At 45.1% G+C, this 144,179-nt stretch overlaps 1 protein-coding gene across 1 annotated transcript; it reads left to right on the top strand.

Moving 5' to 3' along the window:
• The first annotated feature begins 61,897 nt into the window (after nt 1-61,897).
• Nucleotides 61,898-142,683, top strand: ONECUT3 (one cut homeobox 3). Its single transcript, XM_063290756.1, has 2 exons — nt 61,898-62,972; nt 138,964-142,683. The coding sequence occupies exons 1-2, from the start codon at nt 61,898-61,900 to the stop codon at nt 139,254-139,256; spliced, it is 1,368 nt and encodes a 455-aa protein (XP_063146826.1). The 3' UTR covers nt 139,257-142,683.
• Nucleotides 142,684-144,179: the final 1,496 nt, after the last annotated feature.

Below are 144,179 nucleotides of genomic sequence, written 5' to 3'. Positions count from 1 at the left end.
TTCTCTGACCAATTTCTTTAACGCTTTCTTCTGATCCCTTTGCAAATTTCTAGAGTTCTCTTTTTTTTTAAATGAGTTCCCTAGAGAGATCTGCTTCTAAGAGGGGCAAAAAATATAAGCTGCATACACACACACACACACACTAGCAGCCTAGCCAGAGATCAATATTTTCTTCACAGCTGCATTAATGAATAGCAATATTCTGCATTTATTAATTATGAAAGGGAATTTTCCAGCCTGATCTGAGGTTACTTGTGCAGGTGTGCTTCCTTCATGCCCTCATTCTGCTGAAGAAAGACTTTTTCTTTCTTTCTGCCTCCTCCCCCATCCCACCTTTCCATATGAACCATGCCTGAATATTTACCGATTTTGTCATCAAAGATTGGATGTGCATTGCTATCAAAGAGACCCATGTCTAAATATTGCACTTGGCTATTACTACAAAGGGGCAGGAGATTTTTTTCTTATTAGGTTTTAGCCATTCTTTCTCCCCATGTCTTAAAAAACTGGTTTTGAAAGCATTTAAATTCCTTGTAAACCCTCAAAATTCCACTCTATATTTACAATAATTGCTGGATCGATTTCACACTTACTGGAGACTTACAGCCTGGAGCAGCTTTCAAACTTGTCATCCTAAATATAAAGCAGGTGACTATCAAACACTCTTCTTTCCCTCTTAACCTCCCTGTTCTAGCTACTGCTCCTGCTGTTTCAGTGAAGATGGCCAATTATTGTTATGGACACACATCAAAGCTTTCACCCTTATTCCACCTCGATTAATAAATCTGGACTAAACACTGTCCAAGCAGTTTTCCTGCTTGGGGGAGACGGGCAGTAATAGAAGTTTGAAGAAGAAAGAAAGAAAGAAAGAAAGAAAGAAAGAAAGAAAGAAAGAAAGAAAGAAAGAAAGAAAGAAAGAAAGAAAGAAAGAAAGAAAGAAAGAAAGAAAGAAAGAAAGAAGGAAGGAAGGAAAGAAAGAAAGAAAGAAAGAAAGAAAGAAAGAAAGAAATTTCCTTTTGCAGTCCTTAGTCTTGCTTCAATATCATCATGAACCAATGCCCTGGTGTCTGAACAGCTTCTGCTCCATGGTTGGTATTAGAATCCAGAGGCAAATCTGCAATACTTCACCTCCACTTGGTTTTAGCCCAACTCCACCCATTTTCCGAGTTGGCCCCACCCACCATTGTAATTAGCTCCGTCCGCCATAAAATGTAACCCTTCCCCTTTTTTACTTTTTCTGTGCTCATTGCCCTTCATATCAAGGGTACAGCCCCTCAAATCACAGGTTCCAACTGCAACAACTAGGTAGCATAAATATTCATATTAGGTAGCATAATGTATAGTTACCAGATTTGGACACATAATGTGAAGACCTAGCTCCCTGGAGAAGCCTCTTCTGCTGGGAAAGGTGGAAGAAAAGAGAAGACGACGATGACCAGCAGCAAGGTGGAGGGAATCAGCTACAGTGGCAGTGGGGGCACCCCTGGAAGAGCTGAACAACCAGGTTAGGGATAGATGGTTATGGAGAAAAATCTATCTTTGTGGTTGCTAGGAGTCAAAAACAACTTGATGGCACATAATCGGTCAAAAGCATAATGTTTAATATATTGCAGCACGATTCAGGAGACCTGGGTTCAAATCCACCCACAACTATGGAAGCTCACAAGTTGACTTTGGACAAGTCAATCTTTCTTTGCCCAACCTGCTTCACAGGATCATTGTTGAAAGGAAACACTGGAAGTTAGAGTGCTATGTATATTGCCTTGATAAACTGGTTATTTAAGCAGGTATTCTGGGACTGAGAAGTGAAGGGTGTGTGTGGTGCCATTCGTGATCTTATGATACTGATTTAGTAATAATAGTTTCTTATTCTATACTGCTTTTGTAAACCACTTGTTTTTAATTAAATCACCACAAAAACACTTATAACAAATAAAAATAATATTTCCCGAAAGAAATGAGGGATATAATCTAAATAGCAATAATTTAAATTAATACTTTAATTTGTATTATTATTAAATAATACTAAACAATAATGCATTGATTGATTGAGTACGTGCCATCAAGTTGGTGTCAACTCTTAGCAACCACACAGGTATCTCCGTGATGATCTGTACCCAACTGGTCCTTCAAGTCTTCTGATGGTGCTCTCATTGCCACTATAACTGAGTCTATCCACCTATTATTATTTTAAGAAAGATTTCAGATTTTAATTAGTTTGATTTCAAAGTCAATCAGAGATGTAGGTCTACTCTGAGGTCAACCTGAATTCACAATCCTCCTCAGCTATGAAAGGTACAGGATGATGTTAGGACTCTCTTTCTCTATCTAACCTACTTTACAAAGTCGCTATGAAAATAAAATTAGGGGACATAGTGTGGGAGCTAAGGAATGGGAACATTTTTTTCCATTTCACAATGAAAGCTTTTGAACATCTCTGTGTGAGAGTGTATGGGAATTAAAGTTCAGTGATAAAGTGCTGGTCAATGTGGATATATTGGTAGCTTAGATGGATAAAGAGTTTTATGTGGCATAAGTAGGGAGGGGGAAAATTTCATTCAGTCTGCACTGTTACATGAATCAACTTTATTCATACTTTCTTACACTGCTATCCTTAAAAGGTAAAGGTAAAGGTTTCCCTTGACGTAAAGTCCAGTCGTGTCCGACTCTAGGGGGCGGTGCTCATCTCCGTTTCAAAGCCGAAGAGCCAGCATTTGTCCGTAGACACTTCCGTGGTCATGTGGCTGGCATGACTACACAGAACGCCGTTACCTGCCCACCAAAGTGGTACCTATTAATCTACTCGCATTTGCATGTTTTTGAACTGCTAGGTTGGCAGGAGCTGGGACTAGCAACGGGAGCTCACCCCGTCACACGGATTCGAACCGCCGACCTTCCAATCGGCAAGCTCAGCGGTTTAACCCGCAGCGCCACCATGCAGTGCCATTCCCAGGAACTTCTGAGCTTCTCCTAAAGTCCAAAAGTTTGATTCCCTCACTTCTATCCTGCCCATCTGTCACTTGAAGACATAGGGTATCACAGGGGCTCCACAGTGTTCTCCCCATTTGGTGTTAGGATTGCTGTGGCCAAATGAGATAAAGGTATAAATTTATATGAATGTATACATTCATAAATGTATTTGTCTGAGTCATCCATTGTTATTAGCAAGCTCTCTTGTAGGGAGCTGACCACAAGACATGGCTTGTGTGATCCTCTTAAACCAAGTCACCTAAAAATCTAGCAGCTGCCTTTGCCTAAATGCTGTGAATTCTAACCTTTGTTAAGTTTTTTTTAAGAGCGTAGTGTATGGTGTGAACTCAATTCATTCATTCATTCATTCAGTCTGTATGGCCACCCATCTCAATAAGTGACTATTGGATGTGTTTAGGGTTCAGTGCATTGTGTGAACCTGAGAAATGGTTGATACCATGACTAGGTTAAGCAACCTGTGTGAATTCAGTGGATGAATGGAAACCATCAAACGCTCAGGCAGGGAGCAAAAGAAAGGAAGTAGAAAAGAAGCCAAGCATTGCTTAGAACTTTCTTCTCAAGTCTTGGGTCCAGTTCTACAGTACTATCCATTCAGTCCAATAAGAAGAAAAATGGAACAGGTTCCAAGAAAGAGAATGATGGGGGACTATGAGAAAAGACTCACAGGGAGCTTTGTGAAAGGCAATTGGCTGGGGTCAGGATGGTCCTCCTGTATCTGAAGAGGTGTCACCTAAAAGAAGGACCATGCCTGTCCTCATTCTGGAGAGCCGAGATGGAGTGATGCTTTTAAACTGCAAGAAGAGAGATGCCAGTTGAATCTTAAGAAAGGCTTCCTTAAATGGTAAGAGCAATCTGAATGGATGGATGTGGATGTGTTCAAATGAAAGCTGGACAGCCGTCTGATGAGATGATCAGGTGGGTTAGTTGGACTCCATGGCCTAAATGACTCCTTTCCACTCTAGGATTTTATGAATGTGTATATAATATAGTACCTCACTTTAGAGCCAATGATCTGGCAGTTTTATCAGCCAAGAAAGTGCATCTAAAAGGGCAACCAATGATCTATTTAGTGTCAGGAACACTCCCTGACACTCCCTGTTCTTTCTTCAGACTCAGTGGATCCACTTTGGGCACCTAAAAACGCTAGGTAATCAGTTTGCATTAAAGGTAGTCCTCGCTTAGCGATCACAGCTGGGATGGAATTTCATTTACTAAGCAAAGCTGCCATTAAGTGAATCTTACCTGATTTTACAACCTTTTTTGCGACAGTCATTAAGCAAATCCCTGCATGTGTTAAGTGAACCATGTGATCAATAAACGAATCACGTGGTTCCCCATTGATTTTACTTGCTGGAATCTGACTGGGAAGGTTGAAAATGCTGATTATGTGACCGCAGGATGCTGCGATGATCGTACATGCGAACCGGTTGCCAAGCACCCAAATCGTGATCACATGACCACAGGGATGCCACAACAGTCATAAGTGTGAAGACCGGTCATAAGTTGGTTTTTTCAGCACTGTCGTAAGTCCGAACCATCACTAAACAAATGGTTGTTAAGCGAGGACTACCTGTACATTTTGTGGCCCCAGAGGACAAAGGTCTTACAGAGCCAGAGGTGGATGTAGTCAGGAAAATAAAAATGATTGAGGATTTGAGATCGCCTTATGAAATAGAAAAACAATAGATTCCACAAAGACTGAAGGAACTTCACCTAACACGTTGCAGGTCATCCTGGAACTTGCCTCCTCAAGGTGTGGCCACAACCATTCATTGGAACAGCTTCGCAAGCAACTAGATGAATCCCAAAGCATAAATCTAACAACAGGACAGCTAACTGGAACCCCCATGTTTAGGTGCAGTGTACCTCCAAATGCCTTTGTTATATGGGGGTATATTGACTGGTATTAGTTGTACCTCTGAGCTATGCCTTTCATGCTTGGCTTGTGAGCTTCCTGGAACCACCTGGTTGGCCACAGTGGGGATGCTTCATACTGGATTACACGGTCTTTGGTTTGATCCAGCAGGGCTATTTGAAAAGTCATCTTGGTCCTGCTGTGCCGCTTTTTGATTGGCCTTGGGGGGCATCTTTAAGGCTGCAACTGGAGGCTTGTTCTGAATCCTCAAAAAGCAACGTAGCCTGAAGAGGCACTCAATATGCCTATTGATCAACCATTTCACCTCGATCGGTTTTGCCAGCGTGAGCTCCTGCCGCAGTGCTGCATTGTAGGGACAGCTGGGAATGAGAAGAGGCACTGGGTTGGGGGGTGGAAAGCATTTTGCAGGGGGTGGGCTGGATGTCAGGAACCGGGCTGTCCCTGTGTATCAGCAGGGTGGTGGTGACTGGGGGAGAACAGATCAGAAGATCAGAGGATGTTCTTGCAAATTTCAGGTGGAAAGAGTCAGAGCTGGGTTCCCTGGGCCTTAGAGAGGCCCAGGGAAGGATAAGTGGGGCCTGACAGAGCAGGTCCACCACAAATACCTGCCTATGCAAATAAGGGAGTAGCAGCCCAAGAGGCCCAGGAGCAGTGAAGTGTGACATTATTGAATCAGAAAAAGAAGCCCTGGATCTGAGAGTTACAAAGGAGGAACTTGGAGGTATCTGCTTTCTCCTGAAGACTTGGCTATGAGAGCTCTGCCTGGGTGTTTTAGCAAATACCTAAATTTCAGGGATAGCTTCACTAGCTGGATTTGCACAATGTGCTGAACCAGGGCAGTTAAAGATCTAATGACCAAGCTTGATTAGTTTCAGCCTTAATTTGTGCCTACGTGTGTTGGGGTAGGAGGACTTAGTGTGTTATATGAACCCAGTCTCTTTAGTTTGTCTGTGATTCAATATATTGTGCAAAGCCAGAAAATGGATTAATTCAATAATCAAATGAAATATGTTGTACGTATGTAATATAACAACACTGACTGTTTGGGAGTCGCCTTTTTGAGTTATTCCGGCTTTCCAAACCCAGTGCCCTACAGAAATGTTGGATTATAGCTTCGGCAACCTCAACTGGTAGCTGTGGAAGCAGAAGGTGCTGGGACTCCATTAAATGTAGGTAGGAGGATGATGCAGGATAGAGAAAGACATGGTAGTACTACACATACATTCCTTCCATTTCTGCATTCAATGTTGAATGTGTTTCACCTTATTCCATGATCCATAAACCAGATCTATCATGGGATCCAGCAACAATCAAGCTAAAATACCACCCAGCTTTGATCATCCAGTTGTCACCATCTCCCTGCACTAAAATGCTCCTCCTCCTATGACCTGGGAACATCAGCCGATTGGGAAGAACTGAATGGGAACTACTTGTTTGAATTTGGGGGCAATGGGAAGAGTTGGATAGGAGCTAAGGATCAAAACAAGCGAATTCCTACCTGCACTTGGAAGCCAAGCAGGATCAGGCTGGCTAATAACAGGGTGGAAAAACTCCAGAAAAAAACTCAAACTATAGGCTGAACTGGAAAGTTTAAAAAAAAAAGCCTGAAAGAAGACAGTGGCAAATTATTTCTATATTATTGCCAAGAAAACTGTGTGGATGTGTCCATGAAATCACCAGGATCTGCCCAGAGTCCCTTGGAGTTGGGCAGCTATAATAAATTCGAAGAAATAAATAAATAAATAAATAAATAAATAAATAAATAAATAAATAAATGGAGCCATGCTGCGCTAGAAGGAGACTTTCTGCTTTTGCTTTGTAGATTTGCAAATTACTCACACAAAAACACCCCAATGAAAGTTGCCACTAAATTTCAGCGGCACCATCTCAGCATGTTCTTTGGCTGCAAAAATGGGTCTGAGGGCTTCCTATAGGTCATGGTCTGGCAGGAATGTACTCATTAAGTTACAGTTTAACAAACATATGAGCAAGGTGCTCTGTATCTAAATTTGGGAGGGGGGGGAGAGAAATATTAGAAGAGATATTGGCTGCATTCTTATGCACACTTAACTGGCGCTAACTTGCTTTGAACCTGTTGGCCATTCTTTTTAAGCAGACAGAGAGAGGAATGTATTGTAAAAGGCTGAAGCACAGCAGCCGCTGTGTGATTTGTGCAACTAGAACCAGGAACTCTTTGTAAGGCAGCATGAAGAAAACATCTCCTTCACAGGAATAACTTCCGTGCTGACTTTATCAACCAAGATGATTTCACGAGCTCTTATTAATATGTAGGATGAGATGAAGACACTGCGTGGCCAGAAGCAGAAACTTTTCTGTGTGTGTGTGTGTGTTTGTAAGTTCTACAGGTGGGAGAGAAGCTACCATTACTTTTACCTCTGTCATTTTCTCGCACCTCACTGATTCTCAGTTGAACAAAATGTATTTCTTTTCCAATGTGGCATAGGTAAAAAACAAGGAAAAATTAAAGGTGCTTGTACTGGGCCTGAGGGAAGATGAATGGACAGGTGCATAAATTGGAACAATTCCATGTCTGCAAGACCCCCACCAGTCTAGAACCAACTTCATCCTTGTTTCATAAAGTTGCTTCCAAATTTCTCCACCAATTCCATGTGGGCTGTTGTGGGCACCAGAAAGCCTCTCTCCATGATGGAGCAATGGCTTTGTACAGAGCATTCCAGACTTAGTTCACAGCATCTTTTTTCTACTTCTAAAATGGACCTGCTGCCTGAAATGAAGACCTCAACATAACTCTTCGGGTACCATCTTTTAAAAAATAAAGATGCCAAAATGTGATATCATGCTCAAGACTGCCAGCCTCATGAGATCACACAAGATATTGGTGTTCACATGAGATCTGGCTGTCTTGTAAGATTCCATGCAAGTCATCAAAATGAGGTTTCAAGATTTCATGAGATCTGGGGGATTTAAAAAAAAAACTGCTTTCCATTATAGGGGGTATGGTATTACTTGAGGATCCAACCGTTCACAGTGGACGTGGATGTCGTATTGATGGCCTTTGCTTTATTGTGCCACATTTAATTGGATCAAACAATACTGACATAAAACCAAAACAGCTGATTCAGCTTGTTGCCTGCTTATTTAAATTCACTCTTTATTTGAAACCATGAGGACTGGAATCTCCCTTTGTTTTTGAAGAAGGGTTGAGAGCTCAGTCAGAACAGCTGCTTTAACTGCGTTACGTCCTAAATCTTCGACATTTCAGTTGCTGTAGCTTTCATTCCCTCTATTTCATTTTATAACTCACCTTTCTAAACCACCAGACACTCCTTCCTTGCTCTTCTACAGTATCACTGCAAACAGGTACATTGATTGAACACTACAGGGAAAAAAAAAAGCGATCTTGAAGTGACCATCATGATGATTTGGGGGCTGTGTTTTACTGACACAAACACTGTATGTGTCAGTAAATCTATTTTATTTATAAAATAAATAAAATATCTCTCCTCAGCCATGAAAGCTCATTGGCTGATCTTGAGCCAGTCCCTCCCTCTCAGCCCAAGGGCCAATCAGGTCTAGTGCGGAAGGGGCTAGGAGTGGGAAGACCCAGGTTCTAGCCCTCCCTCATCCATGGAGGGTCCCTGGGTGACTTTGGGCTCTCATCCCCAGAGCTAGTGTGAGAAAGGTGCCAAACCAGGATAAAGAAACCCTAGTTCTAGCCCTCCCTCAGCCTACCTCACAGAATTATTGTTGTGGGGGAAAATAAAAGGAAGGGATGCTATGGTGGGATGTAAATCTAATAATCAAGTGCCTTAGCCAAAACATTTAACTGGCTATCATTAAAATGTTATAAATAATGCTGATTAAAAGTTAGTTTCTTCTGTTTCTAACTACTGTAGGAATTTACGCTGTAAGCACAATTATTGCCAGTGTGGTATCATTCCTTCATGCAACACACTTAACATGGATACCAAATTAACCTGTTTTCTGGATTTATACAATACATTTAACCATAAACTAATCAGAGGTGGGATGCTAAGAGAGTGTAGGAGGGGAGGTGACCTTGACAGAAATATGCAAGAACTGGTGCCTAAGCAAAAAGGGCTGAAACATTCTTTAAGTCCTGGGAAACAAGATAAGATTCAGAAGCAGCTCAGGTAAATGTCTCCCTGATCTACTGGAATCTAAGAAAGAGGGGAGGTACAGCACAATCAGATTTGCAAGTTTCTGTTATTATAGCCCAGTGTTTTTCAAACTTGGCAACTTCAAGATGTGTGGACTTCAACTTCCAGAATTCTCCAGCCAACATGCTGGCTGGGGAATTCTGGGAGTTGAAGTCCACACATCTTCAAGTTGCTGAGGTTGAAAAACAGTTATAGCCCATCTCAATAAAGTAGAGTTTTAGTCTTCTTGTGGAGTTGATTTTCTGGTCTGGTTTACCTAGTGGGGCTAACAGACAGTAACCTAAGCTGAGTTTTATTTATATTTCAAATTTAGTCACTGCCCATTTCACTCAAAGAGCAACTCTGGGCGGTTTACAATAAAACACCAACCAAGCCAACCCCAGCCAAGCGTATTGAGTTGCATGCATGCACCTGCTAATGCTTTACCTATTTTTGTGTGAATACAGCCACTGGGTGTTTTGGGGCCAGTCATTCTCTCTCTGCCAAATGTACTTCACAGGGCTCAGGTTGAGAGGGTAAATAGAAGAGTGTAAACTGCCTTCAGGTCTTTAGAGGAAAGGTATCATATAAGAAACAAGCACACCAGTAAATAATTGAATAAATAAAAACAAGGGTGCCTGCAGGATATTGTCAAGAAAATCGAGATAGCAGCCATGATGCTGCAATTAAAGTTCTGCCTGGTTTTTACATGTGAATAGAAGTGTTGAAATAGAAAAAAATCTCTAAAACCATTCCAGTTGGTTGCTATACAAATTATTCTTTATGGAAAAGACCTTGAGAGACGGGGCAAAGAGATGCTGCCAAGGGAATGGTCAGATAAGAGAGGGCAGAGCCCACAGCTCCGTAACGGGCAGAGAAAGAGGCTTAGAAGGGACCCTCCCTAGTTTCTTGGACTGAAGGGAGACGGCGGGAGGATTGTCCTTTCAGACTTGCAAGATTCTGTTAATGTAGCTTTACAGTAAAGTAGAATTAGCTCAACTGGTTGAGATTCCTATCTAGTTTACCCCATGAGGCTGACATCAATCTTGCAAGTCTGAAAGTACAATCCTCCCATCATCTCCTTTACAGCCGGAGAAACTAGGGAGGCCTCTTCTGAGCCTCTTGCCCCGCCCACAGTCCAGCTGAGGCTATTTATTTATTTATTTATCAAATTTGTCACCGCCCATCTCCTCCGACCAGAGGGACTCTAGGCGGTTTACAATATAGAATAAATATACAATAAAAATTCTAATAAATATATGATAAAATTCTAATAAAATCCCATTAAAACTAAAACGATTTCTTAACTACCCGTCTCTTATCAGACTGTCCTCTTGGCAGCATCTCTTCGCCCCGTCTCTCAAGGTCTTTCCCACATACCATTACATCCCTTCATCCCTTTGTGTGATGACATTTTGTTTGTTTTCCTTTTCTCTCCATTTAATCATAATATGAGCTTCAAAATATGAATGACCAGTAGACAGCAGCAAAGAGGTAAAATCTATTTTCTGTGTCTCTTTGCCTCCTCCTAGTGGTCACCTAGATGTTTACAGCTGAAATAACGCATATGTCAGAGGTTTGCTCCAGAAGCCATAAAATCATTTCTGGGACTTCTCCTCTGACATGGGTTGTAAAAGAGGGAGGGGGGATTCACTAATTACTGCTTGGGAAACCAGAGACATCACTGAATGACACAGTGAGCTGTAGCCAGGCTGTTGTGGCTAGCGCCTTATCAGAAAACAGACACCGAAGAATGCAGCTGGAAGTTACGTTGTAAAACCAAAGCAGTTGTAATTATTCAATTTCAAAAAGAGGCGGGCGGACAGGGAAAGAAAAGGAGGGAATTGGGGAATCTTATTCACTTGAGTCTTTGCGTGGATAGGGGACTGTACCTTAAAATAAAGAGAATCTTTACTGAAACCTAAAGGGCTTCAAGAGAGACTTCTTGCCATTAGGATATCTGAACCTACGATCCTTACAGTATGCCTGCTCAGTTCATCTCTTGCGTTGGGCCTTTTTGATTATAAGCCATAATGTGGCTTGTTTGGTTTTGGCTTTACACACTGTGGCTTATCCAACAAAACATGATTAAGCAATCTTCAGCTTAACATGGTGTCTGAGCCTAACCATACATCATACACAAGTCACTTTGAGGTCTTTTTTGACTGAAAATATGTTCTGCCTATCAATGCTTAACCCCAGTCACTTTTTAGACACAAACTCTGTTCCCAGTTATAGCTTAAGTCTTCCCTGGATAATTTTAAAAAGTCTTATTTTTATGGCTTAGAAAAACTAATTGAAATAAGGTAGTGGGGTGGGAAGAGCAGGTCAGCGTTGTTGTTATTGTTTTTTAATGAGAATCTCTCTCCCCTTTCATAAGGAGGTGTGATAGCCACCAAGTGAGAGGGGGGTCAACCATTTAATGATGGCAATTAACACATCTCACATTTAAATTGATGTTATCTCTTTAATAGAAGGGGAAAGAGAATATTGGTGCCCAGAACCCCCTGGGGAGTAAATTCATACTATGGTATTGATTTGATTGTTATCCCCCCCCACTCCTTTGCCTCAATTCCATGGCCTCTTGAGTAATAAAGATTAAACTGCAGAGCATTCTGATATGACTTTGAAATGTTGGAAAGATAAAGAGGAAAACAAAATCAGCCACTGTTGGGCCAAGCATTATTATCTTCTGCCAGTTTTCTTCTCTTTTACACCAGTAGTCTGGTTATGTCATCCTCCCTTCTTAATTCTGTTTTCTTTGCTGTTCTCTCTTTTCTCTCTCCTCCTCCTTTAACCAAAAGATGTGCTTGATGAACTCCCTACTAAATAACGGGGGGGAGGGGGGGAACTGTGGCTTTTTTCAATATTAAGTCAGTTTATGATCTGTTGCTGTTCCTGCGAAGGAGAAGGAAGAAAGAGGTTTTTGGAAACAGAAACATGAAATGCCAGGGAGACATTTTGGCTAGTTTTACCTAGGGGAGCCGATTAATCATATGAGCTTTTAATCAATTAATCAGCTGACTGATTAAATTGACATACATTTCCATAGGAGAAAAAGTAATTGCTCAGAAGGGGGGAAAATGCATATCTCCGGAGTGGGGAGTGGGTCCCCCGAGTGGGGGAGATGGGCGGTAATAAAAGTATGATAAATAAAAATATCTCACTTGGAGATGAAGCTTGCAGGAGGGAATGATAATTTTTTCCCTACCACAAGGCAGAGGGCAGCTCTTTCATATGGCATATGGGGGAGAGGGGGCAAGAAGAGAGCTGCGGTAATTTTCCCCAAGTCTTGCAAGTTAGTCTGCCCCCCCCCAAGTTAACCAGCTGCTCCTCAGCTGCAGTTCTTGAACTGCAAGAAGAAGGCAAGTTACCTTGTAAATCAGTGAGTAAAATATCTTGAATTAGCCTCAGGGAGCGTGTCTTCATTCCTTATTCTCTCTCTCAAACTACTAGTCCAGTGTTTCTCAACCTAGGCAACATGCTGGTTGGGGAATTCTGAGAGTTGAAGTCCACCCATCTTAAAGTTGCCAAGGTTGAGAACCACTGTACTAGAGAATGCCTCAGAGTCTACCAGAGAATCTGCCAGCCACATTCTACATTGTTTGGAAAGGGAAGGAATGCCTTCTCCAGCTCGATCCTTGCCATCTCATCCATCCCCTGCACCTGTACCTGCACCTAGAACAGAATGGCTCTTCTCAGGTGATGCTTGTTGTATGCAGTTTCTATAAGCACAAATGCTAAGCTGCCTGGTCTTGGTGAGAGACATCTATTTTGTCAATCCAGTGGACTTTAAATGGATTAAATGGAGCCAATTAGATTCCTCCCTATTTGGGCATGAATGTGTGCTGTGAACCTGACTCCAGAAAGGACGAAGAAAGGGAATAATTGACATTGTTTCCTCTATGATCAGTTTTCCAGCCTCTCTGCATCAGGAATGATGGCACAATTCAATCACAAAGATGGAGTGTGTTCTCTGCCCCTAACATGAGCTGGCTGAAAGTTAAATCTACTTCCACGGGGTTAACTATGTTGTCTGCTCCAGGCCAAAAGGACAAACCACCTTCTGATTCTTTAAAGTCAAAGAAGCTTATCAATGCCTCAATGTTCATGGACCATAGTTCCCTTCCTCAGATACATGGAAATATGTAGGTAGCTGAGTGACACACGCAGCAAGCAAACTCTGGATATTACTGAATCAGACACCAAAGACACACTTTCCAATATCTCATGCTATGCAGGCCACGATGCCGTATCTTGGGCTGGAAAAATCCAGATTAACTCACTTCACTGCTTGGTCCAAAGCCCTTTTTTGGAATCCAATCCAAAGGATTGTACAACCCTATAGATTACTCTTCACTCCTGTTTGCTGGTGTATCCTCTAGCTTCTGATTCATACCTCTGGACTCATCTCAGAATCTGGCAGAAGATCCTGCCTGTCCTCAGCCTCTGGAAACCTGGGTTGTGTCACCACATGCCAAGGAGCAGAAAAGATTCCCCAAAATCCCCTACAGTATCATTTCCCAGCTTTGGCCCACAGTATTTGAAGGACCACCACTTGCTATATGTTCCTACCTGTAACCAGAGGACATTCTTAAAGGTAAAGCTATTAGACCTGGCCTGCAAAGATCCAAATGACCAGTGGATGGCAGCAAAGAGATACAAAAACCATCTTCCTGCCATCAAATGGCCACTAGGATTTTTGCAAAGCAGATCGGATAGTTCTCTGGGCACTTCTGTGCTGTGTTTCCACTTACAATGTAGTCCACTTTTAATAGCTGATTTTTTTTTCAGCCATACATGAACCTTCCTTCCTCCCTTCCTCAAAACAGAAAAGAAGGAAAAAAGAAAAAGGGGAAAGACAAAAATAAGTTGATGTTTGACTGCCAAGCTATCACTTAAGCCCTTGTTCCTGCTTACTGCGGGCTTATTAAACCTCATTCAATGCCCATAGCAGAGCGAGATCAATAGGTGCTCCAAGCAAAAATGACTCGGTTTGGTCACTGTTGCCCATGTTGCAGAATTGATCCGGCGCGGCTGCCGCATTCGGAAAAATCCATCTCTCCCCCCTTCTTTTCTCCCAGATGGGTTGCTAGGCAACGGGTCTCGTGCGGGTAACCATTGGTCAGCATCTGTGGACTGGTCTCCAATGTCCCCTCGGTGGTCAGTCGGTCAGTTTGGGCTGCAATCTATCCTCCAAGCTGGCTCCAGGGGTGGGGGAAGAGAGGGAGAAAATGAATCAATAGTAGCTCACATTTAACCTTTCTTCATCTTCTCCTTTCTGAAAATGGGAGGGGGAAACTTCTAGAAAACTATATTGACCCATCCCTTATCGCTGTGTAGCACCATAGCAGCTTTGTGGGGAAAGGCTGGCTTTCTCTGAGATGCAGCTTGCCACCAGTGACCGGCTCATTCCCTAGCAAAACGGGAGCAGCCCTGTTTACTTTCACCTCTTGCCTTCTGCTCCGAGGTGGTGAAGGGAGAGGTGCTGTTTGATGGGATTCAGAACTGCTAAACCTGCTTTAAAAGATTCATGGGCATTATTTGGGAAAATATCACGCTAAAGTCTTCCCTGACTTTGAGCAAGCCCAATAAATGTACAGCCCAATGTAGCTGAGAAACATTGAGGATAACTTGCCACGGAGATCTTCCCATTATGTCGTGAACTTTTGAGAATGTGTGAAATTTAAATGCACCCTGCTCTTAATCTTTAAAGTCTTAATCGCTTTCATCTTGTGATGTAAGAATTGGGGGAATTATCCTAAAATGGTTGCAGCTTAATAATGTACAGCTCTTCAGGCAAACATTTAAAGCCTGTATGAGACACAAAGAGAGCCAATTTGGTTCAGTGGTTAAAAGCTCCAGGCTAGAAAATGGGAGACGGTGAGTTTTAGTCCTGCCTCAGGCACAAAGCCAGTTGGGTGACTTGGGCCAGCCCCTCTTTCTCAGCCCTGGGAAAAATAAGGCAAGGACAAACCACTTCCAAAAATGTTGCCAGCAAAACTGCAGGGACTAGTCCAGGTGTCAAGACTGATGTGAAAACACTAAAAAAAAAGGTACACAGAATTATTAACCATAGAATCATAAGAGTTGCAAGAGGTCTTTGAGGTCATCTAGTCCAACCCCCTCCCTCCCACTGCTGTATCCACTAGAACATCTCTGACAGGTGGCCATTTAGCTTCTGTTTGAAGACCTCCAGAGAAAGAACTTGCACTTTGTGTAGAACTGAATGTATACTGCGTGAAAAAAAATGTGGTTTAAAATATTAAGAAATAGTAGTAAAACAATCTTCAACAATAGGAGAAATATATATAGGCAGAACATTCACCGTAAATAGTTAAAGCAACTGCAATTAATTAAAAACATATAATCACCTCCTAATTTACAGCTTATTTGATAATTAAGTTTTGGCAGTATCTAGCCAGATGAGCAGCACCCAGACTGGTGAATATTTGGATGGGAGACCACCAGGGAATGCCAGAGTTGACAAATCCAATGAACAAAAACAAATATGCTTGAAGAAAGCAATGTCACACACTTTCATATTGTTGTCCCCAAAACTACAGGAAGATGTCCAGAGTCAAAATGTTGAGTCAGATTCAATGAAGACTTTTAAAGGTAGGCTGATATTCCACCGGAGAAGAAATCTCAGAGAAGGGCAGTAGATGAGGAAAGAGTAACTGCAGTATTTCTAACATCTATTTAAGTCTTTGGCTTTGTTTCATTTTTTAATATAGTTGAACACGCCCAGTCAAACATGGCTAATTAAACTCATTTGAAGGATTCTCTCATTTATCCTAGAAGTTTTACACCGGGCAACAAACCTGTGACCCTCCCGATTTGGAGAGAGGTCTGCCCCCTTTTTGAGAAACACTCCCATGTCACCAATCAGATGATCCCCAAATCACTGGAAAGAAAAAGGTTGCTGGTGCTCCATATATTGTTAACCTACAACTTCAGCAATCCTGGAAATACGGTCACTAGTAAGGGATATTAGACATTGTCGTTCAGCAGACCAGATAGTCTGTAGACCATAGGATCTATCAGTGCAAAGGAATGTTCTGTACTGTTTTTTGCCAGAGTGGAACGATAGCCCATTTCCTCTCCCTCCCCTCTCCCCTCTCCCCTCTCTCTCCTCCTTTCTTTTCATAGCTCAAGGCAACACATTTGGTCTTCATTCTTTCCTATTACTGTTCTATGAAGGAAATCTGGTTGAGAGATGAAGGGTTGGGTTTGTATAACACAATTAACTCATGTTCTGGATCAGGATTTGCCTATGATGGTTTTGGTGTGGTCTGGTGTGGTGGTTAAGGCATCCGGCTAGAAACTGGGAGACGGTGAGTTCTAGTCCTGCCTTAGCCACAAAGCCAGCTGGGCAACCTTGGGCCAGTCACTCTCTCTCTCTCAGCCCTGGGAAGCAGACAGTGGCAAACCACTTCTGAAAAACGTTGCCAGGAAAACTGCAGGGACTTGTCCAGGCAGTCTCTGAAAATCGGACAGCATTGAACAGATAAAAAAAGAAAATTGTGAGCCATCTAGGCTCCTGCTGCAAGTAGCAGCATATAATGAATGTAATTAAGTAAGTAAGTTAGTAAATATTCAACAAGCTAAATCACACAAGCATCAACAACAACCTGAAGTTATCCAAGCTTAGCCAGCCTCGTGCATGCACCATGTCTTTAACTGACCTAGTTAAATGTACTGTGTGAACACAGCCACTATTCACTGGATCAAGTCGGGATTTCATCCTTGGGCCACCACCATTTCACATGGTGCTCTAACCCCTGGGCTACACTACATCTCTTGATTCATGCATTCAGAGGCCCCTCTCCTGATGTGCAATTCTAGCATCCCCTCAGTGCCGCTCCCTCTGAGCTCCCTGGAGAAAGACTTTCAGTTTGCAGAGCTGATTTGTACACAGGGAATATTTGTCTGAACAGCTGTTGCAGAATGACGGCTGTGCTAAGCGGTTCTTCACTTTGACATAAGTAATGTTTGTGCCAGGTACCACAAGGACCCGCTGTGCCAAGAGGATGTCTCAAGAAGACCATTAACTGCTCTCTTTTTTTCCCTTCTTGGGTGTTTGTTTTCACTTAGGGCTAACATCATTGATGTCCTTGTTCAATATTTGACTGGCAATCCACTGGCCCTGTCAGCTGCCGAGATCTTAGCAGTATCTCTGCCAGACAGACGGGTGTTCTTAAACCTCAGCATAAATCTTTGCTCTGATCTTGAGCCTCAGCCATCAAACTCCTCCTAATGAGACAGATTCTGCCTGGCCCGGATTTGCAGCAGCCCAGGTTTGGGATGAGGGCTGAGTTAGGGGCGGCAGACAGCTCAGTGATTGACTGGAGAACCACAGAATCAAATGTAGGGGTCTGCTGGGGGAGGGGGGGAAGAAGGGCAAGTAGTAACACATTGCGATGCAAACCCCACTGTTTGCATATGGTATTTGTATAGGTTGTCACAGCACAGTTTCAAAAGGGTAGACTTTGCACTGGGACCTCACAAGGCTCATATTGTCATCTTCGTTAGCAACAGATGTCTGTGTAATCAAAGATTCATCAAGTCTGCAGAACCTCAAAGGGCTTCTAATCCAGCCTCAATGTGAGAAGTCCACTGCCATAGAACCCCAAGCTTCTCTTGTGTCCTTTGCAATTACTGCACTGTGTGAGTGTGAGGGTAGGTGGGTGGGTTGGTGTATCCAACAACCTGATGTCTGTCCTTCAGAGTAGGCTAGGCCAAGAAACAGACCCTACAGAGATTCCAGAACTACTACTTCATTGTTATAGAATATATCAGTGTTTCTCAACCTTGGCAACTTTAAGTTGTGTGGTCTTCAACTCAAGTGACTTCAACTCAGCTTTAAGTTGTGTGGGCTTCAACTCAAGTGTGGACTTCAAGTGGAAGTCCACATATCTTAAAGTTGCCAAGATTGAGAAACACTGGGATATATTAACAAAACCTGTCCCAAATCTTCATGCCCCCTTTTTAAGGATAACAAGGTCAAGGTGGGGCTGTTCGAAGTCTCTTTTTTATGCTCTCTACTTTCCCAGGCCAGCACTAAGTTCCTCTATGCTTAAATCACTATGGAAGAGCAGGCAGCTTAGCAAAATTGCCAGCCTCTGTGCTGCCTTCTTCCCCTCCCATTTGAGCCTCCTCCCCAGCATCAGCATGGCAGAGTTGCCAATAAAGCTGCAACCTTCATACAGGTATGGGAGGAGATGGGAGGAGAACAGAGGAGGTGTGATCTTCAGGCTCATCCTATGTCTCCACAAACATTTCCTTCATATTTTCATCAAAGTCATTAATGTTGAAAAGTATCAGTCCCAGGATCAAGCCCTGCAGCACCACACTTAATACTGATTCCATATGTTGGGGATCCATTGACAAGCATGGTACACTTTTCAAGTCAGCTGTAGGTCAATCAAATATATGTATCATCTAGTCCATACTCAACTAGCTAGGTAATAAGAAATGTCATGGTGTAAATTATCAAATGTTTAGCAAAAGTAAAGACATATTATGCCAACAGCATTCCCACAATCTACTAAAGAAGTTTAGTTTTTATATCGTATGATATAAAATTAGAGTAATAGGACTTGTTATAACAAATCCATGTTGACTGGTTTCATGTGTATTGAAAATTATACATGCAGAAAGTCTCAGAGCATATTTAATATTTTAGGTAACTAGTTTAGCCCCTAATCATTTCTTCTTTGTCTTAACATGTTGAATGCCTTCAAAATTTCCAGATAGGATTTGAGCCCACTTGCCATCTCTCTGACCTTCTCTGGGCATATTCTGTTTTATTGGAATCCTCTTAGAGCACAATAACCAACATTTGCCAGGGTTCTTCAGATTTAGTCTTGCCTTCCCTTTGCATCTTCTAACCTCAACAAAGCTACAAATAGGGACACCTTCCTTGCCCTTTTCTTTCATATTAATATGAACATTAAAATAATTGGCTTAGCACAAATTACTGTTTATTATATTCAAGAATAGCAACAATTGTAGTTGGAACTGGACTTTCCTTTCATACAAACAGTGGCTGCCTTATCTTAATTGTTGGGAGTGTCTGACCACACAAGTGTATGCATTCCTTTGACCAAATCTACACATTGTTTTACTAAAACATCATTTTCTAATCTGATGATCTTTATATGTGTTGGACCTCAATTCCCATAGTCCTCTACCTAGCATGATCAATAGCTGGAGGGATTTGTGAGTGAAGGTACTTTGTGGTCTCAGGATGTTGGGCAGTTCCCAGAGACATGTGATGCTTCACCATTCTGGCTTGGAGGAAATTTTTATATACCAATCAGTTCCTTACTTCCTTCAGCTTAACATTTGGCTTCAGAAAAGTTAATCCACAGGCAAGAAAGCTAGAGCTTCCCATGTTGACTCCAAGACTTCTCCAGCTCTGGACTCTGAACACGGATGATCTATTATTGTCCTGGCTCAGAGCGGTATATTGATCTGTCATCTTCCATTAATTTGTCTTACATGTGGATAGTGTCAATATATAATTGAGCCACTAGGAGGCACTGGAGTTAATTGGATCTAGATAGAGACAAAAAAAGTTACCCATTTTTCTTATTTGGAAGGAACAATGATATTCTTGTCTGGCTTCTTGACTGATGTATTCTACATGATACTATAACAGTTAAGCCCCCTTTAAAGTGACTAAACCAGGGTTGACATGACAGTTTGGTTATAAAATTCCGAAAGCTAAGAAGTCAGTGTTCTGATGGACTACAGTTACACAGCTGGTTCTCAGGAAGGAGGGAGCACATTCCGAGGAGGGTAGCGAGATAAGAGGAAACCCAGTCCAGAGCTGAGCTGTGGGAAGACTAAAAGGTTCAGAGTAGCCTCGCCCGAGAGCCTTCCAGGTTATTTCCCTGAGGTTAGGTAGAGTAGCTTTAGTCTGGCAAGATTCTGCCTATACAGTGTGAGCAAATAAAGAACTGAAGTTTGGCTGGATTGATTCCCTGAAGTTCTTGGGCTCAGCCTGACAATGTTGAAATAACAGTGTTTTAGATTCCCACAATCTGAGTATCCAACAGTGGTGGGAGAATTTTGTTTGATTGATATTGCAATGCAAATTAAACTCATTTGTCCTGAACCCATTGTGTCTGAATTAGGCAGCCTTTATCAGAGAATGAGTTGCACCTTTGAGTCTGAACAGCAGACTAGAAAGCACACTGTGAGATAACCAGGGCCTAGAGAGAGAAGGATGGGCTGGTGGGACATTTAACATCTAAAGAAACCTTCTCAAATCCTCTTACTCTCCCTACCCATCTGAGAAGAAAGCATTATACTGACAAAGCACAACCCAGACAAAGTTACAGTAGTCCAAAGAGCTGCGATTCCCACCTTAAATTGTCCTGCCAAATTCTGCTGGTAAAATGCATTCAGTTTTGGCAGCAATATCAAATGAAAGCTGTAGGGATAGTCTGTGCTCCTCTGAATCAAAATCTATCTTGCATTTTGTCAAGTCGTAGGATGCACTTTTCCAGTGGGGAAAAGTATACAAAGATACGCATACAGGTAGTCCTCGTTTAACAGCTGCCTCATTTAGCGAGTGTTCGCAATTATGACGGTGATGAAAAAATAACTTTATGACCAATTGCTTTATGACCTTTGCAGATCTGTAAAGCAAAGGAAAACTGAAGTCAGATCATAAGCCCAGTTACTGTAACGATTGCCTAAACCCAAATACTCAGTCTCACAAGCTCGGGCTTAAAGATAACTGATTTATTAAAGGAATAGTATGCAAATACAGAGAAAGCTGAGAATGAGCAAAAGCGCGCCAAATACAAACTTAAAAGCCTTGCTTGTGGGCAGGTCCCGCCCCGTCACCCGTCAGGACGCTCCCCCTCCCAGGTGCTGAATGCCGTTAGACGCGCCTGGGAAAGTAACCTTGAACAGGAGCGCAAACCCAAACATGCATTCCAAGCCCTCAAAACAAGGGAGGGCAACAGAATGGAAAAACCCCGGGTGAAGGGATACGGAACAGAGAATGACATGTGAAACGTTACAATGTTAACCAGACATTAGAATGAGAACATGACATATTGCCCCCCCAAAAGAAATCAGGGAGCCGGTTTGTCAGGATAGGCAGAGTGAAATTGGGCTACGAGACGAGGAGAATGCACGTCTGGAGCAGCAACCCATTCAGGATGAGGGAAATGTTTCCAGCGGACGAGGTATTGTAGAGTAGAGCGCTGGCGTCTGGAATCGAGAATAGATGCCACCTCGAAGTGCTGCTGGTTGTCAATCATGAGGGGAGGTGGAGGAGTGGGTTGTGGATGCCAACGGTCCGATGACAGGCAGGGTTTGAGTAAGCTACAATGGAAAACAGGATGTAAACGTTTAAGGTTGTGAGGTAAATCAAGTTTAAACGTAACAGGGTTGAGCTGAGCAACAATTGGAAAAGGACCGACAAATTTAGGACCAAGTTTTTTAGAGGGTTGTGGGGACTTGATAAACTTAGTTGATAAGTAGACTTTATCCCCGACTGCAAAGGATGGTTCTGGGGAACGCTTTGCATCAGCATGGCGTTTATAGGTGGCTTGGGCATGGTGGAGAGCGAGTAGAATATTAGACCATGAATCTTTGAGAGAGTCTGCCCAGCCAGCGAGGGTGGCTGGGAGTGGTTGAGGATGAGGAAGTTCAGGAATAGGAACAAATTGACGTCCAAAAACTGTTTTAAAGGGAACTTGACCAGTGGTTTGATGAATGGAATTGTTGTAAGCGACCTCAGCAAATGGGAGTAGATCGACCCAGTTGTCTTGCTGGTAGTTGACAAAAGCTCTGAGGTATTGTTCTAATGTAGAATTAACCGCCTCTGTAGATCCGTCCGTTTCCGGATGCCAAGCAGTAGAAAGTGATTGTTTCGTACCCAAAAGTTTCAAAAATGCCCGCCAAAATTGTGACGTAAATTGTGTGCCTCTGTCACTCACCAAACGGGCGGGGATACCGTGGAGGCGGTACACGTGGATGAGGAAGAGGCGTGCCAGCTGTTGTGCGGTGGGGATAGAAGCGCATGGGATAAAGTGGGCTTGTTTGGAGAAAAAGTCTTTGACGACCCAAATGACAGTTTTTCGTTGACTAGGGGGTAGATCAACGATAAAATCCATGGAGATATCTTGCCAAGGGACAGACGGAGTGGCCACGGGTTGAAGGAGACCCTGGGGCTTGCCCGGTTTGCGCTTTATCGCCGCACATACAGGGCACGCAGTGACATATTCCTCTAAGTCTTTGAGTAAAGTGGGCCACCAAAATTGGCGGCGAACGAGGTGCAAAGTTTTCACGTAGCCGAAATGCCCCGCTAGCTTGTCATCGTGGCAGCGCTGGAGTATGGTTTTTCGCATTGCGTCGGGTACATAGAGACGATCGTTGCGCCAGGCAAGATCATCGGTGAAAGTTAACATGTGTCTGTTGGCTTGTAACCAAGTATCTGTTTTAAGGTGGGAGTGCAACTGTTGTTGCAAATCGGAGGGAATTGACAAGGGAGGCGGGCCGCTGGAAGGCTGAGCGGCTGGAGGCGGAGTCGATTGTGCTCGGGTCTGGCTGCGAGTCACCGCTGCCAGACTTAATTGTTTGTCGGTCCAGACGGTGCCTTGGACCGTTGGCCCTGGGCCAGCATCTTGGGGTCTGCGCGAGAGTGCATCAGCCAAAAAGTTTTTCTTGCCTGGTATAAATTTAAGAGTGAAGTCAAAGCGGCTGAAGAACTCAGCCCAGCGCAGCTGTTTGGGACTGAGTTTTCGGCTGGTGCTTAGAGCTTCCAGGTTTTTATGGTCAGTCCAGACCTCAAAAGGGTTGGAAGTACCTTCCAATAGGTGTCGCCACGTTTCTAAAGCCGTTTTTACAGCAAAAGCCTCCTTTTCCCAAACGTGCCATCGTCTCTCTGTTTCAGTGAATTTGCGAGAGAGGTAGGCACAGGGTTTTAAAGCGCCAGATTGGTCAGATTGTAACAAAATTGCGCCTATGGAAAAATCAGAAGCATCGACTTGTACCACGAAGGGTTTAGAGGGGTTTGGATGCTGTAAAATTGGTTCTGTGATAAAAAGTTGTTTGAGCGTTTCGAACGCTTGCTGACAGGCTGGAGTCCATTTAAGGAGCGCGCCTGGGTTCTTCGAACGTCGCGTATCCCCCTGTCCTTTGGTTTTTAACAGTTCAGTAAGGGGGAGGGCGATTTCTGCAAAGTTTTGGGCGAATGCCCGATAGAAATTAGAGAATCCAAGGAAACTTTGTAATTGTCTCCTGGTACGGGGAGGCTCCCATGCCACAATAGCTTCTACTTTTGCAGGGTCCATTTCAATGCCCTGAGCTGAAATTCGGTAACCTAGGTAATCAATTTGCGACTGATGAAACGCACATTTTGACAGTTTTGCGTACAACTCTGCTTTTTTCAATTTAGCCAATACCTGACGCACCAAGTGGATATGTTCTGACATGGTTTCAGTATAAATCAATACATCATCCAAATATACCAGTACCCCCTTAAATAGGTGGTCATGCAAGACCTCATTGATTAACTGCATAAAAACCCCGGGTGCCCCAGATAAACCGAAAGGTAAGACTTTATATTGGAAAGCCCCAAGAGGACAGTTAAATGCTGTTTTCCACTCATCCCCTTTCCTTATGCGAATGCGAAAATAAGCTTCTCTCAAATCCAGTTTTGAGAAGATTTTGCCTCTGGCCAGATGTGATAACATATCTTTGATCAGGGGCAAAGGATATTTATTTAATATTGAGACCGCATTGAGCCCGCGGAAATCGGTACAAAGTCTTAATGACCCATCCTTTTTTGGCCGAAATAGGACAGGAGCTCCTACCGGGGAATTTGCCGGCTCAATGAAACCCCTAGCCAGGTTTTTGTCAATGAACTCCCTTAGCGTGGTAAGCTCTTTGGGAGACATGGGATATATTTTCGGGTGAGGCAATTTTACATTTGGTAAAAACTCAATGGCACAGTCCGTTTTTCGGTGGGGTGGCAAGCGATCCGCTTCTTTTTCCCCAAATACTTCAGCAAAATCCTGATACTGCTTGGGTAGTCCTTCAAGAGGTTGAAGCGTTTGCACAGTAGTATACGCTACCCCTCCACCCTCCATGTCCTCCAGTAGGTCCTTTTCGGGTACTTTGTAAAATCCATCTGCAAACGTTACAGTTCTATGGAGCCAGTTGATAAAAGGGTTTTGTTGCACAAACCAAGGCATTCCCAGGATTACCAGAGGACCCCCTACTGGAGCTACCACAAATGGCAGCTTTTCTTGATGGGAGCCCATCTGCAAAGCAACCAGTCCCGTGGAAAGATTGACTGCTTTCCCTCCCGCCATAGTTCCATCCAATTGGGTGAAAATCATGGGTCTTGCCAAAGGGAACGTGGGCAGTTCGAGAGCTGCTACCACGTCAGGGTGCATTAGGGAACGGGAGCAACCCGAGTCTAGCATGGCCCACACTTCCACAGTTTTGGTTTTTGAGCTCAGTTTAACTTTAACAGTCAGTGTGGGGAAGTTTCCACTCACCGAATCATGGTTACGCCCGGTTTCTTCCACCTGCCCTAGGGCGCCCTTCAGGGCAGGTGGTAGGCTTTTCCCGCCGGCTGCTGGAATTGCAACTCTTCCTCCTCTTCTCCGAAGGGTAGGTCGGGGGGGTCGAGTTCTGCGAGGGCCGCCTTCAGTTTTCGCGGTGGAGCAGGAGCAGGCGTCTTTACCGTGGGTTTCGTCTGTCGTTCCTCAGGACGGCGTCTCGGGCACGACGTGGCTCGATGCCCTTCTTTCCCACATCTGAGGCACTGACCCTTGGAGAACCGTTGCTCCCTCTCCTCTTCCCAGGTTTTCGGTTTGGGGCGGCTGGCAAGTCCAGATGTGCGCGCTCCTCTAGCAAGACGTGTTTGTCTAAGCTCTTTGGTATGGGCGTAGGTTCGTAGGGCATTTTCTGCGCTTCCCGCCAACTGAATCCACCCATATAGCGTTTTGGGATCGTCTCTACCTAGCGCCCATCGAAGGATTTCGGGTTCTAGCCCCTGCTTGAACAATTCGATGATTGTTGGCTCAGACCAGTCTTCCACTTTTCCTGCTAAAGCTTTAAACTCCAACGCATATTTAGCAACTGAGAGGGACCCTTGGTAGAGTTTGCGCAGGTCATTTTTGGCCGTTTCTTGAGCTAGGGGGTCTTCGAAATGCTCCTTGAGTGCCCACAAAAATTCATCAAAGTCCTCTAACTCAGTTGCCTCAGCTTGGCATAGTTGCACATACCAATCTGCTGCCCTTCCTCTCAGCTTGTTGGCAATGAAATTGACCTTGCCGTGTTCAGACCGAAAGTTCCGACCCCAATCTTCTATATAATGCTTGGCATTCGTAATAAAGAAGGAGAGCGTTGCGGGATCCCCATCAAACTTCACTCCAAATGGTGGGAAGGTTCTTGCCGGCTCAGCTGGCTGTGGCGGTGCCGCGAATGACAGCGTACGCCGAGCCCCCACAGGTGGTCGATCCCTAGGAGGTCTTGCCTCTCGCTCTCCCCTTTGATGGGCTGATCGAGTCTTACTTCTCCCCCGGGTCGACAGGGTGCTGTGCCTGGGGTACTGTGACGGCTCTTCCTCCCAATCCTCCGGGGTGGGCTCTGCCTCTCTGGGCTGATCCTCTCTGGGTAGATCCTTGAGGATCGTCACTATTAAATCCATTTTATCTTCCAATGCCCTCATACGGGCCGGAGTGACCGGCTCCTCCGGGGGTTGGTTGGTTATCACCACCTTCGGTGACAAGGGGACTTCGTGCTCCCAGGACAATTGGGGAGACCCCCTCCCCGTGGTTCTTTCCATAACAGATCTCTGTTCACTCCTAAGACTCTCCTGTATGGATGTCAGCAGCTCGTCCAATTGGGTATCTCGCAACTCCCGACGTGCTGCTCTTTGCGCTCTCGAGGTTAGCGCTGGCCGGCTTTTGGCCACCTCCCGCTCTTCTTCGCCTCCCTCACTTACGCGAAGTTGAGGTTCTGTCATCGCTAGCGTTCCCTCTTATCCAAGGATTGGATGGGGCCAGCGGAAAATGGAAAAAAAATGATTCTCAGCTTTATGTAACGATTGCCTAAACCCAAATACTCAGTCTCACAAGCTCGGGCTTAAAGATAACTGATTTATTAAAGGAATAGTATGCAAATACAGAGAAAGCTGAGAATGAGCAAAAGCGCGCCAAATACAAACTTAAAAGCCTTGCTTGTGGGCAGGTCCCGCCCCGTCACCCGTCAGGACGCTCCCCCTCCCAGGTGCTGAATGCCGTTAGACGCGCCTGGGAAAGTAACCTTGAACAGGAGCGCAAACCCAAACATGCATTCCAAGCCCTCAAAACAAGGGAGGGCAACAGAATGGAAAAACCCCGGGTGAAGGGATACGGAACAGAGAATGACATGTGAAACGTTACAATGTTAACCAGACATTAGAATGAGAACATGACAGTTACGGTTTAACTTAGCAACCGCTTTGCTTAATGACCAAGCTGCTGGTCCCAATTGTGGTCACTAAATGGAGCAGTAAATCCAAAATGTATATATTAATGAAGATAGCCTACCAAAGTATATTAAAAGAAGGGGATGTTGGGAGAAATGCATATATTAAGGGAAGAAAAGAACTGTGTGCCACAAAGACTATCTTTTGTTGTCTATTCGTTCAGTCGCTTCCGACTCTTCGTGACTTCATGGACCAGCCCACGCCAGAGCTTCCTGTCGGTCGTCAACACCCCCAGCTCCCCCAGGGACGAGTCCGTCACCTCTAGAATATCAAAGAATATCTTTGGAGAAACATATTTGAATGCCCAGTTTCACCCCATGACGCTACTGAGTGAGGTAGCATTTGTGGGCCACACTGCCATGACTGTCAATCAAAGCCTTTGCATATAAAGGAAGGACAGAACTTTGATGGCACAGGTGCAGCTGCCATCCTGACTTTTTTGACACCCTCCCCAAAACCCCCGAATGGATCAGATTGTATGGCTGAGGTGCAGTGACAGGTCACATGGTCCAGGCTAAGATATAATGCCTCGCTCAGCAGCTTTGTTTGGCTTTAGTGGTTTTAATATTGGCAAACATGCTTGCTGTGAGGCCAAGTAGGAATCTTTGTCAAATGAAGTGATGGGCTGGCATCTTTGCAACAGAAGCACGGAGGAAACTGTCTCATACAAGTTTAATAAATTATATTATTATTATTATTATTATATTATATACACCGCAATGTGAAATCACAGCTGCCAGTTCTTTAGCTGGTGTTGGTCTTCATTCCTATCGAGTTCTTCCAAGAACCTAGGACCACAGTATCTGAATGAATACTACTTCCTGTATGTTCTACATGTAACCAGGGAACATTCCTAATGGTAAGGCTACCAGATTTGACTTGCAAAAATCGGGATGACCAGTAGGTGGAAGCCAAGAGATTTATAAAGAATTGGCTGCCATCTAGTGGCCCTCTGGATTGTTGCAGCCCAGATACTGTAGCCCTACTGGGAGGCCCAGATGGGGGGAACTAAAAGCAGGTCTCCTTCTTTGTTCCCCCCACCCACCATGATTTTGTGCTCTCAGAACAAAATCTAAAAACCTAAAGTCTTTCTGTCTGTCTGTCTGTCTACAGTATCTCTATCATCCACATCTGTCTGTCTGTCTGTCTATCACCTATCTGTATCATCTATCTATCTATCCATCTATCATCTATCTATCATCTATTTATCTCTATCATCTATCTATCATCTATCTGTGTGTTAAATTTTAACTTCCATGTTTAAGACAGCTCTTGTTTATTTATGGCTGCTGACTCTGCTTTTATTGTAAATCTGTGGTTTACAAGCTGGTGCTTTTAGCTCAAACATTTTAAATTGTGGCTGTTTACAAAGTTTGCCTGCCGCCTTGTAGTTATTTTAAAAACTCTGTTTTTGAAAAAGTCAATGAAAGGGACAGCTGAACTTCCTAAGAGAAGGAAGGAAGGAAGGAAGGAAGGAAGGAAGGAAGGAAGGAAGGAAGGAAGGAAGGAAGGAAGGAAGGAAGGAAGGAAGGAAGGAAGGAAGGACATATCAGTGAGGAATTAGTATGCTCGATGATCCTGTAATACTAGCTGGCTTTTGGAAGGTAGCAAGTTAAAAGTAAGAGAACTAGGAATGGAAGAAGATGTATCTAGCTATACTTCTAGACAGAAATACTTCATGCTGCATCATGTTGTAGGAGGTCCCACTTATTTTGCCTGATGATTACATTCAATAATTACCAGCTCTGGAAAGACAAAATAGAATTACACCTGCTTCTTTCCCTTGCCATCCCTCATTTGATGATTTAATGCTAGCTGGAGAAAGACTGAACAGAAGTTTGTATTTATTCATTTTCCATCCCTGTCCTTTACTTTTGGGGTAGTTATTATTAGATTGTAAGCTTGATGGCAAGGATTTCATTTTAAATTTATTTTTTAACCAATTGCCCTGGGAGCTTTTCAGACTGAAGTGCAAGGGCATACATTTTTTAAACCATGAATAGGCCGCTTTTCATGGCTAGGCAACAATTAATTAAGGGGAGGGGGGAACAAATGACTTTTTTTTTCTTTCTCTCATTGCCTCTCTTCTTTTTACTGTGCTAAACCCAGTTTAGCAATTTCCTTATAGTATTGTTTTTTTTTCTTCAAAATAGCAGGAACCTAAAGTTTTGATGTCACAATGGTAAAGGATTCCAACAACTGCAAAAAAAGGGCTGGGTTTTTCCTTGGACCTCCCAGATGCCAATTGCTGCTTTAAATAACAATACAAGTTTAGATAGATAAAGGGACAGGTAGAGACAGACAGACAGACAGGATCATATGTGGAATTTACCATCAAGCATTTTCAGATTGATTCCATATTAGCTGATTCTTTTCCCACTGGAGATACTGTAATGGTAACATGGCCCCATAAACTGGGGTTGCATTTTAGAATATAATCCTGACTGATGAACACGAAAATCAGCGGCAACAATCCAAAGGACCACTAGATGGCAGCCAATTCTTTATAAATCTCTTTGCTGCCATCTACTGGTCATTCCAATTTTTGCAAGTCAAATTTGGTAGCCCTGCCATAAGGAATGTTCTCTGGTTACAGGTAGAACATACAAGAAATAGGAAAGGGGCTTTTTGGGATAAATTTCATCTGTTTTCTCAGCAGTAGCCCCAACTGCGTTGTTCCTGTCCTCCTGATGTGGAGTCATTCAGGAGAGCCAAAATGACCATTCTACTGAAAGCCACCTTCAACCAAGAACATGATTCTAAATTGTTCTAGCTTGGATCATAACTCTGTCCTTGTTTTGAGGCTGACTGGGGAAAGAGGGAGAGAAAGTGGCCCAGAGTTATCCAGTAGATGTCCATAACTGAAGAAGAGCTAGAACCTGGATCTCCTGAGTCCTAGTTCAACATCTCAGCCTCTGCATCTCAACATGGATGTTTCTTTTCCTACCCTGGTTCTCTGTCTACATAGCTTAACCAAGAGGCCCAGAGGCTACCTCTTCCTTTTAGACCAGGATTTCTCAACCTCAGCAACTTGAAGATGTGTGGACTTCAACTCCCAGAATTCCCCAGCCAGCATGGGGAATTTTAGGAGTTGAAGTCATGGCTGGCTGGAGAATTCTGGGAGTTGAAGTCCACACATCTTCAAGTTGCTGAGGCTGAGAAACACTGTTTTAGACCAATGCAAACGAATCATGGAGAGAGCCACCAATGGACAAGAATAAGATTTCCAAGATCTCTGTTCCTGCAGTGCTAGAGAGACTTGGTGTCTGGAAGGCGGCAACGTGCAGCCATTGACAAGATTCCAGAGCAGGTTGGCTGAGGGTCAGCCAGCTTTTTTCGCTTTCTGCTCAATTTCCACTGGACATCCACCATGAGCCAGAGAAAAAGTCAATAGAGACAAAGCAAGGTTATTAATTTTTCAGAAAAGAAAATGCATTATACATTTTTCAGGAGAAATATTGATAAAGGCACTCAATGCCTGCTTCCCTTTCCCTCTGCCCCCCCACCACCTCTATTCATCTTCAGCTTGCTGTTGCTTTGCAAAAGGACGTGTTTTAATGTAGTGAGGCAGGGACCACCTCTATTTTTTTCAAAGTACCTTTAAAACTGAACCACATTTTCAAAGAAACTGTGAGATTCATGTTTGATCTTTTGTTCTTTAATACCCCCCCCCCACAAAAAACACGCATGTTGTAATTTGCCTTGATTTTTTTAGATACTCCTAGACAAGAGCTGGATGCACTTTAAGAAATGCCCATTGTTGACCAGGAAAAGATGAAATTTATGATGAAAGCCAATTATGTCAAGCAAGGCTTCTTGGGGTGGCACTTGAGCCTTCAGAACCTGCTTACACTTTAACCTCTTTTTATTTCCCCGTCACAACTGAAGAATATCAAAACTCTGGCTGCACATAGAGGGTTCCTCCCCATGTCACCAGCCTCCCTGAAAGCTTTTATCCATGATCATAAGAGACCTGGGAAGGAGAAGTCCAGCTGGAGAAAGCCTTGGGCTCAAATGGTCATTTTGCCATGAAATGGGTGGTCTCATATCTGCCTCACAGGATTTCTGTGAAATAAACAGAGGAGGAAGCAAAGGACCAAGATGCTGCTGCTGTGAACCTCTTGGCTGAAGAGTATGGACTGAATAAATAATCAGGGACTAGAAACATTTTTAAAGGCATTTGGTGTAGTAAGACAGTGAATGGTCAGCTATTGTCTCCCTCAGGAATTCCCAGTGGTATCGTTTGGGCTGTAACTTTTCCAGCAATTTTCTGGGTCACAGAGAAGCTCCTGGGCCCCTCTTCATCTGGATTTCTTCTTACAGTTTCAAAATCCCTGAACTTATTTCTTTTTTCTTTTTTACGAGAACTTTATTAAATTTCAAAATACATAATTAAAATACAAAATAGAAAATATATAAAAGTGAGAAGATAGTACTAAAGAAAAAGGAAAAAAACTATGAAGTGAAAAAAGATAGGAAAGAAAAAACGAAAGGTGGCTTCCGACTTCTCCAATACAGATATATTGTAGATACAATTAAGAAAATAATCTCTTATCATTAATTAAACCAAATTAACATTATTTCTCTCAAAACAAACCATTTAATCACTAAAACCGACAATTAAAGCTTCATTTTTCTCCAACACAAGCAAGTAGTCTAAAAGTGGTTGCCAAACAGAGACAAATCCAGAGACACTATTCTCTCTTATTAAAGCTGTTAACTTTGCCATTTGAGCCAAATCTGTTAATTTAATAATCCGGTCTTCCACTGAAGGTATTTGTGGATCTTTCCATCATTATGCATATACAGTAAAAGTCTTGCAGCAGTAAAAAGGTAAAGGTTTCCCTTGACATTAAGTCCAGTCGTGTCCGACTCTAGGGGGCGGTGCTCATCTCCGTTTCAAAGCCGAAGAGCCGGCGTTTGTCCGTAGACACTTCCCTGGTCATGTGGCCGGCATGACTGAACGGAACGCTGTTACCTGCCCGCCGAAGCAGTGCCTATTAATCTACTCACATTTGCATGTTTTCGAACTGCTAGGTTGGCAGGAGCTGGGACTAGCAATGGGAGCTCACCCCGTCATGCAGATTCAAACCGCCAACCTTCCGATCGGCAAGCTCAGCAGCTCAGCGGTTTAACCCGCAGCACCACCACATCCCTTCTTGCAGCAGTAATCGTATATAAAAGTAAAGGTCCGTGTTGTTTCTCTAACTCCTTCTCCATCAGACCCAAGAGAAACAGTTCCGGGTTTTTTTTACGTTCACTTTGAGAATCTTTTGAATAATAGTACATATTTGGTCCCAAAACTTTTTAGCCTTCTCGCAGGTCTACCAATGATAGTAAAATGTTCCTTCACCCTGTGAACATTTCCAACAGACATTCATTACACCATTATACCTTTTTGACACCTTGCCAGGGGTTAAATACCAACCCCTGAACTTATTTCTGAAGTACAGCCGATGCAATTTAGTGGAGAAAATAAATCTAACAAACAAAATGGAGATGCACTCCCCACCACCCCTGTTTTAGGTATGGCCAGGGTCAAAACCCAGTTCATCTCTTTGACCCTGCAGGCTAGGCTGACCATATTTCCTTGAGACAAAATGGGACATTGGGATGGCAAAACGGGGCAGGGCTGGATCGGCAGGCAGGAACTTCTCCAGTTTTCTCGGGCTGGGAATCTTCGGATTCCTTCATTTGTGAGAGCAAGACTGGGCTGGAGAGTCTAGTGAATGGTTGTCCCCGACAAGCCGTTCTTCCTCCGGCTGTGCTTTTACGTTCTTTTCTTCCCGCTGTTTCAAGGCAGGAGCCAATTGGCCGGCCCTTTGATCACCGCCTATCAGCTGATCCTGTTTTTTTCTTTTTAGGTTTCCCGCTGGGTTGAGCTCTGCGGCTTTTTTCCCGCCGTTTCTGCTGAGCTCCCCCTCCTTCCCCTCAAAGTCAGACCGCATTCTGACAGGTTCGCGGGAACTTCCAAATTTTTAAGTAAGGCTTTTAAGAAAATGGGACAAAATGGACATTTATGTTAAAACAACAGGATGGTCTGGAAATGTTAAAAAAACGGGACTGTCCCATTCAAAACAGGACGTATGGTCAGCCTACTGCAGTCCCATCTAAACCAAAGAATAGAAGCCTCATCACCAGCTCACAGCATGGCGCAAGGGCCACCCTTACAAGGGAATTGCAGCCTAGAGAAACCCCAGCCTTCCATCTTCCCTCATCTGTTGACCTCAGTGTATTATCTCCTTTAACAGTGGGCTTCCCCAACTCTGCTACCCTCCTGAAAGGCCCATTTTGCCTAAATAGGACTCCCCACAGGTACACTGACAAGGACCGGCCCAGCTTCCCCAAACTGGCCAGCCAGTCAGATTGTAGGATGTTCCTCCTTGCAGCCCTCAACTTCTATAAAAAAATCTTTGCTGCCCCACTGTTCGGGGGCCCTCTTTCTTGTAAACCAGGCATCCAGTGGTGGTTGCAATAAACATGGTTCTTCTCAGTGTTGTGCTCCTTCTTCAGACTGAATACACAACAGCAACATTCTATTTGTATTTTAAATTTTGTACAGGTTGCCACTGGTAGTTGCTTGGTTGTCTTGTGCCCTTTCCTCATCATAAACGGACAGAACGCTACTGGAAAGAGAAAAAAAATGCAGTTTGAGGCCATGTCCAAATTCTTCTTGCTGGGGTGTTGGGAATGGTGCGCAGGCGAGCATAAGCCCGTCAGCAAAGCACAATAGGAGACGCTTGATACAACTGAACTAGCAATCAAATCAGTATTGCCCTTCCCCTTCCCTCTCCTGCCTTCTGGCAGAATTTCATCCTTGCAGATATGCGCATTGACAATACAGAAGGCTCAGGCAAGATGAAATAAACTGAGAGCTGGATCAAGCGGGAGAGGCACCAATTTAGCATTAATTTTAGAAATTCTCATTAAATCAAACTCAAGGAGGAGTCGGTAGGCTACAAGTCGGAGCAACAGGTGAACAACGAAACAATAGAAAAGAGAAAGATGGATGAAATATGTTTATCTCTGGTCTAGAATTATCCACTGCCTTCGCAGATGTCCACAGCTACAAATGTAGTTGTCTGCTATCATATGTGCCCCCCACTGTGTTTTTCACATCAGACTTTAGGTTTTTTAGCTTTTAATTTTTTTAATGGGACGTTGATATGTTGGAAAGCAAAAGATGAGCTCTCTACACCTTCTTTATTTACAAGAATAATTCTGAGCCCCATATGGCCCAAAAACCATTCTTAGAAAATGAAAACAATAGGTCACAGCCTCATGCTTTGTCTGGACCTGTGCCCATCTGCCCTGGAATGGGGGTGGGGGGTGGGGGAGAGAAACAGAGCAAAGCTGGCATGGAAGGCAATAGAGTTGTTGAGTAATCTCACCAATTTGCTTCTTATAAATTATTCTTTTGTGATTGGAGAGGCACATCATGGCAGCCATTTTTGTGAGTGTGCCCATGGTAAGCTCTCAAAATTCCAAATGAGTCCCTTACCCAGAAAGATGGTCTGCCCACTCCCAAGCTGGGATATATGTCTTATAACCTACTTCTGTTTGTGCTTTTGAAGTTACACAATTATAACAAGCCAATCATCTCCTGCCATCTTCCCAGCATTGGATCTGCTGCCCCAGTAGAAAACTGAGCTGGAGTTATCCATAATCTAACATCTTTCTGTTCTATGCAGAATCATGGCATAATATGGGGACAATTCTACTTTCCAACCCTGGCTAATTGGAGATCTACCCTTTTGTGTCTTAATGTGTGTGTGAATGATGAATCAACAAATGATGATATGGCCAGGGGAGAGTAGAAGCTGTTGAGATGGTCTCTTCAAACCACTGGTTGTTGACAACCCGTTTCTAATCCTATCAAAGCTCTAAGTGATAGATGGATGTTGTCTCCCTCAATCTCACAATATAGCAAGCATTGATTTCTCCTTTTCTCTCCCTTCCTCCCAGACAGATTTCAAAGATAGCCTTCCCTTCAAAGCAATATGATTTTCCTTCACACCACTTGGAAAAAGCCAAAGGATTTTCCTTGTATTCAGCTGAGAATCACCAAAGCAGGAGTGAAAGAAAAGTGGGTTTATTCTTGGGCATCACAAACATGGTTTACCAGTTGTGACAGCCAGGAACTCTTTTCTTTGATTTATTTCCTAGTATTTACTATGAAGATACAGGAATTAATCACCCTCCATACAAGCTGCTGTGGTGTTAGCATAGCTCAGGGTGCACCTCTCCACTGGAATGATCCAATCCTGGGCAAGGAGATCATTCAAAGAGGCAACGTCTTATTGTAATGGGATTATATAGGTGTATTGGTGTCAGAGAGAAATGTTTGGCAAAAGTATATTTCATCATTGCAAAAGATCCAGCAGAAATTCACACATCCTTCAGCATATCAGGCCAGTTTAGATTAGACTCTGCTTTCCAGGTGGACAACCCTATTTTGCATGAGGATAATCTAATCCCATTGAATGCAATCCTAGAGCTTCTGTAGGAGTGGCTAATGGAAAGGAGGCAAGCAGAGTAGCAATTCATGCAGAGATGCCACAAGCAGCTTTCTAGCTAATGCATTTCAGCACAAGGAGCAGCCAAATGTTATAATCATGTTGGACAAAAAAAGTGGGGCTTTCAGTCTGGAAGGAGTCAGTGAGCATGCAGAGAAGCAGCCAGCAACCTCCTTTTTGAGTTGGTGGCTTCATTTATTCCCATTCTTCTCTCCTTGTTGCCCTTGAGTTATCTCCTGGGCTTCAAGGCTGATGCTCTACCTTGGATGGAAATCATGTTACTCCTCACACAGGGCCGATAAAAGTGGAGGGTTTATTTATTTAAAGTGCTTTATTCCATGCTGAAGTGTGTACAGTAGCAAATCATAAAAACAATACAGAATATATTCTCATGAAAGTAATACACAAGAAAGAAAGGTTGCAAAGTACCTTGAGTGTTGGAAAAACAGGGAGAATATAAATTCGATAATAAGTAAATACATGGCATGTTTAACTTGTGGAAATCTTTGCTGTAAGACTGCTGGTAGTTTGTTCCCTTTTTCAAAATGATTGCACAGATTCAAGGAACAGGGTAGAGCTATTAATGACCACCAACCATGGCAGCTGGCAAAGACAATCTATCTGAGATTCAGGGGAACAAGATTAAGGGAACAGGTGCTTCTTCTATCTTCTCTTTCCCTTCTGGAGGCTCTACCTGCTGTTGGAAAGAGAATTTTGGGTATGAAGGACACTTCATCCAATCCAGGAAAGCCGTTCATAATTTCCTGGGATGAGACTCTGCATCACAGCTAAGAATTGGCCCTCTATGTGACAGTGTACCTCTAAAAATCAGGTAAGGAACCAGCAGCAGCTGATGTCTCCATCCCATTTCTTGTGGTCTTCCATAGGACATCTGGAATCCAGATGCAAGACTAAGTGGACTTTTAGTCTGATCCTTTATGGCTTTTCTTATGTTTCTTTGATGGGAATCTCTACTTTGTAGATCCCAGACTGACAACACCCTCATCCCCTTTTCACTCTGGGAGAGGTGGAAAAGGACCACGTTAGCAGTTTTTTCTTTGTCTCTCTGTCAATTCCTCCGTCAACATCATTAAACCTAGCAGTGGATCTTAATTTAACGTGTTAGCTAACAGATTGTTTAATTAGTTTTCAATACTAAGAAAAAGACAACAGAGAGGAGATTTATGAAGGAAAAAGAAAGAGCTGGTGACAAGGCTTTGGGGTGGCCAGTGGCAGGTGGAACATTGAGTGACTCTGATTCCCATCAGCCTGAGATAGTGTGGCCACTGGGCAGGGAGGATGGGAGTTGGAGGAGGAAGTGGTCAGTCACTGAGTGTCGTGTACTCCGTCTTCTTTGCTGGCAGCAGAATCAGGTTCTTTGACATCCTTAGTTTATGACCTACAAGGAGATTAAAAAGCAATCACATGAAGACAAAATTAGAGAACTGCATAAGAAGCAAAACATCATAAAAGCAAAATAGCACCATAGTAGCATTTGGCTTGGCTTGTTTTTCAATCCACTACTAAAGTTCAACATTCAACATCAAATAGCTTTTAGAAATATAAAAATGATATATGACAAATGTCCAAAAAAAAAACAGAAGTGGGGGCTGAATTCATACAACTCACGGGATGAGGTTAAAATGACGTAGGACAGTTGTGATTGAGTTGTGTGGAGGATACCCAGCCATGATCTCAGTAGGCCATGTGAAACAGGCAGTCATGTGTTGGGGTATAAGATGGTTTATTATGGGAAGGGGTACAGCACATTATCTGTACACAGTGGTTCTGTTCTGTGAACCTGTACTGAAGGTTCAGGGTTTTGTTGGAACTCAACAAGAGGATAAGCCAGTGGTTCGGAAGCCAGCGCCAAGACCTGATCTCTTATGCTTCCTTGTCCAGTACAGAAGCTTGACCTCTGTGATTCTGTATCTCTGAACAACAAATGCTAAACACACACACACCCCTAGCTGCCTCTTGAACAGCACAGCCCTCGTGCTTCTAAGGACAAAATGAAATGAGCAGGTCGCTCTGCTTTACTTCCCTTAACAGGCATTTTAAGAAGCCAAAGATGCTCTTGGAACTGGGATGCAGAATAAAATGAAGTTTTGTTCCCTCCTTCTGACTAGACTTTGCTAGTCTGGCAAAGTGCACCCAAGATGCTTCACCCACTCGAGGGTAAACCTTGGTTGCTTATTTCTTTGTGTCTAAAAATGTTGCGTAACCCTGGGCCATTTGGTTTGGTTTTGATTTGGTGTCATTTGCAAACTCAGACAGTGGGTTCCTTCAGCAACTGGATTAAGTGTGCTGTGTGAATGCAACCTACAGGTCAAAATACAGGTCATGGAGCCCAGCGATGTGATGCACCTTGTGGATTCTACATCTGGCTGTTGATGCTTTAGTTTGTAGGAGTGGTAATCCTAGGCTTCCCACAATCTGTAGCCTAATTTCAAGGCCCTTATGTAAGAGCTCAGTTCAGGCCTCCTAAAGGCCTATTCAGCCCAAGATATCAGAAAAATAAAAAAGTGTTAGAGAAAGATGGGGTGTTCCCACCTACTTTTTGCTCTACAGCTTGTTTCAGTTCTGTCCATCCTGTGTTCTTCAAGACTGATTGCTCCAACGAAAATGTAACTCTGCTGCCCCTAATAAGGTTTTTCTTTTTGCCAATCTGGAGTTTGCTGATTTTGTTTAGGAACTAATCACCCATTATGAAATTCTTAAATTTAAATTCTTAAAACCTGGAATCTGATCAAATAGGGCTCCAGATCTTAGCAGCAGAGGCAGTACTTAGGGATGATGGGAACTGGAGTCCAACCATTTGTCATCCACTTTTCAGCAAAGGCTCACAAACCAGCCAAGGACAGAAGATTGCTCCTCAATTCTTCCCCTGTCCTGGTACAGTATAACTGGGCTCATCTCGTACTGAGGAAAAGAGTAAAGGAAGTACAATGGCTCCCAAACTGAAAAATTCATCCTCCCCCAGCTCTTCTTTTTTAATTGTTATTTTACAAAATAACATGAGGGTTCCCTTTGCCTCCATCCCTACATTCTTCCATATCCCACCCATTCATCTGGACCAGTCTAGATCTTTTCTCAGGATGAATGATGCAGGTTTATCTGTTCAAAGACTCTGGTCTTTCTGAAGGGAGAGATGTTTATAAGTTTACAATTACTAGGTGATTTCCCTTGACGGGAACAGGATAACATGGCAGCCATCCCTTATCTTTAAGGAAGACAGCTCAGAAAACAACCTTCCATCAAGGTATAGAAGGAGCAAGTTTGCAAACTTCCCCTTCTAAGTTATTTCATTTATGTATTTATTTACTGCATACAGATCCTGCCTTTTCTCCAATAACTCAAGGCTTTGGACATGAGGAAGGAGGTCTCCCTTCATTTTACCTCCATAAAAACAACCCTGTGAGGTAGGTTGGGATGATTAGTCCAGTGTCAGTCAATAAGCCGCATGGTCCTGTGGCGAAAAAATTGTCAAGACAAGAGTCTGTATCTATCAGGTGACAAATGGATTTTCCCTGTGCCCCTTTTAAAGGAACAGAGCAGGTATCTGGCTGCAGAAGGATAGAAATGGAAAGTTAACAGAGATCTATCAGTCGATCTCTGGGGATCTGCAGTAGAACGAGGAGGATTTTCGACGCCCGGTAGCCAGACAGTAGCTTGAGAACGCCTGGTGGAACGCCAAGTAAGATTTTCTGAGAAAGGACCTGTCATCGCTATTGGCTACCAAAGGCGAGCCGGCTTATTGCTGGACTCCGCACTCGCCTCTTAGGGGTGGTGTGAGGGTGGCTGTCTGCACCGAGATGGGGGGCCAGGCTCGGCGAGTGAATTCTCGAGCTTCCAGAAAAGGCTCTGGGACGCCCAAGCGCGCGCCCAGCCCGGCCAAGGCGCAGGAGGGTTCCCTCAGTTGGAAAGAAAGCGCGCAAGGATTCCCAGGGCAACCGAGCCGGCGGGTTTCTGGAGAATTGCGCCCTTGCCCACGCGGAGCAGAGAGGGAGAGAGGGTGTAGCGCACGGGGTGGGATCTAGAAGGACGCTAAAGTAGATCCAACTTCTCCCCCCCCCCGCCACTGGGCGCCCAGAGGGGGGAACCACTGCCTGTCTGCTTCGTGGGGTTCCACGCAGCTTGCTCCCGAATAAATGCTTTGGGGAATGCAGCCCAGGGGTGTCGTCCGCCCTCAAGCCATGCCTCCCGCGGGTTGCCTTCTCTTCCCCTTCCCCCGGATCGTTGCCAAATGATCAAAAATCGAGTGGCACAAAGCGCTGGAAACTTATGTTTGGTGGGCGAAAAAGAAGCCTTTTTGAATTATCCTAGGTATGAAGTGGGGGCTGAAAAGGTAAAAAGAGAAGCTGGGGTGTGGGGAGGAGGGAGCAAAGGAAGGGCTTAAGGGGCTGGCTCGGCTGGGAATGAAGAGAAGGGTAAATTGGTAAAAGGGCGATTTTACTGAATTAGTAGCAATAGAGCTGCTTGCCTGTTTTCTGGGCCAAAACAGCTCTTGAGGGAACCTCTGGGTGGAGAAAAGGAGAAAATTGGTAAGTTTTCTCGTTCTTTCTCTCTTGGAGCCCGGTTGGTGGCTAAAACTCACAAAGCCATTTTTTCCAATACATTGCCGTTGAAATCAGCAGGATTAATCCTGAGACGGGCAGGGCAGCCTTTCCGTTGCCATCTCCTTACCTACGACACCTCTTTCTCGTCTTCATTTTTTTGTTCTGCCATTCTCTCTCTTAGCTGAAGGTCTTGATTGACTAATTTGCTTTATTTTGTTTTAAGATTTAAACCGCATCAAATGGCCCAGTCGCTTGAAGGAGGCTGATTTGGCCCATGAAAGAAAATTATACATACAGGAAACCCACCCGTCGACGGATTACCTCCTCCCCCCCCCCCCCGCCCTTTGCTGCAATGGGGTGGAGGTGGGGGTGCGCGGTAGGCTTGCTAAGCGGCGGGAAGGGATCGATGCCGATCGATGCCGAGTCCGATCAATTAAACTCCCATTCCGATCAATTTGGCGCAGGATCCGACCTCTTTGGCTTTGCGTGAGGACCGGAGCAGGCTGCATCCGGGCTCCCTTCAGCAACGCGCAATCCTTGGCACTTTTTCACTCGCCCGGGATGGGAAAGATGAATGGGGAGGGGGCTTTAACAAGTGAATCATTAAGCTAGAAATGTTGAAGTAGGAGCCGGGCAAAGGGGCCTGGCTGGCTGAAAGGAAAGTACGTGTTATGTTTTTCTTTTTACGTCCTTAAGAGTCCTTACCTTCAGAATCTCAGAGGGGACCTAAAAGCAAAAATCAGATTACAATTGGCTTGGTTGGTCATTTGGGGGCCTGGTGCTTGGGGTGGGGGGAAGAGGAGAAGAATGTACTGAGGAGAGGCACACAGACACGCGCCCGCACACCAGCCGAGCGGCGAATTAAGTAGCGAAGCGGCCATGCTAATTTCCTGGATGTACCTATTGATGCACCGGAGAAATAGCGAGGAGAAGAATTGTGCTGAGCGAAGAAGGCCGGACAGAAAGAGGCGGCTTAGCCAGCTTGACAAAATAAAGAAATAAGCAGAGAAAGGAAGAAATACACTGATTTTTTTAAAAAGTGGGGGAGGCATCGCAAAATTTAGAGATATAAATCTTCGCTAAGTCTTGCAACTTGATCTCTCCGGGATGTTGGGTGAGAAATCTAGAGAGGACGCCTCAAGCTCGGCCTCGCGGCCGATCTGGGCTGGATGGAGGGACCCGCAGGGAAAGAGGCCGGGCGTGGCTTCTGGGGAGAAAAACAGGCCAAGGATTGGGCTTCGGGGTCGTCCTGGCTGGCACGACCCACCCGCGCACACGGGGACCCGCTTCTTAGGGCGTGAGCAGCAGGGCGGCCGGAAGCCGGTCCGTCTGCAGAATCAGGTCCGTAGGGACGAGCGGGGAGAATTTACTTTAAGAGAAAGAAAGGCAAGGAAGAGGGAGGAGGAGGAGGAGACGGATGCGGGTTCCCGGTCTTGAGGAGGCTGCACTGAATGCTGGTGGAACCGGCTTCTGAAGCATGAAAGTGGGACATTTTCACGGACTTGCTTACCCTGTAAGGGTAAACGGAGAGAATATTCAGATTTGAACTGCAAAGATCCGGACTTCCACGAGATAGCAGAGGAGAGCTGGAGTTTTTTTCAGTCTCTTTGCCGCCGTCAGTATCTGGTAGCCCAGATCTAGCCCTGATTAAACACACAGAGCTGGAAAATGCAGGCACCTTTTTGACTATCAAGGAAGGGAATCGCAGCCTGCTCCATTTCCACTCTTCATGCGTTGGGGTGGCAGATTTATATTTCCAAAACATCAGTCAGAGAATTATCAGCCTCCCACTCCGATCCTTTCACGCAAAATAGGGACAATAATTAGTTAACCGAAAGAATAAAATAAAGAGGCGGCAAACACGCCACGGGAATTAGGGGGCAGCCATCTCGGGAAAGAAATAAAGATACCGAAGCCAACAGGCGTCGCCTCCTCGCCACATCTTTTCCCAAATCCTTCCGTAACTTTTTGTTTTAAACGGTGTGGCGCTGGGCAAAAAGACTACAGAACAGCACTTTTCAGTGCAGAGCGAAAGGGAAGAGAAAAGCTTTCAGGCGACAGCTGCTTGGAAGAATGAAACCAACCATGTTGTTAATAAAGACGAAGCGGCCATAATCCTAAATAGGCAAAGTTGTAGAACCTGTTTCGAAAAGGAGAATAATTTCCTTTGATTTAAACCAGCCTGCAATCTGGGGAAACCCGGACTTTGCTCCGTTTAGAGAAAGGGGGAAGTTCCTGCAAAGCGGAGGCCATCCCAAAATATGCCGGGCGTTGTCAAAAGCGAAAGAAATACAGTGTAAGAAACAAAATGGTGGGGAACTCAGCCCTTGACCTTAATGGAGGGAGTTGTTAAATCCAAGGCCTGGGGTTTCAAAGCGAACGAAGGGATCACTTAAAGGCCCGGCTGGGGCGGTCTTAAAGCAGACAAAGTGAACTTTCCTTCTTCCTCGCTGACTTGGCAGAAATCTAAGGTATCTCTCTAGCAGCTTCCGGAGTCCAGGAGTGGGGCCGACCCCTCGGCACCTTCCATTTCCCTCCCCGCCCCAGCAGTGTCCCCACCCTCTTGACAGCCTGAAGAGGGGAAGTGGCGCAAAGAGGCCAGGCCAAGGCGCCTTGTGCGTGTAGGGTCTACTTTGCTTGCTTGTGGGCAAAATTCTTCCTAAAAAAAGTGTTTTCCCGCGTTTTCTATTCAACCTGCATCAACTCGGGCGCAGATCACACCCGAGCTACTTTCAGGACCTATAGAATATATGGATTTTTAAGGTATGTGTGTACCTTATATGTAGGCACCCCCCAAACCTATGTTTTTTTCTTTCTGTTACATTCACAGGCGTACCCACACACTTTACCTGCCGCCACCCAGGACCGCCCACGGCTGAACACGGCCCTCCGCCACGCAGGGAACTGGCGTGTTCCGGCGGTTCGAGACAAGCCCTTTATTTTCTGAAGCGGCCAGCGCCTGCCTCCCCTCCAGGCAACTGCTCAGAACACCCGGCCCTAACGCCCCGCGCCTCCTGGGGTAGCCTCGCCTTTGAAAATGCCCTCCGTCCTTCTGCTACTCCCGACCTCACCTCCGGCGACCAGCCCCGCCGCCTGCAATGAAATCCCACCCACAGCCCCGAACCCACCTTCCCTTTCAATGGGGAGGAACTTCTGAGGGACGTGTTTGCAAAGTGCCTTCTATTGGCAACGAAACCGCAGCTTTCCGCATTGTTGGTTTGGGGTTTTCCGTATCCTCCCCCACCCCCACAGCGTAACCCCCTCCAAGGGAGTCAGGCCAAACCCCAAGCCACTCCGAATTTAAAATGAGGCAAAGCTAAGTTTGCTCTCTGGCGCTACCGAATAAAACCCGGCACCCCAATGTTGGCGTGGCCGCGGATTTAGTGATTCTTGGCAATTCCGAAGGGAGATTTGCTGTCTTCCTCCTGTCGCGGAAATCCGATTGATTTCGATGGGTTTGCTGTGTGGGGGCAACTTTCCATAGGCTTGAAAGAGGGGAAATTGGGATGGTGGGTTCTTCGTAGGGGAGTTCCCGGACGGGCCCACCGTCCCTCGCCCCGATGTAGGCCCGGGCCAAGGTCGAGGGGAGACAGGAGCCCCAGTTCCCTGTCTTAATCGCGCCAGCCGAAACCAGTTTACCGAAAAGCACGTCGCTGGGTTCAATAGGATTAATCCCAGTTATTGGGCGATTACATCTTCCACCCACCCCTTTCCGTTCCCGCTGAAATCTTCGGCGGCTTCACGTTGGCTGGAATAATCTATGCAGCTAATTCTGCAGCTAATCTTTATTTTAAGGGAATATGTTCCCTTTAAGATTTTGGGCTTAGGGCACCCTTCCTTCTCCCAGGGCTACCACCGGGGGAAAGAAAAAGGGGCCGCGAGGAGGAGAGAGGGAACCGGGGAAAAGATTTTTTTAAGGAGGCAATGGAGAAAAATACCCTGTTTCGTTCTCGAAGTGGAAACGTTTGTTTTCACACTCCTGGATCGCCTTTATCCGTGTGTGTCTCTACACACCTGTTCAGTTTTGTAGAGCTGTATCTGTAATTTCTTCCTCCCCCCCTTTTTTTCTTTTCTTGCCAGCATCCGAGTTTTGTTAATGAATTGTCTTTCTTCCGAAATGATTTCTGACACCTTTGTACATTTCCCTTCTAATTATTGAACTTTTCTGCCTCCCCCGCCCCCCCCCCATTTTAAGAAAACCCGGCCCGCCACAAGGGGCACAAACTGAAAGCAAACATGGATTTTTGAACGCTGGCATGAACCGCAGAGTCCATAAAACGGCACCTGTGGGATTACTGTCTTTACCCGGAGGATGCGGCATATTCGTGTAACACGACAAGCCTCTGCAAGTCGGGAGGGGAATGGAGTAAATTCTGAGCTTGCTTACTAAGGCATTTAGGATTGCAGCAGGCAATCCTGTAGCTCGTTATGCAGAAGTAGGTCCCACTGAGCAGGGCGCAGTTTATGCACAGGTTGTTCCATTGGCCTCGGTGGCAACCGGCTGAAAATGGTGTTTGTGTTTGGAAAGGGGGTAAATATAAAAACCACCTCTTACTTTGGAGCGGGATCCCCACCAGATTTACTCACAAGTAAGAAGAACAAAATTCAAGGATGGGTTGCAATTTGGACCTGCTTATCAACACAGCAAGGCTGGCTGTTGAAGAGTCGCGTATAGGATCGCGTTGCGCTGTTATTACCTGGAGGTGCCCATCACTCGCATTTTGGGTAGTTGTCCAGCCAGCCCTTTCCACTTTCGCTGAATCAGATCTTTAGGGATCCTCTCCAACCCACAATCACTGTCATTTTAGATGCCCCGATCCTACTTGGGATTACTCTCCAATTAAACCTTCCATCCCTAAGAAATATGTTGAAATTTTCAGCAAAAATGGTTATCCTGTATATCTGTTGGGGAGGGAGTGAAGAATCCATAAAATAACTTGTAGAGGGGGAAAAAAACCAGCCAATTTGAAAGAAATCTTGAAATGCAAATAAAATATTGCATCCTCCCCTGGATGTAACAATAAAGGAACAAAACCTAGTCTCTTTAAAACGCGAGAATAAAACTGACTAAAATAAATGTCGGGGCTTTTTGCTTTTGAACACAGCCAGGAAAAAGAAAATCGTAGAGGCACTCCGTCCTGGCAAAAAATATAGACGCGGTTTATTTCTTTTTCTTTTCTTCTTTGAAAAGAAAAGTTTGGAGCAGAGAAAGTGAAAGGGAGGGAGCGTGCCAGAGCCAACCCAAATTTCCTTGCTTTGCCTTTCTACAATTAGGAGTCTAAACTTCCTTCGCCATTGTATTGTATTGTATTGTATTAATATTATACCCATGTGCTAATGAAAATTGTAAGGAATACGAGGGATTACAGCATGATCCACTGGTCGGATTGTCTTCCTGAGGTATTGTACACATATTAACACAGCATAGCAACACAGATAACACGATGTAGAACCCTCCTTAACTCTGAAAAGTTAGACGCAGGCTAAAGGCATGATCATTAAGTTATTCTTCTGATATTTGAACTCACGTATGATCATTTCGGAAAACAACCCACGAAACTGAAATTTTTCTGCCCCCCTAAACCACGAGAGACGGATCTGGAGGGTCAGGAAATTAACTGTGCATAATTAATATTATGGGGGGTAGGGAGAGAAGGAGGGGTTCCCTTTTTAATGCCTCCAGCGTTGTTTATTAATTCTGCATAGCTCGATAGCAGAAACTTCAGGCTTTTCAAAAGAGGGGAACTTCAGCCTTCATCTAGGGAGGAAGGAAGGAACGTTGTTGTTGAGGTTGCATACTTTATTATTACTACTACTACTGCAATCTGGGATTGCATGTTGTTGTTTACTCTTGAGTAAAACTTCCCTATCTCCTTAGATCCACCCGTCAGGGATAGCTTTCAATGGCACCCTTCTAATTTTTTTTCCCCCCCCGAAGGTGACCTGACTTCTTCTGTGCTACGCACGGACCGGAGCGGGAATTCGGTTTCCCCGCCAGGCATTCGGGCTTGGCTTCGACGGGCCCGCGGTTCTCCCCCGACCCTCAGAACTTTGCCAGACCTGCAAACGTCCGACCCTTTGGCATATTTTGTCTTCGCATTAACTGGCCGTGGGTTAAGTCACCGTGGTTGTATTTCTTTGAGCGCCGCGTGCAATGCTGGTGAACTTGGATGCAGAGTTCAGCAAGCCGTGTGAACCCAAATCGTCCCTCCTTTTCGCTTTTTTGGAACGGTATCTACAAGCCCTGTGTCTACTTCACCCCGCCAGTTCCGATATTGACTGATCGGACTTATCCTTTGCTCTTCGCAAGGAGGAGAAAATAGAATATCTGAAGAAAATAACTTGGAATCCGCATTCCTTAACTCCTGGTTAGACCGCTTCTCAGAGTCCGGATGAGGCATCTGTCGGATTTTGGGCTCTCAAAACTTTCCTCTCCCAGGAAAGGAAAGACTTGAAATTAGAATTCATATCTGAGTTCTTTGATGATACTCGAGTTAATATTATATATTATAATTCGTGGACTCAATTCCGTTTGCTTTTCTGAGAGATAGACAGACAGATAGACAGATAGAGAGATATAATACCAGGGAAAATCTCTGCCCCGCGAAGCTTACAACTGCAGCGAGAAAGACATTGTGCTCCCCCTTCTGCTTCTCACATCCTAAGTTGATAAATTCCATATTTCTACATTTATATTCCACTTTTTCTGCAAGCGCTTCCAAGCGAGGAACGTACCCCGGAATCTGAGCCTTACACTAACCCTGCGAGGTAGGATATCCTGAGGGAGAATCTGGTCCAAGCTAAGGGAAGCAAGTTTCTCGGCTAAATGAAGATCAGTCCCAACCCCGCCTGCACCAACGGTACGGAGCGCGGTTTACCGACAGCTCCTTAAGGGCAGGGGTCTTTCTCTTGAACTTCTGAGTGGGGAGGGCCATAATGAACCCGCGTTATTGTAAGATTAGTAATATGTACGGGAATTATTCCAACTTTCGAAGGGTGAAAGAGTCCCCACCCCACCCCGAACCCCGTCTCGGCCGCAACTTCTCTCTCCTTCCGCCAAAGTCTTTTCCGGATATTTTCCAGGCAGTTGACTCGGAAAGTTCTCGCTCTATCCCAAATCTGGCTGGGGGCCGCAGTTGTTTTGGCCGGGGTTGGGGGGAGCGCCAGCAGAGGCGCCGGGATATATTTTCCCCGGGCATCTATCGATTGCCCAGGAGAGAAAACAAATCTTTACGTGTCGGAGCTGAAGTGTTTATGATAGATCTGCGGAATGCGGGGGGGTGGGGGGCAGGGGGGAGACGGAACGAAGGACCCGGGAAAGAAAGGGGCGGCGAAAAAAATAACCAGTTTCTCCCCTTTCCTCTTTTCTTTCCCTGCCTTTTTTCATTCCTTTCTAGTTTTGATACTTTCGCTTTAGTTTTACACTTTCTCTATGGCTCTCCCTTCCTTCCTTCCTTCCTTCCTTCCTTCCTTCCTTCCTTCCTTCCTTCCTTCCTTCCTTCCTTCCTTCCTTCCTTCCTTCCTTCCTTCCTTCCTTCCTTATTCTTTCTTTTCAGCGGTTTTTCTTCCTTCCTTCTAAATACCTGAACTTTCCTCGAATTAATCTCACACACTCTCCAGCAGGGAAAACGACTTGCTTCCTGCTTGGGAAGCCAAAATAATTCCTTTTGGCGTAAAAAGTTAAATTGGGATCCTTTGGAGTCAAGTAGAAGGGGAAAGCAAAGCACTGTCCTATTTGGAGGAACGTATGGGGGGGGGGGCTTGTACACAGATGACTTTCATATATGAACTTGTTTCACTGAAAGATACTTTCTGTGAAGAAAAATAGAATATATTTCTTAGAGAGTTTGCAACGAAGGATAGAATAGTCACTGCCCCAGTGGTACTCCAGAGTCAAAATTACATCAAATATTACCAAGTTCAGGACCTACCAACATGGTGGAAAATTCGAAGATAGGCATTAAATAATTTCAGTCAGCTATTTTAATTTCTGCTGTTCATAGCTCATCGTTTTAGATTTACCTACTACACACATAAGCCACATAACCTACAGATGTAGTTATTGATATGCCCAGAAACATAAACAGAGGCAGAACCTACCCCAGACATTTTGGCTGTGTTCACATATTTTGCTAAACTATAACATAGTTTATTATGTTGGTTGGGGCTGAGGATATGGAATTTGCCCAGGCACCATAATTTGCATTGAGCCAGTCTGATATAGAGGCGAAAATGCTGGACCAGGAGGTGGAAAGAGCCAGGTCCTAGATCTCCCTCAGTCATGGAAGCTCATTGGCTGACTTTGGGCCAGTCCCTCCTCCTCAGCCCAAGAACCAATCAGGTGCATCAGGGAAGGTGCTGGATTGGAGTGGGGAGACCCAGGAGACCCTTACTGGGCCATTCCTTCCTTCTCAGCTCAACCTACCTCACAGGGCTGTTGTTGAGTGCAATGGAAGTTAGGATATCAATCTTACAAACAAGCAAATGATTAATGAAATGGGGGCTTGCTTGCTTGACCAGGAGGGCTGCATGGTCTTTGAGTATACCAGAGGCATACTCTAAAAAAATAGCAGGAAATGAAGGTAAAACTGAAATTTGGTTTAACTGCGTTTTTCCTCATTTTAAGTTAAACATAATTAACTTGATCATGTTCTGTATTTTAAAAATTACAGTTTGATCATAGGTTTGGCATATTTCTAGGGGCTGTTTTATGTTTTATGCGGGGGACATGACACCCTGGGGCTTTAAATTGTGCACCTCTGATTTATGGCTTAGCACCTTGGAAATATCGAGGCATTGTATCTTATTTACTAAACCATTGTTAAAGGAAACAATGGCTTAGAGCAGCAGGTGAACCCTGACTCTTCTTTCAAAAGCTGAGCTAGGGAAGGACACTCTTATCAGCTGTTCTGAAGTGAGAACCCAAACTACCCCAAACCTGATCTAATTACTCTGGCAGAATTTGAGACAGAGAAATCTGCTTCCTCCTTAGTGTCAATCTCTTTCTGTCTGATCTACCTCACAAGGCTGTTGTCCCTGGGCTAAAGAAGAGAAAAGGCAGGTGCTAAATGTGATCAATGAATTAATACCCATCCCTCAGATCTGGGAGGGGAATTCTGGGCAAAATTGAACATGCTTTGTGCACAGGGCTGAAGAGTGAATTTGGAAGCCAACATCTAAGACCTCCTGCAAAAGGCAACTTCCAAAGGATTGCCCACAAAGTAAAAAATAAATAGGCCTGGGATCAAGAATGACAGGGACACAGAGGTGTTGATATCAATTCCCATCACATCCTATCTTCTATGTTTTATAGAAACATTTTTTAGACACAAAGTGATTGTTAGAGCAGTATACATAAATATAGATGCTCTTGTTTGGATATGTGTGTACTGTATGTATTTCCCTTTCTCCTTCTCTCCCTCCCTCCTTCTCCCTTTCCCTCTCCCTCCATTCCTCTCTCCCTTCCTTCCTTTTTTCCCTCCCTCCCTCCCTCCGTCATTTATTTTCTTTTTTTCTCTGCCTCTGAAAATAGAATGGTGTTTATTTTCTTTATTTTCCCCCAGTAACATTTTAAAATATTATATTATACAAGTAAAACTTATAACTACAAAATAAATACATTAAAAAATTAAAATTAAAAGAACTGCAGAAAAAAGGAGAAAGAAGGGGGGGAAAGAACAATAGAAAAAGAAACCTCCCCCTTCATCCCCAGCAAGTATAATCAACATGAACAACTTATCACTATCTCTTAAAATATAACCAAACATCTCTTCATTCCATACCTCACCCTGATTTCTATAAACCCATCTTCAGAAACTCATCTCTCCCTATTAAACACTGAAAGTCCAGTAAAGGTTATCATAAATAACAACATAAATATTACAAATTGTATCTTATGTAATTATATGTTCATTTTCAAGTAAGGCTTGGATATCTTCCCCCTCCCACATTATGACCAGGGTCCAAAACTACCTACCTGCACCACTGTTTGGTTGTGCAAAATCTTAAATTCAAGTCCCAGCTTCTGCGGTTGGAAAATACTCCTCCTGTCTGAAATTTTGATAAGCTGCTGACAATCTCTCTTGCCAATCCTGAGCAAAATGGGCTACTTGATGTACAGCAACTTCCTAGCTGGTCTCAAAAGCAATCCTATCCTTTTGTAGGTCAGCTGCCAGGTGCCACCATAGAAGGTGCTTTGTGGCCTTAAATGTGCTGCTTCACTGCATCTTAGAACCATCTTGTTGAATCCTGCAGAATACAGGATGCAGGACTTTTGATATGTTCTTTATTCAGTAGTTCTGCGTTGATCAATGATGCTGCATCTATTTAATAATTCATTTTTTGCAAAGAAATAAATTATTACTATTAATGGGTGATTAATAATAAATTAATCCACCTTGGACAAGGGCCAAGGCATTTCCTGACTTGGTTTTTAACCAGTTCAAAAGTTGTGCTAAGGGAGGCGAAGCAGCTGAAGCCATGAAATTTTGAGAAGGTTTTTTCCCTCCCCTCTGAAATTTTGGGAAGCAAGTAAAATGTGAGTTTCTGCAGCACTTTTAAGACAAAAAGATGCATTGTGACATAGGTTTCATTGGAAAGAGAAAGAACTCTGCATTGTCAAAGTTTGTTTATTTCTTTAGATATTTATAACCTGCCCCATATCGACAGATGTGATGGTTGGCTCTATATATAACCATACAGAAGGAATATTTTTTTTAAAAAAATTACCAAGTGAGGCTGTAAGGCCAGGCAATGAAATAAGCTAAGTATGTGTGTTGGAACATAGATGAATACAACATCCAGTTCAATGGACACAAGATCCAAGCGAATTAATACCAGACCTATACAAATGAACGGCAATGCTTAATCAATATGGAAAGAGACACTGAAGAGAAGACATGGTGTTTCTGCCTTGAGACTGCTGTTGGTTTATGTTGCGAAAGTGAGACAGAAATGTCAAAAATACAAATATATAAATAATAGTGAAGTGGGCTAGAGTCCCTGGGCACAGCCTAGGAAGCTCAGCATCAGGTGCTACCAACATGTAGGGAAAACTAGGGATCAGTTGTGGAGATGTTTCACCCCAGCACACACCAAAGTTAGAGACCTTGTTAGACACCCAATGTGGTGCAGCGGTGAAGATGCTGGACCAGGAGCAGGTTTTAGTCTCCAGAAGTTCCCTGTGAGATTTTGGTACAGTCCTTCTTTCTTGGCCAGGCCTACCTCACAGACCTGTCATGGGAAAAAGGAGGAGGAGGGAGCACTATGTAGGGTGCCTTGAACTCCTGACTGTAAGGTGAAATATAAATCTAATCAATCAATCAATCTGGCTTGACCTCTGTGGTTTCCCCAGCTTGGCCTTCCGCCTTGACCTGAGACCTTTGTGTTGGCTTTCCAGGAGAGAGAATTATGGGGATCCTGGGATAGCCAATGCAAATCTCAATAGATTAGCTATGGTGGGTAGGATGTTAGTGTTTAGAACAGTGTTTCCCAACCTTGGTGACTTCAAGACGTGTGGACTTCAACTCCCAGAATTCCAGGCTGGCTGGGGGATTCTGGGAGTTGAAGTTCACACATCTTAAAGTTCCTGAGCTTGAGAAACACTGCTCTAGAGGACAGAGGCAACCCACTCCCCACCATTTTGTTGCCAGTCAAGGTTCTCAAATTTATTTCAGCATCCCACCAGCAACACAATTTCCCATTCAGCAAAATCAGGTAGATAGAGATTTCTGAGCTTTTTGTCTCCAAAAATCCGAAAGCATCTGGAGTAGCACCTTTCCTAACTGACAGATTGAATTAAATTATTAATTAAATGTCATGTTCATGACTAATTTAACAAAGTGTGCCAGTCAGAAAAGGTGCTACCAGAATCCTTCCAAATTTTTGTCAACGTGTCTCTCCTACAGCATGTACCATAATAAGCACTGAGTTTTTCAAATATCTGGTGGGTGATCTGCTACAAGATATGCTACACTCTGTGAGCTGAGATGACCATCCTTGGTCAGAAGGGAAAGAAATCATGATGATGAGGTCTAACAACAGCTGTTCCCTGCAATTTTGATGTAGTGGTTAAGATGCTGACCTAGAAACCAGGAGACTGAGAGTTCTAGTCCTGCCTTAGGCGCGAAAGCTGGCTGGGTGACTTTGGGTCAGTCACTCTGTCTCAGCCCAACCCACCTCACAGGGTTGTTGTTGTTGTGGGGAAAATAGGAGGCAGGAATATTAGGTATATTCACTGCCTTGAGTTGACCAAATTAAAAAAGGTGGGATGATGATGATGATGATGATGATGATACAAAATGCCAAATCCAGTCTAAACATCTGGCTGACTGTGCAACCAACCATAATAATAATAATAACAATAATAATAATAAGTATTTCCACATTCAGCTGTAGAGCATAATTGAAGATCTGCTGCTTTGGGGCAAAATTCTTGATCTGTGAAAGAGAATACAGGATTAGGTCAATCTGGCACCTGATCCAACAGAGCTCTTCCTATATTCTTAGGAAACTATTGCTCTTGCTAAAAACAAAGGTGTTTGGGAGAAAAGCTGAAATTTAACCCTTGTCCTGGATATACTATTTTTTAATATCTGCGGCTGGTGCTGGGGGTAAACTGAGGTGGTGGGTTTGCAACTAATATGACTCAGAGAAAACAAATGCATTGCACATGGGAGAGAGGAGACAAAGAGCCCCAAGAATCTGTAATTAATAAATACGGAAGAGAAAAGTTTAAATATATGGCAAGGCTACAGAGGAAAGAAACTTCTACTCCTTCGAAAGGCATCATTTGGGACTTAAGATCCTTCCATTGTTCTGTGTCGTTTTCTGGGAAAGAGCTCACCCCCCCAACCCCCCCCCCTTCAATGCTTTAGCACATTTTCTTCCCTTTTGCCTAATGACATTGTATTGATTAAATCGGAGCAATGGGGTGTCACTGCCCAGTGGAAAGGCGAACAGGCAAGCACAGCTCAATTATATTTTATTAATTACAGAGCGGAGGGAAAGAAGATCCAGCTAACACCACCCAGAGAGCCGAAGACATATTGCAGCCATTCCAGCCATGCTATAAATATGGGGGGGGGATGGGTAAAGGGGGGGGGACGACTTTCCAGGCTGTTTTTTTTTTTTAATGGAAGCAATAGGAATGATGCTTTATTTATACAGAGCTGTTTTCATGTATGGTACTTTACAAAGTTGTAAGAAATAAGCCTATAATCAATACAGAAGACGGCAACAAACAGGGGAGAACAGAAGGTAATACTGGAAGCATATCCATTTATTTCCTTCCAGTCATAAGGAGTCTGGTCACACCTTTCCCAATTAACAAATTTTATTAAAACGCATAAGCTTTTGTGAGCTGCAGTGAAAGCTGATGCCCCTTGACAAAATGTGTTAGTTGGAAAAGGCGCAACCAGATTCCTGTTTACTTACTGCTCACATGGCTGTCTTGCTGCAATTTGCTTTTCATATATTCTGGGTGGGGTTGCAGGTCTGGGGAAGGTGGAACACAGGGGCTTTGAAGCGGGATACCAAGAAGCAAAAGATGGGCTTTCCAGATATTCTCAGAGGCAATTCCAAGCAAAAAGGACAGGAAGATGCTACAGCAAGGTTTCTCAACCTTGGCAACTTTAAGATGTGTGGACTTCAACTCCCAGAATTTTGAGAGTTGAAGTCCACACATCTTAAAGTTGCTAAGGTTGAGAAACCCTGTGCTACAGCATCTTTTAAGGGAACAGTCTGGTGGGTTTCTGTGAGAATGTTCCAGGCAGAAGTGTCAGCAAAGGGGAAAGAGCAGAGGTGAAAATCTATGGATCTCTAAGGGATCCCAGATATCAGCGCATCCAGGCAGAAAGGACAGAGCCTTCTGAGAGAGCAGGAGATCTATGGGGCTTTGAAAGGACATTCCAGAGATAAGGAAGGACAAAAGAGGTCACTTCCTTCATGATGAAACTGGGGGCAGATGTGTGCTCTGCTCCTATGATGGAAGCATAACACCCAGGCTAGAGCAAAAGGAAAGATATAAGTGCCCTTGGGCCATCACCTATTTTGCCCATGTCCATTGGGGGTTGGCAGCTGAATATGAGATAGGAGTCCCCTGAATAAACCATTTCCCTCTTCCATTTGGCCTGTAGATTCAGCCAGGGCCTGGAAGAAACCAACTTCAACAGGAGTTGTGTAGGAAAGGCTAATGAAAAGGACTGATCCATTGGTGGTTGTGCTAATTAAGGCACCCTCAAATTGAGCTCCAATTCAAGTGACTACATAGACACATTTATAAAGGGATCTTAGCAACAATATGGAAGGGCTTTTACCATTGACTTCTTTAAACAAGTCCATCAAACCCAGGATATGCCTGGCTAGAAATAACACCATTATTTTATTCCAGGAAATGGTCAGTTGTCTGGATCTAAGGGAAAGGAAATAGCAATTCAGAATGTATTGGGTCAAATCTGAAGCCCTTTGCACTCTCTGGTTGTGCCACTCTCAGAGACGGGCATGGTTTTCCTCTTATGTAAGAGTTGTTGTTGGGCGCTTGTTGTTCTTTGCATCCCTGCCCTCCCATGTAGTTAATTTAACAAGTTGTGTGGAAAATATGAGGAGAGGTGCTACATATGCCACTTTGAGCTCCTGAATCTAATCTCTCAGGATAAACAAATAAGTTAGACTGAAATCTTCACCACTAATTCAGCCCTGGCAACATCAGTCTAGCTTTCTAAAATGAAATTACTGCTGGTCTCCCATCTAATACTACCCCAGTTTGATTCTACTTAGCATAGTCTATCATATTTATTTATTAGATTTATAGTCCACCTTTCTGTCAAGAGCTCAAGGTGGCATACATCAGGTTCTTTGCTCATTTTGTCCCACAGTAGCAAACTTTTGAGTAGGTTGGACTGAGGGGGTCACTGGTTTAAAGTCTCCCAAGTGAGTCTCCATGGCTAAAGGTGGACTTGAACCTGGGTCTTTTCAGTCATAGTCCAACACCTTAACCACTACAACACCTTGGCTCTCTCCCCTTAACTGTGGAATATCTAGTTATGCCTTGCTTATAAGGACAACCTAGCCAATCTTAGCTGATTTCAGAAAGCACAGTGGAATTGGACCTGGTTAGTATTTGGATGAAAATTTACCAACGAACACCAAAACTGAAGAGTGGAAATAACTTCCTAGAAGACAGCAGTGACAGACCACTTCTATACTGTTGCCAAGAACACTGCGTAGACTTTTCCCTGAAGTCTCCAGGAGTTAATTCAAATAGACTTTACCTTTCCATCTAGAGGGTCTCTCCATCTTCAGTGGAGATGGTACCATATTACACAATATTATTAGGTGCCACAGGAGCAATGGAAAGCACCAATTGCATGCATTCCTTTGCTTGTGAGATTCCCACAACTATTTCATCTACAGAGAACCATAGTTGGAAATGACTTTAGAGATCATCTCATCAGACCCTCATGCTCAGTGTGGGATCCTTTAGACCAGTCTTTCTCAAACCTGGCACCTTTAAAATGTGTGGACTTCAACTCCCAGAATTCCCCAGCCAGTTGGTTGGGGAATTCTGGGAGTTGAAGTCCACACATCTTAAAGTTGCCAAGGTTGAGAAAGACTGCACGAGAGCATTTCTGACAGATGGTCATCCAGCATCTGTTTGAAGACCTCCAGCACAGAAGAACTCACCATTCTTTGTGGTAGCCTATTAATTGGCTGACAGCTCATATGGTCAGGAAGGACATCCTGACTTCTTACCTGAACCTCCTTCCTTGTGGTTTTTATCCATTGGCTCTGGTCCTGCCCTTTGGGCCAATCATCCAGTTTTCCTTCTGTGTGACAACCATTCATATATAAAATGACTACTATCATATCTCCCCTCAGACTTCTCTTCTGCAGGCTAAACTTCCTTTAACTTCTTGAAAGCCATGGTTTCCAGACCCTTCTCCATCATGGCAACCCTACTCTGAATTTGCTTAAATTTGTTACTCTCCTTTTTGAACTATGTTGCCCCAAAGTGGACACAGTTCTCCCAGTGGAGTTTGACCAGGGCAGAGGAGAATAAAACAGTTACTTCCTAGGATCTGGACTTTAGGCTCCTGCTGGCATTTACCTTTTTTGCAGCTGCATCCCACTGCTGGCTGATGTTTAACTTGTGGCTGAGAAGGATAACATAGTAATCTGAGGTTGCCAGTTGTCTTCTAATTTAAATATCAGCACCCAGGACAGTTCCTAGGGGATTCACCAAGGCCCAGTCCTCAGGAGGCCCCTTAAATCCCCAGACAGGCCAGAGAGTGACCCAGAACCAGTGTTTCTCAACCTTGGCAACTTTAAGATATGTGGATTTCAACTCCTAGAATTCTCCAGCCAGCCATGCTGGCAGGGGAATTCTGGGCGTTGAAGTCCACATATCCTAAAGTTGCCAAGGTTGAGAAACACTGCCCAGAGCTATTCCTTAAGGAGCTGCACAGCATTTAAACAGGTCACTGTTCTGGCAGCATCCTATGGAGCCAAAGAACCACCATAACATTGATCCATCTACATCCCCAAAGTTTCAGCAGAAGACAGGCCCTTGGCTGACTTTGTCTGGACTTGGAATAAAGCAGGGTTAAACCAGTCTGGTGCAGTGGTTAAGGCAGTGGGCTAGAAACCCAGTGACAGTAAGTTCCAGTCCCACCTTAGGCACAAAGCCAGCTGGGTGACCTTGGGCCAGTCACTCTCTCTCAGCCCTGGGAAAAAGGCAATAGCAAATCACTTCTACCATTGAATGGATTAAAAAAAAAAACCTGGTTAGTATTTGGATGGGAAACCATCAGACAATTACAGGGATCTAGGAACAACAACAAAACTCTCAGGGAGAAGGCAGAGGCAAATCCTGTTTGTATGACTGTCAAGAAAACAGCATGCACAGAGTCATCAGAAGTAGAGCTTGACTTGAAGGCATTTTTATTTTTGTACTTTTCAAGTCCAAACTATCTATACAGAAAAATGGGTGAGTGCTGATTCTCTGGAGAAAGAGAAGAAAAGGTGGAGATCCATCTCCATGCTCTTCCTGAAATAGTACCTGTTTGACCACACAAGGTGTACAACGAAATGTTGCAGGGAGTCATGATTCCTGATATAAGTGCTGCAAAATTCTTTCTAGCCATGGCTTCTTCTAGGGAGTGTAACACTCTTATCCAGCCTAGCACTCTCCACTTGCAAATCCCAGTATTCTTAGCAAGGCTAAAATCTAAGAAGGCTGCAGTATAAGCCAGAAGAGGCTGAAAAGGAATTCTTGCCTATTTTCCATGTTTGGTTCTGTCAGCTCTTAGAGGTAGCCCAGACAAGAAGCACCCACCATGAGTACTAACACTACCTTTCCTGTAAGGTTACAGTAACAGAATTTTGCAAGTCTGAAAATACATCTCTCCCCCTTTGCTTTTACAGTCCTAGAAACTAGGGAGGGTCTGAGATGTTTGCCACACCCCATTTCTTCTGAGGGCTAAGCTGCCTCTTATCTGACTGTTGCCTAGTCTGATGCTGCTGTTGCTGCTCCTCCTGTCTCTGAGGACATTCTCACAGACCATTACAAGTTCCAGGTGGGAACATGGAACTGAAGCCATTCATTTCCTTTCTCTCTCTCCTACAAATCTTCAGGAGAAAGAGAAAATGCCTCTCCTTGCCTCCTCATCCACCATCTTCTCCAAGGTTGACTTCTGACACTGATATGTAGGACGGTTTCTAGAGTTTCAGAAGTGAAGTGGGACAACAAGCCTTGGCCTTCTTGAGACAAATCACCTTTGATCCATCCCACCCAAGACTGGACCTTTCTGACCAACTGTGGCTTCCCCATATCTGAAGCAGGGAAGGTCCTTCACCCCCTCCTCAGTTTGAGATAATTCACTGGTGACCATCAAGGATTTTATTGCATTTGACATATCTTCGGGGGGGGGGGGGAGGCAGGGAGGTGGCATTTACTCAACCAATGATGCTTTGTAGATGTTGATGTGTAGGCTGCAGTTGGAGAAATGCATCCATTTCTGAGTGGCATGTTTTAGAAAGAACGAAGAAGAGCATGGCCAAAATGTGAAAGATGGAGGAACCTTGTTCCTTGAAGAGCAGGAAAAGAAGCTGGGTAGTTTTACCCTGGAGAGGAGAAGTGTGGATAGCATGAAAGCTGTGCTCAAAAATCAAGAGCAGAAATTACTGTACATCCAAGTACAGTAGAAAGTTCCAGGAAACAGGTTTCCATTAAACGTTAGGGGACACTTCCAAATAATAAGAGGTACTGGAGTGTGGAATAAAATTGCAGTGGGAGATAGCTGGCTCTCTTTCGCTAAATTTAAACAGAGGCTGGATGTCATTTATCAGAAATTGTATAGTTGCAAGATCCTGCATAGCACTTCCTGCTTGGGTCTGAAAGACAGACTGGAAGACTTCCAAGAATCTTTGAATAAAATGTTATTATTCAATAGATCACAGAATTCTGCTTCCTTTGGTGTACAGTCCTGTCTCATCTCCTTTCCCCAGTCTCTAGCCACAGCTAAGCCTACCAGGCTGACACATCATGATACACTGTGCTAGCCACAGCTTGTTTAATCATGATTCTTTTAACAAGCCAAAACTGACTGAGTTCATGCATCATTCTAAGCCATCTGCCATGTTACATGGATCACAGCAGCTGTGTTCATTTAGTCAAAACCCAGCCAAACACCTTAAGGCTTAAAGCACTGAGAAACACTTTCTAAAGCTATGCCTAACACAAGAATCAGATCAAAGGGCCTAATTTTCTTTCATTCCAAAAGCCAGATATAGCATTTCCAACATTGTGTGCTGATGATGTTACCTAGCCTGGGTAACGAAACATCTGCTTGAAAACAACCAAGCTCAGAGAACCAAGAACCCAACAGTTCAACCCTGAGCTAGAGATATTCTCTGCTATTTCTGGTACTACAGGAGTATTCATTTTGCTCTGGAAGGATTATTGTGCTGTATTTGGGAAGTCAGGTCCAACCCCTGCTTTGTACAAGACTCCAAATCAAAACATCCCAGACAGATGGCATTCCAGTCCCGCCTGAGGACACTAAGAGAAGGTCAAACTGGACTAACAGGTGGGAGCTCCTCCTAATGTTCAGGTGGAAAGGAGAGCATTCTGTCTCTGTTCAGAGGGTTCTTTTTCTTTAATATTAACTTTCTGGCAGAGTTGATCTCTGACATGAAAATAAGGTAAGCTTCTCTGAAAAGCAAAGATATCTGAGGTACCTTTATCCTGAGCTTGACTCCTGTAACTTCAGGGACACAACCAGGTAGTTTCCTTGGCAACAGTACAGAAATGGTTTGCCAGTGTCTTCTTTCAGGATGTTCTTCAGCTTCACACTTTAGTCTAGAACCCTGGGATCATCTGGTGTCTCCCATCCAAATACTAACTAGCCTGACTCTGCTTAGCTTCCAAGTTAAGCTACAGCTTCCAAGTCATAGCAGTTTGATGCTGCTTTAGTTCATACACATATATAGGTAGATGATGATTGATAGATAGATAGATAGATAGATAGATAGATAGATAGATAGATAGATAGATAGATGATAAATACTGACAAAATCCCTAGTCAGTATGGATGACATTTGGAGAACCCCAGGGGGAAAGTTGCCTTTTCAATCCCAGTTCAGTCAGGGTGCCTGCATTCTCATAATGCAGTTAATCAAGTCTCATAGACCTAGCAGATGCATTTGTTCAAGATGCTGATCTTGGCTACTGTTAAGCTTGTTTTGTGGTTTATACTATAGGGTAAACCCAACTCGTTTGGTCAGTTTATGTTCAAAATATTGTGTGAACTCAGAACGATGGGTTAATCCGTGTTTGTGCCTGAAGTTACTTCATCTGTGATTTCTTGCAAACACCTCAGAAAGTCCCGCCTGCAGGACAACTCTTCAGTCTCCACAAGTAAAAGGAACTAAAGCCTTTAATTATTTTTAATACCTTTTGTTTTTAAATGTTGTTAACAGCCTTGCATGCTCCCCAGTCTAGAGCAGCACGGTGTAAATCAAAGAGATAAATTGCTGCTGCTTTTACTGAAAGGTGAATATCACAGAGGGAACTTGAATCTTTGTGATAGCTCTGTTGCCAGTGTACTTGAGTTGTCTGTGTGTGTGTGTGTGTGTGGCGGGGGGGGGGGGTCCTTTCTTTTGCTGGACGGGGGTGCAAAGCTTGTGAGTAGCCCTTCTTTTTTTAAACTCGTCCTTTCTCCTTCCTTTATATCCTTCCAAGCCAGACCGTTGGACTTGCCAAAGTCCACTACCAGAATAGCAACAGGGAACCCGGGGCTGGGCTTCGGCAGCTGCTGCTCAGAGGCTCAGGAGGGGCGGGGGGGGGGGGGAGGCGGAGAGGGAAGGCCGGGGACGTAACGAACAGGTTCTCCGTTCATAAATCTGTGAGGGCTCAGGAACGCCTGGCGTTGGTTCCTCCTGAACCGCGACTGACTGGCTTTGTCCACTCCGCGGGGTCGCGCTGGGCTTGGGCTGAAGACCCGTTCGAAACGAGCTCCTGGTCCTTCCCCTGCGCTCCGATGGGACTCAGCGCAAGGGCTGAGCCGGCGGGAATTGTGCTTTTATGTGCGGGGGTGGGGGTGGGATTTCAACTGTCGCCTCCACCCTCACTAAGCATCCTTCCTCCCCCTCCCTAAAGGCTGCCTACAGAGCATCTGCAGTCCCAAGTAAAAGCTTTTCCTCCCCCTCCTCCATTCCCGGCGAGCTGGGCGATCGATAAGGGCAGCGCGGGAGGGGGCCGTGCCGCGGAGCCGGAGAAGCCCCCTCTGTCCGCGCCCCCAGCTAGCTCCAAAAGCAGAGAAACGCGAGGGGGGGGCAGAGCCGAGGAAGAGAGGTCAGTTTGGGACTAGGCCAGGGCGGGGGGAGGCGGGCGGACGGAGGGGCGATCCACACAAAGGCAGAACCAGAAAAAGACGGGGGGGGGGGGAGACAGTGAGTGCAGTGGCTGCTGCTAGCCTACTGTGTGGACACCCAGGCGCACGCCCAAGCTTGGATGGATGGAGCAATAAAGCAGAAACGCCCGTGATAGATGGACCGGGAGATTAGGCGCGATGGAGTGCCGTGATGTATGGCTTGCTGATACAGTCCGGGGCGGGGGGACGGGGACCGCAGGCAAAGAACTGAGCGCCGTCCTCCCAACTCCGCCAACCTGTCCCAAGACAGCCTTCCTACTGCTAGCTTTCCCTGTCTGTCTTTCTGCCTTCCTGGCACACCGATCTCTCTCTCTTCTTTCTTCAGGGACCGATCAATCCTCTTTCCATTCTTGTACTCCTTCTTCTTTCTTCTCTTTCTTCCTCACTGGATCCTTCCTTCCTTCCTTCCTTCCTTCCTTCCTTCCTTCCTTCCTTCCTTCCTCCCTCCCTCCCTCCCTCCCTCCCTCCCTCCCGTCTTCCCTGCCCCTCTCCACACCCTATTCACTCCAATAAATCTCGGCTCTTTCCCGCACACTTGCACTCCACCAACTCCGGAGGGGTCGGCCTCCCGTTCCCAGCCAGTAGTGGGCGACGTAGCCCAGCCCGCTCCGGAGGGCCCCAGGTTGGGGACGGCTGGCTGGCGTCGAGTCTGCGCTTGGCTCAACCTCCAGCAGCCAGAATTGATTTTCTCCAGCCGCCTTCCCGAGCCCCCGCCGCCTCTGTCTCTCCATCTCCTCCTCCTTCCCCCGAGCGCTCCCTTCAGCTTTCCCTTTTTCTCGCGCGAGGTGGAGGGGGAGCCCGGCCACTGCTGGCGCACAGGAGCCGAGCGCCCGGCAGGCGAGGCCGGCAGGTGGGCGCTCGGTCCTCTCCCAGCGAGCCGGCAGCGGCGGGTCCGAGGCGCGCGTGCCCCTGTGGCCTTGGGAACGCGCGTCAGGGCGCGCGGGCGCGCGGGCGGGAGAGGCGGACAGGCCGGAGCTGGGAGCCGTGACGTCAAGGCGAGAGGGAGGCAGAGCTGAGAGGCAGAGCGGCGATTCGCAGCCACGGCGAACGTCGGAGGAGGCGGAGGCGAGCGAGAAGGCGAAGCGAGAGGCGAGCGCCCATCCCCGCAGCCTCGGGCAGGAGGGGAGCCGCCGCCGCCGCTCGCGTGTCCAGCTGCTGCCGCTACCGCTGCTTCTGCTGTCGCTGCTGTTGCTGTCGCCGCAGCCGAGGCTGCGGGCGTCCGGAACCGCGGATGGCGATCTCTTGAGATGGCTGGCCATCTGGCTTAAGGCGGCGGGGCAGGAGGCGGGGGAGGCGGAGATCCGGAGGGGGAGGGAGGGAGGGGAGGAGGAGGCGGGGGCGATCGGCTGGCAGGGGGAGACCGACCGAGCGATGGAGCTGAACCTCGACGGACTGGGCAACCTCCACCAAGCCGGGGAGCTCTTGAGCCCCGCCGGGGCGCACGCAAGGCAGCCGCCGCCTCCCCCGCCGCCGCCTCCCCCGCCGCCGCCGTCGACGCACCGCAACTTGGTCTCCTCGCACGGGCGGCCGGCCATGGTCTCGAGCATGGCGTCCATCCTGGACGGGGCGGGCGACTACCGGGCCGAGCACAGCTTGGGCGCCCCGCTGCACCCGGCCATGAGCATGGCCTGCGAGTCGCCCTCGGGCATGAGCACTTACACCACGCTGACGCCGCTGCAGCACCTGCCGCCTATCTCCACCGTCTCGGAGAAGTTTCCCCACCCGCACCACCACCACCACCACCACCATCACCACCACCACGCGCCGCACCAGCGCCTGGCCGGCAACGTCAGCGGCAGCTTCGCCCTCATGCGCGAGGAGCGCAGCCTGGCCGCCTCCATGGGCAACCTCTACGGCCACTACCCCAAAGACATGCCCGCCATGGGGCAGCCCCTCTCGCCCCTCGCCAACGGGCTGGGCGGCCTCCACAACGGGCAGCAGTCCCTGGCCCCCTACGGGCCCGGCGGCCACCTGGCCGGCGACAAGCTGCTCTCGCCCAACGGCTTCGAACCTCACCTCCTCTCCCGCAGCGAGGAGCACCTGGCCCGGGGGCTGGGCGCGCCGGGCGCCGGCATGATGCCCGCCCTCAACGGCCTGCACCCGCACGCCCACCCGCACGGCCAGGCCAACGGCTCGCTGCTGGCCGAGCGGGAGCGGCAGGGCTCGGGCTCGGCGGCGGGCGGCGGCGGCGGCGGGGCCGGCCAGGTGGAGGAGATCAACACCAAGGAGGTGGCGCAGCGCATCACGGCCGAGCTGAAGCGCTACAGCATCCCGCAGGCCATCTTCGCCCAGCGGATCTTGTGCCGCTCGCAGGGCACCCTCTCCGACCTGCTGCGGAACCCCAAGCCCTGGAGTAAACTCAAGTCCGGCCGGGAGACCTTCCGCAGGATGTGGAAATGGCTGCAGGAACCCGAATTCCAGCGCATGTCCGCCCTGAGGCTGGCCGGTAAGGGGCCGGGCGGGGGGCGAAGCGCCGGGCTGCTGCGGGGAGCGGACCGAGAGGCGCGCGGGCCGAGCCAACCCGCCGGGCTGGACGCAGCCGGCTTAGGCAGGCGGGCAGGCGGGGAGCAAGGAGCAGGCAAGCCAAGAACTCCGGGAGCAGGAGGCCGGGAAGGAACGGAGGAAGGGAGGCGCGGCGCGTGGCTTTGCGGGTCGTGACCGGGGCCCCGCTGAGCAGCCCCGCGCGGGTCTCAGCGCGGGTGCCGGGTAGCCAGGGTGCCCAGGACACTTTAGCCTCTGTTCAACACGCAAAGCCTTTGTTTTGGCGGTTCACCCGACCCCTTGCTGACCCTCCTCAAGGAATGCCTCTGTGTGCCTGCCTGCGTGCGTGTGTGTGTATAGTATGCCGATCCGCGGGACGCGCACTGCGTCGCGATCGATTATTGCCAGATTTCTGTCAAATCGCTCTTTCCACCGCATCCCCGTTATTTTTTCTCTCTCCGTCCCTCCGTCTGGGGTCTCCCAAAGCGCTTGGCGTTCCTTGCCAGGCGAGGATGCCACGGAGAACCACCTGATCGCTCAAGTGCCAGGTGCTGCACAGCTGAGGAAAGGAGTCGGTCCGCGGGCTCCTCAGCAGATGCCCCCCAAATTCCGCCTGTTTAAAATGACAGTGGTTGAAGAATGACTTGCCCTGCGTATTTTGAATCGCTCCCGTTCCGTCTGGGGATGATGGGAGCTGAAAACCAACCCACCTAGAATAGGCCAGGTTAGGGAGAACGGATGTATGCTATTGGGCATAAGTGTATGTACAATATGTCCTATGTATACACGTGTGTAGGCATACACACGCCTACAGTACATGGAGGTGTACCTAAAACCAACTGCCAGTCGAACAGATCGTATTGAATGGAAGGTGCTGTGTGTCTCTTCATCCATCCATCCACCCATCCCGATTCTTTTTTCTCTCTGGCTGGGTTCCACAACACGCTCCGAGGAGGCTAGAACACGGTTGGATAGCCGGTGATTCACTATGTTGTGGTTACCCAGCCATTGTCTTAGCAGGTTGTGTGAACTGGGCATCGCCTCGAGCCAGTCTCTGGTTTCTTTGTTCGGACACCGCGCGCTCTGTAAAGGCAGCTGCAGTTGTGTTTGGTGAACCGGCTTTAAGATTTAGCGCGAGGTGGGCGAACCGTGGGCGAACCGTGTGTGTGTGTGTATGTGTGTGTGTGCGCGCGCGCAGGCACGAAATAGGTTGCTCCACAAAGACTTCGGGGTGTATGTGGCTGACGCCAGCCAAAGGTTCATCGCGCCGCGCTTTCATAAAGCAGCTTCGCTCGCCGAGTAAGCGGCAGCATCTTGGCTGAGCCGGCTAGTTTTTAAACGCATTTAATGTGCAGCTGGGTTTGTGTTTGTGTTTCCGTAGTGTGAGTGCGTGTGTGCATCCTTACACCACTTTAGACACCTCCTTTGCATTAGGGAAATCGAACTGCCCTGTGTACAACTGATTCCCACACGCCGATTATTTGTGACAGTGAAGGAAAAAAAAGGCCAGAGTTAATTTCTAATAAGATACTTTTTAAAAATCTCTCTTGATAAAAGAGAAGACACGCGTCCTTTGATTTATATAAAGGATTTTTTTTGACGATGCTTTGGTTATTAGTGTGATCCTTGATGTGCTCTTTAAGAGAGAAAAAGGGTAAGTAGCTTTAATTTAAAAATCCACACCCCAGTAATAAGGGTTAAAGGTGGATTGGTGTTCGAGAGAGAGAAGGGATGAAAAGGAATGCCTGTGATAGGCTTAGAATCCCCGCTCAGTGTCTGAAATTTATTTATTTATCAAATTTTTATCACCGCCCATCTCCCCCCACAAGGAGGGACTCTCCCTCGCCTTTCTCGCCCTTCCCCAAAGTCCAACCCTGCCCTGGCCAGTGGGTTGTTCTGTAGCTGGTTGCTCGCTCCTCTGTAGGTGGGAACTGGGAAGGAAGAGACAGGAGGCCCTTTAGAGGACAGCAGCCATTAGGAGTTCCAAACTTTGGGAGGGGAGGAGGCGGAGGAGGAGGAGATCATTCCTGGACCGCAGACCAGATTTACCTTTGCCCCCTGTTTCTCACAATGATCAGACGGAAGCTTCTAGGTCACCTAGAAGGGCAGGAAGGTGGTTGGCAGGCCTGTTGTTCTTCGTTCGCACCTAAGGTATACTGCTCCTGAACATGGGGGCTCCACTACCTTATGGTACCTAATCGTTCGTCATAGGCAGAAGGCTCTGCTCCCCCGCTACATTCTAAAGCCGTGACTCGGCTTCCGGCAGTCAATCCCGCGATTTCTGTCTTGCCCGGAGAATGAACGTCTCCTTTCGCCCCTCTTGAATCTGTTGCCAGATCGATTCCTGAGGATGAGTTGGAATTCCTGTGGAATGGGAGGGGGAAATCCCGCCATTTGTCATTTGGAAGCGTAGAGCTCAAAGGTGGGAGCTCTGGGGATCCAGTCCCCTTCCTTGACAGAACCTCCCCTCCCCACTTTTTCCCCCTTGCTTTGGGTGTGGGGTGGGATTTTTTGGCGGGGAGAACGGCTTTCTTCTTTCTTTCCTTTCCCCAATGCCTAGTTCTTTTTTCCTCCCCCCCTCCCCTCCCCTCCTCTCCCCTCCCCTCCCACCTTCCTTTGGTCTCCACCTGCAGGACAGAGACAAACCTCACCCGGTTTGGTTACCCACCCACGCCAGGCCTAACCACGAGCAGTTGTCCAGGTCCAAAGGCCAGCTGCCTCTGACCGCTGCCCCCCGCCCCGCCTCCCCGCGGTCCCTGCTCTCCCTTTCCTCTCCCTCCTGGTGGATAAGCTCTGTCCTTCACACGGGTCTCTGCAGGTTGTGGTTAATGAGCTTCGATCGCACCGTCGTGGCCACCATCTTGACTTTTTTGACCACAACCTGCAGACACTCCTGGTCCTTCATTTTACCAGTGGCGGCGCCGATCAATTCTCTCTCGAGGTACGGAAGGAAAGACAAACTGAGCTAAAACGAAACAACAGCAGCAGCATTTTGGCCACCTCTGTTGCGGAGGAAACCGATTCCATTCGGGAGCTGATGGGAGAGCCCATTCAGGGTGATTCAACTGGGGGAAAGCAGCCCTACTCCCAAGGCTCTAATCAAGAATCTCTTCCTGGTCCAAGCAAAGGCTCCTTTGGGGAAACCGGGGAGCGGTGCTCCTTGACCCTCAATCTTTCATCCGCAAAATCCAGGGTTGGTTTATAATTTAATTACCAACTTACCTATCAATGGGGGAAAGCAATCTTTGAATGCTATTATCTGTGGTTATTTACATGGGGAAAGCGTCAGTTACCCAGCGGAGACCGGCCAAAGTCAGCAGACCTTTTCCCAACTGATGCTTCTGGGAAGCCGCAAGCAGGCCAGACAAGCAGAACCCACCTCTCTTCTTGGTCTCCAGAATGAGGGGTCCAGAGATACCCCAGACTTTGAACCTGGACGTTTCATCTTAGCTTGTAATAGGTCTCTCCCCTTGCCCCACTTTGCCTCCTGCCCTGGCCTCCAACGTTCCCAGCTGGCATCACATCTTGTGGCAGTGAGTTCCATGGTTTAGTCCATATTCTGCCCCCTTCCTCCTCCTCCCTTCCTTCCTTTATTTTGTACAACTCAAGGTAGCACACATGATCCTTATTATGGGTTGATCCCAAGTTCTCCTATTGTAAGGAAAAACACATTTTCTCCCCACTGTTCATAAATGCTCTAGTTTAAACATGAACCCTCAAAAGTATATATCTGAGAGTAACTCAAATGTGTGGAAGTGAGGGAAATAACTATGACACATCACCATCACCATCATCATATTATTATTAGCTCAACGTACGATATGATAGAAGAAAGGCTTTCTTCACACATTAGTTTACCCAGATCAGGCCACAACGTAGTCTCTGCATTCTCATAACTTCTTAACCTTTGCTGGATTTGGGGGCAGGTGGGGTCAGATTTTCCACTTGGGCAAAACCGGTTCTGTTTGGTTAAGTTATGGTTCCGTGTAACGTGTGAATCTGGAAAATGGGTAAATTCCGGGTTAAGCTGTTGTCTGAAGGCAGGCTTACGGGGCATCTATGGTACTAACAAAGAGTGAACAATTACAATTACGAAGAATTTCTGCAGGAAAACCACCAGCCTGACACCAATAGGGGCTCCATCTAAAATGCCAGCCAGGGATACCTTCTCTTTCTCCAGTCTTCTCTAGGATAAACGGAGGCGTCTTAGGATTGGCCCATTTCTCAGGCAACCTTCCCCAACCTGGTGTCCAGGTGGGTTGGACTACAACTGCCATTTTCCCCAGCCTGCAACGACTTGGCACCTTCTTATCTGGTTTGTGAACAGAATTTTCATTCTTCTTCCCTTTCTTCACTCGCCCCCTAATCAATAACATGGCCGATTAACTCCATAGCCACATTGTCCCTCCCCCTTTCCTGCCTTTGTCTTCTCCTGTCAACGCTCCACCGTTTCTTTCCTCCTCTGGTCCTGGTGGTAGTGGGGGAACCGTCATATCAAGGTGTACGCATCGCTTTCTCTTCGCCCCGTTAGAACCAAGGAAATACGGACAGAGAGAGGTGCGCGGACTCCATTATAAATCTGGGTCTACCCAGTCCCCTGTTCCTCCCTTTCGTTTGTTCTCGTTCTTTCTTCCCGCAATTCAGTTTGTAAGTTTCTTTGTACGTGGAGGGTGGGGGGGAAATAAGAAGGGAGTAAAGATGTGGACCTGAAATTATGATTCTCCTCTGTATAATTGTCACCCAGCGTTATCAACCAAGGAGGGGCAGACTCGAATGTCCTAACATAGAAACTACTAGGACACTTGCAGTGCAATTCTAAGCAAAGTCTACTCTGAAACGGGGTCATTCAATCCCTTCCAGCCAAGAAACTATCTACAGGATTACACCCATTCTTGTTAAAAATGTAAAATCCCAAAGCAGGAGGACTGAACAATCAAAATCATGGGTTATAGCCAAATATATACAGAGAGCAATAATAGTTAACCCTTGGCTGCAGTCGATATGGTGGTTGTAAAAGAAAAGAAGTGACAATACCGCTGAGGTATCTGTTGATTTTCTAAAAGAAATGGGAGTGGGAGACAGACACAGAGAGACTTCAGATTTAAAATTCAGCGGGGATCATTCGAACGTCTCAGATTTTAAGGGCAGAATTGCTTGCCTGCTTAAATTTGTAGGATTCTACACATTCCGATTCTGGTCCAGTCCTGCCCTTTGCTAAGAAAAGGAGCTGAATATTCACAGCCCTGAATAAATAAAACAGTTCAAAGCAGGCTTCCTCAAATACGGCTGCCCTGAATTCAGCGGGATCCACTTTGAAGCTCGAGCCTGTAACCTTTTAAGTAGTTTCTTCCATTTCATCCTCAAAAATATCATTTGAAACGGATCAATTACCTTTCAATGGGGCTTTCTTAAGCTGTCTTGTCACGCTCAGGTGGTAAAAGAGAACTAAATAAAGCCGATACTGACATCAGTTACTTATTCCCAGGTCTTGTGTACAATTTAGAAAGACAGATCAGTCAGGATAATGAATATAAACGTAAAGCTGAATTTACGCTGTACCTAAAAAGAAGCCCAGAACGAGCACGTAACCCGTAACGGCCCTTCAAGATAAGCAATAATTCAATTGATAAAAACAATTACAGGGAAAGGACAATTCTCAGCATACTTAAACATACTGTACAGATCTGAACATTTGCATCCCCTAATTTGCCACAAGCCGCCTCATCTCGGACATCCACAGACCCAGCACGTGGCTTTTCTTGTGATGGGACTGCCTCTGGTTTTCCAAGGCTTTGCACAGTCCACAGCACTGTTTCTCAACCTTGGCAACTTGAAGACCTGTGGACTTCAACTCCCAGAATTCCCCAGCCAGTGCTGGCTGGGGAATTCTGGGAGTTGAAGTCCACAGGTCTTCAAGTTGCCAAGGCTGAGAAACACTGGTCCATGGGGAAATTAGTTTCCTAAAAATGGGAGGACATGAATTAGGAGCACAGTCTCTCTGCTCCCCAAACCAATTTAAGGCCACCCCAGTCACCAATTTATGAGAATGAATACTGCACCTCTTCTCCAAGTACACAGGGTGGTGTACATGACACCCCTTCTCTCATTGATCCACAGCAACCTTGTGAGGTAGACAAGGCTGAGCATGTGGGACCGGCTCAGAGTCACTTAGAGAACTTGCGTGGCTGAGAGAGAATCTCCCTGTTCTAGGCCAACAGCTCAGCTATTTCACTGCAGGGGCCTGTCTGTACCACACACACACACCCTTCCCAGTGCCCTGTCTTTAATGCAACACTGGGGCCAAACTTCCTGTTCATGCCTGGAATGGTTGATCATGATGCAGCAGACCAGCTGCCAGTCTGTGAGGCATGCAATAGAGTGTTCAAAGTATATCTGCCAAGAGATTTGTGATATTAATCTCTTCTTGGGTTCTGTTGTCCTTTTGCAACAACAGAAAGATGGCTGGGTGTGGAGCTAAAGACGAGCTACCTGGTCCCTCTGTCTCTGTTGTCAGCACTCTTCTTACAGCCAGCAAAGGAGATCCACAGATGCCTGTCAATCCACAGCCTGATGTTTCCCCCAGGTCTGCCTCCAGCACAGCCTTCTCCAACCTGGTGTCCACCAGATGGGTTGTTTGTGATGTAGTCACACATATAGAAGCTGTGGGGATGTTGTTCTCTAAGGCAGTGTTTCTCAACCATGGCAACTTTAAGATGGGTGGACTTCCACTCCCAGAATCCCCCAGCCAGCCACGCTGGCTGGGGAGTTCTGGGAGTGGAAGTCCACCCATCTTAAAGTTGCCAAGGTTGAGAAATACTGCTCTAAGGTGTATAGAGAGGTATGCATGTTGATGTGCAAAGGCAGTGTGTTTTCTGTAAAACAAACTAGAGCACTGTTTCCTGCTTGTCGTCTGGAATATTTTACTTGTTAAATGTATAACAAGAATGACAACCCATGGAGGGACCCCCTTCCTAGGAGACATCCAGCTGGGGTGATTTTTGATAGGAAGGATGCCAAGGCAATATAGGGACTCTTGCAGAGATGCAACAGGACACCTCTTCCAATGTAGAGCTAATCACTGCGCTGTCATAGTACTGAATGATGCCCTTACATCCATGTGCATAAGAGGTACAGTGGAATGAGTAAACCTCCTTCTCATTCAGGTTGGTTGGAAGCCCAGACTATGAATCCAGAAACTCCCTCTTCTGTGGGTGCCCACCAGATGTCTGGGTTCACACAAAGCTGAACTCTAAACCTAGTTTAACAAAACACGATTGCTGTGTTTGACCTAATAAGTAGTGCTTAAAAATATTAAACATACTAGTTAAGGTGATGGTTTGGTTCATGTAGCTTGCTAAGACAATGCCAGAGTTCTCGTGACAGCCATATGCAATTGACCAACCATGCCATATCTTGGTGCAGCCTGTTGTGTGGACTCCAGCCACTGTTCTGTTCAGAGTGAGAAAGGCTGGCTGCATTCTTTAGTGAGACCAGTTGAAGGTCTAGCAGATGCATTTGTGCTACGTGTTAAGCCTACTTAATTTTAAACTGTACGGTAGCCTGTTGTGGGAATCTGACGCTAGTTTGGAGTATTATGCAATCCATAAAATGGGTTAATTCACTAACCAAGTTAGGTCACTGATGCACAGAAGAAGCAGTGATATCAGATAGGAGTCTCCTTGGAATTAGTTTCCCTGATTGGAGGAATGAGCAACAACCATCAGTTCTGATTCCATTGGAGTTTCACCAGCATTTCTGTCCAAATAGTGTGAAATCAATTTGTGCTAGCTCCCTCCCTTGTGCTAGGGGTATCTGCAGGGTGTGGTAAAAAAAGTCAAGATGGCAGTCACAGTAGTGTGATCACTGCAGCGATCGCACCATTGTGGGCTCCATCTTGACTTTTTTGACCATACCCTGCAGACACCCACCAGGAGAAGCCAATGGGAGAATTACAAAGCATCTACTTTTGACACCGTTTCTGAGAATGCAAAGCACAGTCTAGAGTCCTCCAGTTTCACACATGACAGCTTATATCAGTGTTTTTCAAACTTGGCGACTTTAAGATGTATGGACTTCAACTTCCAGAATTCCCCAGCCAGCGTGCTGACTGGGGAGTTCTGGGAGCTGGAGTCCATACATCTTCAAGCTGCCAGGGTTGAGAAACACTGGCTTACATGCTTGCCATCCATTCATGTAACAAATTTCCTAGAAGTGTGTGTGGGGGGGGTAATGACACCTGAGTAACCCACCCAGCCATCCTCCCTCATTTTATATGACTTCTATCTCATAAACCAAAGAACTCAAGATGAAGTTACCCAGGATCATCTTCAGACTTTTAGGCTTCAGACAATTCTTACAGAAACCCACTCAAAAATAAGTCCCAGGATTTAATGGGATGTATTTGTAACAAATGTGAACAGGATTGGTAACTCCACACCTGTCTCTATTGTTGGGTGGATGTATGGACTTTAAGCTCTTCTGTGGAACTTACATCTGTATTTCTTAAATTTATTACTTCTATAATTATTCTTAGAGTTATCTTTATTATATAGTATTATATTTACTATCACCCGTAACAGATGAAAATAAATCCCATAATTTATAGTAAAGCATCACCTTCTGATATGTTGTGAATCTTGGAAGATGGTTTAAAAATGCTGTAAATGAATAAATGTTAATTATATGTTTATTCTGCATATACAGCCATAAGTTATTTTGACACACACGTACACACACAGGGGCATGTACATATGCCTTTATATATGTTCGTATACATAAGGTGCACAAAACGTGTATGAATCTCTCACAAATATCTAAATCATAGTTGCTGTCTCTTTAAAATATTTTTAGGAGAAGGAATGTCTTTTGTGCAGTGTGGTGGCTTAGACAACTGCAAGACTAAGCTTTAATTCTACTTATTTTATTAATTGTACAAATGTGGTAGACTCCTCATTTTAAATAAAAGGATGCAGGGATAGACCAGAATTGGTGGGTAGAAGATAGGATAAAGAGAATACATGCACACAAGGAAGAGATCAATAGGAAGGCAAGAAGAAGAGACTGGTGAAGCAGAGAAGAGGGAGGAAAGGAGGAAAAAAATCTTTCAGCACACACACATATACCAGCGAGGCTTTCCTAAAGTAATTTATGTAGAAGCAATCCACATTGATTCAGGTGGAATTTATTTAACTACTGTGGTGAGGAGGTGGTGCAAGAGAGTGAGCAAGCGTTGTGCCTTGCTGTTAACCACGTCTGGCTAGTCTGGAGTTCGTAGGCCTAGGCCGCAGTGCGAGTGAGCCAATCTGAGGCAGGGCAATATATTAAAAAGTGGTTCTTAGAGATGAGATGAGGCTAGGCAGGAAAAGAAATAGCCATTGACTTAGCTAGGAGGCTCCATGTGTGAGAGAGAGGAAGAAGGAAGGAAGGAAGGAAGGAAGGAAGGAAGGAAGGAAGGAAGGAAGGAAGGAAGGAAGGAAGGAAGGAAGGAAGGAAGGAAGGAATCAGACAAGAGGAAGGAAGGAAAGATGGAAGGGAAAGGGAAGAAAGGGAGGAAGAGGAAAGGGAAAGGGAAGAAAAGGAGATTTGTTAGGGGAAAAGAAATAAGAGATAATAGAAAGGATGGGAAAAGGTTGCGAAAGGGAGAAGAGAATGGATATATAGATAAGAAGGAAGAGAGAGAGAGGAAGGAAGAAAGGAAGGAGAAAAGGTAAAGAAAAGGAATCAGACCAGAGGGAGGGAGGGAGGAACCCCTCTCCCCCCATCCCTCCACCTTCTCTCCTCTGGAAGCTCCGCCGCCTCACTCGCGCTTGGTTTTCCCGAGTCCCCGAAGCAGCTCCAACCGCGCGCCGAGCTCAGCCCGGGACCGGCCGAGAGCGGCTGGGGACGTGGGCGGCGGGGTGCGCTGGACCGGCGGCGCTTCTTCGGGCCGGCCTCCCTTTCCTTCCAGGTGTCTCGCGCGGGAATTATTTATGGGGGCGAAGCGTGTTCCCTCGGCATAGTGTTCAGAGTGATGCCGGTGGTGTTTAATTAGGGCGGGCGAGTGGCATCTTTTAGTTCCAGTCGATGCCCTATTGAAAAGCCGTTAATAGCATGCAAATTGTCCCCCAGCCTTTACAAGGTTCTGGTAAATAAAGATTTAAACACTCGCCACAATTGGCTCTTTAAGTACCCCCGTTGTTCACTCTAATTGACCGTCCTGTTTTATTTCCGATGCTGCTAAATAAATAATAATTTAAAAGGTGGAGAGAAAGGGGGGAGGGGCACCCACAGCAGCCGCGAGGAAAAAGAAGCCGCTCACGATCCAACAGACCGGTGGAATTCGAGGCGACCGGAGGGATTTCGAACACACACGCACACGCACACCGAGACCCCGAGCTTCAAGTTTCTGCCTGGATTCAAGAACCCCCCCTGCCCACTTTATTCTTGACTAGTCGCGGCCCTATCAACTTAATGGGAGAATTAAATACACTCACCCACTCCGGGCCATTTAAAAAGGGGGAGAGGGGAGGGAATTACCTCGGTTTACAGGTTTCCGTCCTGCTCTTAACACCAGGCCCGGGAGCGAGCAAATCTGAATACTGTCTTATTTCTGTATTTATATTTGGATATACCTCCCAGATAACCGCCCAGAGTCCTTCCTTAGGGGGGAGATGGGCAGTGATAAAAATTTGATAAATAAACCAACAAACATAGCTCCGCCTTGCAATCCCTGGCCCCATGGGGCAGAGAGACGCAACTTTTTCTCGGCCAGAACCACGATTCGAAACGAGCGAGTTTGGTCGAGACAAAGAAGCAAACTGAGTTCATCCACGTGTAATTAAAATTAAGTAGAGAAAATATGCAGGCTTGAATAAACTCGCATACGGGTTTATTCAAGGTGAAACATTACAACTCCGTGATAATTTGGGGAAAGTTTTGGAGGGGAGGGGGCCCACTCCAAATTTTGCATTTTTGAAGGATGGGGTCTTACGGAAGACCAACCCCAGAAGCAGCATGTCTTGGTTCCCTTCCCGGAAGGATCCCTGAGACTCGGTCAGATTTACCAGGAAGCAAGAATTGGGTTGCAACATTTGCAAGCCAATTTGGGCTCCAGGCGCGCACTTTCAGGATCGCCCTTTTCTCATCCACTAACTGGCAGCCGCTCGTTTGAAGCCTGAGATTGCATTTCCCCACCCACTTACTTGTGGGCGCAAGTAAGGAAAGAGGCTTACTTTCCATCCGAAAAACCGAGCCAGGTAGAGCTCCTCTCGCAACAAGAAGTTTGAAAGAAAAAGAAAAAAAAAGCGCCTATTTCTCTTAAAAACTTTATTTTCCCGAAAATAAAAGTGCCTGAATTTGTCTGGATCATACTGACCCTCCCGTCTTATATTTATCTAATTTTAACTGTGGGTGGAATGGTTCGAAAATTGAACTGAAGTGAAATGGAAGCAAAATGGGCAATTGCTGATTAACAGTGATTTTTAAATATTTTAAATAGTGAATTAGGCCCTGATTTCCTAGATTTGGGGGCCGACGTTTGGACTCTTACGGAATTATAGCGTTTTAAAAAGCCACACACGCTTTGGGGTTGTGTTCACTAAAAAGAATGAAGTAGCAAACACAAATAAAACTGGGGCAAAATATACTGCCTTCCTCCCTTCATCTGCAGTTTTCCCTTCCAACTTCCCTTCCTGCAGCCTAAACAATTAAAGTAGACGCTTCAAGAAAATGAAATACAAGGGTCCTGTGAATTCCTCCCCAGATGGAGGAAACGTTGGCCATACCTGAGATGCCAGGCAGCTTTCTTGGTCATCCCAGTCCTGCCCTGCACCTCTCCCTTCTGACTAAATGCAACGGCAGGGTCTTAGGGATGCTTCAAAGGGAATTCTTGTTCTGGAGACCCATTTGCAAAGGTTTATTTTATTTATGTTACTTATTTTAATTCCTATACCCACCCATCTCAACCAAGGATGCCCGCCTGCCCAAAAGAGGTATTTCTGAAAAGGCGGTTGCACAACCCCCCTTCTGTTATTTCCCTCTTTTCTTAGACCTATTTGGAAGTCAAATCAAATTTCCTTATTTTACAGTCAATCAAATCAAATCAAATCAAATCAAAATTTATTTTATTTTATTTTATTTTATTTTATTTTATTTACATCCAAGCTTCCCCTTTACCTGCCTTCCCCTCCCTCCACAGTCTTGCCTTTTCTTTCTCCATCCTCTTCCCACAACTACCTACCGCGGATCTTCAGAAGACATCCCAGATGTAAGGCCCCACTACTTGGACGAGCCAAAGGCCTTCACAATGTTACGCCCTCCTTTCCCCCCCACCCCAAACCTTTACAATTTGAAAGACCACCCCCGACTTCAGTCTGGTTCTAAATAAATGCATTTAGGACTGACTGTAGAGGAAAAGGTGCGTCTAGCCGGGGATGGTGTCTTTTTCCGTAAAAAAGCCAGTTTCAAAAGTATGACTTTGCAAAGACTTTCATTATTTATCGTATTCCCCCCCGCCCAACACACATATCCGCACGCAGACCTGTTAAGTCATTGCAGTCACTGAGCCGCAAAGTATCCCATTGGGTGAATCCCGCCCTTTGTCCTCCCAGCCCAAAAAATTGGGTTAATTGAATAAGCCACGGTTAAATTAAGCATGACATGCGAACACAGTCTTCTCGGTACGTTTCTACCTAGGCGCGCTTTCCCGGGAATAGGCCTCTTGAATGCAACGGGAGTGAACTTTGAGCAGAGCGAAACGGGGTCGGGCAACTCTTCGGTGGTTCCTCCCCCGAGAATGGGGCTTTCTTGGGGCGGAAGTGCCCGAGACTGCTGAAAACGCCCTTCTCGGCAGCCCATTTCCTGCGCAGCAAGATGCACACCACGTGGCGTTCACAATCTCCTATATAGATCCGTGGGGTGGGGGATCCTGAGGGGTAAAAGTAGCGGGGTTACGTGCTCGCAACACGTTGAATCTGAGCTACCGGGAGGCATTCATTTTCAGGCGCCTCCATCTTGTAGCGCGAGTAGTAGGAGATACTACTGTTTACCTGGACTGTCAGTTCTCTATTTTGTTGTGTTTTTTGCTGGTTTTAATTGTTAGCCACCCAGAGTCTCTTGTTTGAGATGGAGGGCCATATACTGTAAATTAAATTAATGAACGAATAAATAAATGCTGATTTTCCCTACAGTAATAGTGGGAAAGCAATCTTACCTACAATAAGCCTACGCAGGCCTGACTGCTCAGGAGTTCAATCCGCTGACTTTCTGTTCAGGAAAATGTGAACGGAATTGCACAGCGAAGGTCGCGCGCGAGAAAGTAATGCTGATAATATCGTGTTCATTCTCTTGAAAATGCAGGAAGTAAAATACTACCAGTTGACGTGACACTGTACTGTTGCTACTACTGTGAACGGCTACTACTACCAGTAATAGAAACTGTATATATCTCTAACAGCTCGGTCCTATGCGCGCTTAAGCAGCCGTATACCAGACGACATTGAATTGGGTTAGCGCCCGGCTAAGATTTCATTCGATTGGCGTTTATTGCTTATTTACTTGGGACTAAATGCCAATTAAATCGCAGATAGGATCGAGGGAGCCGTGGCCGGAGGGTGGGGCAGGGAGTGCTAAATGGAAAGAAAGCAAAATAAATCTGCAGAGCATTTGAAATCCACAGGAATTCGCAGGACTCTGGTATCACATCTTTTGGAAAGATAGCAGTAATGTTAAAAATCAGAAAGCGCCTTATGATTTATAATGAAATGCTTCGTCTTAAAGGATGCTACTAGACGCTTTCTGATTTTTGGCTACCACAGAGGAACAAGACTGTTACATGCCTGCAATAATGTCAAGGGATCTGGAGACAAGGATTTTTTTTTTTAAAGGAAAATGAAAAGGGGGTTCTTAAAAAAATAACCTTGTTAGGACAAAAAATCTCCCAAACTATTGCATAGTACAGGGAGAAGATAACGAGATCTTATACAGGCCGATTCAGATCTCGCTGGATTGCGGGCAGCAGAAAATCACAGCTAAAATTAAGGATAGCCGGATACGGGCGGGTTTTTTATTTTCAAACTCCCAATTTTAACAGGTGAGCACCGACGCCAAAGCATTTTGTCAACTTAAAAAAATGTTCATATCGTATATTAAGCCCTTCTTTCTTCTTCCTCATCTGGCTAAAATATGGGCGATCTCATTCTTCCAGACCCTCTTCGGCAGCCGGACTTGCTGGTCGTTGGGGATTTACTACCGAGTAGTAGTAGGAAAGCCAGGTCCGCTGGGCTGTTCCTTTTCGGGAGAAATCCGGCCTTCGGCATGGGCCGCCGGCTCCACAGGCGAGGTGTACGACAAGATCCTCGCCGGGCTGGAGGGAGGCTGGCTTCTTTCCCGGCGTGCGCAGCGATGGCCTCTCCGACTGACGGCGACGGCAGTTGTATTCCAGAGGGCTCCAAGTTGTGGAGAAAGAAAGAAAGAGATGGATGGATGGATGGAAGGAAAACAAAGAGGAAGGAAGGAAAAGGAAGAAAGAAAAGAAAAACAAGCAAGCAAGAAAAGAAAGGAAGGAAGGAAGGAAGGAAGGAAAACAGAGGAGGAAGAGAGGGAAGAGGGAGGGAGCGAGGGAGGGAGAAAAAGAAAGAAAAAGGGAGGGAGGGATACGAGTCTCTCTCTCTCAGAGAAAGAGGGAATGTCCAGAATGAGATAAGGAAGTCAAAGAAAGAAAGGGAGAAAAGTGAGAGGAGGAGAGGAGGGCCGGGGTGGGGAGAAAAAGAGTGGTCCAACTAAGTCAGCGCAGGGGAAGCCAGACTCTGCTTTGGCCCCTTCTATGCGGTTCCGTCCCTGCGCGGTTCGAGACCCAGAGTCGGAGTTCCTGGCTTAGCTCGGGTGGGGCGGGGCTGGAGGGAAGCCGCGCTGCGAAAGTCGAACCGCGGGGGACGCGCGCGACGGGTGAAGCCAGCCGGGAAGGGCTCCGCTCTTCCTCCTCCGGCGCCTTTTGTGTCTGGAGAGCAGAGCGCGCCCAAACGGACAGGCACGTGTGGAGGGGAAGGGGACGAAAGTATCGTGGGGGGAGCGAGACAGGAACGGGAGGCGGAGAAACCAGAAGAGCGGCGGGTCGGGGGCAGGAAAGTGGAAGGTTTCGGGAACCGGGCAAGGGGGGGCGGAGGATTACTCGCTGGGTCCATACCCCCCCCCCCCCGATTTTCCCGGGGATCTGCCTCCGCCTCCCGCCCGGGTCTTTCTTCAGGCCGGCGGGGCTCCCATTTGCCTGATTGCATTTAAACGCGTCATTATCCCGGGTAAGGGCGCCCAGGCGTGGGGAGGTTGCTTAGGCCTCCCTAATTCATCAGCGTGTCCCCGATCGATCGATCGATCCCTGGCTTCCTTTCAGCTGCAGCTCTCGTTCGCCGAGGCTCCTCGCCCGCGGCTCCCGGGCCGGCCTGACTCCGGCGAGGAGGGGAAGGGCAGGCGCGGGGGCTCAGGACGCTCGAAAGCGAGAGGTCCCGGCTGGCAAGGAAGGGGCGGGAGGGTCGTGTGGAAGGCGGCACTCTGCGTATGCTCAGGAGACACGACTGCTTTCGCACCGTGGGCTGAACCGTGCGAGCCCTGTGCCATTGGCACAACATGCCGAGCCTACGTCGCTTGGCTTGCTTTCGATGGCTCGCGCATCCAGTCTATTAGCTGAGTTCAATCTGTGCGGATCCAGAAACGTGAAATCGATAATCAGGTTATATGGGTTGTGTGAACGCAGCCTTTGAGCGCTGGCTGGGGAAAGGAACACGGCGCCTATTGAGGATGTGTCTTGCCTCCCACTCAGGACATTCTCTGCGGGACTTAGCGCCCCGATAAAACCCGGAGGCACAAAAATCAAGCCAGGAAAAAGAAATGAAATTGCAGATGTCAAGGTGCCCATTTATTCCCCTTGTAAAGGCTTCCCAGAAAAAGACAAACATGAGATGGTATCTGCACTACAGTTCTAATTTGGGGATGTTAAGCTAATAACCAAATGCATATTTTGAAAGCCATATTTCTCACCAGCCACTGTGCCTGGAATTAAATGTAGCTTCTTTCCAGGATGAGTCCCACCAACCCTACAAAACTGGAAAACTCATATTTTTCCTACTCAGGTTAACTATTCCTATTCAGATCAACCAGCCAGCCCGGGCTTCAGCTACCAGGGAGAGACACTGCAGCCTTGCTGTTAAATCCCCAGCTGGGTCCTCTGCAGCTTTTCCATAGATTGGGAGCAGAGTCTTAATCTTTACTGTTCTCTTTTGTGAATTTCATAGCACTCCCGTTTATAAACCAGGCTTAACTTGCAGCACCTGATTGATGATTTGCACATTTGCCAAGCAATGGCTTAATTAACCACATTGCATTCAATAAGCCACGATTTACTGGGTTCATGTGACACACTAAACCATTTTTCATGGTTTACAAGCCACAGCAGCTGAGTTCATACAGGTCAAAAGTGAACACATCAAGGCTTAATGTGATGTGTGAACCTGGCTTTGGTGTGCGTGTTGCCATATTTGATCTCTCTGTCCAGCAACATAGTTTGAACATATAAAGGGTTTCCTAGATCATCAAAAGCTTCTACCACCACAACTATCCCCTAGTGGAACATGGATTTTTCTTCTCTCTCTCCCTTTAGAGCAGTGTTTCTCAACCTTGGCAACTTGAAGCTGTGTGGACTTCAACTCCCAGAATTCCCCAGCCAGGCTGGGGAATTCTGGGAGTTGAAGTCCACACAGCTTCAAGTTGCCATGGTTGAGAAACACTGCTTTAGAGATTTTCATGCATGTACATTCAGGTCAGTGTTGGCTTTCTATGCACTTCCAAGAATGGACTGTAGGTTGAGTCATGGCAACTGGATTTCTTTCGTTTTGGTTGAAACATTTTGCTGCTCGTCCAAGCACTTTCAACCAAAACGAAAGAAATCCAGTTGCCATGACTCAACCTACAGACCATTCCACCTGGATGACCGAGAATCTTCATCGACGTATTCCAGGAATGGAGCAGAGCATTTAAACTGTTGATGGGGGCCAGGAGAAACCTCTGGGGTGAACATGCATCTAGCTGTATCACACAACCATGCTTAATCAGGTCAGTTATGAGCCTAATGGCTGCATTTGTATAAATGTTGAGCTTGCTAAAGGTTAGGTTGCACTCTCTTTTAAAAGTGGTTTTAATATGTGTATTGTGTGGACCTAAGCTGTGTGGTTAGTTTGTAATTCAGTTCATGAAGCTGGGCCAAGTCATAGAAGGAGGGTTGGGGGGGGGGGGTTGGCCACTAGGCCAAATCTAGTGCCAAGCAGGGTTCATGATGGTGACCCCGGTCCTTGGTTGCTGGCCTGTTAATTAGTCTAAATATAAGTAACTGTGTGGTTACATCAGCCAATTTTCTTAATGGCCCCCCTCAGAATTGCAGAGCTGGGAATCTGGGGCATTATAGTCCAACACCGAAGCTGCCTTTGCATATGAGCTTAATCAGGCCCCTTTAAGACCCAGCAGCTTTTATTATTCAACAAACTAAGCTTGTCAGTCTTAACCTTGGCTATTTATGGCTTAGCACGTTGCACAAAGGGAGCCCATTTGCTTAATTTAGGGTTCCGTGTATGGTATGAATCCCCAAAATGAGTTTGTTCAGTAACCTAATTAAGCTTATTTTAGAAGTTCAGACAGGTTTCAGAAAGCTGATCTGTGGATGTTGCAAAAGGGGGAAGGATTCAGCTTCCAAGAAAGCAGGGGTGTTGGGGGGGTGTTGTTTCAAAAAATGAAGATGGTAGCTGCAGTCACGTGATAGAAATCCCACCCATTTTTTACCGGCATCACACATGGCTTTGGCATGTGGTTGCAGCTGCCATGTTGACTTTTTTGACCATCCCGATGGACACCTCTGCAGAAAATGTATCTCTATGTAGCTCTTCAGGTCCACACAATCTGGCCACGTAATCTAGTCAACCATGACAGCAACATCTTTTTTTACCCTTTGGGCAGCCACTGGCTGTGTCTACACAACATGCTGAACATGGTTGTGGAATTAGCTTGTTTTTTTAATGCTCTGCACAACACATTGAACCTGAAATTATGCAAACTCTAAGCCACATATGTCATATGCAGACGCACACACAAACTGACCAAGTTTAAATCTAGTGAAGTTTAACATATTGTGTGAATGCAACTGCTAGGTTTGCACCTGACCTTGTTATGCATATTGTATGAATACAGATACTGAGTTTTCAAAATTAGGGAATTGATTAGAGAAACAGAATTCTGCTGTTTGTATATGGGAGCATTATAGCAATATAGATTCAGTCTCAAAGTGGGTGAGTTAGTCCATGATGAAGGGTAAATATAGGCATCCTTTGCTTTGGAGTGAGTCAATAGACTTCTGAAGAAATTCCCCATAGCGTTTTGTGCCCAATATGTATTAGTTTTATTTCATTATCAGATTTTACTATTATCGATGAATAACTAATCATGATTAATCCCCTACAGAAATCCCCTATAAGGGAAAATGGCTAAATTGTTCTCCCACCTGTTGCTCTTTCTTTATCTTCCATTTAAGAAAGCATCCTCATTCAGATGATGATTCAAGGGAAGTTGAGAGAATATTTTATTTATTTGTCAAATTTTTATCACTGCCCATCTCCCCTCTAAGAACACATACATGTACATGTTCAGACACATGCTAGTAGACAGTGGGGTTGTACCTCCAAAAGGCTTAAGTCTGCCAGCAGTCAGTTTTCCAGAAAATATGACAAAGAGTCTGATGGGATCTTAAAAACAAACATCTTTATTATCACATCAGAAGCTACAGATTTGTTTTCCACATGGTGTTGAAGGACAAGTGTGAGGATATTTTACAGTTATTACTCAGCATGCTGGAGAGTTTCTAAATGGGCCTCTCTTGTTTTTTTCCCTTTTTCCCCTCCCTTTCTCCATTCAGCATCACAGTTAGTTTTAACTGCAGGTTGCCTAATTTGTTCTTTGTGCCTTTCCTGTTAGATTATTTTCCTACAGAACAGAGGTGGGAAGGGTTTTTTAGGTGCCTTCTCAGGCAGTGAAGGAAGCATTATTTGTTTGTTTCAGCAATCCTTCCTTCTTTAAAGAGATGGAGTCATCGGGGTGGGGAAGAAAGAGAAAAAGGAAGAAATCAAACCAGTACGCTGCAGCTAGATGAAACAAACGGGCCAGAAATCTTAAAAAAAATCAGCCAAGCGATCGATTCCAAGCACAAAACAGCAAGCATGGTATTGACAAACACATCTCCTCGACCCCCAATCTGGGAGGGAATTAAAGGGGGGGGGGGAGGGAAGAGTTGGGAGGACAAAGGAAAAGGAAAGGGAGAGAAAGAATTGGGTGGAAAAGGTTGAGAGCACAATCTAGGTCTTTCCTTGTATATGTGTAAAATATGAGTGTGATATGCACACACCTAAAATATTCTCTATCTCTAGTGTGTAAATATGTGGCTGTGGGTGTGTACAAACTAATCCACATCGACACCAAAAGAATAGAAATGTGAGTTGATGTATAGAAAAGTGAATCTCTCCATTTGTATCTATACTTACATATCGTTTGCCAGTGGCGATGCAATTCTTGAGCCAGAGGCTGGAAGATTATGAAATGCAGACAAGTGGGGTGAAATAGAAAGACACATGAACAGATCAGAGATTTCTCCACCTCTGGACATTTTTCCTAAGCCAGTGAAATAAATGCACAAAGTAGCCGCAAAGCAAAGGCATGGACAATATTTTAATATTTTCTGCTTGGAGGAGAACGGGAGACAACAGAAAATGGAGGGGGCAGAGACAGAAATCAAATTGTGCCTTCGTTTCTTGGGGCAGTTTTCAGAAGAACCATGATTCGGTGGCATTATGTTCTGCATGAGATTGGCCTCTTGCTATAGCTTGCTTGTATGCATTCATTTATTTACTTACTAAAAAAGGAAATGGCAACCCTGAAATCAAGATGAGGATCTTTACTGTTAGCAAAGGCCCTTTCTGGCTGTCCAGTCTTCTTGCTCTGGCCTCAGTTTTTACATAAAGAATTTTTAGAAACAAGAAAACTCTTTAGATGCTAAGAAAATTTCCCCCACCCCCACTTTCCAGTTAGAAACCTATCTATCTCTGCAGGTGCCTGTTCTAATTATCCCTTTCAAAATGACTGGTTGGGCTCTTATTAATAATAATAAAAATTATTACAATGAAAAAAGAGAGACAGACCTCCTGCAGGGTGCTGGTGGAAAAATCTATGGAAAAAGGAGGGATGGTGTGACTCCCTAAGAACGCCGTCCAATTTAAGTAGTCTTAATAATGCAACTCTTTCCTTCCCTTCTGGAAACCTGGACTCGGGGCTGTGAGTCGGGCCAGAGCGGCCTGCAACTTTTCCAGGCTGCGGTTGTCAGTGATGAATTTCTATTAAATAGCGCTATTAAATCTGCGCTTGAAAACGCTTGACAACCCTTAAAGAGCCCTAGCGAGATGCAGAATAGCCACTGCATATATTCTAAAAAACGCAAGTCAAAGGAGTTGGGTTGGCATGTTAAAAGAGCGGTGGCAACTTGCAACCGTCTACACCATCCTCACCTCCCCGCGGCTTCTACCACGCTATTGCCCTGGCTCCGAATCGCGTTCTGTGCAGATGCGTGTACTGTATGCAGTCGAATGCGAGACGGCAGCGCAAGCGGAGAGCCGCGTAAAGAAGGGTTTCCGGATCCAGGGGTGCTCATTTTAGGGAACTGCATCTTCCCCCACCTCTGTGCGAAAACGGCCCCCGTTCCATACTTCGCTTGCTTTTAAATCGAATTGACACCCCGCCACTTGTCCCGACAGGTCTCTGCTGTTCTCGAGAGCTACAGAAAGGAAGTGAGAAATTAAAACCGCACTGGATGCGCAACTGAGAATTTACGAGTTGGGTTGATTCCCCCTCCCCCAATTCTCCGTCTGCTCCCTCTCCCGTTTGGCTTGGGGAGGCGTTTTTTTTTTGGCAACCTCGGATCTGTGATTTCATCCTTTTCTTTGCTACTTGCCCGTCTATTAACCCGAAAAGAAGGCTCTTTTTTTTTGGTAAGAATTCATCTTTAAAATGGAAGGGTTGTCTTAGCGTTGCTGAGAATAAAAGGAAGCTAAGGTTTATTTTTCTATTTCAGCTGCCTTTTCGGAGGGTTACGCTTAGAGATGTCTTGCTTTCCAGGGCCTGTAATATTTATTTACACTCTTTTGAAGATCGGGGATCCCGGGACGCGTGCGTGCACCCAACGGGGCAGGCTGGAAACGTTTTAGGGAAGGACGAAAACTGGAAACGGCGGGTAGGTCGAAATAGTAGCTCTGCTCTTTGGAAACGCGCTGCTCCCACCCAGTTCCCCGAGGATTACACCCGAGTAAGGCTAGGATCGCGCTGTACTAATGTCGTACGTGGAAGCCGTGCACACTGACGTGGGAACGAGGCCAATTCCACCCGGAGGGCCTGACTCCTGAGTAAGGAGAGCTGTTTAGGATTTGCCTGGGTCGCCCCTGATCCCTGGGCCGAGAGAAAGAGAAGACGACTAGTGTCGCTAATTAATTCCTCGTCTAGAATAACCGATGGGAAACTTTTGGATCGATGACTGCAGAAGTGAAGGCTTCCCTTTCAGGTCGGTGGGTCTTATTTTTAAAAGGAGCGTGGAAAAACGCTCCCCGGGCAGCGAGCGCCATGTTGGGAAGGGCTTGCCTGCCTGCGTGTGCAACCGGTAGAATACAGGACTGATTTTTCAAGGCAATTGCTTTTGCCAGATTGCGATCGTGGCATAATGATAGACGTGGTAACTACTCAGAGGTCAAATCTCACCTGCGGTAAGAGTAAGGTAAAGGTCCCAAGTAAGTGGGTTGGAAGAGAGCCAGTTTGGTGTAGGGGTGAAGGCACCAGGCTAGAAACCGGGCGACTGTGAGTTCTGGTCCCACCTTAGGCACAAGCTAGCTGGGTGACCTTGGGCCAGTCCCTGTCTCTCAGCCCTAGGAAGGAGGCAATGGCAAACCACTTCTGAAAAACCTTGCTAAGAAAACTGCAGGGCCTTGTCCAGGCAGCCTCGACTGAAGGATTAAAAAAAAAAAGTGGGTTGGGACCTGCCTCCCAAGAGACGCCAGCCTACTTTGTTAATGACTCAGAAGCCACAGCATCAAGCTCAAAAGAAGCAATCTGCAATTTGCAGAGGATCTGGAGAGGAGTCAGGGGGCGTGGCCTGGGGAGGCCTGGGGTGGCCTAGAGAGAGGCAGGGTGCTGCCAAATGGCATGTTGGGGCGCCCTTGGGGTCTTTGGCCAAAGTCTGGACCAGAGAGGTTGTTGGTGAAGTTGCCTCCATAAACAGTGTCTTTTGAGTACAGTGACCATACTGTATGTCCTTTATAATAGAGGGCAGTCCTTTATTTCAGAAAGCTGTCCTTTAGATTTATTTTTCAAAAACTCACTTTTGTTCTTTATTTGGGTTATTTAACTTTTACCATACAAATGGTACCACTTAATGCACAGTCTTTCACATTCATGTCAAAAGTGTGAAAATTGAATTGTGTTTTTAAAATAAATATACAGATACTGTTTGATTTTAGATATTTTATTAGAATCTGTGTTTTTGTAAAGTTTTTCTTGGTTTTGCTATTGAATTTTCCTTTTTAAAGCAAAGTTATAAACACAAACAATTAAAATTTTTTATCCTTATGAACCTCTTTCAGATTTGCCCCTTTTTCAAGTTTGTCCTTTAATTTTTCTAAAAAAATATGGTCAGAAGCCATCCTTCCAACTGGAATCTTAACATAAGTGAGCAATGCAATGCCCACAAACTCATCTGCATTACCTTACTGATTGTCACTGCAACAACAACCCTGTGAGGTAGTTCTGCATTCCTCTTCCTGTTCCCTCTATTATATGGACATTCTCACTGAACTGGAAGGCCCACTGGACAGAGAGTGGCTTACTTCTGAGTAAATGCAAAGTAACATCCAAAGATGTGGCTTTCCTGGGAATAGGCACAGGAATCTCCAAATAAGATATGCTGGGAGATCCCTCCCAGCTGAGTCTCTGGTATTGGATAAAGGTTTCAGTCTATTCCCACTAAGTGCCTGTTTTTATTTAAAATATCTCAAAAGTTTTGAAAAGAAAGTAAGGAAGGGGAGGAAACCAAAATATAGCTTAATTCTTTACTTTACTGTATCTCCAAAGAATAATGTCTCTCTCAATATATATACCATACTTAAAACTGTGATTAGCATTTCAGCATATGATACGGAATGAAAGAGTTAAATGTTGGCTGATTTCATGTTAGTTTCTATTTCCTTCCCTCTTTTTGTCATCAATTACATTCATAAAAATTTTAATTTATTTTCCCTAATTTATTTTCTTTATGACAAGACAAAGCAAGGTCTCTAATGGTTTTGTACCCATAACACTTTTACCTGGTTAATGAATGAATCCATTTTCTGGGTTCCCACAGTATGTCAAACCTAAATTGCAGGTTCTGTCAGTTCCCTTTTCCTAAAAAAAAAAGAGGGCATTGAAGGTGTGACTGATTTACAGGCTCATGTGAAGGTGCAGCCCCAGCAACTCACCTGTAAAAAAGCAGTGAAGGCTTTAGAAATCCACCCAGCTTGCAGGGGATGTTAAAGTGGATTGTGGATCTCCCCCCACCCCCGGGGTGTGTGTGATCTGGTCTTGAAGCAAGGACTGGAGTAGTTGAAAGAAGAAGGAAAATAAAGCTGGCTAAACTGCAAAGTGTAAAAAGAAAGGGCATATTTCAAAGATCTGAGTGGAGAAAGAAAGTAAAATAACCTGTTTTCATTTGCAAAAAGGAAGATGATTTCCCTCCAAGCCTTCATTTTGTAGTTTGTACGATTCAGTTTGTTTCTTGCCAAGAAATAAGCTGTTTTACTGCTGCTCCCACCTTTTATCTATGGCTCCTTGACCTTTAAGGGGTATGTGAATGTGTGTGTGCAAATATATGTGGATCCTAGGATCCCGTTCCCCCCAGTGCTTGATTTTGGCCTCCATTAATTTATATGGCTCCCAGAAGGAACTCTCACTGGGGAAATGCGAAAGATTTGTGCTCCCCACTTCCTTCCTTCCTTCCTTCCTTCCTTCCTTCCTTCCTTCCTTCCTTCCTTCCTTCCTTCCTTCCTTCCTTCCTTCCTTCCTTCCTTTCTCTTCTCCCATTGGGTTGACGGGTAACAAGCTACTAGTGTCCGCTTTTCTCCTTTCCTAGAATATTTGGAACCCCCAAATCTGTGGAACCCAAATTAAAGGAGTTTCAACTGCCTCCCTCTAAAATGTGATTTGCCCTTCCTTAGTCCTCGGCTTCCCTGTCGCAAAGCCTTTAGGTTTCCAGTTCATGTGAACCAGTTCTCTTTGGACGATGGTGGGTGGAGCTGCTCCTTCAATAGAAACTCTTGTTTTTCCTTTTCCAATTTTTCCGCAGAGCTGTTGCTCACCTCTGCTCCTCACCCCCCAAATATCCGTGTATTCCAAGGGACAGAAAAAGAATACCTTTCAAAATGACACAGCCTTCCTAAAATGTTGATTCCCCCTCTGAATTTCTTCCAACTTTTCCTAATGGTATAGAAATCAAAGGCCAATTTGTTTCAAGATGATGGTGGTGGTGATGATGATGATGATGATCTTCCCAGCAATATTACTTGAAGGTGGGGAAAAGTACACTCCCCCCTTTTTTAAAATCAGCAAGATTCAGCAGTTAGAAGTGAATTATAATATCTTTCTATGCCTCTTTGCTCAGAAGTAACGTTCTTTTCCACTCCTGAGAATGCCTGCCTAGAATTTCAGTTCAAATCTTACTTGGATGCAAATCCCATAGAATTTAACAGGCTTACTTTTGGAAAGGTACGCATCATAAGCCGACCTGTGAAGTGGTAGAAAAGACAGCAAAAATCAGAAAGATTTTGGGGTGACCTGGAGTAAAGATGTAAATGCAGGGCCTTTAAAATATTTTCCCAGGAGCATTTCATTGCTGAAAAAGGCTTTCGGAACAGCTGATTTTAAACAAGCGTCACTAAAAGATAACATCATCTTCACGACCACATAATTGATTTCCACCCTTGCTTCCCAATATTTTAGAAGTCACTTCGAATTTGCAATTGGAATTGGGTGCTGCAGTGGCACCAAATGAACCTGTAGAGAAATTCTTGTGGCTGGTTCTTTTCTAGGACTCAGATTTGCCAATCATAAAAACAACATTTGGTTTTATTTCATTAAATCCCAGGGAAGGAAGGAAGGAAGGGTTCCATTTAAACATCTTCTAATTTACTCTTCCACACATTAATTATAAATAGAAATATCCTCAGAACCGCAGCAGCCCAATCTATTAACAGGACTTAATTATGATAAATAATTAACGGATAAATCTTTGCCGACTACTCCAGAGGCCTTGTTAAATTCATATCAAGAGTTCCATTTAATTTGCTTGCAGGGAAATAAGAGGGTTTTTTTTTCCTGCTTGTTTGACCCCTGTTAGTTTCAATTTCTCCAGCCACCCCCAATTCTCATCCATCTTTCCTGTTTCTTTACTTCCTTGTTTCTTAGCCCCATCTACTGTATTTACATCTCCTTATATTTTAATAGAAAAAAAGTAAACATCAAAGAACAAACCAGCACTCTAAACTTAAGATATTGCATGGGATAAAATACAGTCTTCTTTCCCCCTCATTGTTTTTTCTCTGCCTGCTTTTTTGCCTACCCTCTTTAAATATTCGCATTTCCATTTGTTCATTGTTTTTGTGCTGTGTTTTCTAATTTCCCTTCTTTCTCTGATCTTGTTTTTCCTCTTTGCAAAACACTCCTTTTACTTTCTTCATTTTACTGTGTAGTACCTCTTTATTTGACCACTAAAATGGTCCACCTTCCTCCCTCCCTCCCCTCCCCCTATCCTTTGTTGTTCTTTTTTCCTTTCTTCCCTCCCTCCCTTCAGTTTATCTATCCTTTGTTGTTCTTTCTCCCTCCCTCTCTCCCCCTCCCTATCCTTTGTTGTTCTTTTCTCCTTCCTTTCTTCCTTTTGCCCACTAAAATGGTCCACCTCCCTCCCTCCCCTCTCTCCCTCTCCCTCTCCTTTTCTCCCTCCCTCCCTCCTTCCACCCCACTCCCCGATCACCATAACCTGCTTCATCTCTTCCTGAGCTTTGCCTTCCTTGTTGCCTGTTGCCACTGGTACCTTAACGGGGAGATAACAGAGAGGTGGAAACTTCTCTGGTGACCTTTGAATCAATTTGAAAAAGCTCATTTAACTGATAAGTCTTGAAAGCCGCAGAACTAATTTGAAAATACATCTATTAAAATCCCATCGCTGGTGCCTGAGTAGGGCTGGGAGGCTGTCGCCAATTTCAGTACCCGCCGCCCTGTCTGCTCTTGGCCGGGACCATTGGCAGAAAGGGTCAACAAAGAAATTATACTTTTAGTGGGGGTTATGAAGGTTGAAGGATACAAAGGCCTTTCTCCTGCTTTATTTTTGTGGAAGAGGTTGGGCCATGAACCATTCATTTTCCCCAGGAATCAGAGACAGAATATTGAGTTTAAGTAAATTCAATATGTTTTTATTTAGTTTTAACAGTAAGGCTAGTCTTAGTCGAATGAAAAACAGAAATCTCAGGAGGAGACTTTCTATAAAAATAAAAAGTGTTTTCCTTTCGTGCAGCAGGTGAAGGTTTAAGGTTTAACCTACTTCACCTTCCTCACACATTTTGGCTGTGTTCATACAACACTTAACCAACTCAGGTAAATTTTATCTAGCAAGTGCAGGCATCTGGCAAATGTTTGACTAACATAAATAAATCTCGGTGGGGTTATTGTGGTGGATGAGTTATTATGCAGATCCAACCTTTTAGATTAGTTTATGGCTCAAATGTATTGTTCAAACCCCCAAACCCCTAGGAACCTGTTTAAGCATGTCTGAATGCAGACTTTGAGCAGAGGAGTTGGCTGGATCTGACCCAAACTCTGTTGAATCTAATTACCCCAACAGTGGTCCAGTAAAGTCTAATGGGAAGTTACAAAGAGGGGATAAAAACAGTGGTCTAGTTCCATTATTCCTAGCCCTGACCTTCAGAAATGGTTTGCTTATCCAATGAATATAAGATGAGGCTTGCTGTCCTCGGTCAAAGATTCAGTCTAGTCTGGGACAAACAGGAAAATAATCTTTGATATTAAACCCATCATTTGGACTCATCCCTGCGTATTTACACATACTTATAAAAATCCCATCTTACACAGTATTTGTTCACAAGAGCCATGCACAAGGAAAATGGTGGGATAAGTCAAGTCTTTGCCCTCTGCACACCCCCAAAGATGGGGATTTGTTTGGATACACATGCAGACTTCCCGACTGTTCCCATTTGGCCTGTTGCCATTAGTATATCACCATTGGAGGATACCTGGATGTGTGGCCATATGAGTTTGGGTCAAAGTTCCACTGATGGTCAACGGCCATGTGAAATAGAAGTGAGCCTTCAGTGGTGACTTTCCCAGTTTAGTCCCTGAGTGTTAACTTTTTTATAGGAAGAATCCAGGCCCTATCTTTCTTACTAAGAATATGTGTAGCTTCTTCAAATACTTTTAAGGGCTGTCACAAGGAGGAGGCTGTGGATTTATTCTTTCAAGGGTAGAACAAGAACCAATGTATGGAAGCTTTACAGACAGGGATCCAGCTCAAAATAAGCAGGAATTTCGTGAGTGTGAGAGCCACTAAGAAGTGGAACAGCCTGCCCTTGGAGTAATGGGTGCTCCATCACTGGAGGCTTTCAAACCAAGGTTGAAGCCATTTGTTTGGAAGGATCCGAGGGTTCCTACCTTGGGCAGAAGGTTGATTTAGAAAACCTTCAAGGTCCCTTCCAACCTTACGATTTTATGTATTTCCTGTAATGATAAAATCATTACAGTTATTAGCTATTAATTATTAGCTATTAGTTATTGGTATGCAACACTCCTGCTAGATTAACTTGTTTTCAGTTTGCATAACACATGGAACCATAAATTCACCAAATGGCCTGGCTTCATACAAAACACGCACACCCCAAACTCCAAAAAAACTAACAACCATACTCAGCAAAACCAAAACTAATCAAAACGAACTAACCATACCACTGCCATGTTTATGGTTAACCTATTTATGGCCTTTGTGCTGTACTCAGTGTGGGAGGGAGGATAAGTTTTGTTGAGAATCCTTCTTGACCAGCATATTTCTGAGTCTAATTTGTGCTATGTTCTCATTGCTTCTTGGTAACAATATAATCTTAGTACTTTCATACTTTAACATGACACTGATGTTTTGAAGCAACAGGGGAAAAGCTGCTTTTCTAGTTGCCATTTTTCACTTACTCCTTGTTTTTATTATTGTAAATAATAATAATAATTTATGAAAGTTGTATGCTGCCTGACTCTCAGTGACTCTGGGCAGCTCACAACAAATTACAATAAAATCAATAAAAGATAAAGATAAAAGATGGGAAGCCTGATGAAGCGAGAGGTCTCGCTTTCCCTCACCACAGGCCTGGGTGAAGAGCCAGGTCTCCATGGCTCTTCTGAACGACAGCAGAGTGGGAGCTATCTGGATCGGGGAGGGGGGATCTTCATTCCATATGTATTTCTTGCATATGTGGAGGTATTTTATGATTTGTTGTCAATGGGTTTTCTGGTTTAAGGCAAACAAACAAGGCCAGGCTTCTCCAGAGGGCATAGGAACTAAGCAACCTGCGACCTCCATGCTAAATTTGATTCTCCAAGGCCTTAATTGTGTTTTCCTTCCAAACAATATTGCCAAGCTGAGATTTTTAATGTGGCAGAATGGAATGAAAATGGTATAATCCTCTATTTTAAAACAAACATTAAAACAAACTGGGGGGGGGGGCTGCCACCACCTACCCCTTTGTCCTAGTCCCACTTTTTGGAGCATGTCCCCTGGCTCGAGGTATGCAAAATACTGTATTTTGACGTCAAAATGTTTGGACCTAGAAATATGCATTTTGACTTTGGAATGGTTGGTTCTGCCTAAGCAGGGAGGATGGTCTAATCTTAAACTGGATGGTTTCCAATGCAGTATGCTTCAAGTAACAAACTCAGTTTGTAAGGTTGAGTTAAGAATGGCTCAGTAAGGTTGGGGTCCCATATCTGGAGTACATAAATCCAGAGGTAGACTAGATGGCAGCAGAGATAGAGAATATCTTAACACTTTGCTACCATTCAGTGGGCATCTGAGATTGTGTGACCCTGGATAAGGCCATGGAGTTTGTGGTGAAATCCAAGCTTGGCCCTTTCTAAGCCACAACCAGAGATGTCCCAAATGGATTTAGATGTAGAGGTCAACTGGCTGTGTTCTAATTTTAGAAATTATTTCCCTAATCAAACTGCAGTAAAGGCAGTACTGAGGAACAGCACTGCATGGTGTTCTGAAACAATAAAAGGATGAAATGAGACCTAATCTGCTCAATCTGTTGTTTAGAAATAAACAGACTGTAATGGATGGAAGGAAAATTGCACCGTAAATAGCACGGGGGTATATTTGTGGGTGTGTTTTTCTGTGGCCACTGATTTCCACCGCAATTATTAATGACCTAACGCTGGGCCTGTGTGCCAAGAGACAGGCTGGATTTGCTGATTGAATGGAAATCGGAAAACTCGTTAATACCTCAACTGATATAGATCATCTGGAAGAAGATTTAAGATCAGCTAAGGAGTGACTGATGGGTTTTAACACCTCTTGGATCTTTAAATTATATTTATCATAAAGCCAAAATGGAGCTTGCCTTGTTTGCAGGAAGGCCAGGGGTGGGATCACAAGTTGTCTAGATGCAGAGAGTAGCTTCTGATTTGTTAATAAAGAGGTTATCTCCCCACTGTCACCACCTTTGGTTGGCAACATTTGACCTAGGAACCACCATCCCTGATCTGGCTTCCTCCAACTTCAGATGGGGTTCCTTTATTGCACGCCAGTGGGGTTGCTGGCATTCGTGTTTGGAGGAAGCTGGTCTAAACATGTTAGAGGCAACCCATCTAATTCAGGAGTAAGCTACAGCTGAACTGCAGAACCTGAAGCCATAGGGCCACATGCGATTCCCCAGACCCTGGGGGATGGCCGTGGAGACCTTCAAAATTTCTTAATCAGATCCATTAAAAATTTATTGTTAGTTAATGCTTGCATTAGTTTTACTTCATGCCCTTGGATTTTTATTTTTTGTATTCTGCATTTTATTGATTGTTAGCCTCCTTGAGTGCTCAAATGGAGCAGAGAAACAGGATATAGATGAAATAAATTGACTGAATTGTAATTTTTAATGTGATTGAACGGGGTGGGGGGGACTATTAAATACGCAACTCTTTGGGTTTTGTCCTGGTCCCACTCACTCTCTTTTTGGAGTATGGCCTCTGGCATGTCACTCAAAGCTCAGGTCCAGCCTGAGCCTGCAAAAAGCAGTGAACTCCGCTCTGCACCAAAAAGATGGATGTTCTGGCTCCCATTTATGCTGTGATGATTGCAGCAGCTGCTCACTTTGCCTGTTTGGTTCCATTCCATCCGTCCCACTCTTTCCTCCAAACTCCCATCTCACACCCTTAAAGGGCTCATCAAGGCTAAGACAGAGTTTTGGTGTAATCCATTGAGGCAATTACATTTATTTATTTAGGAGATTTATATCTTGCCCTTGGGTCAGTTATACAGTTGCTTATAACAAATTGTAATAATACATACATGCAACAGATCGTTTGTGTACATGGAATCCAGCAGTTTCCTTGTCCCTGGCTGATGGGTGGATCAAATTATGGTCTTCTTTGGTTTTGCAGTGGGCTATGAGCAACTGGCAGGAAAGGGGCAAGCAATTTTATTTATCACATTGATAAGACCCGCACCTAACCCTTCCTTAGCTGATGGATGGGACCAGATTGGGTCTCTTCTACCACCCCCTTTTTTTTCTGCTATCTTATTCTACCTGCATTCACACTGTGGGCTTCACTTAGTTAATCCAAATTCTGTGTTTGCAATATATATTGAACTATAAACTAAAGGTGTTCTTGGCATGACCAAAGGGGAGCAACCTAGATGATAAAGGGCTGAAGTCGCTGGCTATGGGAGGAAAGCACAATAACAGGGCCAGGAGGAGGAACCCTTAGTTCAGTCCTCAGTTCTAGTCCCCTCAAAGTATGGTAGCAGATTATTGGTCAGATGACACCTAAAATATTGTGTCCACCACATTTTAGGAATGTCACTGACAAACTGAAATGTGCCCAGAGGAATGTAACCAGGATGAAAATGGGCATGGAAGGAATAAGTTAAGAGGAACAAGTGAATTCATTGAACAGTTTAGCCTGGAGAAGAGAAGACTATAGGGAGACATGAGAGCTGAAAAGGATCATATTGAAAATAGAGCAGATTTGTTCAGTGTTGTTCCAGTAGACAGAACAAGAAACAATGGGTTTAAATTATGAAGAAAGAGATTTTAGTTGGACATCAGGAAAAATTTCCTGGTGATCCCAGCTGTTCAACGATGGAATAGGAAGTGGTGGATTATTGTAATGGTATGTGGGAATGACCTTGGGAGACAGGAGGGAGAGCCGCAGACGGGACAACCAGCATGTAAAAGATGTCTCAGCCCGCAGAAGGGGGGAGGGCGTGGGAAGCGTTTCAGAAGGGACCCTCCCTAGTATTCTGGTGAGTAAAAGTAAAGGAGGGGAGAAATACTTTCAGTCTTGCAAGATCCTGTTAATGTAACCTTACAATAAAGATAGAGCTAGTCCTCCTGGTGGTGCTTCTGGTCTGGACTACCTCACAGGGCTAACAATTATCCTGTGTTGGAAGGGTTTAAACAGGATGGATGGCCATCTGCTGGGCAGGAGATTGGACAAGATGGCCTTTAATGTCCCTTCCAATGCTATAAAATGCTGTTTGCATGCTCTGAAGGAACTGAAGGGGGTAGGCCCTCAATGTGAGACTTGTGGGTCAGATAGTGGGTCAGATACTGTGGCCTAGTAGGCTTTCTACTTCCAGAACTGTATAAACTGATTTGTATAAAGCAGCTTTTTCTGTCCTTGCATCCTCCAGATAAACTGGACTGCCACTTTCATATTTCCCAATCTTCAAGGCATTTGCAAGATTTTTTTTTTCTTTTCAACAAGGAATTGGCTGTTAATGCTACCCTTTTCGCAGAATTACGTTTCTCTTTGCCTGGAGTTGTTTCTGTTTTTGTGTGAAGGGCCACAACTGCCCCATTTCAGGGTCTGCTCCTCTACAACATTCACACCAATATGGCTATCTCTAGCTCTCTGTCAACATTGCTCCATCTCTGCAATTCTCATAAATAAATCTTCCCTCTGTTGCAAGGATTTGGGCTGTGACTGCTGGTGCTTATGGGGAGCAGCATTCCTGAAGCCCAAAACATGTATGCACCAGCGTGTCCAGGGGGTCTGCCTGTTTATGTGTGTAAAAAATAAAAGGGGTGTGGCTTTGATTGCACAGTCGCAACCACCATCCTGACTTTTTTTGGCCCTTGTGCCAATGCCTTCTTTGCATGTGCACACAAAAACTTAAATTGGGGATGTGAGAGAACGGGTCAAAACACTCCAACAGAGTCTTAGTGGGCTGTGAGAGGGTGAAAGAAATGAACCTCAGGGAATCCAGCTGAATAGTTGGAATCCTGAGCAAGGGGTTGGTTGCAGATCCATTTGTAACAGAGGATCCATTAACATTGAACATTTATTGCTAAGTAAATTCTCCCTGAAATCAAATCCCATTCATTCTGATGGAACTCCCTTTCAAGCATACATCGAAAAGGCTGCAGCTACATTTTAATTTCTACTTTGCAATTCAGCTCTTCTACTTTGTCTGTCGAAACAATGGCTTTTTCTTCAAGCAACCCGAGAAACTCAGTCAATGGAGGGGCAGGAGAATGAACCAGTTGCTCAAGCATCCCTGATTTTTGACTTTCCTCCTTAAATGTAAGCTATTTGGGCTATTTGGTGTGCAAGGGAAAGCCTCTTCCCGCATTAAAAGCACTGTACGTGATTGCATTGTGTCGTCCTTAGGAGAACAAAACTTCCCAGCTGACGTTGCCTTTAAAAAATGACCCCCATACAGAGCTCTTGCTTTGGGTAAAGAAGCCATAAATCATGGGGAGTAGGTGATAGATTTCCAATCAAATTTCTCTTCCCACAACCCCTCTTCAATCCAGCTACAGGACTAGGCCCTTGTTCTGTGCTCCCCGCCTGCCTCCATCCAGACTTCTGTGCACGCTGGTGGGTGGAGTGAAAAATCCCCAGGATGGAACATTGATCCCTGAACCTGTCAATTTTATTGAAACCCCCAGGAGTAGCTTTAGAAACAAAGTGTTGGATGTTGTTGCTGCTATGCTTTGATTGCAACATGATCAAGGGGAGGAGGGGAGGGAGGCAGAGGAAACCTGGTGAAATATTTAAGGAGGGAGGGGGAATGATTGGAGTCGAGGGATGGCGGGCATCATGTGAGTGATGGGAAATGGGGAAGTCTTGGCAGGTGGGTAGGAGAATGACTGGATTGGACTGGATTTGTTCCTCTGGGTGCAAGATGTTAGAAGGGATGTTGGAGGTCATTCCGTCCGGTCCTTGCTCAGCACAAGAGTTAAAATGCAGGCTCTTGCAGTTACAGCATCTCTGAGAGATGGCTGTCTGGCCTTTGATTAAACATCTCCAACAAAGGAGGTCCAGCTGCCTGCTGCGCAGCCCGTTCTGCTGACATCAGTTTATACGCTGGGAGAATTTCTTGAAATGTTTCGTTTCCATGCCATTCCGATCCCTCCGTTTTAGCCATGCAACAGAAGATAATATCTTTTATTGCTGCAGGCCTGTTAGATGCAAGCTCTTTCAACTTTCCTTTACAGAGGAGGTTTCCAAACCCCATCCTTCTGTTCGTCTGGATTTTTAAAATGGAGTGTCCAGCAGGACGCACATTATTGCAATGGGTTGCAGATTTCATACTCTCTTGAATGACAATGGAGCTGAATGTAGGCTTACAGAGTGCCGTGGGGCTCTGGGTCAGTGACTGCAAGAAAAAGGTCACGAGAAGATTCAGTCTCTAATGAAGAGGGACCTCTGGTAGCATGGCTGGAAAAAGAGATGCCTAGTGACCCTTAGAGAGGATAATGGAGGGTTACATGCACCCATAATTTCATTTGTTCATCACGAGGCTATCTGTAGTTCAAGGGTGGAGCACATGCTTTGCTTGCAGGAAGTACCAGCCATTTCCAGTTAAACGTCTAGGAAAGAAATGTCTTTCCCTGAGTTTCTGGAAATCTGCAAAGTAGAGTAAACAGAACAGGCTTTCTATTACTCAGAGGCAGTTTGGTGTAGTGGTTAAGGCATCAGGCTAGAAACTGGGAGACTGAGTTCTAGTTCTGCCTTAGGCATGGTCAGCTGGGTGACCTTGGGCCAGTCACTCTCTCTCAGCCCTAGGAAGGAGGCAGTGGCAAACCACTTCTGAAAAATGTGGCCAAGAAAACTGCAGGGACTTGTCCAGGCAGTCGTCAGGAGTCAAGACTGACTTGAAGGCACCCAAAAAACAAACAACCCCCCCCACCCTACTTGGAGCCCTGGTACTCTCCAGTTGTTGGGCTCCATCATCCTCAGCCAGTTATTCACTGGCCATGATGGGGGATGAAAGTCCAATCTCCAGCAGACTTTGAGGATGTTGGATTGAAGAAAGCTAAAGTTAGCTATAGGTCAAAGGCAAACAAAGTGGTGTCTAGGGATTCCTCTCTCAATGCCAACAAGGCTTTCTGCCCCACCAGACTTTATTTTTCAAATGGTATTTATTTAAAAGGAGAAACTGGAAGCTGTCGGACTGTAAACAAAGCACTAACTTCTAGCATCTACGTTATCTACAGTAATGCTTCTGGGCCTACAAACATTCCTAGAAAATAAAAATAATAGATGACTATAGCCCAGATCTCAATATTATGAGAAAAACTTTTTTCTAAAACCATCCAGAGCCAAAAAGAAAACATTGGTTGGGGGCACTGTGTTTCAGAGTACATGCTCAGCTCATGAGGTCTTTCTGGCCAGGCCCAAATCTAAAGCTGAACATTCTGATGAACATTGAATTACAGGATGGTCAAAAGACAGTTATCCAGTTTATCTATCCTATCTTGAATTTTCATTCCAGTGGCAGTAGGTAGCTATGAACCAGAACCTTTTAAATGGAAAACAAGTGCTCTGCCTATGATTTATTGCTCCTCTTTTTCTCCTAACCTTGATTCCATTTTTCCTGGATTTTAAAGGAGAATTTCTAAAATCAATTCCAGAAATGGAGCATTGGTTGTGTGTTTTGGCCCAGTATTCTTTTCTTCATTTGCATCTTTTCAACCGCCAACTTGCATAATGGAAAGCATAAGAACACTGATCATTGGTCAAAACTTGCAAAAAAGCAGTTGCATAAGATTCTTGTATGCGTGTGCACATATATCCTTTTTTTTTCAGTATGCCCCAATGAAGAATGCATGACTATTCAGAAGTGCCCATGTATTTCTATGGCCACTCCTGAATATTACTAAACTAAGCATGCTGGCTGGGGAATTCTGGGAGTTGAAGTCCACATGTCATAAAGTTGCCAAGGTTGAAAAACACTGGACTAGATGATCTCGAAATTCCCTTCTGACTCTGATTCTTGGCTATGACAAATCTATGTAGCTTTCTTGGCAATAACACGCAACTATTTTAACACTATCTTCCAGGATTTTTTTTCCTCAACTTTCTTGTTTACAATTTTGGGATTTCTTAGTGGTCTCCCATCCAAGTGTTATACACTGCTTAGCTTTTCAAGATCAGCCAAAGTTGGCTCTGCATTACTACCCAATGGCAGGTTTTTTCTCCTAGCTGGGCACAAATGGCCTCTTACAATTTTCTCCCCTCTTCTTGGACTGTGGAACTGTGGTGGGGAGATAATGAGTGAGATTCTTCAGGATGAGGAAAAATTCTTCAATTGTTTTTGGGGTTGGGACTCAACATTATTAGTAGCAAAGCAGCTTCTTCCTCTTCTTTTTCCTGTTCAAATGTCAAGAGCAGCCAGCAGGATCTGTGTTGGCTTTCCACCTCCCGTTTTGCAGCGGTCTGAGCACTCCTCAGGGGCAGCATCATTCTGGAGCAGTTTCTCAACCTTGGCAACGTTAAGATGTGTGGACTTCAACTCCCAGAATTCCCCAGCCAGCAACTCTACAATTCTATTATATTATAGAGAGCCAGTTTGGTGTAGTGCAGTGTTTCTCAGCCTTGGCAGCTTGAAGATGTGTGGATTTCAACTCGCAGTTGAGGGCCAGCGGAAAAGAGGAAGGCCTTCGATGCGATGGATTGATACAGTTACAGCAACAATGGATGCAAACATTGGAACCATCAGGCATATGGCGCAAGACCGAACAGCATTTCGTTCTGTTATACAGAGGGTCACCATGAGCCGTAAACGACCTGACGGCAACTAACAACAACAACAACAACAAACCCACACATCTTAAAGTTGCCAAGTTGAGAAACACTGTTGTGGAGTGTTTTTTGAGGTGGGGAGGGAATGATACAGAATAGCCAGATACAATTTTGCAAAGGTTGCAGGTGGCAGCGAGGAAAACAAAACTCTCAGGGATTTTTTTTCTTGGAAACACCTTGGCCCAAATTTCAGCTCCGGTGAACCCAAACCCCAATTCTTCCTTGCTTTTCATCTCCCTTTGGGTGATAGTCACGGAGAGAGACCACCTGGTCTTTCCTCAGAGTCAAAAAAACCAGCCACACCGATCCCTTTCTTGATCCGACCTGTGGGGCCTCGTCTCACGGCGGCCTGGGCTCCAAACTCTCCTCGGCCGGCGCTCTGCTCATTTGCATGGCTGGGAGGAAACGCCGGCGTGTCATTTTTCTCCCTCGCTGGCGGCTGAGGTTTCCCCTTACCTATTAGCTGTAATATCAGTTAAATATTTCGACAGCTTAACAGGGACATTGATTGCTCATTACTCCAGACAGGATTTTGATGGGGCTGAGAAGATGTTAGCGACACTGGACCAGGGCCAAAGTACCTGAAAAGGAGAATCTTTTTTTCTGTTTGGAAATGCTCTTCGGAAACCCATGTCGGGGACGGAGGCGCCAAGGTTGGGTCTGTGCGCCGCGCGCAAACAGGGTTGGGCAGTTTGGAATTCAGCGCGCCGTGTGAACCCGGGTTTGGTGTTCAGACGTAATGAGGTTTCCTTGGGCACAGCGTAGGACGTGTGCTTTGTGAGACTGAGCGTGTGGTGGAAGCTGAGTGGATGTCCGAAATGGTGTCTTTGAGCCTTTTTTGATCAGTAGAGCCAATGGCAAAGAGACCCCAAAAGCCAAGATGGCGGTCGCGACGCTGTGATTGAAGCTCCACCTGCTTTTTATGTGCGGTGTGGCTGCCACCTTGACTTTTTTGGCTACATCTTGGAAACACCCCTGGCCAATGATTATTCCTCATTTTCACAAGCTCTTCACGGCTTTCCTGAACCTGTCTTTCACCTGGCCGGTGGTGGTGGTGGTGATTATTATTATTTTATTTAAATTTATTAGCCCTCCAACTCTAATGCGTCTTGGTGAGTCCTAAAATGAGTCTTGGCATTTATGAGGCAAAAAGGAACTTCCTCTCTTTCTTTCTCTCTGGCTCTTGTTATTTCTCTCTGTTCAAGATAGAAGATATTTAGATAGAAGCAAGGCTTTCCTACTCTTACCTGTTTCTTAATAAATCCACTTTTTATTTCAACTATAATGAATGTCAGCATTTGTTAGAACCCCAGCTTAGGCCTATACTCTGAATCTAAGACAATGCTATTACAAGCATTTATCTTTTTAGATAAATAAAGTCTTGCTGTTACTTGACTACCTGCTATTCTGGTAACACTCTGCATATGCTCAGGAGCACATCCTCTAATTAGGCCTCCTGCTGAATCCAAATCTTAAAGAGTGGTGAAATGGATTCTTGCTCATTTCTTTCCCACAAGGACCAACATTTTCCTTTTCTTTAAAAAGAAAACAAGTATTTTGCCATTGCGGATAGCTGCCTGGTTTTGCTGGCCTGGAATCTCCACATCATATCCTACTTCTCATGAATTCCAGTTTAAATGAGGACAATTCTTAACATTAACTCTGGAATTGATGCATGTATGGTCTGTTGGACTGGTTTTTTTTTTTTACAAGCTAATACTGTATCTTGGAAAACTGCTATTAGTCAGAGAAGCCAGAAAGATGCGCTAAAGGTAATATGCAGAGGACACAAGGATGCAGATTTGAATAAACAGTGCATAAATTTAAATAAACAATTTATATCCTGTATATACGAGCAGATAAGCTGAGAATTTTAGGTGCCAAAATACACCTAAAAAATTGGGGTTGGCTTATCCGCGAGGATATACAGCAATACTTTTTAAAACATGCCCATTTTTCCTGTATATACTTGCATATAAGCCCATCTATGGATAAGCTAACCCTCAAATATTTAACGAAAATACCATGAATAATAATAATTAGGGATAATAATAATAAGGGACGCGGTGGCGCTGCGGGTTAAACCGCTGAGCTGCCGATCGGAAGGTTGGCGGTTTGAAACCGTGCGACGGGGTGAGCTCCCGTTGCTAGTCCCAGCTCCTGCTCACCTAGCAGTTCGAAAACATGCAAATGTGAGTAGATCAATAGGTACCGCTTCGGCGGGCAGGTAACGGCGTTCCGTGTCATCATGCTGGCCACATGACCCGGAAGTGTCTACGGACAACGCCGGCTCTAACGGCTTAGAAACGGAGATGAGCACCGCCCCCTAGAGTCGGACACGACTGGACTTTACGTCAAGGGAAACCTTTACCTTTACCTTTTACCATGAAAATGCAGGTCGGCTTATCTGCAGGTGGCACATTTTTCATGGCATTTTAGTTAAATATTCAGGGGTCAGCTTATCCGCTGATGGGCTTATCTGTGAGTATCTACAGTACATAGATGTAGATTGATGTAGAAATAATAATTTAAATAGAAATAAATGTGCATCTCATCATGAGAAATAAGACTACAACCCGGAGACATACATCTGCCTTGCGTATAGCCAAAATAAACTTTTTGCTGATATTTAAATAAGACTTGGGGCTTTCCTTAGTAGTGAGTTAAAATGTTAGCAATGCTCAAACAGCACAAAATCTGCTGTACTTATTCCACCTGTTTTCAACCCATATCCTGCCTCTATTGCCTCTGTTCTGGATCCCTGCTGAATGGTGTTGTCCTGACTGGTGCGTGTGACAGCCATTATAAGCAAGGTGACTAGTGTTCTCCTCCAGATTTTCTGCCATCCTCTTTCAGCAGGTCTCCAGCTAACAGGGAAAATATCCTCCAGTGAGGGCCATGCAGCAGGAACGGGGAAGGTCCCTCTTTAGGATTTGGTATGTTTTTGCTAAACTAGTTTCTTTGCCTCTCCTCCCACATTCCAACTTTGCATTTGTTCTTGCTGAAATTCATCTTGCTGGGTTTTTCTTCTTCTTTTTCTTTTTGTCTCTCTTTCTTTGTGTCATTGGAAAATAACCCCTCACCCAAATCTTTCTTCTCCCTTGGAGGATAAAGATGTGTGTTCCCACAATCTGTCCTGCATCTTTTAAACTACTCTGATGCACACATACACCAATACAGTGGGAGACTTTATGCCCTTGTGATACAATTAAATGGCAAGTCATCCTGCTTCAGCACATGCTTAACCAGGAAAAAAATTCTGTAGAACCCCACCCCTCTCCATCTTCCTCATGATAGGAATCCTCCTTGTAGCAACACATGATTCCCAGTGATTTTTGCATCCAGAGAGTATGTCTCATTTTTAGGCTGATGTTACAGACACTTTGCAGATTTTACACTTGAAGACAAGAGCCTGTCTTTTGCACCCTTTAAAACATATTCAGCTCTTTAACGTCTCCAAAACAAGTTAAACCATCATCCATTATAGTGCAAGCACTGCCCTGCCCCCACCAAATTCCTTCCAGTTCTCCACAATTACGCTTGAAAATGCCGCAGGGAGAAGAGCTAATAACATCCGACGGTGTATTAAAAGATGCTCGTTTCAAGCTAGAGTAAACCTGTCATCAGACTGTTTGCTGAGGGACCAGGGAATCCTGAAGCCCTCCAGGGTTCACAGTTTCATCCCTGCGACCTTCCGGGTATGTTTAGGGCTTTGGGAGACTGGTTTCAAGACTTTGGGGATGGGGAGGGGGGAAAGCGACCCAGAGCTACTGTAGTTTTGAAGCACATTATGGGGAAACATATTTTAGTCTGCTTGGAACATACCACTATAATGCAATTTTGGGAGTTTCCATAGTGGAGTGGGGGACTGATATAGAGGTAGGGAGAATTCAAGACTGAACCTGCACAGATGTGTACTTTCTTAATCTCCTGTGAGTTCTCTGCTACAAAAGTCAGGTTTTCTACCCTGCAGGGTGAGCTGTATCTGTGCCATGGCAAAACCATGTCTTTGAATTTCTTCCTTCTCAAAACTTCCCCGCTCAAAACTTTCTCGCTCAATACTCTGAGCCATAGATGAACCAAGCAGGCGAGGTAAGGGTCGCACAAGTGAAGCTACAAAATAATCTAACCAAGGTTCGTGCTAACCAAGCTTAGCATATTGTGTGAATGCAGTCCCTAAATTTGTACTTGAACTGGTTGAAAGTATTGTGTGAGCACAGCTCCTCTTTCTGTCTGTCTTCAACTTTCTAGTTGCTCGCTCTCTCATCCTTTGCTCCCTTTCTTTTTGTTACTACTCTCTCTTACTTCCTAACACCCCTTTTTGATACACATATTTTGCCACCCACATGTCCGCCCTCCATCCTTCCCTCCTTCCCTTCCTTCCTTCCTGGTTAGTACTGCGATGGGACACCATCCAGAAATCTCAAGGTGTAGGCTGCATTGGGAAATCTAAAAAACAACAACAAAAAAGAACATCCATCCATCCATCCATCCATCCATCCATCCATCTTGCTACAGTCCTGAAGGACTCTAGGCAGCATACAGCATACAAAAAAACCAACATAATAATATCATAAACCAATTCCAGAAATAAAAACCAAACTTGCATGTGATACCAACTTTCTTGCCTTGTTGCCAAGAAATTACCTGGGTGTCTCCATGAAGCCCCCAGGAATCAAATGATTCAAACTAGATTTTATCGCTTTTTTTAAAAAAAGGTGAAACACATTACTATAAATTATGAAAGCCTTTAAAAAGGCAGTTCGCTTTCTCTTCATCTTTTCACCAGATCCCAGCTGATACCCTTAATCTATTTTTTTTAAATTTCTGCTTTCGAGTCAGTTTTTGACTCCTGGCTAGACCAGTTCCTGCAGTTTTCTTGGCAAGGTTTTTCAGAAGTAGTTTGCCCTTGCCTTCTTCCTGGGGGTGATAGAGAGTGACTGGCCCAAGGTCACCCAGCTGGCTTTGTGCTTAAGGCAGGACTAAAACTCACAGTCTCCTGGCTTCTAGCCTAGTGCCTTAACCACAACACCAAACTGGCTCTCCTCTCGATCTGTTACCCTATTTCATTGTCTCTGGTGCTATAAACAAGTTCTTGGTAAATTTCATTGTCTTCTCCCAGACATTTTTTAAAAATTTCCTTTAGTGTACAGATTGTTGTACTTATGGCTTATTTTAAAGTAATCCTGTTTCACTGTCAGATTGATAGTCAGGAGAAATTTGGTTATAGGGTAGATTTTGGGGATCATAGGATGTAAGATCGAAAGGTGTCTTGGAGATCATCTAGTCAAACCCTTGGCTCACTGAGGGAATCCATTAGTATAGCATCCCTGACAAATGACCATCAACCTCTATTTAAACACCTCCAGTGAAGGAAAGACCATCTCTGTGAGAGACTGTGGGAAGCAAGCAGGGGTAGAGAAATTCAGCATCGAGCCCAGAAATGAGGGTCGAGGGAAGGAAATGTTTGAAAGGGACTCTGCTTTAACTGGCTTGCTAAAAGTCTATGAATTTACTCTTATGGTTTTCCAGATTATGTTTTTACCCCTGACTCACTTTAAATAGAGAACCAGTTTGGTGTAGTGGTGAGGCATCAGGCTAGAAACCAGGTGACTGTGAGTTCTAGTCCTGCCTTAGGCACAAAGCCAGCTGGGTGACCTCGGGCCAGTCACTTTCTCTCAGCCCTAGGAAGGAGGCAATGACAACCCACTTCTGAAAAATCTTGCCAAGAAAACTGCAGGGATTTGTCCAGGCAGTCTCTGTAATGATTGCCTTATCCCAACGAAGTCAGTCTCACCAGAGTTTAGTGAATAAAACCGATTTATTGAAAGGATAGTATGCAAATACGAAGAAAGCTGAGAATAAGCAAAAACACGCCAAATACAAACTAAAAACCCTCGCCTCCAAGCTGATCCCGCCCCCCACCCCAACATCGCAACCACCCCCTCCCAGCATTGGCAAGCGTCACACATCTGCCTGGGAAAATAACCTTGAATACATGTCATAACCCAAACACACATTCCTTCAGGGTAACACAAAGATAACAGCCTGGCAGGGCTGGAATTCCCCACCCCGCAGGTGATAGACACGGGTCAGAAACATGACATGCGAAACGTTACGATGTAGGCAAAGCATTGGAACGATGAACATGACATATCGCCCCCCTTAAAGAAAAGAAATGACCTCACGGAGCAGGCTTAGTGGGATAAGCCGCATGGAAATGGGTAACTAGAATGGGGGAGTGAACATCGTGGGCGGCGACCCACTCAGGATGAGGGAAATGTTTCCAGCGAACCAAGTATTGTAAGACAGAACGACATCGTCGGGAATCCAGGATTTCTCGGACTTCAAAGTGTTGTTGACCATCAATCATGATAGGTGCAGGGGGTGGAGGTTGTGGATGCCAGCGGGCTGATTCGTGGAAAGATTTAAGCAGGCTGCAATGAAAGACAGGGTGCAAGCGTTTAAGATTTGGAGGCAAATCTAATTTAAAAGTAACAGGATTAATTTGAGCAATAATAGGAAAAGGACCAATAAACTTAGGTGCCAACTTTTTTGAAGGTTGTGTAGACTTGATGAACTTGGTGGAAAGATACACCTTATCACCCACTCGGAAAGGTGGCGAGGTGGATCGTTTGGAATCTGCATGTCGTGTGTAAGTGGCTTGAGCATCAGCAAGCGCTTGTTGTATTGTTGGCCAGGCAGCTGCCAGACGTGTAGCCCAATCAGCAGGTGAAGACGGGGGGGAGGCTGGCTGAGGCAGTTCTGGGATCGGGACAAAGTCACGGCCAAAAACGGTATGGAATGGCACCTGGCCAGTGCTTTGATGAACAGCATTGTTGTAGGCAACTTCTGCAAATGGTAGGAGGTCAACCCAATCATCTTGCTGATAATTGACAAAAGCACGCAGATATTGTTCAAGGGTAGAATTGACCGCCTCCGTATTTCCGTCAGTCTGCGGATGCGACGCAGTTGACAATGCTTGGTTAGTACCCGGTAATTTCATAAATTCCCGCCAAAACTTGGATGTGAATTGTGTGCCTCTGTCCGTCACCAAGCGGGCGGGGCATCCGTGAATTTTGTACACGTGTACAATGAAGAGGCGGGCCAGCTGTTGTGCAGATGGGATGGTGGTACACGGGATGAAATGGGCTTGTTTAGAGAAAAAATCTTTCACCACCCAAATGACAGTTTTCCTCTGGCTAGGAGGTAAATCAACAATGAAGTCCATAGAGATCTCCTCCCAAGGGCGGGAAGGATTTGCCACTGGTTGTAACAAGCCCTGGGGCTTTCCCACTTTTCGTTTAGAAGCAGCACATACTGGGCAGGAATTGACGTATTCTTTGATGTCGCGCCGGAGCGTTGGCCACCAGAATTGACGTCTAACCAGATGAAGGGCCTTACCAAACCCAAAATGCCCAGCCATTCTGTCATCATGGGATCGTGACAGAATGGTTTTGCGCAACGTCTCAGGTACATAGAGACGATCATGCTTCCATGCAAAATCTTGTTTAAAAGTAACTTCGTTGAGGTTTGCTTGTAACCAAGTGTCAGTTTTCAGCTCGGAAAGAAACCTTTGTTGCAAGTCTGAGGGTACAGGCAAGCGAGGTGAAACTGAAGCATCTGTACGCTGCGCTCGGGTTTGGCTGCAAGTCACAGCTGCCAGACTCATTTGGGGCTCTGTCCAGAGAGTTCCCACTACATCTGGTACCGTACTGGTATCCTGAGGCTGGCGCGAAAGTGCGTCAGCCAGGAAGTTGGTTTTCCCAGGGATAAATTTCAGTTTAAAGTCAAAACGACTAAAGAATTGAGCCCACCTAATTTGTTTTGGGCTCAGTTTGCAAGACGCAGTCAGTGCTTCCAGGTTTTTATGATCAGTCCAAACCTCGAAAGGGTGGGGAGCCCCCTCCAATAAATGACGCCAGCTTTCCAAAGCAGCTTTAACCGCAAAAGCCTCTTTCTCCCAAACGTGCCATCTCCTTTCTGTCTCTGAAAATTTACGGGAGAGGTAGGCACACGGCTTTAACTGTCCCAGGTTGTCCTTTTGCATTAACAGAGCTCCAATTGAGAAATCAGAAGCGTCCACCTGTACCACAAATGGTTTGTCAGGATCAGGATGCTGCAGAATGGGTTCGGACGTAAACAGCTGTTTAAGGGTCTGAAAAGCCCTCTGGCATGTGGGTGTCCATTTTAGCAGCGCTCCTGGATTTTTCACCCTCCGTGTGTCCCCCAAACCTTTAGTTTTGAGCAACTCAGTGAGGGGTAGCGCAATTTCCGCGAACCCCTGGATGAAGGGCTGATAAAAATTCGCGAATCCAAGGAGACTTTGAAGCTGCTTACGCATGCGTGGCGGCTCCCATGCCAAAATGGCTTCAATTTTAGCGGGATCCATTTCAATTCCCTTATCGGAAATCCTATAGCCCAGATAATCAATTTGCGACTTATGAAATGCACATTTTGACAGTTTAGCATACAATTCTGCCTTTCTCAGTTTGCTCAGAACTTGTCTGACTAGATATATATGTTCCTCCATTGTTTCAGTATACATTAAAACATCATCTAAATACACCAATACCCCTTTAAATAGGTGGTCATGCAAGACCTCATTGATAAGTTGCATAAAAACCCCTGGCGCCCCCGCACTTTATATTGAAAAGCACCCAAAGGACAATTAAACGCAGTTTTCCATTCATCCCCCTCCCGTATGCGAATATGGAAATATGCCTCCCTCAAGTCCAGCTTAGAGAATATTTTCCCCTTTGCCAGATGTGTTAGCATGTCCTTTATCAGGGGCAAAGGATATTTATTTAATATCGATACTGCATTGAGCCCACGGAAATCTGTACACAGTCTCAAAGTGCCATCCTTCTTTGGTCGAAACAGTACAGGTGCGCCTACTGGAGAGCTGGCCGGTTCAATGAAACCCCTAGCTAGATTTTTGTCAATGAACTCTCGTAGTGTTGCCAGCTCCTTCTGGGTCATAGAATAAATTTTTGGACTAGGCAGTTTCACATTAGGAACAAATTCTATGGCACAGTCAGTTTTGCGATGAGGCGGCAGCCGATCCGCCTCCTTTTCACCAAACACATCTGCAAAGTCCTGGTATTGCTCCGGCAGCCCTTCCAGCGGCTCGAGGACTTGCAGAGAAGTGGTTGCTGCCCGTCCCACCTTGTTGTCGTCTAGTTGGTCTTTCGCAGGGGCCTTATAAAATCCATCTGCGAACGTCACCGTTCGATGCACCCAGTTTATGAAGGGATTTTGCCGTACAAACCAAGGCATCCCCAAGATGACCAAAGGTCCCCCTACCGGTGCCACAATAAATGGTAATTTTTCCCAATGGCTGCCCATTTGTAAGGCAACCATCCCGGTAGAGTGGGTAACTGGTTTCCCCCCTGCCATGGTCCCGTCCAACTGGGTAAAGATCATCGGCCTCTTTAAAGGGAATGTGGGTAACCCCAACGCCGTAACCACGTCGGGATGCATCAAGGACCGTGAACACCCCGAATCAACCATGGCCCACAGTTCTATGGTTCGGGTGCTAGACCCCAACTTCACTCTAACGGTCAGGGTAGGGAAATCCCCACTCACCGAAACATGGTCGCGCCCATCTTCTTCTTCCACCTGCCCTACGGCGCCCTTCAAAGCAGGTGGCTGGCGTTTCCCGCTGGCTCCTCGGTCTCCTGTCCCCTCTCTTCTCCAAAGAAGGGGATGCCTTCGGGTTCCGCCTCGGCCAGGGCAGCTTTCATCTTCCTTGGTAGGGATGGCGATTTCCCAGCCGGTTTAGCTGGGCGATCTTCGGCTCGTCTTTTTGGGCATGCTGCCGCCCGGTGCCCTTCCTTCCCGCAGCGCAGACATTGTCTCTTAGCAAAGCGATGCTCCCTCTCCTCTTCCCACGCCCGCTGGCTGGGTCGTCCTGAAGAGATCGGAGCATGGGCGCTTTTGATGGTTTTGCCTTGCTTCACCGCCTTACGATGGGCGAAGGTTTCCAGGGCGTTTTCAGCGCTGCCAGCTAGTTGAATCCACCCATACAAAGTCTTTGGGTCATCACGCCCCAGAGCCCACCGAAGGACCTCAGTTTCCAGCCCATCTTTAAACAGCTCTACTAGGGTGGACTGGGACCAATCCTCAACTTTTCCGGCCAGTGCTTTGAATTCTAACGCGTAGTCTGCCACTGAAAGCAACCCTTGGGCCAGATTCTTCAGAGCCCGTTTCGCCCTCTCTTGTGCCAGAGGGTCCTCAAAGTGTTGTTTTAGCACCCACAGGAACTCCTCGAAGTCTTCTAGCTCTGGGGCCTCTGCCTGACACAGCTGGACGTACCAATCCGCCGCCCTCCCCTTCAGCCTATTTGCAACGGCATTGATTTTCCTCCTCTCGGAGCGGAAGCTCTGCTCCCAATCCTCCATGTAGCTATTAGCATTAGTAATGAAGAAAGACAGCTTCGTAGGATCGCCGTCAAACTTCACAGGAAAGGGGGGGGGGTCTCGCCGCCTCCAGCCGTTCGGCTTTCCCAGTCACGTCTAGGGTCCTCCTCCCTGTCGCTGACTGTCGGAACCGAGTCTGACCTCTTCTCCGCGGGGATGGGGGTGGTGACTCCGGGTTAGTGCTCTGCTCCCTAGCGCCCTTTCGTCTTCCCTCAGCCGACCCCGACTTCCCACGGCTTTCCTTTAGCATCACCGCCAAAGACTCCAACTTCTCTAAAGCCTTCATTCGCGCGGGGGTGACCGATTCTTCGGCCGCACTGGTTACCACTACCACTGTGGGTGACAAAGGAGGTCCTGGTTTCCGGACCTCTTGGGCGTCCCCTACAGCGGAGTCCTCGTCCTCGTCCTCCATTCTATATTCGGCCCCTGACGTGCCCGTCGTTTCCGACGTTACCAACTGCTCGCCGGGTTGTAGCCCCAGCTGTTCCCGGCGGGCTGCCCTCTCCGTGCGGGCGCTCCGGGCCACCCGCACCATCGTGGTGTCTGGCTCCTCAATCCACTCGGCTTCTTGTAGTACAGACATTGCTAGCGCTCCCCGTCACAGGTAACCTGGCTAGGGGCTAGCAGGGTAAAGTTCTTTGATGATTCTCAGCTTTATGTAATGATTGCCTTATCCCAACGAAGTCAGTCTCACCAGAGTTTAGTGAATAAAACTGATTTATTGAAAGGATAGTATGCAAATACGAAGAAAGCTGAGAATAAGCAAAAGCGCGCCAAATACAAACTAAAAACCCTCGCCTCCAAGCCGATCCCGCCCCCCACCCCAACATCGCAACCACCCCCTCCCAGCATTGGCAAGCGTCACACATCTGCCTGGGAAAATAACCTTGAATACATGTCATAACCCAAACACACATTCCTTCAGGGTAACACAAAGAACAGCCTGGCAGGGCTGGAATTCCCCACCCTGCAGGTGATAGACACGGGTCAGAAACATGACATGCGAAACATTACGATGTAGGCAAAGCATTGGAACGATGAACATGACAGTCTCCAAGAATCAGACACGATTGAACAGATTAAAAAAAAATTAAATATGCCTTTCTGAAATCTGTGGTTCTTGCCTCTTGGATTCAGTAGCCACCTCCCAAGACATTTCTGTTCCATCGTTGAAGAGTTCTTACGTTAGAACTTTTTCCTTGATGTCCAACTAAAACCTTCCTTTTAACTTAAACCCACAGTTCCTTGTCCTGTCTTCTGGAATCCTTCTGAACAATTCTGCCCTGTCTTCTACACGATCGCCTTCAGATAGTTGAAGACAATGCCATGTCTTTCTACAGTCTTCTCCAGGCTAAACACACTCAATTAATTCAATTGTTCCTCTTCCATGTTTTCCCTTCTATTCCCATTTTTCATCTTGGTTGCTGGCCTCCAGACACATTCCAGTTTATCAACCACCTTCCTAAAGTGGGGTGGCCAGAACTGGTTGCAATATTATAGGTGTAGTCTGACCAAGATTTCCTAAGATTCTGTCCATTTTGATAGGACTGAAACTGAGGGCTGAACTAAGGGCTGTTCTTTCCAACCATGTTAATGTGTTTTCCTCCCATCCTTGAGCTGAGGGGACAGTATGTCAGTCTAAAACACAATGCCCCAACAGCCTGCCTTTACTGCACTTCAGCAATGAGGATGGTCAGTGTCACTTCCCTCATCTAGTTTAATGCAGGGTAGTTTGAGGGTAATGATCGCTCTGTTCCATGTCATCCATTCCACTCCCACTCAGCATCATCTTCCAGTGGGAAAACCACCAATCGATCTGAAACTGCCCCACATTCACTGGGGTGAAGGCAGCAACCTTGACTGAGTATATGGCAGGATGGGATTGGGAGATGCTGCCCCTTCATCCACCATCTTTCTTATGCTCCACCAGCTACTTGGCTGGAATATTTTCCTCTTTATGGTAGCTCAAGGTCTATAATTATTTCTTTATTTCTTTATACTGAGCTCTTGATCGCCTGGAAGATTGAGAAGTCAATATTCCCATGGCAAAAGTAGTCTGTCTTTTTCAATGTCTCCCTTCATTCTTCTTTTCTCAGACTTAATATCCCAAGTTCCTTCAGCCAGTCCTCACCAAACATACCCTCCGGTCCCTGTATCATCTTCACTGCCTTCCCCTGAGGTCTTCTAATCTGTCAATATCCTTCTGGAAATGTGGTGCCCAGAATTGTATACAGGACTCCAGGTCTGGCCTCACAATGCTAACTCTCATCTACAAGTCAACACTCACCTCCCTGGCCTTCTCACACCATCTGGCTGCTACCTCTTATGGGGTTGGCCTGTATTATGGCACTGCACATTGGGCTCGGTCTATCAGTTTTTTCCCATGGTCAACAATTTATTTCACCTTTCCCCCCAACCTGATCTCTAGGGGAGCAGCTGATGGAAAAGTCAGTGAGCTGATGAAAAACAAGTGAGCTCTAGGGTCAGAGGAAACCACAACACTGTCTCTCTTCCTTCTGTTTTGAGAAGAGGACAATGTTCATGTGCTTTGGTCCATATGGTTTCCAAGCCACATGGCTCTGAGACATCAACGCCACTGAGTGATCTTGCAGGGCCTTCTACCCTTGGTGCTTTTCAAATGCTCATTTTACTTTGGGCTAAAACTAAAACTTTAAAACCAGGGCTCTGTCTGGTAAGATTTGAATGGAATCTTTATCTGCCAAGGAACCTTCATGTTGATCATCTTGAATTTCTTTTCTGACTTTCTGATTTTTATTGATGCATGCCACCCAGAGTCACAAATTGTGAGTGGGGCAGCCTTACAATTTTTAAAAAATAAATAAGAAATCTGGGATGGCTCTTGCATTCCAAACTCAGGAAAAGCCCAACCAGAAACAACTAGGTTTATTTTTGCTTACCATGGGAATCTCAGCCTCCAGACAGCTGCTTGTGGTCTTACAAAATATTGTTATTCTCACTGCTGAAACCAGGAAAACAAAGAGGAGAATAGCTGCCCAGGAGAGGTGTGCGGTCTCTCTTGCACCACAGCTGAAATGGCCATGGAGGCACAGAGCCTTAGCCATCAGGCAAGACATGCAGCCCACTGAACCTGCTGGGCCAATTGAAGCTCAGCTCCTTGTTGACCTCCACTGGCTCTTCCTCCATGTGCCCCAGAATCTGCCATAGTATTAAGGAAAACACTGCTTAGACTGGCTTCAGTCTGTCTCAGCAGTGGGATGGCAATGAGATGGAGGCTGTGTTATGAGACCATGTCCTGAACTGGTGGCTAGTGGGGCATCGTTGTGCCATAGCAAGCAGGACGTGTGGATGAGCAGTAAGGAGATGAAAGGTGCAGGACATAGTCTTCGTTGGGACCAGTATTTTAGCCTGAATGTGTGTTGGTTTCCATAGTCTTGTATTGTCTGGTCAACTTTGTAGCAAGCTGATCATCATGCCACTCTGTGCAACCCATAGTGCAAAGGCTGTTCCTGCTTTCTAACTTTGCCCCCTCAATCAAGCCCCCTCCAGATGCATTAGGGCTGCAGCTCTCAACATGGCCAGGCAGGTAGAAAGTGGCACGGGCAGAGGATTCTGGGAGTTATAGTCCAAAGACATCTACAGAGTGCTAGGGAAGGGACGGCTTTTCTAAAATGCTATTTTCTGCTTGCAGTGGAATTCCTCAGTGATCTTTAATTGCTCCTGGAAATGAATATATCTTCTAGTCTAGTCCAGTCATGTACTGTAGCTGCATTGTCAAGGAAACGCACAGATTCTTTTATGATCCCCATGTTGGGCTGGAAAAGCTGCTGAGATTTTTGCCAGATAGAACTTGGCCTTTGGATCTGGCTACTAGTTAGGATGTCGATAAATAGTTTCCAAAATTGGAGACAAGTATTCCTCTAAATATTTGTTGCTGGGGAAGACAAAAAGGCAAGGGGTGGCTGCTGTGTGTTAAGGTTTCCCTACTAACAGATTAAGCTACTTTTATACCTAATCATTTGGCCAGGTGAAGGGGTTGCATTTGATTGTCTCCTCTCACGTGCTTCATGCAAAATAGCCTGGGGGGAGGACCTGCCCGGACTTGTTCTTCACTTCTTCTTTTTCTCTCTGCTGGAAATGTAGCTCAGCAAGGCTTGCTCCAAACGGAGCTAAGTACTTTAAATGTTTTGCTTTTGTTTTTGTTTTCTGTAAATAAATTATTTTTATAGAAATGCTTGGTGTGTGACTTTTTTGACCTCTCCTGGGCTAAAGGCTTTCCCAGCATTCTGCAACACTGTGCCCATATCCTGCTTGTTGAGTGTGGCCTTTGGTGAATCCAGCAGCACTCTTCTGATGTATCAAAGGAAGATAATCCTGAATTTTCCCCAGGTACACACACAAAGGAAAATCAGGGTGAAATCCCTGGAATCCCTCTCCATCCTCTTTTCTCATAAAGTCTAAGATGCCCCTCCCATTCTAAAAACAGATTATCTGGAGAGAGAGAGAAATAAAAAAAAAAAATCATTATCTTTTTTTCAGATAAATACTTGTCCTATATTCCATAACTCTTGCAAGTAGTAATCTGTGAAATAAATCAATTGCCATTCCTCTCTCCAGTCCTTCAATTGTTCCAAAGGAAACTAGGTTGGAATTTGTGGATATTACACTAAAAAAAAAATGCCAAGAATAAAAACTGAAACGGATAAACACCGAGCGCTAGAATTCTGATGCTGTTTCAAAGATTAAATGAAAAGACCCTCAACTTTTCTGCCTGAATTGGCAGATATCTCCTTTTGAAGCTTCAGATTATTGACATCACGGAGGTTTATGGTTAGCTGGTTCAGAAAAATATGGATTTGTTGAGCCAGTTATGCTAGAGCATTTTGACTTAATATTGTTTCACTTCTGTAGCTTAGAATGAAAGTGACTCTGTAGGATGCACAAAATGCCGTCTTCTTTCCATGACGCTCCTGTTGATCAATGTGAAACTGAATGCAGTATAACAGAGGGCTTTAGGTATATTCATCAGACATGACAGGCTTCTCCCACATAAGGCCAAACTGAAAAGGCAACATTTAGCATTCTCTGAGCAGATAAATATGAATAATTCTGCATAGACTTTCCTATATACAAGTCCAACAATGGCACAGTGCAGAGAGAAAAGCCCTCCCTCTAATTACACTGTCAAATTTGCTTGGCCTTGGAATGCACTTGGTGAATGAATAATAATAATAATAAATTTTAAAAAGCCCATCGATTGGTCTCGCTAATGAATAGCTTTGGCTTAGGGTATTTCTAGTTGGAGGCCTGTGCCATGTGCAGATTTATTGGGAAGCCCCAGCAGCTGGGTCTTACTCTCTCGGCTGTGCCAAGAGGAAATATTTCCCCATCAATCTTTCTTCCAGGGTTTGGAGCCAGACACCTGGGGACGATCAGAAACCTCACCCAACTGCCTGTGGCTTGTTATATATGTTCAAATGACTTGTTAGAAGGTGTGAAAGCACAGCTAGCCTTGGCTTTGCCAATCCACGTAAAATTTATTGTTTCTGGCTGCCCACACCAGCTGACAGTGCCAACTGTAATCAGAATCGCTTGCTGCTGAGGCTGTATGCCAAGCAGCAGTGAAAGTCTGTTTTTTAAGATGAGCGGTCTATTCCCAGGATGGGATTATTTGGCAACAACAGAACTCAACAAGAGTCCCTAAATTGCCATATGGGGTCAAGAATGGGGGCACTTTTTTATTTGGGGCATTAAAAGCTTGTTAAGAGAGGAAGAATACAGGTAGTCCTCACTTAATGACTGCTATATTCAGTGACCTTTCAAAGTTATGATAGTGCTGAAAAAGTAGCTTTACGACCGGTCCTCACACTTATGGCTGTCACAGCTCCCGCAGTCACATGATCACCATTTGTGTGTTTCACAGCCAGCTTCCGACAAGCAGAGTCAATGGAGAAGCCAGCAGTGAAATTGCAAGCCACAATCACGTGATGCGTCGCTTAATGACTGTGGTGATTTGCTTAACGATGGGAGCAGAAGTGACATCATAGGTCTGGTGCGGTCTCGTGATTTTTCACTTAGCAATGGAGTTGCCGGTCCCAATTGTGGTCATTAAGCAAGGACTACCTGTAGTCATAAGAGGATGGAAGTCTTCCCAAGAATTGCCAATTGTCTTATGGCAGGGTGGGTGGGGAAGGAATTCAGCCCTTGGAATTCTGTGGAGCATTGCGTTTTGGAATTTGCATTCTGGAATTTGCTTCCAATTGTGCTTTAGGGGGAAAAATACCCCTGAGCATTGATGAGGATTGTGCAACCCCCTTCTTTCTTGAACAGATTAAATAAAGTTAAAGCCTTCTTCTACTGAAGTCCACTCTTGGGATTACATGTCTACTTAGGCCATTTTGGCAAGAATACAGAAGTGATTTTCCAGTGCTGTCTTCTGGGATATATTTTTTTTAATTTCCCAACCTAGGCTACAATTCTGGGATTTTTTAATGGTCTCCCACCCATGTACTAACCAGGTCTGGCCCTTTGTAGCTTTTTGAGCTCTTACCTTCCATGGTTTCACTTTTCAGAGATCCCCTTTCATACTCCTTACCCTCCCCCCCCAATTTTATCTTAAGACAAGACTTTGGTGTCATCTCACACAGAAGAAAAACAACTTAGTTTCCCCCTTGCAAAAATAGCCTTATCTCAAATGTATACTATTTTTTTTAAAAGGGGGGGAGTAATTAAGCAGCTGTGGGATGCAGTCTTCAAGCCCCAATCCTTCCTTCCTTCTCCCTCAGCTCCCCATCTAGCCTTCTTCTTGCATCCACAGTATATCCCTCCCCCACCTCCCAGCCCCCAATCACTCTTCTCCTTGCACCAGGTATAAATTGAGCTGTCAGACATTTCTCTGGGTACCCTCTGGCACCCAGGCAGACTGCAACTGCCATGCTGTGTCACTGTGGAAGTTTATTAGGAGCAATTGCTTCATGTTGTATTAGCTGAGGCTGACTCAGAAGAATTAGATATTGAGTGAGAAGGAAAGAAGGACTTCTTTTTACCGTTTACTTTCTTCTTTTCCATTCTCATCAGTCTTCCTTCCTTCCTTCCTTCCTTCCTTCCTTCCTTCCTTCCTTCCTTCCTTCCTTCCTTCCTTCCTTCCTTCCTTCCTTCCTTCCTGTTTCCATAAATGCTACTTCCTTTCCTCCCTCCCTCCCTTCACTCTTTTCCCCTCCCTCCCTCCCTCCCTCCCAGTTCCATCAACCTTCCTTCCTTTCCTCCCTCCTTTTACTCTTTTTCCATTTCCTCCTTCCTTCCTTCCTGTTTCCATCAATGCCATTTCCCTGCTCCCTCCCTCAACTGAGTTTCTTTAAAAGAAGCCTAGATCAAGAGGGCAGCAGTTGGCTCAGGAGCTTTTTGTATTGCCTTATATCCTAATTTGCAGAGTTCAAAGGAAGATTTAATTTGCTTTGCGGCAGACAGTCTGCTTGGGAGAGCGCGCTTCTCCAGGATACGCTGGCTGCATACCAATAACTAGAGGACGGAGATAGCCCATCTTCAGCTGCCATTCTACTGGAACCAGGCCCCATAGCCAGGCAATGGGGGCATTTCTCACCCAGTTTCCTGCCTCCCACAGAGGTTGTGAAGGACAAGGAGGTTTGTCATGAGAACCCAAGTCCGATTTGTCCCACCTTCTCCTTTTATTGGATTTCATTACTTGCTCTTGGGGGCAGATCTGTGGCACAATTAACCCAGTCTGGTGGGGCATGGAGCCCCCCAAGCACCTGTGAAAGTCTGACATTCCAGTATTATCCCACTGGAATGGAAATCCTTTTTTGCTCAAGTTGGCATGACTTTGGTTGAGATAGGTTGGGATCACATTCTTTCAATAGGGAGAATCAAATTCTGATGGAGGTAGAACCAGAGTAGACAGTGGACAGTCTAAGGCTAACGTCTGCAGGTGGCCAATGGATGTCACGTTGCCCACCTTGATATAACCCATGGCTGAAATGAAAAGCGAGAGACAGAAATTAAGGCCAAGAAAATCACCTTCTACTTTAAGGACTAAACCACACTGCCTTCAGTACAAACTCCCTGGTAACTATTTTGATATGACATGTCCTCATCACGTTGCCTGCATTTTATCCCCATCCCACTTCTTAGGCAGCTTAAAGTCAGTCTGAGCTATTCCAAGTTTTAAAAAGTGTTTTCCCTCTTCTCCCAACATAGTTTTCTTCCATGGATGCAATCTGGCATGCCACGTTGATTATGTATTTGCTGGCATGGTCAGGGGCGGAATCGACCCAGGCATGCCACCCTTCCCCCAGTCACCAGGAATCACCTCCATGTCCATTTTGGCTTGGGCTGTGGGACAGATCAGACACCTGAGTTCCACAGAGCCATATGGACTGGTGCTTTCCATATCTCTTATTGAGTCTAATGCAGTTCATTCTAAACACTGGCTTAGTGCTCTTTTAAAAGGGTGCCAGTCCTGTCCTGCACAGAAGTTTGGCTTAATCCAGGAAAGAGCTGAGTTCTGTCATCTCTATGTGGCTGATTCTCTCCCCACTAAATGCATTATGTTAAATAAAAATAAATAAATTATTATTTTTTATTATATATTAAATATAAATAAATAAATAAATAATATAGATTTCCCATGGTTTCTACTGACAAGGTTTTGGCTGTTTTTATTACCTTGAGGCAGACCCCGTTTTGCCTACTCCATAGACTACTTTTGCGTGCTACAAGCGGTGGCCACTCACTGCTAGCCCAACCGTACTCTTGCAGTGCAGTCAAGGACCAGCCCTAATTGTTATCCGTCACTCCCTTCTGTTTCACTTTTGTACCTGTTGGCCTGACTGACAAGTCAAAGTATGGATAAGGGGTGTGGGGTGAAGAGGGAGGGAGCCTCCCTGATGCCTCTCCCAATCTCTTCTTCACACTTGCAAGCTGTAAAGTCTTGCTATTTCTGAACCGGTGTCTAGTGGTCTTTTGATAGAACAATAACTCTGTGTCCCAAAAATAGCCTGGTGGACAGGCTATTTTTGTCCCCTGGTTTAATGTTCTGTCAAAAGACCGCTAGACCCTTGTTCAGAAATAGCTCAATTCACAAGCCTCCTTATCTTCACCAGTCATTGCAAGCCCCCACTGAAGCTTACTCCTTCCTGTCTACTATATTTCAAACAGAATGATCAGTGGTTGCTTTTCCCACCCACAGATGGTGCTCAGTGGAAGGAGAAACAAAGCCAGAGGAATCCAGCGATCACCGTCCTTAACTTGTCCCATATTAATGCATTGATACAATAAGGACAGCATCACTCTCTTGCCTCATTACTGAGACAGAATATGGCTTGCAAAGGCAGCATACTTTTCCATTAGCTCATGGTTAGTCTAGGGTCTTTCAAACGGTGTTCCGCGGAACCCTTGGGTTCTGTGAGACCTTGACAGGGTTCCATAAGGGACTTCAGTGGAAAATGTTCACTCAGATGCAGTCAATTTTCTATCACTAGAACTTTGCTTTGGTTGAGAGTTCTAAAATATTTTTTAACTAAGGTTTTATTTTTAACTAACAGGTTCCACAGCCTGGAGAGGTTTAGAAGAAAGTACTTTAACATGGCTACCGGGCTGTTGTTCCAAATAGGATGAATTCCCTTTCCCAGAAAGGTTGCATGATTCCATAAAGTGCCTCTGGATGGGAATAACTATAGGACTGGGAGACTTACCTTCCTTATGGTAGGAATTTGGATATAGTTCTTCATAGAATCAAATAATAATAATAATAATTATTATTATTATTATTCTCCCCTTTTTATATATAACTGAAGGCGGTGAACATACTTAATACTCCTGCCTCCTATTCTTCTCCACAACAACCCTGTGAGGAAGGTTGGGCTGAGAGAGAGTGACTGGCCCAAAGTCACCCAGCTGGCTTTCATGCCTAAGGGAGTCTTCTGTTTCTGGGCCAGCACCTGATCCACTACACCAGTGTTTCTCAACCTTGGCAGCTTGAAGATGTGTGGACTTCAACTCCCAGAATTCCCCAGCCAGCAAGGCTGGCTGGGGAATTCTGGGAGTTGAAGTCCACACATCTTCAAGCTGCCAGGGTTGAGAAACACTGCACTACACCAAACCGGCTCTCTACAATATAATAGAATTGCTGAGTTGGAAGGCCCATAATGATCTAATCCAACCTGCCGTAATTTGCAGGAAAACCAATGAAACCATCCATGAGATGGTCTTAAAAACCTCCAGAAACAGAAAAGCCCCACAGCTTCCGTAGGTAGACAGTTCCACTGCTGTCCAGATATTACTGTCCAGAAGGTTTTCCTTATATTTTAACCAAATCCAGGTAGCTGCAATTTATACCCATTATTTCTGATCCTAGTTTCTACAGCCAGGGAAGACAGTCCTTGTCCATCTTCTCTGTGGCTTCCCTTTGTGTACCTAAATATGGCTATCATGTCTCCCCTCATTCTTCCTTTCTCCAGGCTGAACACCCCAAATTCCTTCATCCTGTCCACACGAGGTATGTCCTTAAGTCTCTGTATCATCTCTGCCCCCTTCCTCCGAACCCCCTCTAAGCTGTTAATATCCTGGGAAAAGAAACCATTGATGAGGTCTGATCTCCCCCTTTCTGGATGCTGAAGTGCCACATTTCCTGCTGTTGTGAAATCTGTCTAACCCAGTCTCATTTCAAACTTTTGGGTGCTAAGGAAGCCCACAGGTAGGTAGTTGCTGACTGTTGCCAGCAACTATGTTCAGAGGCAGACTGCCTTGATACATGAAGGTTTCACAGAGCTATCTGACCTGGTATTCTGCTGATAGATCCTTGTAGCTACAAAGCCGCAACGGCTCTCCTTTTCATTTCTGCACACATCACCCATATGCCTCCTCCAAGCCTCCCCTGCACCTGCCCCCGCCCCATGTCAAGGGTTAAATGGCTGCTTTCAAAAAAAAAAAAAAAAGCACGTTTGCTCCAGCCATGCTGTCACACCCTCCCTTCCCCAGCTTTGGTGCTAAGGACATTTCCTGGGTCAGCCGCATGGATGCCGTGCACGAGCCAATAAAGAGTTTTTAGCTTTAACCGCAAGCAGAATGGCATCACGCTATAAAGAACCACAGGCTATTCTCCAGAGACAGCTCTCGCTGTCTCAAGCACAAATCTAATATGGGTTTAGCGTGTGTGCCTAAGTGTGTAAGGGGGTGGAATAAAGCTTCCCACGCTTGAAACCAGAGTTGTTGGTTCGTTGCAACTCCAAGCAACAGGAATGTTGCTCTGTTGCATTTCAGCCTGCTGTACAGTTAATCAAAGGCAAGAAACTTTGTCTTTTTGTGCTGAGAATGGAATATTGTCCACCCCCATCATTTTCTTGTTTCTCTCTCTCTCTTGATCTATTGCCCTGCAGTTGATTAAGGAAGAGGCAGATGGCAGATCCCAAGTGCCCGAGGTCTGCACTGATTGCTCTCAGAGGGCTTTTGCAATTAGCCCAAGGGCCTTTTGAGACCAAGGGTGACAGGTTCCCCACCCTATCTCGAGACTTGGGGAGGTGTACGTTAAGTTGCAGGGTGCACCTGCATATATACACTTTGGTGGAAGCTATTGGGAAGAGTTCAGCTGGGATAACTTTTGCATAAAAATTAGTGGTGGGGTAAAGGACCCTCCTGATTGTTTTCTGGAGTTGGTTCTCATTTTAATAAAAGAGGAATTGGGTTTTGAAACTTGCCTGGGGAAATTAGGAGAATTTCTAAAAACATATCTTAATTAAATTTCAGAAGGAAAAGAAACATTGGATTGTCTCTTTTGGTCTTGGTGTGCCTGTGCCTGTGCCTGTGCCTTAGGGACAGTCTTGACTCTGGGCGACTGCCTGGACAAGTCCCTGCAGTTTTCTTGGCAACATTTTTGGAAGTGGTTGCCCTTGCCTTCCTCTCCTTTTTCCTTGTAACAACAACCCTGTAAGGTAGGCTGGATGAAAGAGAATGGCAGAGCCAAGTCCCCCATGGAGGTTCCATGGCTGATTGATTGATGATGTGCTGTCAAGGCAGTGTCTACTCTTAGTGATCACATGGATAGGTTTTCTCTGTGATGATCTATCTCTCACCTGGTCCTTCAGCCCTTCCAACAGTGCCCCCATTGCCATTGTAACTGAGTCCCTCCACCTTGCCGCTGGTTGTCTTCTCTTTTCTTCCACTTTTCCCAGTATTGGAGCCTTCTTCAGAGATCTAAGTCTTCACATAATGTGTCCAAATCATGATAATTTGAGCCTGGTCCTTTGTGCCTTGAGTGAGAATTCTGGGTTGAAGAAGGACTAGAACCTGGGTCTCCCCATTCTCAGTCCGGACCTTCCCTGCTGCACCTGATTGGCTCTTGGGCTGAGAGGGAGGAACTGGCCCAAGGTCAGCCAATGAGCTTCTGTGGCTGAAGGGGGACGTGGCATGCGCAGATAGGCTGTGTTCACACAGCAGGTTTAGTCAGATTAATTACAAATTGGGAACTTCAGATTTAGTTTCTGCTCCAAATCATCTTTTTGGAATCCGGTTGAAAACACTGTACATCCTTATTAGCATGGTTAGCTAAACCCTGGTTCGCTTTTGTGCGGCTTAGTTTATGCCTCTGGGCCTTGTGCAAACCTAGATGATATACACAATAATATAGGGCAGTGTTTTTGAACCATGGCAACTTGAAGAGGTGTGGACTTCAACTTCCCAACATTCTGGAAGTTTAAGTCCACACCTCTTCAAGTTGCCAAGGTTGAGAAACACTGGTATAGTGTTGTTGTTATTTGTCATGGCAGCCAGCCAACATGAAAGTTTCCAAGATATTGTGATACATGCAAAAAATAAAATTTAAAAAATGGCATTCTTGCTATGTTAAACAACAGCAACAACAAAAAACCCTTCAGTTTTCAAATAGTGTTCTAGGAAGCAAGCCGTGTTAGCCTTTGGTGGGCAAAAATCAGAAGGCATCTGGTAGCACCATTTTGGACTAACTAACGCCTTTGATTAAAAGGCCTAAGCTTTTGCATACAGCTAACAAAGTAAGATGCAGCTCACGATAACTGATGCCTTTTAATAAAAATGGTTAATCGGAAAAGGTGCTACCAGTTTCCTTCCAATTTTTGGCTTCCAAGAGCATGCAACTCTAGAATTTCGGATGTAATGTTGGGCACTCAAGTGGTTTTGAAAAGAAAAGCATTAGAGAAATGAAAGAAAAAAGAACTTTGTTAAGGGCAGTTTACCCTGAGAAGTACCCAGAGTCTCCATATTTAAAAATTCACCTCTGACTATGGACTGGTTGGGAAGGAGATTTGCAACAGCTGCAGTGATGCCTGAGGGACACCCGAGCTGATCCTGCAAAATGCAGCGGGTTCAGACATGCAGGGGCTATATTAAGGGGTATCATTTCTCTTGAGTCAAAAATTTAAATTTCCAATGGTGCACAGTATGTACTGTGTACAACAGCTCTCCTTGTGTAAGAGAAGGGTGGATGGGTATGAAAGAAAGAGGGGGAAAAAGAGAATATACTATATTGTGTGTCTGTGAAGCCATTGTGCCCCCGACTGGTCAGCAGCATATATGACAACTGGACCTGCCATTTTTTCCCACTCTTGTTTCAAACTGGTGTACAGTAGCCTTATTGTTGCATGTAAAGTGAACATGTATGGCCTGTTTTACACCGTGTTCCCTGATCCCAGCAACCACTGCTAGAATAAACTATAATAGAGCAGGGTGAATAAGATTATTCCTTTTCCCAAACTAGCATTTTGATTGATTGATTGATTGATCGATCGATCAATCAATCGATCAATCGATTATGTGCCATCAAGTCAGTGTCGATTCTTAGCAACCACATAGATAGATTTTCTCCAAGATCTATCCCTAATCTGTTCTTTCATGTCTCCCAACGGTACACTCATCGCCTCTGTCAGTCAGTCCATCCACCTTGCTGCTGGTCATCCTCTTTTCTTTCCTTCCATCTTTCCCAGCCTTTTCCAGAGTTCTCGGTCTTTGCATCAGGTGTCCAAAGTAGGATAATCTGAGCCTGCTCCTTTGTGCCTCGAGTGGGAACTCTGGGTTGATTTGTTCAATGATCCATCAGTTTTCTTGGCTGTCCACGAAATTCTCAGGAGCCTTCTCCAACACCAAAGTTCAAAAGCGTCAATACTCTTCCTATCCTGTTTATTCAAAGTCCAACTTTTACTTCCATAGAGTGACACAGGGATTACCGTGGCTTGCACGATTCTGATCTTTGTAGGTATAGACCCATCACGGTATTTGACTGTCTTTTCCAAGGCCTTCATGGCTGCTCTACCAAGTGCTAGTCTGAGGGGTATTTCTTGAGAACTTGTTCTTTTACTGTTGATGGTTCATCCTGAAAGGCACCACTTTGATATCTTCATTGTCAATTCTAAGGCTGGTTGTTCTACCTGTTGTCATTAATTTGGTCTTCTTTATATTTAATTTTAGTCCCATTTTTTCACTGTGCTCAAACTAGCATTAGATTATCATTACCGTTTTTAATTAATTTTAGTGCTTTTTAATTAATAACAGAAAAAAGAAAAAGAAAAAACAAAACAAACAAAACAAAACACAAAAATAATAATGTTAAGATACATACTTTCAAGAAGAAGAAAAAACATAAAATGTGCTGTTACAAAAAAATGAATACCACAAAGGGAAAAAAACTTGTCATAGTATTTTGTTATAGTTACAAATCTATATTTATCTAATATATATTCAGATGCATATATATTTCTAATACATTTATATGACTATTTTGTATGTGTGTGTGTGTGTGTATAATAACCTACTGTATTTTGTATAAATGAGTCCCATATTTCATTATACTTGTCCATACAATATCTACGTCTATAGGCAATCCGCTCTAAGTAGCAAGTGCGGTCAGGTAGATTATCATTACTGTTTAATATGTAGTAGAAATGCTTTTAACAGCTCACAGAGAGAGAATAACTAACAACTGATGCCTGACTTTATTATTTTCCTTTTCTATTTTCTCCCCCATTCTCTTTTCTTACTGCGTTGCTATTTAGATTGTAGAGGGCTAATCTGTGCTGCAAGAATGCAAACAGCCAGTAGTTGGCAACAGAAGGATGGGGTTTCCTGTTCTCCTTCGTTGCCATCTAATGGTCCAGATTTTGGTTGCCCAGATCTCAACCTTGGCAATTACCCAGCTGCCATGACTTCCGACCTCCTGCCAGCTTTCCCATTGACTTTGCTTTTGGGAAGTTGACAGGGAACGTTGGAAATTGTGATCACATGATGGTGGGGATGCTGTGACAGCTGGAACTCTGAAGACCAGTTGTAAGTCCCCCTTGTTCAGCACTATCGTAACTTTGAATGGTTGCTGAACAAATGGATGTAACCCAAGGACTACCTGTAGTGTTTTCTGTCTTCCCTAAACACCATTTTTGCAATCAGCAAGATTTAGGATGCTTCACTGATGCTGGGGTAATTGACCCTGTCAGGAGATGTGATATGTCCAGCTCTTATTAGCCACTTTAGGCTGCTGGAGGCATGCCTCCCTCCCCTCTGGTCACTGGAAACTGCCCTCCATGGTTATTTTGGCTTGGCCTGCAGGAAAGACTGGACCTCTGTCTTCCACAGAGGCATCTGCCAGTGCTTTCTGAAGCGCTTGTTGAATCTTGGCCATGGGTTTAGTCCTCTTTTGGAAGAGCGCTAGATCTTTGTTTCAGAAAGTAGGGCACAAGTCCTATGCTCCATAGAAAGCTGCTTTAAACAGGGAGAAAGAGCTATAGCCCATCAGTTGCCCGTTGCTGGTTCTGCAGCCATAAGCTCACTAAAGACATTCCCTGCTTTTGACAACAAGGGGGTTCACGGAGCACGGAGCTGAAGGGGATGCTTGTTTTCCTACTCTTAGAGTATTTTGAAAGAGCATCCTTTTGTGTGGGACCTTGTGTTCCAAAACAGCTTAGCTGACAGATCGCAGGTTTGGAGGATGGGCATAGGATGAAGTGAGAGGGAGCTCTGGGCTCCCAGTTCATGCTGCACCCCTCTCCTGAGCCTCCCCCAGGTCTTTCAGAAGGACGCCAGACCCAGGTTCAGAAATAGTCCGAGCGAAGGATCCACAGGATGGAGCACCTCTGTGCCTGCAAGCAGGCACCTGGGCAACATGAAAGGGGGCAAAATCATCCATCCCCCTCTACCAACCCAGCCCAAGGAGTCGTGGTTGTCTTGCTCATCTGTGGGCTTGGTGGGAAGGGAAGGCAAGCTAAGGCGATCTTGCAGTTAATTTGCCCCTCACTGAAATGGTAAGGACAACGTCAGGAAAAGGTTTGGCTGCTGGGGCAAAGCAACGAACAAGACGCTGTTGTCCAAGGCAGTGGTTCTCAGGACCCCGTTACGCTCAGGACCCCAAAGAACTTTAGTTTATGTGGGATATGTATCTATTGATGTTTACCATATTAGAAATTAAAACGGAGACATTTTAAAAATAATGTATTCATTAATTCACTTAAAAATAACAGGAATAAACCCATTACGTATTAACCTAAATAGCCCTAAAACTGAAAATCTCTGAAAATGCCCATATTTATACCCTAAACCTATTACCTTAGAAAATTCTGAAAAAGACAAGAATACACAAGCATACATTTCATTAGCCGTCAGAGCGATGATGTCATGCAACCTCTGGAAAACTCCACTGCATCCTTGCAAGAGAATGAGAGTGAAACAAAAGGCAAATAATGTCTTAGTGGTATTATGAAAAGAGTTTTGACCTCGTGGACCCCCTGAAAGGGTCTCAGAGACCCCAAAGAGTCTGCGGACCACATTTTGAGAACTGCTGGACTAGAATTACCTGATCTGGGATGCGATGCTCTCAGTGACCACTAGATGGCAGAAAAAGAAAAGTCCTAACTTTTTCAAAAAGATGTTAGCAGCCCAGATTTATTTATTTATGTTGGTGCATATGGCTGCCCATTTCACCAGTGTGACTCTAGAAGGATAACAAAAGTTAAAATATAATATAAATACTATATTTACACACACACACACACACACACAGGGTGTCCCAAAAGTCAGGCCCCACAGGCCAATCACAATGTTTTATTAATTAATATGCTTTTTCAGAGAAAATGTTAGCATACTCGGGCATGTTCAAAGGTCTCGTGTCAAAGACGTAAGGAAGTCTTTAGAGGAAAATGGCAACACTGAACACTGAATGTGATTTATATAATAAATTGTGTATGGGTCCTGACTTGGTACACGAACGTTGATACCCTGATCTTTGCCTCTCATTCCCTCTTCCCATTTACCAGAGGCAGCTGAAACCTCTTTTCTTTTTTAAAGACCGTGTGGCATTACTGTTGGTGATTTTCCAAGTTGGGGGGCCCCAGGCTTGTCCCTGGAGGTCCTGCATTGGAAGAACCATTGACTCCCCCTAGCTAATTCAGAGCTCAGTCCTGCACCTTCCAGGTTCAACTTCATTAGATTTTACTGAACCTCCCAACAGTGCCTTGAAGTCTCCTGCCTAGGAATGCACCCATCAGCAAGTGGCATTGCCACTTGACCAACCTCTCACATGAGACACAAGGTAGTGTAGTGAGTAGAGGGAATGGCCTTGAAGGACAGGAGAAAGTGCTGCTACCAGGCAACAGTCAGATATAGGGCTCTGAGTCCAGGCCAAGAATGTAACACGAGAAAACAGCTAAGCTCCTCCCGAGTTCACATGAGGATGGAAGCGCATTCAGACTTGCAAGGTTCTGTTACTAAAGCTTTACAGTAAAAGTCGTACTGAATTACATGGCATTGGTTTCCCAGTCAGGCCTGTCTTGAAGGGCTCATAGGTAGAGAGCTCTGCTGCCTGAGAAACCATTTCTGATGGACAGTATATAAAAAATACTTTTAATAAATAAATCATAGTGATGTGTCAGCTCAGAAAGGAAAGGATGGGGTGATCTGGTCACATTTGGTATCCTGGCATGTTGCTGATTTTGGATGTAGCTCTCTGATTGCCCGGATTGCTCCATCTATCTGATCGTGGACTTATCTTGCCTTTTAATATATAACTCAAACTGGTGAATATACCTAATACTTCTGCCTAAATACCATTTAGGCATCCTTTTTTATGTTTTACCACATTCTGTGTCCTTTTCTTCCAGTTTCTTAAAAACTTGAATTCATTGCTACAGGTATGTAGTTTTGTAGGCACCTTTCCCTGATGACCTTTGGCCTCCCCTTTCTAATGAGTAAAATGTGTGACTTCTTGTTATATACCACCTCCTTAAATACCAGCCTTTGGCAAATGCAGCTTTCCTACTCATACCTTTTTGTTCTAATTTGCAAGTATAGAATGATGAATAAGAGCAATCTTAATTTTTGGCTGCCCGTCTCTGCTACAACAGAGTCCATTCCAGATTGTATATTTTGCAGTGAAACGTCTGGCAGTTTTCTTTTACTGCTACTTTTTTTTTTCTTTTTGGCTTGGGGCAGCTCTAACTGCCAAGGCAAGACTCACCTTTGTATCTGAAATAAGGGATTTTGTTGAAGAGGCAAGTTCATTGGTATAGAAACTGATTTACTGCTGTCTCCATTTCATTGCTAGCTTCATTCATGGGTCCATATCTAGCTCCTATACTACTTTGGACCATTCCTGGATCCATCCACTGACTCTATTCACTGACCCTCCAGGGACAATTCCTAAATCTATCCCCCGGCTGTGTTCACACCACATACCTAACTTGGTAACAGAAGAAATCCATTTTCTGGGTTTGTGCAATACATTGATCATTGTCTGATCAAACTACCTGGACTCTCACATGCTGAACCATTTGAAAGAAAGGAAGAAAGAAAAGACCCAAGGTTAACACTAACCAAGCTTCACATTTGTGTGTATGTTCCTGCTCGTTCTTTAACCTGGTTAAGTGTGTTCCATGACCCTTCCATTCATTTGCTATACCTGCTGACAGAATTCAGAAATATAGGCCAGAGTTGACTGGGTGAATTGTGAAGCTCGTAAATTCATGTCTGATCTGCAATTTAGTTGCTCCAGACAGCCAAATCCAGCCCTTTTAGCCGCGTTACAAACTCCAGTCCTTGGATTTTCCACTTTCCCTCTTACTCCTGCCCCAATTTTTCTTTCTTTTCATCAACCCACAGAAGGAAAGCTGAGGGCTGTTTGTGCATGTTGCTCCCTCGTCCCACTTACCACCAGCAGGTGTGAATTGAACCTTCTCCTCCCTGGCTATCTTTTGTAGTTGCTCCAAATCACCAGCACTTAAATAAAAGAGGGAGAGGGAGAGAAAATTACAGGTTCGGTTGCCACCAGAGGGCAGAGGGAAAAAAACACAAGTGCATTTGCCGGCACAATGGAGGAATTGCTTTGCCCTTAAAATCAGGGATATTTAGTGAAATGCTTAGAAGAGCTCATGCAGGGAGATAATCGTCCTCTATCAACAGCAAGGCTTTTGATTGTGTCTGTTATACCATCCTCCTCCTTTAGAAGCAGTTCCACAGAGGCTTTTTTTTTTTCTTCCTGCAATGAAACTTGAAAGAGAAACAGCCAAGGCAGTTGGTGGCAGTGAATCTGTGAATCTGTCCCAGGCTTTTTCTTGAAAGAACACCCATCCAGGTTGTAGTTACTATATTAGGCTTGTGATTGAGTTTTGAGGAGAGAGATTGGAGGGTGGATGCAACGGCTCCCATTCGTGGGTGTCTACAAGAGAGCAAGTGACATAATCGGTCTTGTGACATCATCATCATGTAAGTGATGCAAATAACGCAAGGGTGGTACTATTGATTGGTTGATTGGTTGGTTGGTTGGTTTTATTTGATGTATGTGCCACCTTTATTTTGTACAACTCAAGGCTGGGTTATGTTTTTATAATATAACATTATTGTTATTATTTATTAAATTAATAAGGGCACCCCTCCAGAAGACTCTGGGCAGCTCACGGTATCCAAATATATAATTAAAAACAGTTAAAAAACACGTAAGACAGCCCAGATGAAGAACAACCATATCAATAAAAACAGCCAAAACCTGATAGGGGCTCCACAGGGACACTACTCCCGGTCCTGCGAACAGAGCCAGGTCCTGAGGGCCTTCCTGAACCCCAAGAGAGTGGGCACTCTATGTATCTCTGGTGGGGATACTGTTTCACAGGACAGGGGCAGCAATAGAAGGCATGCTTCCTTGGTCCAATAAGACGATAATGTTTAATCGAGGGGACCTGGAACGTACCGGGTGGACAGAAACTGAGACAGGCAGTTCCTCAGATTACATGATTAGCTTCATTTGCTTGATGATAACATGATGCATGTGACATCATTGTGGCTTCCACCATACATCTAGGTTCCCACTCCCAGATTCTGCATCTTGTCTTTCTGTCCCCAATCTATGCTTGCTCCAGTATCCCAATCTTCTAGGCCCTTTAAAATAGCTTTTAAGTTCCTTCTCCATGAGAAGTTAGAAGCTCAGAATGAGAATCTCAGCTGTTGCATCTATAGAGAAAACATTGGGTATGAGTATTAAGCCCTCATCCAACACACAATTTGCCCCTTTTGTAGACTTGCCTGTCTATTCTGAATAGTGGAGGACGTTCAGTCTTCTGCCATGGAAACATTCCATTGGCCTTGGATAGGGGTATCCAAGCAAAGTTCAGGTCAGGTTTTGTGCAGATCTTTAAGTGAAACAAAATAGGTACGATACCAGCAGACTAGTCTGCAAATACTCATTGCTACCATGTACAGGGATGTCCACGGGATGTGATCAAAAAAGTCCAGATGGTGGCTGTGATGGTACAATAGAAGCTCCACCTATTTTTTATGTATGTCATTGTAGCAGTGTGTGGGAATGACCTTGGGAGACAGGAGGAAGAGCCACAGACTAGGCAATGATCAGACAAGTGGCAGCTGAGTCCACAGAAGGAATGGGGGCATGGCAAACTTCTTGGAAGGGACTCTTCCTAGTTTCCTGGACTGTAAAGGCGAGGGGGGAGAGATGTACTTTCAGACTTGCAAGATTCCGTTAATGTAACCTTACAATAAAGTTAGAGCTAGTACTTCTGGATGTGTTTCTTATCTGAATGACCTCAAAGGGCTGACAGTCACATTTTTTAATGTCCTGAGGGCTCAGTTTATTTTAGTGGATCTCATAAATCCACTTCTTCAGAAACCTGTGGCTGATTCCTCTTATAGCCCCACGTCCTATTTTCCTGTTAGGCTATGTTTAGTGTTCCTCTTGCCCAATCAATTCCCATTATGTCTGCATTTATCTTACCAGTCTGTGGTTGTAAACATGAGTGAGCCAATATGTGTGGCGTGTTCTGAACACTCAGATTCTCTGATGAGGAAGGACCTCAGTCTAGGGGTCCAGATGGTAGGGAAGCTGCAGGAACCCCTTTATAAGGAAAGGTCATAAGGTTTGGGGACTTCTCATTGAAAAGAAAGGCAGGTGAAGGGAAGTGAGGGAGAATTAGGGTCAGATTACTCCTGAGTGACCTCTTCCTATACATCCATCCAAAGGCTTTGGGGTTTGTTGAGGAGCTCGACAGAAGAGATGGACGGAAGAGATGGAAAAAGACAAAGAGTGAGTCTGACCAAACACATGTAAGAGCCTATATTAGGGATTGTGTTGTGGGGGGAAGAGTAGTTACATGTTTTTATTGCATCTGCAGATTACTGCCCAGCAGCCCTATTTAGGGTGACCCTGTGTGTGTGTGTGTGTGGGGAAGAGTCAGAAGAACATTTGAAGGGCTGTTGTGAGCACTATTCTAGGCATCTGATGGATAGAATTATTTGAATCTGCTCCGAGTTGGACTGTTGCTGGACTGGTCCTTCTGAGTTGGCTGAGGCACAGCCTTGCTCTGTTATCTGGCAGGATGAGTCTGTAAAGCTGAAGGAAGTGGACAGGTTCTTGGAGCTGTTAGGGTGGTCACCTGTATGTTAGATCTCTGTCCCTCCTGGCTGCTGAAGGCCTCCTAGGGGACAGCATGTGTTTGGGCCCAAGCAGGGGTGAATTCATCCTTGTGTGAGAGGGTGCTTCTATCTGCCTTGAAGGAGGTTGCAGTGTGTTTCCTCCTGAAGAAGTTATCACTGAAACTAACTGTGTTAGCTTATTTCCAGCCTTCCCATTTTGGGGCAGGTTCTGGAGAAGATGATCAGGATGCAGCTCCAGTGGTTCCTGGAGGAAACTGATTACCTTGACCCTTTTCAGATTTCACACCAGGATTCAGTACAAAGATAACATTGATTGTGCTTATACAGGTAGTCCTTGTTTAGTGGCTGCCTCATTTAGCAACCATTCACAGTTACAGTGGTGATGAAAAAGTAACTTTGCAGCCAATCCTTGTATTTACTACCTTCGCAGATCTGTAAAGCAAAGGAAAGCTGAAGTAAGATCATAAGCACAGTTGTGGTTTCACTTAGCAACTGCTGTGCTTAACAACCGAGTTGCCAGTCCCAGTTGTGATCACTAAACAAGGACTACCTGTAGATGATCTCTGGTGAGACCAGGCTGGGGATGGTGCAGTTATCCTGATCTTTCAGTGGCTTTTGATTTCAGTCATGGTATCCAACTGGACTTGCTTCAGGAATTGGGAGTGGGCCATGTGTTATGGTGGTTTTCCTCCTTTCTCACGGGCCATTGTTGGTAGAGTTCTAGCCAAGGCCCCTGCACTGTGGGGCTCCTGAGGGCTCAGAGCTCTCCCCACTCCTATTTAACATCTCCATGAAGCAGCTGAGCGAAGTCATCTAATGGCATGGATCAGGTGATCAAGTGATGCTATCAAGGTTCTGTCACAGTGCCTAGGGATCTGGATGAGTGGAGGCTTAGGCTCAACCCTAGTAAGATACAGTGGCTGCTAGTTCACTGGCCATCCACTTCCAGAGGTTTTCCAGCTTTATTCTGGATAGGGTTGCACTTCCCTAGGTGGAATTGGTCTGCAGTTGGGGCCTCCTTCTGAACTCAGACCTCTTGCTCGAAGAACAGGTGATAGCTATGACCAGGAGGGGCTTTGCCCAGATTCATCTTGTGCACCAGTTATACAGATTCCTGGATTGGGAGGCCCTACTCACTGTCACCCATGCCTTAGTCACCTTGCATTTGGATCACTGCAACATGTTATACATGGAACTGCTCTTGAAGATAATTCAAAACCTACAGCTGGCCCAGAACATGGCACACAATAGTTACGGGCACACTTCAGCATGTTCCTATGATACCTCTGTTTTGGTTGCCAGTTGGCTTCCAAGTGCAGTTCGAGGGGCTGGTGGTCATTTGTAAAGCCCATCATGACACAGGGCCTAGATACTTGCAGAACGGTCTCTCTCAAATTGTTTTTGCCCATCCTATAAGATTGGGCAGGCTGTCGATGAAGATTCTCAGTCATCCAGGTGGAATTGTCTGTAGGTTGAGTCATAGCAACTGGATTTCTTTCTTTTTGGTAGAAACGTTTCGCTGCTTGTCGCTGGGCAGGCTGGCATACTCAGGATCCCATCAGTAAAGCTATGTCATCTCATGGGACCCAGGAGACATGACTTCTCTGTTGCTATCTCTCCCCTTTGGAATCGTAACTCCCCACCACCTGGAGGTCAGCATGGCCTCACCTGATGTCCTTTCCAGAAGCCTTAAAGACCTCGCTCTTCCTGTAGGCCATGGCCCAGGGCAGTCTGGGAACCTTCTAAAATGTTGGGCACGGAGTCTTTCCTCCGTGTGGTTGTTTTGTTGCAGTTGTTTTACTGCTGTGATTTTTTAGTTCTATTTTGATCTTTTCACCCTCTTGTAAGCCGCCCAGAATCACTGGGGGAGTGAGTAGCCTTAGAAGTTGAATTAATAAGAAATAATAAAATAATAAAAGATTCATAAAATGACTGGTGGGGAAAACAGATACAGAAAATGTTGGAAAGTGGAATGGAATGGGATCTGTGGTGAAGCTTCAGGACAGGTTGAAAAGTCTTCATGGTGAAATTCGGAACTCATTAATACAAGATGTGGCAATGCCCACCCACTTGGAAGATTATAAAAGGTAATTAGATAAATCCATGGATGATAAGGTTTTCAATACATGGTGGTGGTGGTGGTGGTTCCACCAAAGGCCAGAGACCGTGGACTATCACCTTCTCCTGCTTGTAGGCTTCCTGGAGGCATCTGGCTGGATTTTGTTTGTTTGATTGATTTTTATAGCTGTCCTATTCAGCATATGACTTGAACACTGGACAAGGCAGATCGGGGGCCTGCACCAGCAGCATTCGTATCGTGTTGCTGGATTCTTACTGGTTCATTCCAAGAATTCCAATAGGAACTGGCATCCGGCAAAACTCAGGTGCAAATTCCTGGGGCCAGCCTACTGGGCTGATGTCAGAGTAGGCAGCACTGGTGAGAGATGCTGAACATAGCTAAAATCCAGTGTGGTCTTCTATTTTACCCAACCCTTGTTATATCTGCAGAAACACAGCTGCCTCCCCTTGCCTCCCCCCCCCCCCCCCGGCTATCACCTGATGGTGAGATCAAGACTGCCTAGGCAATCATCCATGGGGAGATGAGCATATGAAATAGCCCCATCTGTTGCAGCTCTGGAGACCCACAGTATGTAGTAAATTCGACTACAGCAGCTATTGATTCCTACTCTGCGGAACAGTAATTATATTGAACTGTGAACAGACAGGCTAAGCTGCAGAAAGCTTTTTCTCCTCTTCTTCTCCTTCAGGTTTTTTTTTTCCTTCAAAAAATAAAGAATCTCTTTAAAATTTATATTCATCAGTGTTTCTCATGGAGAATGACGTCCATCTCATGAATGAGGGAAAGACACTCTGTGCATGCTCTCGGGCACTTTCTGTCTCAGGTCTTAGTTTAATATGCAGCAAAGCTTAACTGTGTAGCCCAGCTCAGAAGGGCCCTTGAACCATATACCCCTCTCTGTAAATTAACAATCTCTTCCTATTTTCATATGTGTGGGCATGATTGTGGTATGATTGTGTGAATCAGAAACATCTAGGTCAAAGTTTATGTGCAAGAGTCCTGCCACAACAATCCGGGTTAAACCGCTGAGCTGTCGATCGGAAGGTCGGCGGTTCGAAACCGCGCGGCGGGGTGAGCTCCCGTTGCTCGTCCCAGCTTCTGCACACCAAGCAGTTCGAAAACATGCAAATGTGAGTAGATTAATTGGTACCGCTTCGGCGGGAAGGTAATGGCGTTCTGTGAGTCATGCTGGCCACATGACCCGGAAGTGTCCCTAGGGACAACGCCGGCTCCAAGGCTTAGAAACGGAGATGAGCACCGCCCCCTAGAGTCGGATTCGACTGGACTTTACGTCAAGGGAAACCTTTACCTTTACTAACAGAAGTCACCAAATGTTTGGGAAGGGACAGCAACAGCTGACATTCTAAGTTACATTACTTTGGAACATGGAGGTTCTGTTTAGTGGTTTGCCAACAGCCTTTCATAGTTCTTTCTCCATGGACTGAAACTGCTTTTGCCACCATCAGGGTACTGCATCCTCTTTCAGCTTGAAAGGTTTTCCTTTTTTGCTTTTGAGGCCCTGCAGAAAAATATATGCCAGATTTTTTTCCCCTCCATAAATGTGGGGAAAAAAGCATGATTCAGTAGGATCATTCAGTAAAAACACTCAGCAACTCTGATTCATCTTGCCATCTTTATGCTGGGAGTTTTCACTGATATTTTTTTATGGGGAATAAAATAAAATATCCATTAAAGTACTTTAATGGTGCCCCAAAGTGGATAATGTGAGGCTGAAAGTCCCACTCCTATCCCCGTTGATGACTTCAAGACTTCCCTGCCTTTCATCCTGCAGGTTTTGGATGCTGAAATAAATAGAAAACATGTAGTCCTCACTTACCGACCACAATTGGGACTGGCAACTCTGTCGCTAAGTATCATGGTTGCTAAGCAAAAAATCACGTGACCATGCTAGACTTACGATGTCAATTCTGCTTCCATTGTTAAGTGAATCACTGTGGTCATTAAGCGAGACATCATGTGACCATGACTTGCGATTTTACTGCCAGCTTCTCCATTAACTCTGCTTGACAGAAGCTGGTTGTGAAGCTCACAAATGGCAATCACATGACCATGGGATGCTGCAATGCCCAAAAAACGAGGACTGGCCACAAAGCTGTTTTGTTTTTTCAACAGTTGTAACTTTGAACATAGGGACGCGGTGGCGCTGCGGGTTAAACCGCTGAGCTGTCGATCGGAAGGTCGGCGGTTCGAAACCGCGCGGCGGGGTGAGCTCCTGTTGTTAATCCCAGCTCCTGCTCACCTAGCAGTTCGAAAACATGCAAATGTGAGTAGATCAATAGGTACCGCTTCGGCGGGAAGGTAACGGCGTTCCGAGTCGTCATGCTGGCCACATGACCCGGAAGTGTCTATGACAACGCCGGCTCCAAGGCTTAGAAACGGAGATGAGCACCGCCCCCTAGAGTCGGATTCGACTGGACTTTACGTCAAGGGAAACCTTTACCCTTTACTAACTTTGAACAGTTGCTAAACAAGGCAGTTGGTAAGCGAGGAGTACCTCTAGAATAGCATAGCATAGTACCACCACAACAGAATAGAATAGAACCATAAGAATAGAACTACCACAAGAATAAACTAAAATACAGGTAGTCCTGTGCTTTAGCAACCACAATTGGGATGGCAACTCGGTCGTTAAGTGAAACACTTGCTGAGTGAAACCGTGACTGTGCTTATGAAAGCTTCAGCTTTCCTTTAGTTACAGACCTGTGAAGGTCGTAAGTGTGCGGATTGGTTGTAAAGTTACTTTTCCATCACTGTCATAACTTTGAATGGTCACTAAATGCAGTAGTCACTAAATGAGGACTATTTGTACGTGTTGCTGTTGAACTATTTCTCTGCCTTCTGGTTTGGATGAACTCACAAGCTTCCCATTTGGTTTAGATATGAGCAGGCTGGCAAATCTGCACATGTTGGCTCAGAAACTTGGTTAGGTCAGTCCACGTGGCCCTACTGCAGCTTCTTGCTGGTTCCAATTGTGTCTGTAACCTAACGCTGCAGACTGCATCCTGCTATCTTGTTCTGTCAACCCTGCCTGGACAACAGTATTGACCTCTGCTGGTACAATCGCTCTCAACTAAATCTGTGTGGTTCTCATGTCTGTCTTCTGTTCATCATCTGCCACAGGCTGAATTTATTGGGTGGATTTTTGTTTTTGCTTGGCTTACAGCATCAATGTATTTGCAGAACGAATCAATTTTGTGCAATGGGAAGCTGGCAAGGGAAGAGGGGAAAGGAAGGGGAAATGAAAGGGTTTTGATTGTAGCCAATGCTTTGATCCAAATTCTGATTTGCAAATCTATGTCTTTGCTATTGGTTTATTTTTCTTTCCTTTTAGTTTCCTTTTAAAATGTTGGTATCTATTAAAAAAAACAAATTAAAAGAGAAAATATTACTGTTTTGTGCCAAAAAGGTTTATTTTTGTTTGTTTTCCTTGCAAGCATCTGATGGTCATAGGGTAGGTGGTCCATTCATCTGCTGGGGTTTTGATGGAGGTACACAACCAGCACTTTTATCTTTACAGGACATGAATTAAATTTCAGCTGGGACACAAGAACACTCTTTGAAAGAGAATGTAAAGGCCTTTGACAAAAATGTATTCTGATGTCTTCTGTCTCACAGTTGCACCTAATCAAACAGGCTTCACGAGGTTTTGATGCGCTGAAAAAACCTACTGAACCTGTCATGCACAGGTGAACGGTGGCCAGATGCACAGACTGTGGGGAGCAGGCATCTCACCTGCAAAATTTATAATTTGTGGGAAAACTGTTTTTCTAAGAACAGACTGATTGTTCCCTGGAGATAATGTTCAGCTGGAATATGGGAGCAGAGGGTTTGGGGAGGGGTAAAAGGGGAGCTGGTTTCTGGGCACGTTTTTCTTAGTATTAATACTTCTTCATGGGGTTTTCCTGATGCCTGATGGATGCCACTTTTAAAAACAAAAAACAGAAGCTCCCTTTATGGGTGTTATGCTAAGCTGGATTGTTTTCTGAATGATGTTATGCAAAAACCATGCATTCTATACCAACAGGCCAAGTGCTCACCTTAACCAGCCTTTCTCAACCTGATACCCTCCAGATGTTTGGGACTACAACTTCCATCATCCTTGACCATTGGCCATATTAAGTGGGAGTGGATGGGACTTGTAGTCCAGAACAGGTGGAAGATTAGGGAAGCTGCAGGAGATTTATAGATTAAAAAGCAACAGAGTTATTAGTCTCTGGGACTACCGGGAAATTCATGGCTGGTATATCCAATCAATTTCTCCCGTTTTCATAGAATCTTAGTTGGAAGGGACCTTAGAGATCATCTAGTCCAATTCCTGCCCAGTACAGGATTGGCTAGAGCATCTCTGATAGATAACCATCCAGCCTCTGTTCAAATACATTTTTTGCCACCCTCCACCCTCCACCCTGGCTCTCCTGAATGGAGCAGGTGGAGTGAGGGGCATTTCAGAACTGCCATAAAGCATCTCTCCAATTTAAATGTACAAACACAGATAACATTTTTTTTTAAATCCTGGTTTCCCAGAAGTCTCTTCAGGAATCACTGTGCCTGTCTCAGGCCAAGATAGGATTTATAGTTAAATCTATTTAAATACTAATTATGCTCCCTCAGTGTAGCAATCATGGGACCTGTGATATCAATGGGAATAACAGTGGTTTGATTCAGACAAAGCCCTGTGAACTAACCGTGGTAAATGAATACAGAATTGAAGTGCAAATATTTTGCAATTTAGTTTTTTTTATAACAAAGCCTTGTTCTAGTTCTCTATAAAAAAGCAGATGGATAGTGCCTGTTGCAATCTTTAAATCCTGAGAGAGATCAAAGATTGTCACCTTTTTCTAATGGAATCAGAATATTTTACTCAAATAGAGGCACACATCGATTACATTTACAGAAAGCACTATATGTTGGTCATGCTTTTTTTTATCCAAACTTTTGAATACAGGCAGTTCTAATGAAAGTCATTTGGGGTAGTCCTTTATCTGGAGACAGGGCATTGAAAATGTTGTATTGGGGTGGGGGTGGGGAGAAAAGTTGAAAGTAAGCTTGATGTGCGTGAATTTGATAGCCATGTTATTTTCTTTTTTTCCCCCTCTTTTTCTTTAAAACCATCTGTGTAGCTTGCAAACGTAAAGAGCAGGAGCAACAGAAGGACAGGAATCTGCAACCCAAGAAGCAGCGCCTGGTCTTCACCGACCTCCAGCGCCGCACCCTGATTGCCATCTTCAAAGAGAACAAGCGACCTTCGAAGGAGATGCAAATGACCATTTCACAGCAGCTGGGCCTGGAGCTCAACACCGTCAGCAACTTCTTCATGAATGCTCGCCGGCGGTGCATGAACCGTTGGCAAGAGGAGCCAGGCACCAACCCTGGAGTCCCATCTTCATCAACGAGCACTTTTTCCAAAGCATGATTCCCTTTTTCATCATCTATCATCCCGCGCATCCCCCTGAACTCCACACAGAAAAGAACTCATTCCCTTCTCCATGTGTGCTCCTCTCACCTGCATACACATACATGTTGAGTGATGGCCACGCATTGTGCCCACTTCACAACCCTCCAGACGGGATGCCTCTGGGATATCCCAGGTCTTCCAGAGGCATCCCATGGCAGCATCCGGCTTCAGCCTCCATTCAAACTTTACAGCTTGTGGAGGGCCATTTCATCACCTCATCTGGTGAGCAACCCCCCAAACCTTGGGATTAGCTGAGGGATGTCTGCCTTCCTGTAGTCCCAGCAGGAGAGTATTATATTGTTCCGATGACAGAGGGATGGGGTGTAAGAAGCAGCTTAATAGCCGATGTTCTCAAGACAGTTGATTTGGAAGTTGTAATTGTGGGAACAAAATACTGATCCCAGATGTCCTGGCTATCTCAGGAGCAAGTGTGTGGTGTATGCCTTAAAAACAGCCCAGCACTGGAAAATTGAAGGGAGGGCCAGAACCAGGTAACTTATTAACTTGTTAAGCTGATTCAGCTCACTGAGATGTGTTGATATGTACCTGCCCACCTGATTGGACTTCCTCTAATTCCTGGGTTTTAAATCCCAGACTTTTGAAAATGAAAATGAGTTCATTTTCCCTACTGGGGTTGTGTTTCACCACTGAGATAGAAGTGAATTGTGGGGTACTTCTAGGACTCGTACCAGGCCTGTAATATCCAATTATGTATCCCCTCCCTATTTCAAAGAAAGGTCGTTTATTGCGAAGCTGATAATGACCTGCTTCTGATACGGGAAAAGGCATGGGAGAGGGTTACATGGGAATAATTTATCCTTTCTACGGAGACAAGCAGCGATCATTTATCATAAAATGAGAGTCAGCGATGGCACGTGTGAATGCGGTTAGGGGAGTTACTCAGTTTGCAAGCCGAGGATGCATATTGGCCCTGAGAAAGTTTTTTAAAAAACCAATCCCACCCACACCATTCATCGTAGTAAAGACAGAAAAGCGCATGAAAATCCATTCCAGAAAAACATCTTCAAAATGTTATCATGTTGTCCTCATGTACATTTCCTACAGCTCAGTCCTCTTTTTTCCACATCCTGTTCTCTACAGAAGGCTTCACACTCCCAGCGGTCCCCATGAAAATCCACCAGAAATCTTGCCAAGCGCATTACGGCATGGTCTGAAATGGACCAAAACCAAATTCAACTGGAAAGAAGACTTTTTGTTTTTTTTTGATGATTCCTCTCAAAGGAATTCCGAGCCAAAGTCTCAAGGGGGAAAACAAACTGTTACGAAAAACATCCCCTCTTTTCTCCCTTGAATTAGTAGTGGGGAATCCAAAGCTAAGTTGCACTGTGTCACCTAGAATAAAAGCGGGTCATGAAGCACATTTTAGGTACATAAATCGGGTAATTAAAAAAAAAAAGCTTTAAAGTAATCAAAGCAAAGAAGTGTAGGAGCTGAATTTTATTTCCTGGACACTGGATCGGCAGCTGACCTTCCATTCAATATTGGTTTCATTCCAAAGGCCAGCCCCAACTTGGATTGATTATTCCCATCTCCTCCCTCACTCCCTTTTTGCCTCCTAACCCCATTTTCTGCCTCCTATACATATGTGAAGGCGGCAAGGGGAGACAAAAGATGAATCAATATTATACACGATAAGGATCAGATTGGGCATGTTGGGTTGAGGGGGGGACAGATTGTGTATCTGATTGCTAAACAGATAGATGGGCAAGGGGAAGAGCCAAGGAAACTCACACGCAGCCCCTTCCCAGCCCCAGCTCCGTACCCTCCCCCTTGGAAGTAACAAACTACAAAAACTCAAAAGGAATTCTGGCAACGTACGAAAGATAAGTGACTATTTTTTGTGTGTGTGCCAATTAACAGCTTGCCTTAAAAATAGAAGATGGATACCAGACAGTAGTCCTCTTTCGCTCGGAAAGAAGGACTTCAGTAGTGACCGGTGCCATGAATCAGCAGCGTTTGCAAGGCAAAAAAACAAAAAAAGAGAGTGACACGGTCAGCTTAATGAGAAATAGCATCACCAGTTAAACCTCTGTGTCTGGCTGGCAAAGTTGAACCCCCTCCTTTGCCTCGGGAGGCAGCGAAAAGGCGTTTGAGAAGGCGCAGAGGCTGTAGAATTGCAGCCTTGCCATCTCCATGGTAAATGTGGGATTCTTTGTATGTGTGTGTACGTTTGTGTTGTTTCTTTGTTTTTATTATTTTTTCAATGGGACACTATCAAATTGATGCGGGTAATAGAGTACCATCTTTGCGCAATGGTTTATGCGTTCACTTTATGTTGAAGACAATGTGTTAAGCGACCCTTAGGCACCTTCGGGAATGGAAAAAGAGAGAGAGAGGGAAAAAACCCAGAACCGTCAAAGTTTATCATTTGAGCAGAAAAGGAAGAAGAAGAAAAAAAGAATTAAAAGACTCTGCTAATATTTCCTATCTTCAGCAAAAGATTTTGTCCCAATCTCAACTATTGGGTGCAACCAATCAGGGTGTGGGATGGAGTAGGAAGTGAATTGGACCAACCAAAGAAAACTGATCTGGAAAAGGGAAAATAGCAAATGCTGAGATATGTTTTACCAAAACACACACGCACACAGGGGGGGGGATACAGCAGGAGGACAAGAGCCCCCCAAATCATCTCTCTCAGCCCCCAAGCGTCCATCCCCTTCAAATCTACCCCACCCAACCGCATCATCTTGTCTTGTTGTGAGTTGTCGATGCTAAAGAATGATGGAGGAGGACTCTGGTGGATTTCCCATACCTGATTTTGTGAAGTATTGAAGGGCTGAGAAGCCTCACTAAAGAAAAAAAAAAAAGATGAAATAAAATGATGGGGCCTGAACTTAGTAGAAGAACCGAAGGGAGGGGGAGGAAGAAAAGAAAAGGAATAGTTCTATCAAATGAACGACCCCGAACATGCAAAGACATTTTTAGTGAGAACCAGAAAATATAGGCTACCTCACTTGAGTTTTCGATTTTTGTGATTGGAAAATCACATCTGATACCAAAGATTTTGTTCTCCTTGCCTGGTTTGTGCTGGAACACACCCATTTGCGCCTCCCCTTTCTCTTCCCCTTGCCACCCACCATTAAGAGATAGTTCATAGTCGCAGACCTTCTCCCATCCCATGGCCCCCTGTGCTTTTCAGCCTCCTGAGACAGCGAGCTAGAGAGCGTGAATGAAACTTGGAGTGATAGCTGAGTGCCTTTTTCTTGTACAAAAGGTGTAAAACTATTTTGTTTTCCTTTGTCCCATAAGTTCATGTGATATTACCTCAGTTCTCTTAATCAGATGGATTCTGGCAACTGTCATAGCTTTTGGGTGATGGGACAAAAGCCATTTTTCCTTTGATCCCCTGGGCCTCATCCTCCTCACCTCCTTGGCACCCCCCCCCCCAGTGTTTCATGTGCACTCCAATGCACATCTAGTTCACTGTGCACACAAGAAACAGGTGTTTTCTTTTTTCTTTGTGGCATTTCCATCAGAAATGTTTGGTCTCCAGAACCCTGCATCTGTACTGAGCATCTGCTCAGTCATTGCAACCCACCCAAGCAGAACAGTAGCGTGGGATGTGCAGCACAACAGTGGTGCTCATGCTTGGCATACGAAAGAGGCTAAGCTCAACCCCTGCTGTATGAAAGGTTCTTGGGCAAAACTTCGTTCTGCCCAGATCCCTGGTGAATCTGGGCAGTAGCCACCAAAGTCAGCCATGCTGGGCTAGAGCAGCTGAACCAGGACTGAAAATGAACAGTTTTTTCAGCCTGGTATGAGCGCATGTTGGAAATCACAGCAGCGCATAATTGGGGTGCATGGCTGCCCTCTACAGTTGCACAACTAATCTCACCAGCATGAGAGCCTTCGGGGAAGGGTGAAAAGATGAAGCTAAGGCTTATCTGAATGTGGGTGGGAGAAAACCCGCTCTAAAACACAGTATCTGTGATCATTCATGCCATGCAACATGTGTTATCAAACGTGGCCCTGTGTCAGACTTGGTTTGAAAGAATGCCTCAGGATCCTAACCCTGTAAACCCCCCTTTGATTCATAGTTTCGGCTTATCAGTCTTGGCCTAAAAGGTGGAATAATGCCACACGTAGGTTATCCTTCTCTGCTAACAGCACCGATACTCCTGTGGAACGAAGATACTTTCAAACCTGAAGTTTTGATTTTAATTTGGAGGTACCGTTTGTTTGCGCAGGGAGGATATTTGTGAGAACTCCGTAAATTCAGGGGCAAATTGCGTATTCTGTATAAGAAAGAATTACACCACAACTTGCTTGCGGAGTATCAGAGACCTCTTGCGGAGTCAGAATCAATGGACTTCTTTTAAGTTCTCCTTTGGAAATTTTGGGACAGAGTAAGTCTACCAAATATTCTTTGGACATGCGAATAGCTGGCACGTGAACGTTCCTAAGTAAGAATATTGATAAGCTCCCATCATAGGCATGTCCTGAGAGTCAATTGATAGCTTCTAAGAAAACACATGGTGGAAGATCTATATCATATGCATGGATAGTACTCATGAATTGGGTTGGACAGGATGCGCTTTGACCCCCAGAGCACACTGCCTGTGGGAAAGCTAAGCTAGTAAGTGACGAGGTTCCAGGCCAGCTTTTTCCCTCCCCTGCTATCCTTCCACATGCAGGGAAGGCTATTTCAGGCGCGTGACTTCCCGCACCTGCAATCTGAAATATGCTAGCCATAAAAAGGGGTGAGGGCAAATTAATTTTTGCTTCTCCCCTAGGATCTCGGTCCATGTTAATGTAGAGAATGAGTAAAGGGGGAGTGATGTTTTGAATAGCAGTCTCTTGAACTCTAAGGTTTATTAAATTTATATCCCACCTTTATTGCGCGCCATACAAGGTGGCACA

Source organism: Candoia aspera, chromosome 1, assembly GCF_035149785.1.
Source record: "Candoia aspera isolate rCanAsp1 chromosome 1, rCanAsp1.hap2, whole genome shotgun sequence".
NCBI lineage: Eukaryota > Metazoa > Chordata > Lepidosauria > Squamata > Boidae > Candoia > Candoia aspera.
Note: the sequence above shows the minus strand (reverse complement) of the source record. Positions and strands in the feature narration are given on the sequence as shown.

Coding starts and splice junctions, on each gene's coding strand:
- ONECUT3 (XM_063290756.1), top strand. CDS start 61,898: ATGGAGCTGAACCTCGACGGACTGGGCAACCTCCACCAAGCCGGGGAG. Junction 62,973..138,963: donor GTCCGCCCTGAGGCTGGCCG/GTAAGGGGCCGG, acceptor CCATCTGTGTAG/CTTGCAAACGTAAAGAGCAG.